At 35.7% G+C, this 144179-nt stretch overlaps 8 protein-coding genes and 2 long non-coding RNA genes across 11 annotated transcripts in view; 4 read left to right on the forward strand and 6 right to left on the reverse strand.

Moving 5' to 3' along the window:
* Positions 1-3537: 3537 nt before the first annotated feature.
* Positions 3538-9175, reverse strand: LOC144363025 (short transient receptor potential channel 4-like). Its single transcript, XM_078013944.2, has 5 exons — positions 8492-9175; positions 5090-5330; positions 4779-4946; positions 4629-4691; positions 3538-3857 (listed from the first exon to the last, which is right to left on the reverse strand). Exons 1-5 carry the CDS (start codon positions 9082-9084, stop codon positions 3720-3722), a joined length of 1203 nt encoding a protein of 400 aa, XP_077870070.2. The 5' UTR covers positions 9085-9175; the 3' UTR covers positions 3538-3719.
* A 794-nt stretch (positions 9176-9969) lies between these two features.
* Positions 9970-10822, reverse strand: LOC146747550 (uncharacterized). Its single transcript, XR_014928866.1, has 2 exons — positions 10663-10822; positions 9970-10238 (listed from the first exon to the last, which is right to left on the reverse strand). It is a non-coding gene; the product is annotated as an uncharacterized LOC146747550 (long non-coding RNA).
* Positions 10823-30277: 19455 nt separating this feature from the next.
* On the reverse strand, positions 30278-31446 carry LOC144363029 (uncharacterized). 2 transcript variants are annotated; one of them, XM_078013959.1, is made up of 3 exons: positions 31286-31446; positions 30598-30748; positions 30278-30504 (listed from the first exon to the last, which is right to left on the reverse strand). In XM_078013959.1, the coding sequence occupies exons 1-3, from the start codon at positions 31298-31300 to the stop codon at positions 30440-30442; spliced, it is 231 nt and encodes a 76-aa protein (XP_077870085.1). In that variant the 5' UTR covers positions 31301-31446; the 3' UTR covers positions 30278-30439. The 2 variants fall into 2 exon arrangements, with proteins under 2 accessions (XP_077870085.1, XP_077870084.1); XM_078013958.1 differs by having other exon boundaries at positions 31172-31446.
* A 3391-nt stretch (positions 31447-34837) lies between these two features.
* On the forward strand, positions 34838-35968 carry LOC146747551 (uncharacterized). The gene has a single exon (XM_085497354.1). The coding sequence runs from the start codon at positions 34838-34840 to the stop codon at positions 35966-35968; it is 1131 nt and encodes a 376-aa protein (XP_085353480.1).
* A 9692-nt stretch (positions 35969-45660) lies between these two features.
* LOC100313759 (transient receptor potential channel 171) lies at positions 45661-54366 on the reverse strand. Its single transcript, XM_085496863.1, has 9 exons — positions 54104-54366; positions 53798-53948; positions 53385-53551; positions 52996-53181; positions 51433-52178; positions 50816-51044; positions 50188-50361; positions 49998-50057; positions 45661-48621 (listed from the first exon to the last, which is right to left on the reverse strand). Exons 1-9 carry the CDS (start codon positions 54251-54253, stop codon positions 48523-48525), a joined length of 1962 nt encoding a protein of 653 aa, XP_085352989.1. The 5' UTR covers positions 54254-54366; the 3' UTR covers positions 45661-48522.
* A 16208-nt stretch (positions 54367-70574) lies between these two features.
* Positions 70575-71860, reverse strand: LOC146747552 (uncharacterized). The gene is made up of 2 exons (XR_014928867.1): positions 71306-71860; positions 70575-71197 (listed from the first exon to the last, which is right to left on the reverse strand). It is a non-coding gene; the product is annotated as an uncharacterized LOC146747552 (long non-coding RNA).
* A 4533-nt stretch (positions 71861-76393) lies between these two features.
* On the forward strand, positions 76394-85108 carry LOC102802757 (short transient receptor potential channel 4-like). The gene is made up of 11 exons (XM_006823444.3): positions 76394-76481; positions 77494-77678; positions 77885-78035; positions 78232-78398; positions 78889-79068; positions 79497-80236; positions 81394-81622; positions 82148-82324; positions 82924-82956; positions 83446-83511; positions 84418-85108. Exons 2-11 carry the CDS (start codon positions 77526-77528, stop codon positions 84610-84612), a joined length of 2091 nt encoding a protein of 696 aa, XP_006823507.3. The 5' UTR covers positions 76394-76481; positions 77494-77525; the 3' UTR covers positions 84613-85108.
* A 290-nt stretch (positions 85109-85398) lies between these two features.
* On the reverse strand, positions 85399-94692 carry LOC102802876 (short transient receptor potential channel 4-like). Its single transcript, XM_006823445.3, has 9 exons — positions 94546-94692; positions 90746-90896; positions 90116-90285; positions 89725-89907; positions 88866-89602; positions 88491-88734; positions 86942-87118; positions 86688-86732; positions 85399-86242 (listed from the first exon to the last, which is right to left on the reverse strand). Exons 1-9 carry the CDS (start codon positions 94690-94692, stop codon positions 86054-86056), a joined length of 2043 nt encoding a protein of 680 aa, XP_006823508.2. The 3' UTR covers positions 85399-86053.
* Positions 94693-108907: 14215 nt separating this feature from the next.
* Positions 108908-113267, forward strand: LOC144345477 (uncharacterized). The gene is made up of 4 exons (XM_085496518.1): positions 108908-108969; positions 111003-111159; positions 111959-112098; positions 112618-113267. The coding sequence occupies exons 1-4, from the start codon at positions 108918-108920 to the stop codon at positions 112764-112766; spliced, it is 498 nt and encodes a 165-aa protein (XP_085352644.1). The 5' UTR covers positions 108908-108917; the 3' UTR covers positions 112767-113267.
* A 15473-nt stretch (positions 113268-128740) lies between these two features.
* Positions 128741-144179, forward strand: part of LOC102803246 (uncharacterized) — a 20916-nt gene continuing 5477 nt past the window's right edge. Inside the window, exons 1-13 of the mRNA XM_078013946.2 lie at positions 128741-129185; positions 130551-130604; positions 131745-132008; positions 132864-133133; positions 134055-134685; positions 136872-136981; positions 137972-138135; positions 138489-138578; positions 138883-138991; positions 139211-139283; positions 142349-142406; positions 142619-142674; positions 143096-143171. Coding sequence (XP_077870072.2) covers positions 128741-129185; positions 130551-130604; positions 131745-132008; positions 132864-133133; positions 134055-134685; positions 136872-136981; positions 137972-138135; positions 138489-138578; positions 138883-138991; positions 139211-139283; positions 142349-142406; positions 142619-142674; positions 143096-143171 — 2400 coding nt within the window. The remainder of the gene's footprint in view (positions 129186-130550; positions 130605-131744; positions 132009-132863; positions 133134-134054; positions 134686-136871; positions 136982-137971; positions 138136-138488; positions 138579-138882; positions 138992-139210; positions 139284-142348; positions 142407-142618; positions 142675-143095; positions 143172-144179) is intronic.

Consider the following 144179-nt stretch of genomic DNA (forward strand, 5'->3'; position numbering starts at 1 on the left):
ATAATTCTTGGAATATTTTCGATTTGCACGCCCACACTGCTATATATATTTATTTTTCTTCGTGCAGGAAAGATATATTGAATTATTGAATTAAAAAATAAGGTACAACAGTATACTATAGATTTACGTGATTGCTGTGAATGTTCCGAAGTGGTTTCTACATTAATTCTGTTATGCAATGATATTAAATTGGAAAACGAACTGCTTCTAACAAGAAAAGCGATAGCAACTAAGCATAAAAAGGTGTGTAGCACAATGAGTCGTCATTATCACCCGTGAATAAGGTGCAAATAACGATCAACAAATACAAAAATTAAAGTATGATTAATCATAGTATTTAACCAGCTTTTTAAACGTTACACATGAACAATATTCTGGAATATGTTCATTTGGGATCTGGAAATATACCTTAGTATATGTATATGTATGTATGAAATGTATGTCATTGTAGTAAATGGCACTGAAAACTGAATTGTTTGCTAAAGAACTTGTTATCATGTTTGTTATATTCGTGCTTGTTTGTTACCCCGTTTTGTAGTGTGAATGTTAAAAATGTTGACATAAAAAGTGTGTCCTTTTTGTATTTGTGGATAAGCGAAAAGACCTGTCACTAAACTTAATACCTTTTGATTTTACCAAGTATAGGTGACGCTCGTTAGGGTTTCGAGCCCTAAAGGTGAAGGGCCATAAGTTGTGGCGCATACCCCAAAACCAGCTATGTGGGTCTCATGACCTGGCCGCAATCTTAGGTTAAACACAAACCGAAAGTGCTCATTTGCACCACTTTCTGAGGGTCTAGGAACTTTTTTTGTGTGGCATCATTGGCTCATGTCTAGCAAATATCAGCAATAAAATCTTTAGAGGTCACGTGACCTTGGCCGCCATATTGGATTTACTGAAAATGTAAAAAACTTTAAAATCTTCTTCTTAAAAATGGCTCATTCATGTGATTAGAAATGTGCTTTGCAGGATCTATGGCCATAGCTCTACAAAGTTACTGAAGCAGATTTTTGAAAAATGGCTTCCTTTGGCAGCCATCTTAGATTTAGTGAAAAGTGGAATTACACTATAACTCATGAACAATTTGCCAGATTAACAACAAAGTTGGCATACAACATCCCTTCAATACGATCATTGTGTTTCATGAAAATATTCCCCATGATTCAAGTGGTTTTCGCGGCCATCTTGAATTTATCAAAAAAATGCATCAATAAATTATCTTCTTAAAAACTGCCTGCTCGTTTGACAATCAATTTAGCATATAGTATCTCTGTTGATAGCTCTACAAAGTTACTGAAACAGATTTTTTGAAAAATGCTTCCTTTGGCAGCCATCTTAGATTAATAAAAAGTGAAATTATGCCATAACTCAAGAACAATTTGCCAGATTGAAACCAAAGTTGGCATACAACATCTGTTCAATAAGATGATTATGCGTTTGTAAAAATATTTCCCATGATTCAAGTGGTTTTGGCGGCCATCTTGAATTTATCACAAAAATGCAAAAAAACTCAAAAAATTATCTTCTTAAAAATGCTTGCTTGTTTGAAAAAACAATTTAGCATATAGTATCTCTGTTGATAGCTCTACAAAGTTACTGAAGCAGATTTTTGAAAAAATGGCTTCATTTGGCAGCCATCTTGGATTTAGTGAAAAGTGAAATTACGCTATAACTCATGAACAATTTGCCAGATTGACACCAAAGTTGGCATACAACATCCCTTCAATAAGATGATTATGCGTTTGTAAAAATATTTTCCATGATTCAAGTTTTTGGCGGCCATCTTGAATTTATCAAAAAAATGCAAAAAAACCTCAAAAGATTATCTTAAAAACTGCTTGCTTGTTTAACAATCAATTTAGCATATAGTATCTCTGTTGAAAAATTATCTTCCTAAAAACTGCCCGCTTGTTTGACAAGCAATTTGGAATATGGGACCAATGTTGATAGCTCTACAAAGTCACTGAAGAAGATTTTTGAAAAATGGCTTCCTTTGACAGCCATCTTGGATTTAGTGAAAAGAGAAATTACGCTATAATTCATGAACAATTTGCTGCTGCTTGCTTGTTTGAAAAGCAATTTAGCATATAGTATCATGATTAATAACATCAAACAACTCCTTAATTATGAATGACATTGGACAAATGATTATAAATGGTTATGTCTGCTGATTCAAGTGTGGTTCATAATAGCAAAATACCAGAGGACTTGTTAAGAACATTGAATTCTAGACATGAAACGTTCGTCAAATAATCACATCAAGCAAGTGCAATTTGCCATGAGCCGCAGGCTCGAAACCCGTCATCGCTGCTATGCAGCTATATTTATCACTCATACTTAGTAACTTGGGATCATATTCATATTTGTAGAGCATGGTATAATCCTTCAGCAGTACATTGAAATCAGGTGACATTTCACTTCTTGTACTTTATTATTTTGTGAAATAACAATGAATAAATTAAAAAAAAGTGTAACCGGGGAGCAAATTATATACTCCCAATTTGTGCGTAACAATCCCTGTGACAAATTATTGTCTGTTCGACTGAGACCAATTTAGTATGAGTGTCATGATTATTTCGAGCTTTGTTGCATTCACGAACTGGTATTGACTATCATTACTCCAAACCATACTGCAGCAATAAAATGAGGTAAAAGTAACGTGTTAAAAACGGTATGAGCATCATCTTCTAATTATTCATAAAATACAAATATTGCGTCATAGTTAAATATATTGATTGCTGGCAGTATATATATTGTTACTTTTTATAGTTATTTTATTAACAACATTGCGTTTGTTATTTAACATTAAAAACTTGAATTCAGTGTTTTGGCAATAGTGTATACGCTGGCATGTGAAAATTAGTGTGTCGTCAATATAAATATTTAACGTGACTTAGCAAGAAATGCGTAAACAGAAATAAATACATCGCATGCTCAGTAAATTTACATCGACACATTTGTAACAAATATAATTCTGCATAGATCAACATAATTATGGAATGCAATTGAAGCTAGACAATGCATTGATGCATTGATTCACTTGATTACTCTAAATATCTCACTCATCTCAGATAAAAGGAAATGTACTGATCTTTTTATAACAATAAAATAAATTACTTAAATGGCGGTAGTAGTCGCGAGATATATGGGTCGCATATAGACAAAGACGGCGACTTTGACTGTAAGCGCAGATCAACGAGTACAAACTGAGCTTTAATTAGGTATTTTTTAGGTGTTGAAAGGTCTAGAAGGAGTCACCGATGATTAGTGCATGTCGCGCACAGGTCAAACATCATACTTACGATTTTCATTAGAACAGCCAATTGGATTGTGGAAAAATCAATGTTTATCAATATAAATGTTGCACATGCGCAGCGCATCGACTACCGCCCTTTAATGTAAAAACGCTTCAGAAATGTGCTCAAGTTACAAGATGCACGATCGATGAAGATGAACAAGATGTAATTAGAAGATATATCAAAAGTAGTTTGGGTAATATGTAAATGCGGGATTAGATATTACACATTACCCTAGTAGTGAGTTACGTGTTGAGGTGTAATTAAAATAAATTAATAATTACAAATTCCATCACAGTTGTTTTTCATTTTTTTATACCTGAATAACCCATGCCTACAAAATTAGTTAATTCTCACATAGTAAATGATATGGTTACGAGCTATCATTATTTATATCACAGTCAATATAACTTGCATATACTTTCAGAGATACGTCATATTCATACGTTTGCTAGTGTCTTCTTCATTTTCCAGATGAACTGATGTATGTAAATTCTGCATGACATCCTCGTTCACGACTCCTTTCATCACCATATACCGATTACGTATTACATTTATTAACTAAAAGAAATCATACGATTGGTGAATGTATGATTACATTATATATAGTCGGCTACAAAAAATAACCAATTATAACCACGGTAAGGCGTGAGTACTTAGCTTTCTAATTTTGGCTAAGAAATAGGTTTATATATAAAACTGCATCAGTCAGGCATTGATTCCCTTTAATAATCCAACATCATGCTCTATTGAATTAAATGCAAGGCGTCATACCAAACTGTGCAATGAAAGTAACATTCGCTAACCTTCAATAGCGAATGTTTTTCAGTAATTACTAGATAAGTGCGTTTTCCTAGTTCTTAACAATAACCATTTACTAGGAGAAGAATGTTATACTAAACTAGGTTATTCTTGGTTATAGTAAACGTTCTCGCGGGTCCCTGAAGCTCTCGAGAACCTCGTACCGTACTATCGGTAATACTACTGTTTGGGTATGTCCACTAACTTTCGGGCAGAATTAGCATTTTCTAGGAATGTACTCTGTCTTTTTTCCTAACCAATTATTAGTTTTTTTCTGTTTGAACAATGCTCGTGTACTATGCAAGTATTCATTTATTAAGCAGCTTGGATGTACGAGTAAATAAACTTTGATGCTAACGATAGTTAACGACCAGATTGGATATAGGTCTAGAAAACAGGATGTTACTTCCAGTTAGCTTCTCGTTAGATGTCTTTTAATTATCAGTATTTTTAAAAAATATTTAGATCTTTCGCCCTGCGATCGAAATGGAAGATTGGTAATGTTGTTGTCAAATTAAAGACTCAACTCACCTCCTCGTAGAGTAATCCTTCTTTTGTCTGCACTCCTCTTGTGGTATTCGTTGGTATAGTTAACTACAGATTAGACAAATACCGGGAATTAAACAACGTTATTTTTGTTTTCATTATCACTATTCCTTCGTTAATTTTCATTGGTCTTACCTCTACGTCTACCTTTGTACTCGAGCTATATATACGACATTTTTTGATAATGGTAATCAAACAAGAGATGGATGGGATGATATTATACGGAGCTGGCAGTACTGGGGCGTCGACATAACTCAACCATATCTTCGTCCGCATAAATGCATATTCAACCTTAATGTTTTCCTACAAAATGACAATAAAAATACGTTAAAATTAGATGAGTGAAAAATGCGAACGCTGGTAAGACGTACAGGATATCCTTTTGAAACATTTATAGTGTTTTCCTTATAAACAGTGGAAAACATGCAACAGTTTAATATAGGTACCTTTATCCTTGCATAAGTATCAGACATCATGGCGATGAAAATATTGACCAAAACGAGCATACAGAGAGTACCAAAAGATGCATATAATATAAATCCCATTGCTTCGTACATTGGTCCTGCATCGAGTATACCTTGATATCCGGGGCCAGTGACATTGAAATACAGATCGTCGGCTTTTAAGCTTTCCGTCGGATTGCCTCCAAAAATCGTCGTTACCAGAGCAACAAAAGACGATGAAAATCTATATGATGAAAAAAATACACAATATAAAATAGATTTTCAAGTCGATCGAAATGTTAGCTGGTATGTGTAGGGTCAATTATTGCGCGAATTAGTTATATTGCAGTGAACGTGTGTATTCATGCGTGTGTTAGTGTTGCGCAACATAACATTTTGCACTAATCAATACCTTTACAAGTAACAGTGAGCGGTGGTCAGTGTAATTTGACGGCTCCTGATAAAGTATGACTGTTGATGTACAGCTGTATTGTGTAGTGTTCATATTTGTTTTGGGGGTTTGCTTCAAATGAAGGAGCAAATCAACAGATACTAAACAAATCAGGACAACCATCATTTTGTGATGTTAATGTTGCCATCGAATTTATCCCATACATTTTCCCGTTAAAATAATTCGGTTGAATCAATGACATAATCTACCACAATGCTACCGTCGTTTGCAATACAAGCAACATTTACAAATCAACACCTATATTCTATCATCAATAGCCCCTTTCAATAGAACCTTGGAACATCAATAATAATAAGATGTACTATCATTTTTATTAATTTGAACCGTTTCTAAAGAATCAGTTAAAAGATTATGTGCATTGCTGTTCCATCAACAAAACACCCACTCTGGTGACATTCACACTAGTCGTTAGAAATGTCGACACATCTTTCTACCAGCAGTATGTGGTGTATCATAATCTACTGCATAGGACCTACATAGCACGTATTTTATTGGGAAGTTCTCTGATTCTGTAGAGTGTATAACTGTGGTCTAAATTGACACAAACCCTCATTGAGATGCCCACTCTGGTTTGGTCTTCTGGGGCTTTACAATCTTTTGAGTCAGAGCGGTAGAATCAATATCGATCAATGTTGACAATATATATTGTCATTTCACTGACCCTGTCAGATTTTGCTTTGATAATATAAATATACTAGTATAACATACGCCAAACTTCCACTGTCGTTTTAGTTGGATCATAAATCTGCTATGCTAACATTTTGCTACTAGTAACTCAGGTTGACATAATATGGAAGGCAGAATATAAACTATATTCACACATTTTGTCTTTTCTAAATGTATTTATATACACGCCTCCTTACAAGACACGTTGGTCCTTATTTGTTTACTACCATAGCATTTTTTCTCGAATTTAATCGTAGTTCAATAATGAATATAGCTCGTTAGCAAAAACGTGTCGCATAGTATGAAGACGGTGGTGTGAATATATAATTTAGAATGCGTTAATGTTGGTGTAGTTAATTTAACTATAAAAGGAAATATTTAAATTTCCAATGAGTGCCAATACATTTTGGTACAAGTGCTGTCACAGCTTTTTATCGCCTAACTCCATTGTTTTTAGATTATGATATTATATATTACTAAACAGCAACATACGAACTAGAAAATACCACGGGACCTAAAAGACATACATTTATGTTTTTAGTCAGCTTGAGCTGCCTACTGGTAGTCTATTGTCACTGCACGATACCCCCCCGCCCTCTATGAGTACTAAGATAATTGCTTGTTATCACTTGTTATTATAATTTTGTTTATAAAAGCAGACTTAAATTTTTATGAAATTAAATGATAATTATCATTTAGTGGTCATCCAGCTTCCATAATTGGTTGTAAATTCTAGACTCCGTTAAATACCCAAATTATATTTGTCCAACAACAATACTATGTGGTTCTCTTTCGGGTATTAGTTGTTGAGTACATTGAACAGATTGAGTACGCATTAGAAACCCTACTACCGTAAACATATCTGATATACCTTAGTCACCCAACCCTATAGATACAAGGTGTACCATATTTGTCTTGCAAGCAGTCTGATGAGTCTACCACTAATGTATTCAGAATTGAGTATTGAGCTAATACTAACCCAAATAATAGTACCACCAACTGTAGTTGCAGGGATTCAATTCCCTTTGGATATAAATCAATCAGACACTGTTTATTGTTTCAGTGCTGGATTATAACACCGAATGAAACAGTTGTAAGTTGTTAATATAACTACTTAATTAACGCCTACACTACACCAATGACGTGCCTACCATCCTATCTTTTTGGTGACGAATATTCTTGAATAGTAAGCAGTTATGTAGCTAAATCGATTTTAAGCATGTTCGATTAGACTTTTAAGGACCCCTTCCCTCATAATGAATTGCAATAATATTAATGACATAATGTCATTATTTCGAAGTTGGAAGTATGTCTTGGTTTTATTATTAAGTTTAAGATTTAATTTAGAGGTTATATTTTATAATATTTGTTTTGTCACAGACGTTGAACAATATTTATGAGTGCAGTGCATTATTTTGCCCAGTATTAAAATCACTTGATTCATATAGCACGGCGTGGCAGTATCTCCTATTAATATTGTATTATTATAAAAGTATGTATATAGCAAATCTATTGTGCCGTTCTATTGTGTTTGGAGTCCTCTAAGGTTGAAAGTGTTTTTATGTCTACTTCGTTTTTACGCCGAGGTTGCTATTGCGATAGTCGTGGTGACTTATTGTTCTGTTCAGTCTACTAACAGCTGTCTGATGTATTGTGCAGCATTGAAATAGTCCCGTATATATGTGGCGGGACAACGACTAGTTGGTATTGGATACTGATCTGCAGCCAATTGTGGTTTCATTCTTCCTGGGTTTGAATATGCGAATTTTTCTGCACTGTTGAATGATCAGAATCGTTCAACGTCGTGCCTAATGAGATGCAACATTTCGGTAAGAGCAGTTACATATGTGACTTTTATTAAATAATTTTGGAATTGATATTAGGCATATTTGTCTTTGTTATTATAGTACACAAAAGTGCCACTGGCCGAGAATTAATTTGAATGAACTGGATTTCAGTGTTTTTAAATATGATAGGCCTTTTGCAATATGCAATGTTTACTTCATTGAACGGCACTTTTCATGTCTACCGGAAATGATATATGTCTTAATGCTAAAATGAATAGAGCCTAGACCACTGGTTTGTGATACATTTTCAACTTGGGACACCCATAGGTGATAACACCGGTTAAACATAAAATATACCACAGTTTTAATACAAATATGACCACAACAAATTCGCTCGGTCTGTATGTAACATTGGAATTCGACAATATTATTCTGTATCAACAAGAACACGCACTTCATTGGTATACAGGGCATACTTACTCGCTAAAAACATTCTCTTCACCAAAGTCTTCATACAGGTAGTAGAATCCAAGTGCAAATGCCACGACAGTGTATACAAATATGATGAGAAATCTTATGACGTCACCAGTCATGGCGGTGAAGATTAGCAGCATTGGTCCAAGATAAAAAGAAAGGTAGAAATTTTCCATAAAGCGAAGACAAGCAAGGGTAAGAGTAAGAGCTGTCCATGTGACCCCGAATAAGTACACAATAGGGTTGATGTACACATATGTTAAATGACTAACGAGACGAAGACAGATTTCAGCAAGAAACGAGAACATAATCAATAGATTCAGGTAGTTCCAGAAAGAAGTAAAATAATGTTTTAGTCCACAGCTCAACGTTTTCTGAATTTCACCCCAGATCATAGCAATGACATATATTAGGAGAAAAATAATGAAATGTTCAGATGTAGATTCACAATATAGGTTGCCATCGAGTTCTATGTTAAGCAAGATGACTAGAAGCAGAAATTTAAAATAAGCCACCATTTGCATTATAAATTTGGCTTTAGGGTTATCCATAACTTTCGCCACAGGAGAGCAAGGTGCTATGATATATATGACAGCCATTAGTGGTAGTAGTAACACGTATATAATCAAACAGTAGATGCAGTACAAAAACCACCACCAAAAGCTATTCTTGCAATGCCATTCTGGCTGTCCCTTGTGCCAAACCTTCCTCAACACGTTCTGACATTTGTAGTGTGCTATGAGCTGTAAAAAAACGAGAAAACAAACTTACAGTGCAATGCAGTGCCACGTAAGAGCATCACTGTTTTTTTTAAACATATAATACAATGTTTTAGTATTGGTCGCTATCCCAAGGTCAAGTGAAATGTATGCCGCCATACATCTCGGAGTTTTGTTGATGAAATATACCATGCTCTAAAAATATGACTTCGATTCTGAGTTAAAATGTGGTTATTCGTCACTGTTACTCGTATAATATAAGCATATTTGAAATACACTTTTATGAAGTATATGTTTCTTTTTTCTTACGTGTCTAACGAATTGAAAAACAGATCGTACCAAAGTTTGTAAAAACACACACAACGAAGCGAATTTTAACAGATGTAAACAAAGACAAATTGCAGAATCCGATATACACGAAATAAACCCTAATGCGTGTCTATAATCTTTTCCATTTAAAAAAATAAGCGAAGTAATTGAAGTGCTTATTAATAATAATAATATCTATATCAATAATACTCGGTTAATTGGCTGCATAAGCGACTTGCGTATATGATATATCAGAGTGTCATTAATACTTGATAAAATCAAAAGGTATTAATTTTAATGACAGAACTTTTCACTTATCCACATAGAAATAATTGTCATTTTTTTATGTTACAGTTACTGTTATTTTTGAACATTCATAATCAAAAATAACAGAGAGTCACCCCAGAAAACTTATAATCATATGTAACTTTTAAGAAAAACGATACAATTGCCATGATTCAATTTACATCACTTTTCCGATTTGCTAATCGTCATTTGCACCTTTATTTTGGGGGATGATGGCGATACATGCTGATATATACCTCTTTATGCTCAGTTGCTATGGCTTTGGTGACCACTTTTCCTTTCAGAAGAAGCTTGTTTTTCATTTGCTCAACTTCATCGCATCCAAGAATCAAAGTAGAAACCTCTTCAGAACTTTCACAGCAATCAAGTAAATCTAAAGTATACTGTTGTACTTTATTTTTCAATTCAATATATCTTTCCTGAGTTAAAACAAAAAGAAAATGCTCATATATAGATAGGTAGATAAATCATCAGTGTGGCGTGCTAAGGAATTTGACACTGAAAATGCAGATTACAGGTTCTTATGTATTGATAAAATCATATAAATGATGATTTGTTGACTGCATTTTAAAAGTTATACAGCAAACAGTATAGGGAGAACTTGTCGTGATTGTTCTTGATTCGATCTACAATATAGCTGAGACATACGAATTCAAAGTAATCAACTTGACTTAGCAAATCAATCACAATACCCCATAACTAAATACGCTAAATTACGGAATAATAAAGTAACAATGGGTTTTAGCACATCAAATTTACACTATCATATGCTAAATGCTACGTCTGCTGTAATAGATTTTATTGCAGTGAAAACGCTGGCTATATAATTATGTTAATTAGTACCACTGATGTCATTCGAATTTCTCTTGCTTCTGTTACTCTCTGTAAATCGTTTGCTAGATCCATTGATGCCATGACCGGGTCACGGTTAGCGAGGGTGAGGTACGCAGGTGAAGCAAGTCCACAAAATAAGTTGTATCTTAAATCATCTTCCAAAATGTGTTCTTTTCCTGAAATATTGAACATAGAATGTATTTAACACACTATAAAGCTTGAATTGTATACGAATGTGTATTACTGAACAATATTAATGACAATTTCACTAACCATTGCACGCGGATGGTTTTGGGATACGTTTCACACCACAGTCTAACAGCAAGCTAACCATCTGGAAGTTGTTTGCCTCTGCGGCCAGCTGTATTGCCGTGACGGGTAGCATTCCACGTCTGAAACTGCAGTTAATATCGAGTACTTCATCCTGTCAAAAAGTGAAAATGATGGAAGGGATGCTTTAACATCAATGCAGCTAATTTGGGACATGGCAATAAAATCACAGGCTCCATGGATTTGCCACTTGTGTTATGTTAAAATGCACATTTCTTGTTTAGACGATTAAGGACTAACGGAATAAACACATAGCTTTAGTTTATACAAAAGATAGAAAAGTTTCAGACCTTTGAGGATTAAATAATATTTCTAATCTCATTTAGTATTAATGAATTGTGAAGCAGAAAAACGACAATCTTGCCATGAGTACTATGAAAAAAACACATTGCCCGCCATTCCTAGATATATTGTGTGTGTGTGTGTGTGTGTGTCAGCATCCTTTACACTATGATTCTCTCATAATACCTCAAACCCTACAAATAGAAGTGTGCATGTAATCATTGGAGAAACGGCGTACATTGCTGTGCGATAACTGTCATAAAGGTGATTGACAGGTCATACTTTTTACAACTCTGGAAGAACAATTTAAATCTACCAGGTGTCCTTGTGATTCCCATAACAATGGGTGGTTACGATCTACTGACTTGCCTACGTGAGACAGCTGCTAGCGAGATCAAATTCTGATTGGCTAATGTGGAATCCCATGTGGTGCCTCTGAATCTGGGCCATTTATACCGGGTGTTATGAAAACATAAACGGAGCCAAAAATGCCGAACGGACCCAAATAAGTACAAAACGGACCCAAACGGACCTAAATAAGTACAGAACGGACCCAAACGGAACCAAATAAATACAGAACGGACCCAAACGGGCCCAAAACAATACAGAACGGACCCAAAAGAAACGAAAAACATGCAACATGTATTGGAACCGAAAGTGAGCCCCCAACGTCCGAGGTCATACCCTTCTAAATACAGGCCCTGGCCGGTTAATAATTTAGTAGATATACATGTAGATTTATTAACTGAACAAAATAAAATGTAAACATATTTGTTATGTTGCTTGTCAGAATAATAAATAAATTAAGGGCCATAAGCTGAGTTTGGTGTATTTTTGTTATGGTTCGGTTGTTAATTTATATTGTACAAATAATAATAAATAATAAAGATAATTTATTGCATCCTTAGAAATACAGTGTTTCCATCAGTTTATAGCAACAAAAGTGAGATAAAATAAAAAAATAACTATAGCAAATAATAAAAGAAAGATTTTAGTGTTTTTGTTAAGTATCATTCTCGTTTCTCATTAAGAACGAGCTGTGTATAAATTCTCCAACAAGTTTGATTACATTTTTGTTAGAATTTTTCATTAAGTATGTAAATTTCTGTTGGTCAGTTTTGGTTCCATCAGGAAACATTATATTTAATAATATATCCATTCGCAATGTGTGATATTTTGGGCATTTGATGTGGAGATGCATTTCATCTTCTATGTCTGCTAAAGTACATTGTTTACAAATCCTGTTTTCCAAAGTAATTTTAGGTTGGGCATGTCTACTCTTTTCTATTGCTAGGCTGTGATTACTTGTTCGGAATCTAGAGACGGAAATTCTGTGTTTTAGATTCAGTATAGTTAAGTAACTTTCAAATGATGTTCTTATGAACTATGACCGGGTACAAAAAATCCTGCTGTACGCGTTTCTCAGTACAGCCATGGCAAAAATATTGATTTGCAAGTATACGTATAGGCAAATCTTTTGCAAGTATACGTATAGGCAAATCTTGGCACATGCGCACTCGATTTTTTCCGTTCTTTGGCGAACGAATACTTCTAACTCCGCTACAAAAAGTGGAATTTTACTTCACGATAAAGCATATATTTTTTATTATGAACGAATACAGTATCAAAAGACAAATTTTAAAAACTGGTCCAAAAATGCCCAAAGTTATCTATTTTGCCTCTTTAAATCCTGCGCCCCTGTAACACTTTATATTTAGTTTCACAGCGAAAATAGTATTGTTACTGCACACATTACGCTATTTGGCGTCCTTTTAAGTAAGCTCTAGATTGATCAACAGAAACCATATAACTGGATCGGCGGAGTGACACAACTAAAGTCAGTGCACGCAAAATTACTACAGTTATTCGGTGAATTATTGTTCGAACAAAACAGATTGTCCCCGTGACCGTATTGATAAACACGCACAGCATGTTTTTTTTATAACCGGCCAAATTTCATAAGGACGTCACTAGTACTAGCCGGACCATAAGAAAAAAGAAAAATAGCCATCACACTCAGCTTATGCCCCTTTATATCATCCTAACGAACGCGTTTTTTAGAATTGCAACCTTATTTTAGTATCTGTACCGATTTTACTAGTGTCGTATTCCATGGCCCCATAGCAATAACGTAAATGAAACAGACACAATATTTCAAGATAATAAATGATTGATTTCTACATTACCCTTTTCTGGGAAATGCAGTAAAATGGTACGTATTCTTATTACTAAAGTAGAACAAAATGTCGAGTAGGTGCCTTTGCAATCATATTATACGTTTAGCTCTGTTTCCATGAATAGTCCTGTTTATGTCAAAAAGAACGGCAACTGAAAGAACTCATCAAAACTACAGTATTTATTTCACAAGTACCACTTTTATAAAATGTTTTCCTTGAATATGTGATGTTATTTTTCCTAGTTACCATTCTGCTGATTCTCTACGCGAAACAAGTCTGAAATCGGTCCATCTAAATTAGAAACAAAGACTCAACGTCTGGCCGTTCCTTGATTACAGTATTTTGACCAAGCATAGTAAAATGTATTGTCCTTAGATGAGTTGTTGAACTTTACAAACATCTTCTATAATTTTATTCAGCTTCTTGGTCACATTCTCACCATTCAAGACAACACAAATATAGATAATTATGGTTCATGTAATCGGAAATTATCAAAATAAATCATTGGTTTGATTATTCATACATTTAGTTATATTTCCGAATTGTATGATCAAAACCAGAAAGAATTTCACGTCGTGAACGGCAAGTCTTTATTGCATAGTTGGGCGTGTATAAGAAGGAATATTAATGTCTCGCCAATGTGCCTTGACAAATATAACGACATAAATGAACGAAATGCACTACAACTACTATGGTAAGTTTAGTAATTGTATGTTCAAAAAGGCACTACACTTATTATGGTAAGTTTAGTAATTGTATGTTCAAAATGGCACTGCACTTATGGTAAGTTTAGTAATTGTATGTTCAAAACGACAGCACACTTATTATGGTAAGTTTAGTAATTGTAAGTTCAAAAAGGCACTACACTTATGGTAAGTATAGTAATTGTAAGTTCAAAAAAGGAATACACTTATGGTAAGTTTAGTAATTGTATGTTCAAAATGGCACTGCACTTATGGTAAGTTTAGTAATTGTATGTTCAAAACGACAGCACACTTATTATGGTAAGTTTAGTAATTGTAAGTTCAAAAAGGCACTACACTTATGGTAAGTATAGTAATTGTAAGTTCAAAAAAGGAATACACTTATGATAAGTTTAGTAATTGTATGTTCAAAGAGGCACTATACTTATTATGGTAAGTTTACTTGTATGTTCAAAAAGGCACTGCACTTATTATGGTTTAGTAATTTTACATGTGTATGTTGAAAAAGGCAATACATTTAATATAGTATGTTCAGTACTTGTAGGGACAGCACACTAATGCTGAAAAGTTATTCAATCAATCTCAATGTAGAACCATAACAACCGAACCATAACAAAAATACACCAAACTCAGCTTATGGCCCTTAATTTATTTATTATTCTGACAAGTAACATGACAAATATGTTTACATTTTATTTTGTTCAGTTAATAAATCTACATGTATATCTACTAAATTATTAACCGGCCAGGGCCTGTATTTAGAAGAGTATGACCTCGGACGTTGAGGGCTCACTTTCGGTTCCAATACATGTTGCATGTTTTTCGTTTCTTTTGGGTCCGTTCTGTATTGTTTTGGGCCCGTTTGGGTCCGTTCTGTATTTATTTGGTTCCGTTTGGGTCCGTTCTGTACTTATTTGGGTCCGTTTGGGTCCGTTTTGTACTTATTTGGGTCCGTTCGGCATTTTTTTTGGGTCCGTTCGGCATTTTTGGCTCCGTTTATGTTTTCATAACACCCATTTATACCTATAAATAAGCTACACTGAATACAGTTCGGTCCATCATTTCAACTAGGAACCCTGTGTGTTGCTGCTGCGATATTGTGAAACAAGTGATACAAGCTTCAACCATCATTCTGTGGGACCTGTATGAACTGCTCTGCGATCTCCTGCTATCATCGGTACCCTCCAGAATAACAGTGTTTCTCTGCAAGCAAGACCCCTATATTTCTTCGTCATTGTGTTCCAGAAACCATTGACTGTCATCAATTTCCACATCCTGGAACTGTGAGTTATCACCATTGCACACTTCCCTAGACAATTCCCTATTTTAGTGTATTTATTCATTCTATTATTCTGTGATTGGTTTTTTGTTAGTATTTTGAGAAGTATTAAAGCCAAAAACTTTAACTTGATATTTTGGTGTATGTGTATTTTATTTCCAGTACTATTGTCTTGTCTACTCCATTCTAGCAGTTATAAAAAACCCTCTCCAGTGTGAGTTTAGTGGGTGCCCCTATCAATAGCAATAAGGAGGCCTTACACTGTGACAATGTGTTTGTGTTACCCCTCTCCCGCCATGTTAGCTCACATAAAAAAGGTAGCAGCATGTATGGTTACAGTTATAAGTAAATATGAATTAGTAAATAACACATTGTCCATTTACTATGAATATTAATATAAAGTTCAGTGAATTCTTAGTGAGAACTGTACACACGTTGTTAGCAACTGTTCTTGTCTTGTAATGGGTGCATAATATGAATTTGAGATTAAGAGAGGCATGTAACAGCATATACATATGATGGAACAAATGCTTACCTTCAATACCATTTTCGTTTTAACAACATCACTGCTTTCAACCATTGATAGGAACTTAGCTTCGTTGGGCGCCAGACCATCTTTCACACTCGTGAAATGGGTCCACTCTTGGGTTTCCATTTTGCGAAGATCGCGTCCGTCCGAATCCGCCATGTTGAGTTCTAGTACAGTCGCGTTTACTCTTTTGTAAACAAATCTAAATTGATGGGTTTCCTTGTTAGGTACGATTGATGAACGCAGGCGGAATCAGTCAAGGGGATGATTAATGTGTGTACGAGAAAGAACTCGCTCAGCACCATACACAATATATTTAACTGTTGTGAGCTTGTCATTGAATTCAGGGTTTATACTGATTAGCATGTGAAAAAAAACATCACATGTTTTTCCATTTACCTTAGAAAATTAACAATGGGACATTCTTGTAAAGAATAACGGGTTTATTGCTTTTATTCTAATTTTATACAATACACCTGTATTATTTGGAGACATGATTTCAAATACGCAGGTTACTGGTACCACACAATCAGCAATAATCTTTTATTATATTATTTATTTCATTATTCTCTCTCTTTTTTTAACTACATGGAATGTACGATTCTTTTGATGCCACAATAAATAAGGCTCGGGAAATACAAGAAAAATATACCTCTATTCAGCCTGAACTATTTGTTATCACCCCATATGGTTCAAAATCCAGTGTCTCGAAGTTGTACTTACATTTGTTACATATCACCATTATATTATATACACGTCATTGTTATATTTGTTTTCTCTTTGGTCATTTTTGCTTCTGGTAAGTTTCTATTTCAACATAATTATACTCATGTGACATTTGTTACATAATATTTAATTTATCATAGTTATTCAGATTTCAATATGAATATGCACTGTCATAATTAATTTGAAATTTGTTTCTACGATTGAGAGAGAAGTGAGAAAAGCAGTCTACCGAGATTTTAAAATTACTTGTTTAAAAACATATGTCTTTAATTAAATACCATAATTTCCTCTTAGTTTATAGGATGCAACATTGTAACTAAATTGTTTATTAATTCATTTATACAAAACATTGAAGTCAGAATATCTGTGCAGCGGTATAATTCACAGCACATATTGGATTGACTGACATCTGGTTTTCTGTTAAGATAGTTTACTTCTTAAAATTGCTCCCCGCGTAAATCTTGCAACATTCATGAGTTGACAAAGAAACCCTGTCTAAAATCCCCATGGGATTTGGAAGATACATTATTGATTACCCATTGAACACACGCCTTAATGCTCAAGTTATCAAATACACATTAACAATTATTAACAACAATGAAAACAATGACTATAAACATTTCCCCCTGATTTCCCTTTTCCTTTTTATCTTTAATAATAATGGCATAGTAAAAAAGAGCACTATGAATATTTTTTTAGTAATTAATAATTCAGTTTAAAATGATGTCTCAATATGTTATGTGCACATGCGGCTTATATTAAACACACATAAATTGCAAAAAAAAAATGTTCATCGAAAAATCAGATCTTAGTAAAGCCAGTCACTGCTCGACATTTTAGCATATGTTCAATTATCCTATTAAAGTCAAAGTAAACCGTCGTGTAATAAATTCAAGACAAGTTTACTTGAATGATATTGCATTGTAGATATTGAAAATGTGTTGTACTATTTGGCAGTTTTTTGTTCAGTCGAATACATAGGTGACATGTTAACATTGTGTGTTTCTATCATTTACAGAAGAGAGGCCTACCTGCGACTTTTAACTGTTATCATCGGAAATGAATAAACACTTAAATGAGTTGTTAAATGTATTCCTCTTCACTGTAGTGAACTAGCTCTCATTCATAGAATCCATTAACATTTAGAATATCCTTTTGTTAACAGTTATAACAACAGCATACAATACTAATTTCTATTTTAGGAAGCAAACATGACTAAAAACTGAAATGTTTGTGATGTTCATTCAAAAACAAATGCCCTCTGTTTGTGTGCAATAACGTCATAAAAAACGTTCGACATATAGTAATATTCATATGGAATGGAAAGGCAATTTACGTTTTACAGCTATGAATGAAAGAAAGCTCAAAAGAAACTCCCATGTGCCGAGAGTATTGGAGACATCTTGAAAATGTATTACACTACCAACCAAGAAACTTGGCAACTAATATTTGTCTGCTATTTATTCCAGAGCACTTATATACCATGAGAAACGCAATACTTAGTTTCTGAAAAAAATAGGCAAATTAAGCAATTATTATGCATAGAGTTCAACCCCAAACTAATTAGGTCTGTGTATTTTCCAAGACACATATGTACCAAGTTTCATTATAGTGTGATAGCTAATTCTTAAAAAATCGACGAAAAGCCGAAAAGTACGTTATTATGCAAACAAGGTAATTATTATGGATTTAAATAATCCCAAAACTAATTAATTGCATTGTTTTAATGTATTTAAGTTATTATTGGAAATGCTCAAACTGACTATTACGCAAATCATATAATTAACATGCATAGATTTTAATATGCACAGACTACAAATGTACGAAGTTTAATTCAAATGTAACTTGAGATTGAGATATCGATGGAAAAGCCAAACAATTACGAATTATTATGCAAATTAAGTAATTAATATATACAAATTTAAACCAAAACTAAACAGGTGTGTCCATTGACCTAAAGCATCCTTGTACCAAGTTCCATTGAAATGTGATGATTAATACTTCACCAATCTTAAGGTTATTAATTTACAAATATTTTTGATTTAAAACTAATTAGTCATGTGCATAGCTCTAGATCATATGTGTACCAGGTTTCATTGTAATATGATGATTAGTACGTGAAATACAAATTAATCGCTGAGTATAACTGCATTCAATATAGCTCACAGGTGTGTGTGTATGCTTTGTCGAATATACTTTCTATTCTATTTGTATTAGAACAGTTACAAGGTAATTATATAAATCACTTTAATTAGCTCATATACATAACGATAACTTCGTAAACCAGCGTCCCTGTAACAGTATGCTAACACGATAGCTGGGATGTTGCTAGTAATGCTGCATTATGTGTGGATGGGAGGTTATTAAGTTACGTTGGGTGTAGTGTGTTTAATTATTTAGTTTCACAAACCTGTATCTTGAGTAGCTACGTAGACACGACAAAATAGTACATTTAATTACAATAAATATTGTGTTCTTTTAATTATTTGTAAGGCACTGATTAATTTAAATTAATTATCTGTCATTGTTTAAATATTAGAATTATCAATGATTTGTTTTGGATAAACTTATGTCGCGGGTATTAGAATGTGAATGAGCGTCGTTTTGTTATTTCATTTAAATTTATTTCATTTGAAATTATAGAATTATTGATGAATTTTTTGGATAAACTTGTGCCAGGATTAGTTCTGCAAACTCCACTAAACTACAATTGCAATAATTAGTTTGTTCGTATAATTGTATATGGGATTATATTTCAGTTCAGGGGCGTCGACATAACTCAACCATATCTTCGTCCGCAACAATGCATACTCAATCTCGATATTATCCTTAAAAAATGGACAATATGCTTATTACATAAATGGGTTCCTAATGTTTCGATTGTCAGTACGTCATGTTATTTTTCTTGGAAATTCAATGATCAGTGTAACTTGCTGTTTGTGTAATCGACATGCAATCAAATCCCCAATTAGGTAGATTTGTCCATATTTACATATTATCCATATTTTAACAGGATGTTTCCATTCATTGCTCTTGCCAGTCCACTTCACTGCTCTGAAGTTCGAACTATTCATCATCGAAGCTCATATGTCAGTAGTTTAAAGCATGGCTCCATGGAATAGATCTGAATGTATGTAGTGGGTGGCATGTGTGTCTGTCAGCTGGTTTGCTTTGTCGTTGTCTTTATTTGACGGTTAACTGAGCTGCAGAATGTGCAGTATTCCATATATTTTCGAAGGGTGATGTAATCATATGGGAACATTTCAGGATTCCAATACATTTTTAGAAAATTAGATGCAAGATTTCTTTTTAATATTTCTGCTTTCAAAATCTACTTACATTTCTACACTTTAGATTTTCATACTACATGACAGGTTAAAATTACGCTTCAAAGCTTTCATCCAACAAGCTTTCTAAAAATGGTTCACCGTTATACAAATACATTGTATCAGGGTACAATATTAATCCAAAACAAGTTATAAATAGAAGATAAAATTGTAAATATGCATCTTTATTATGTTATCTTCATAATTACCAGGTTTATTGTATTTTACCCACTTTCTGTTGTTAATTTGGTAATGTAATTTATTTAGTTTCTGTTTCTGACAGCCAATCTTTAATTTTAATTTTTTCAGCAGTTTAAATATTTTATTCAACCCGTGGAAATGGTTCCCCACATTATACAAATGAGTGTACCAAAGCTCTCAAAGGGAATCAGACTGCTAAATACAAATGTTCACCATAAAGCACAAAACACGGCTTTTCAAATCTCACTTAAGAACACGGCATTTAAATCTCACTTGAGAACAAGGATTTAAACCTCACTTAAGAACACGGCTTTTAAATCTCACTTAAGAACACGGCATTTAAATCTCACATGATTCGTTTTGCCATACACCTTTTTTGTTTGTTTGTTTGTTTGTTTGTTTGTTTTTTGCACAGCATATAAATCGCATTTAAGAGCATTTGAATGGCACTTAAAACACAACATTTAAATCTCACTTGAAAACATAGCATTTAAATCTCACTTAAGAACACAGGATTTAATTCTCACTGCGAACACATCATTTAATTCTCACTTGAGCACACGTCATGTAAATCTAACTTGAAAACAAGTATTTAAATCTCCCTTGAGAACAAAGATTCAAATCTCACTTGAGAACAAGGATTTAAATTTCACTTGAGAACACGGCTTTTAAATCTCACTTAAGAACACGGCATTTGAATCTCACATAAGAACACAACATTTAAATCTCACAGGAGAACACGTCATGTAAATCTAACTTGAAAACGCAGCATTTAAATCTGCCCTGAGAACAAGGATTTAAATCTCACTTGAGAACACGGCTTTTAAATCTCACTTGAGAACACGGAATTTAAATCTCACTTGAGAACACGTCAATTAAATCTAACCTGAGAGCACAGCATTTAAAACGCACTTGAGAACACGGCATTTAAATCTCAATTGAGTACACGGCATTTAAATCTCACTTGAGAGCACGGCATTTAAATCTCAATTGAGTACACGGCATTTGAATCTTACTTGAGAGCACGGCATTTAAGTCTCAATTGAGAACACGGCATTTAAATCTCATTTGAGAGCACGGTATTTAAATCTCAAATGAGAACACGGCATTTATATTTCCCTTGAGAGCACGGCATTTAAATATCAATTGAGTACAGGGCTTTTAAATCTCACTTGAGAGCACGGCATTTAAATCTCAATTGAGTACACGGCACTTAAATCTTACTTGAGAGCACGGCATTTAAATCTCAATTGAGAACACGGCATTTAAATCTCATTTGAGAGCACGGTATTTAAATCTCAATTCAGAACACGGCATTTATATTTCCCTTGAGAGCACGGCATTTAAATCTCAATTGAGTACAGGGCATTTAAATCTCACTTGAGAATATAGCAATCATGTCTGACCTGCGAACATAGCATTTCAATCTCACATGAGAACACGGCATTCAAGTCTAACTTGAGAGCGCAACATTTAAATATCACTTGAGAAAACAGCATTTAAACCTAACTTGAAAACACAGCATTTAAATCTCCCTTGAGAACAAGGATTTAAATCTCACTTGCGAACAAGGATTTAAATCTCACTTGAGAACACGGCTTTTAAATCTCACTTGAGAACACGGAAGTTAAATCTCACTTAAGAACACGGCTTTTAAATCTCACTTGAGAACACTTCATTTAAATCTCACTTGAGAACACGTTATTTAATCTAACTTGAGAGCACAGCATTTAAATCGCACTTGAGAACACGGCATTTAAATCTCAATTGAGTACAGGGCATTTAAATCTCACTTGAGAACACTGCAATTAAATCTGACTTGAGAACATAGCATTTAAATATCACTTGAGAACACACCATTCAATTCTTACTTGAGAGCACAACATTTAAATATCACTTCAGAACACAGCATTTAAATCTCACTTGAGAACACAACATTTAAATATCATTTGAGAACACAGCATTTAAATCTCACTTGAGAATACAGGGCATTTAAAGCTCACTTGAGAACACAGCATTTAAATCTCACTTGAGAACACGGCATTTAAATCTCAATTGAGTACAGGGCATTTAAATCTCACTTGAGAACACTGCAATTAAATCTGACTTGAGAACAAAGCATTTAAATATCACTTTAGAACACAGCATTCAAATCTTACTTGAGAGCACAGCATTTAAATATCACTTGAGAACACACCATTTAAATTTTACTTGCGAACACAGCAATTAAATCTGACCTGCGAACACAGAATTTAAATCTCACTTGAGAACACAGCATTTAAATCTCACTTGAGAACACAACATTTAAATATCATTTCAGAACACAGCATTTAAATCTCACTTGAGAACACAACATTTTAATCTCACTTGAGAACACAACATTTAAACCTCATTTAAGAACACAACATTTGAATCTGACCTGCGAACACAGAATTTAAATCTCACTTGAGAACACAGCATTTAAATCTCCCTTAAGAACACGGCATGTAAATCTCACATGAGAACACAACATTTAAATCTCACAAGAGAACACGTCATGTAAAGCTAACTTGAACACGCAGCATTTAAATCTGCTCTGAGAACAAGGATTAAAATCTCACTTGAGAACACGGCTTTTAAATCTCACTTGAGAACACGGAATTTAAATCTCACTTAAGAACACTGCATTTAAATCCCACTTGAGAACACTTCATTTAAATCTCACTTGAGAACACTTCATTTAAATTTCACTTGAGAACACGTCATTTAAATCTAACCTGAGAGCACAGCATTTAAAACGCACTTGAAAACACGGCATTTAAATCTCAATTGAGTATAGGGCATTTCAATCTCACTTGAGAGCACGGCATTTAAATCTCAATTGAGTACACGGCATTTAAATCTTACTTGAGAGCACGGCATTTAAATCTCAGTTGAGAACACGGCATTTAAATCTCATTTGAGAGCACGGTATTTAAATCTCAATTGAGTACAGGGCATTTAAATCTCACTTGAGAATACAGCAATTTTGTCTGACCTGCGAACATAGCATTTCAATCTCACATGAGAACACGGCATTTAATATCAATTGAGTACAGGGCATTTAAATCTCACTTGAGAGCACGGCATTTAAATCTCAATTGAGTACACGGCACTTAAATCTTACTTGAGAGCATGGCATTTAAATCTCAATTGAGAACACGGCATTTATATTTCACTTGAGAGCACGGCATTTAAATCTCAATTGAGTACAGGGCATTTAAATCTCACTTGAGAATACAGCAATTATGTCTGACCTGCGAACATAGCATTTCAATCTCACATGAGAACACGGCATTTAATCTCAATTGAGTACAGGGCATTTAAATCTCACTTGAGAGCACGGCATTTAAATCTCAATTGAGTACACGGCACTTAAATCTTACTTGAGAGCACGGCATTTAAATCTCAATTGAGAACACGGAATTTAAATCTCATTTGAGAGCACGGTATTTAAATCTTAATTGAGAACACGGCATTTATATTTCTCTTGAGAGCACGGCATTTAAATCTCAATTGAGTACAGGGCATTTAAATCTCACTTGAGAATATAGCAATTATGTCTGACCTGCGAACATAGCATTTCAATCTCACATGAGAACACGGCATTTAAATCTCAATTGAGTACAGGGCATTTAAATCTCACTTGAGAATATAGCAATTATGTCTGACCTGCGAACATAGCATTTCAATCTCACATGAGAACACGGCATTCAAGTCTAACTTGAGAGCACAACATTTAAATATCACTTGAGAACACAGCATTTAAATCTCCCTTGAGAACAAGGATTTAAATCTCACATGCGAACAAGGATTTAAATCTCACTTGAGAACACGGAATTTAAATCTCACTTAAGAACACGACATTTAAATCTCACATGAGAACACGGCATTTAAATTTTACTTGAGAACACAGCAATTAAATCTGACCTGCGAACACAGAAGTTAAATCTCACTTGAGAACACAGCATTTAAATCTCACTTGAGAACACAACATTTAAATATCATTTGAGAACACAGCATTTAAATTTCACTTGAGAACACAACATTTAAATCTCACTTGAGAACACAACATTTAAACCTCATTTAAGAACACAACATTTGAATTTGACCTGCGAACACAGAATTTAAATCTCACATGAGAACACAACATTTAAATCTCACAAGAGAACACGTCATGTAAATCTAACTTGAAAACGCAGCATTTAAATCTGCTCTGAGAACAAGGATTTAAATCTCACTTGAGAACACGTTATTTAATCTAACTTGAGAGCACAGCATTTAAATCGCACTTGAGAACACGGCATTTAAATCTCAATTGAGTACAGGGCGTTTAAATCTCACTTGAGAACACAGTATTTAAATCTCACTTGAGAACACGGCATTTAAATCTCAATTGAGTACAGGGCATTTAAATCTCACTTGAGAACACTGCAATTAAAGCTGACTTGCGAACATAGCATTTAAATATCACTTGAGAACACAGCATTCAAGTCTTACTTGAGAACACAACATTTAAATCTTACTTGAGAACACAACATTTAAATCTCATTTGAGAACAAAGAATTTAAATCTCACTTGAGAACACAGCTTTTAAATCTCACTTGAGAACACACCATTTAAATTTTACTTGAGAACACAGCAATTAAATCTGACCCGCGAACACAGAATTTAAATCTCACTTGAGAACACAGCATTTAAATCTCACTTGAGAACACAACATTTAAATATCATTTCAGAACACAGCATTTAAATCTCACTTGAGAACACAACATTTAAATCTCACTTGAGAACACAACATTTAAACCTCATTTAAGAACACAGCATTTGAATCTGACCTGCGAACACAGAATTTAAATCTCACTTGAGAACACAGCATTTAAATCTCACTTGAGAACACAACATTTAAATATCATTTGAGAACACAGCATTTAAATCTCACTTGAGAACACAACATTTAAATCTTACTTGAGAACACAACATTTAAATCTCATTTGAGAACAAAGAATTTAAATCTCACTTGAGAACACAGCTTTTAAATCTCACTTGAGAACACAGCATTTAAATATCACTTGAGAACACAACATTTAAATATCACTTGAGAATTTCATTCAACACAGCGTGACTATGTGTATCCCCACTAGATATATCAGTATTGCATTGTGATTTTATATTTAATTGCATGTTTGTATGAGATTGTATTCCATTACTTTACTTTACTTTTCCCATCTACTAAGTGTTTTAATATCATCATTAATATCATCATATTTTTGTTAAGTTTATGCAAATTATCTAGATGACCTTACAACGAGGTAAATATCACACTTCCAATCTGTGACATACACAGGGGCTTACAATGCTTAAACATAAGCACTGACCATATTATGCATGCTGATATGACCGGGAATTATTGTCTTTTGGCCGGTCAGGACGCAAATTTGAACCAGACAGAAGTGTGCCAATATTATATTGTATACTTATGATGAATGGGAAATGTAAAATGTATGTTTTTCAGATAAAAAGGACATACTCACTCGCTAAACACATTATCGCCATTCTCACCGCCATACAGGTAGTAGAATCCGAGTGCAAACGCTATTACAGTGTATACAAATATGATGAGAAACCTGGTGACGTCACCTGCCATTGCAGTGAAGATTAGTAGCATGGGACCAAGATAGAAAGATAAGTAGAATTTGTTCAAGAATCGAAGACAAGCAACAGTAAGAATTAAAGCCGTCCAGGTGATCCAGAATAAGGTAACCTCGGGGTTGACGCACTCATCACTTAAAAAGCTAAGAAGACCAAGGAAGATGTCGGCAACAAACGAGAACAGAATCAATAAATCATGTAGTTCCAGAAATACGCGAAGTAACATTTTAGTCCGCTTATCCACATTTCTTTAATTTCATCCAAGATGAGAGCAATGATGTAAATCAAGAGAAATATTAAGAAATACTGACTAGAATAAAACATACCACCAGGCACGAAGTTGAGAAAGATGACTAAAATAACGAATTGCAAGTATGCCACCATTTGCGTTTAAAACTTGGCTTTAGTGTTGTTCAGAATTGTCCCGACCTTAGTGCAAGGTGCTATTATATACACGACGGCCATTAGTGGCATTAGTAATACGTATACAAACAAACAGTAAATGCAGTACAAAAACCACCACCAAAAGCTATTCTTGCAATGCCATCCTGGTTGTCCTTTGTGCCAAACTTTTCTAATCACGTTCTGACATTTGTAGTGTGCGATGAACTGGAAATAAAACAAAAAACAAGCCAACTACATATCTATAATGTAATGCAGTACCAGGTAAACACAACACTGGATCGGTAAATAATAAAGGATGATGTTTTTATTTTTTTTCAGTTAACTACATCATCAACCAGAAAATCCGTGGAAATAATAAATTTCATTTTTTATTCGTTACGCTTAATTACAGATTACAGCCGCAAACAGAAACTAGGAAACACCCTAGGGTAACATTCCCTAAGTAAAATACCGTGGCAGACCTTGTTTTCTTCCCTTACTAATGTTAGTCAGGATGGAAGGGGCTCCTACCATGGTGATGAGACGTCTTTGAAGGCCTGGATGTTGAATCTGACCTGCAGAGTGAACTCCCTCCTGCAGTCGTGCTGCCTGCCAATCGACCAGTAAAGGTCTGGTCCTATGTTGCTGGTCCTTCTAGTCAAGTCCCCGGCCGGGGATCTTCTGGATCTGCTGTCCCAGCTGAACAGCATTCTGGATCAGCCTTTTGTTGTTCCATCTTCACGCATGTTGGCTGTCGATAAACTCATGCAAGTGCAAGGATTTTTTAAGGAGTTATCCAAGTTCCTCACTTTTGGCACAGTTGAACGGCACCAGACGTTTTTATGAGCGCAGTTGGAGACTCTACACCGATTAGTGTAATGGAAAGGAGATTAATCATCTCCGTCCGTCTATTAGTGAGGTAGCCGATTTTCCCTTGTATTTATTTGACCAAGGAAATCTATATCAATGATTCTTGGATGTCGGTCCGTTTTGTTCCCAGTTTTATCTGCTGGACTGAAATTGGTCTCGTGACCAGTTATGCTATAATGGTTTAAGTCTTTTTGCTCGAAGACGCTGCATGCTAAAGGGCTAACAAATCCTCCAGACTGGGACTTGTCATTGGTCACAACCCCTTCGAGCCTATGGAAGTATGCCACTGTGAAAACAGTTTTTCTTTTAGCTCTGGGGCCAGAAAGGCGGCGTTCAGAGATCGGAGCACTGTCCTTCCAGGGACGGGTGTGCCTCCTTCATGGACTCGCAAGTTATTTTGAAGACTCGGATGGGCCTTCTTGTCAATTACCAAATCCCAGGGTGTGACCCGGAACCGATCGTCATCCCATGCCTCACTAATATAGTGGGTACGGAAGACCATCAGAAACGGATTCTATGTCCTGTCTGAGCTCTAAGCTGGTAATTTGGTCACACCAAGCTGTCTCGGGACCGCGATAATCACATGTTTGTCTGTTATGGGCGAGGCAAGCATAGCCACCCTGACTGTAATATCACCATTTCACGGTGTATTGTTGATACAGTCATGAAAGCGTATAATTTAACGGCTTTTTCAATGACCAATTTTGGGACATCACAAGGTAAGGAAGGGCACATGAAGTGCGTGAAGTAGCCAACTCTCTGGCTTTGATGTATGATGCCTCACTCGAGCAGGTGCTCCGAGCAGGGTTCTGGAGATCTCGGAATTTCTTCATTAACTATTACCTGATGGTTTCTACAGGTTGGGACCAGTGGTGATGGGTCAGACAGTGTTCGTGGACCCAGCCCGCACCACCAAAGAGCCTGTGCACAGAAGCATTAACGTGATGGTGTCTTCAGCCAGAAACAGCCTTATTTTGCTTGGTGATCCTGGCTTCAGTCTGCGCTTTCGAACCCAACCAATATACTATTTTAATACATTAAAATTGTTTGAGTCCTATTTTATTGTTCAGGCAGTCGGCTTTAGTGAACCGTTCCAATGCAACAAGACTACATTGGTACCGACACAGCCTGAGTTTCTTGTGCAAGTACAGGGACACCCCTTGTTGTCTTCCCTTACTGATGTTAGTCAGAATGGAAGGGGCTGCTCGCATGTGATGAGACGTCTTTGAAGGCCTGGTTGTTGAATCTGACCTCCAAAGTGAACTCCCTCTTGCAGTCGGGTGGTACAATGTAGTAGGGCTGGGGTTGAGAGACAGGTGGGAGGGGGACGAGCAGTACCTCTGCCTGTCCAATTGGCCAGTGAAGGTCTGGTTCTATGTTGCTTGACCTTCTAGTCGAGTCCCCGGGGATCTTCTGTATCTGCTGTCCCAGCTAGACTGCACTCTCTCGATCAGCCCTTTGTTGACAATCTTCACACGTGGAGGTTTCTACAAACTCATGCAAGTGCAAGGATTTTTAAGGAGTTATCCAAGTTCCTAACTTTTGGCACAGTCGAACGGCACCAACAGTTTGTATGAGCCCAGTTGGAGACTCTACATCGATTGATGTAACGGAAAGGAGATTAATCATCTCCGTCCCTTTATTAGCGATGTAGTCTATTTCAGGTAGCCGTCAGAGTATTCTCACCCCCAGTGAACTTGCTACTCTGCTTAACGAGTAATAACTGAAATTTATTATTTCCACGGATTTTCTTGTAGGCATGATTAGGTAAACAAACGGGGTTGTACAACCCTAATACTCTGTTGTTTTCCCTGTGATATACCGTGATTTTTTATCAATGTCTGTCCGTGAAATTGTTGTTCACTAATGCATATTGCACTGACAATAGGTACATGCATAAAGTTAAACCGTTTTCAGAGCCATGATGTTTATTGCACGATTTGGCAACGCATAATCGCATCTAACAACATATAGTTGACTCATCTTTAATGGCATGTTTGTATATATCTGTAAACAATATAATATCTAATGAAACAAAGTATGTTTCAAGATCACATACATCAAAACACATAAGAAAGTGCAGAGTGTGTCAGACAATGATGTACTTGGCTACACAAACGATGTTTCATCTATCTTATATTTGTCTTTTTATTTAATTCGCAACCCACTTGCGAGTCAAGGATGTATTAACTTATTATTTGGGAAATTAATTTAATACCATATTGCAAATTAGTCTTTATTTGTTGATAAAAATGTAACTATCTCTATGTCATGGTATATGTATGTTACTATACATATTTTACATGCTCGCCTGATGGAATTTGTTATGTTCTATAATAATGAATACATTAAGTTTTAATGCCGTTATCCGTGTGTTTGAAAAGCTGCCATAAGAAACAATCTCTTCCTCATCCATGTCCACTGAGTTTGCAGAAAGTAAAGCAACTTTTTAAAAACAAATTTATATATATATTCAAAAAAAACAAAACGCAAAATCCGACACATTTCTAGAAACTTGTGATTTTTTTGTTGGGGGAATTTCACTTATCTTCACATATACGGTTCTACGCAGTTACAATAAATGTTTTATGTCACATTTATAACATGTCATTTATGAACGAACACGCCAACTGATCACCAGTTCATTAAAAATCGGTTAAAATTAAAACCGCGTTTTTTGTTATTGTATATTACTACATTAGTGTTACAATTTTCAGTGATGTTTTGGACTACTGGTACATAAGGTATTTTCAGTCCCTATACAAAATATTCATAAAAACTGATTAGGGAACTTAGCTTGGATTTGTATTTGAAATGTGTAATGTTTCAAAAATCGTATTTTGGGGGGGGGGGATTTGGACGTAATTTAATTGTGATTGGTTGTAGTGGCGTGTCATTCTTTTCCATACCTGTTTATGCTCGGTTGCTATGGCTTTGGTGACCACTTTTCCTTTCAGAAGAAGTTTACTTTCCGCATTTTCATCATAATTGTATCCAAGAATCAAAGTAGACACATCTTCAGAACACTCACAGCATTCAAGTAAATCTAGCGTATGCTGTTGTACCTTATTTTTCAATACAATGTATCTTTCCTTAGATAACAAAAAAATAAATTCACATATAATAATACTCTGTGCCCTGTCAAGTCCGCTGTAATAACTTTTATTGCAGTAAAATTGATGGATGTGTAATAATGTAATTGAATACAACTGATGTCATTTGAATCTTCCTTGCTTCTGTTACTTTCTGTAAATCTTGTGCTAGATCGATATCCATCGATACCATCACTGGGTCACGGCTAGCAAGGGTCAGGTAGGCAGGTGAAGCAAGTATATCCTGTATCTCAAGTCATCGTCCAATATATGTTCCTCCCCTGAAATAATTACATGTATTTAACATGTTATTACACAAACGTGTATGACAGCAACAAATACAACTGCAAGTGAGTGTGTGTCTTTGCACTGACCGTTACATGTGGATGGTCTTGGAATACGTTTCACACCACTATCTAACAACAATCGAACCATCTGGAAGTTGTTGCTCTCTGCGGTAAGCTGGATTGCCGTGACTGGTAACATCCCTCGCATGACAACGCAGTTGATGTCAAGTAATCTATTCTGTTAAAAGGATGAAAATGACAGAATGAATCTTAGTAATATTCAATGCAGTACAATTTAAGCTATGGACAAAAATAGTATGCTACGGGAGGCTTAAGCCCGATGGCTCTGATGTAAATTACAGAATTTTAGTTCATATATAGTTTGCATGACGTCTTTAAAATCGAAAATCGTTGGAGCTATGTTGTCTATTGTTGTATTGGGGGATGAATTGAGCATATCGGGATGTAGCGGAATAATGCCACTAATTTTACAGATGTGTTGGGTATGGCAAATGAAACGAAGTACTTAATATAAATGGTTTAGGAACTGGTTATTTGCATCAAACAACAAAACAATAGATGTTCGCTGCTGCTTTTATTATAAAATACACAAATGATATATGTTCGAGGCGAAGAGAGGCCTTTAACGACAACTGCTTACCTTCAATAACATTTTAGTTTTAGCAACTTCACCGCGTTCAACAATTGCTAAAAATTCAGTTTTGCCAATGAAATAGGCCCACTCTTTAGTTGTCATTTTGCAAAGATCACGTACCTCCAACTCAGTCATGTTTAGTTCCGGAACCGACAGTCGCGTTTCCTATTTAGTATTGAATCAGAAATGGTGGTTGTCCTCGGGTTTTACGATTGCAGAACGCTGTGAATCACTTGAGAACGTGATTATGATAATAAGATGTGTTTTCAAACGCGAACGCTCTGATCACGTGCATAATACATGTACATGCTTGTATGATTGGCACTGCTCTTGTCCAGGGTTCACACAAATTAGCATATCAATGAAGCATTATATTATATTACATTATATTTTTTACATGTAATGCAGATGTACTTTAAAATATGCGGGTTACTGGTACTATACTTGCCGTGCAATCTTGAATAACAATTAACTACTAATTCAATATATTCCACGATTACATATGGTTCGACCGAGTGTTCACAAGTATATATATATATATATATACATACATACAGTATAACATTCCACAAAATAATTTTGAAATAATTTACTGAACGTTGCCTTATCAACACAATTGAAATGGTAGTTTTGAATAGAGTGTGTGCATTATCACTCCCTTCCCATAATTGTTGCTATATTATAAGAATATCTGATGTAAATCTGCGATGTGTTTTTTTTATAATTCCGAACTATGATATAAATATATTGATGGCTCACAGTCTAGTGGAACCATGATGGTGCTTGCGTGCAATCTGTGTTCATTTGACCAAACTTCCAATACAATTAAGTCATAACTTGAAACTTACTTTACTTTGGTGACAAATAATCTGTGCGAATGTGCCACGCATGACCAAGACAGTAACGGATGTTACTCGGAATATTCAACTGGTGAAACTTTCTACACGTGTTCCTAGTGAAATGCTGAATTGTTCGAATTACTAGCTTCGAGTTAAGAGGTATTTTAGAGACAACTCTGTAATTCATTTGTAATTCGGTGTTCAAATAACAGTTGATCAAACATCGAGTTACGGCAACATTGATCTTTTTTTGGGGGGGTTAACTTTTTATGTTTTTCACAACTCAAAATTAACTGTTAATTAAAATTCGAGTTAAGAAAATTTGAACGTTAAATAAAACAAAAAATATTTTTTTTTATAGACGCCTTAATTTTTCAACCACAAACAGGCAAAGAAATTGTGAATGCTAAATAACCTATTTAAAAGTTACATTATAGTAAAGTGCATTATTATTAAGGCGGAACATGTGAAGACAACATTTCAAAAAGTAGGTCACAACTTCACCAGAGAATATCAAAGCTGTCAAATAGGACATCTATATCAGTACCTAAGCCAATCGACATTGTGAGGAAAACAAACAGACAGTAATATACGATCACAAATTATTTTGAAAAATTCGTAAATATGTAAATTAATTATCATATACTTGAAAGCGCCAGATAGTCCTTCACATAGTAACATCATAATAAGGAAGACTACGCCATAATGTAAAAAGTCATTCCGGGTGATGTTCTTAGTAGTGGAAATTCGTGAATATTGAATACTTTTGATTTGAATAATATAAATTCAGTGTTGTTGCTATTGTAAAACCTAGCCAATTGCCTTAAAATAGGAATGTTGTTATTATTTACTGGAAAACATTGAATACATTGATTAGAAGAGCCCAGTTCAATGGCAGGTAAAGGTTAATATAATGTTGTTACTAATTATTATATTATAGCATTATCAATACCAGTGGATTTTATGACGTCATTGCAGCAGTTTATTCGCGATAATGTATTACATTATTGAGCATCAAGGCCCTGTCCCATGGATATGAATACAATGTTGATTTCGAAAACGAATAAAGATGAAACTATTAAAATAGAAGAAATATTGTTAGATAACAAGTATTTAATACCACAATCGACATCAAATAAAACGGTCCATAACCAATAACAGCGAATTTCAATATCGAAATCAGACAATATTGTGAAGGCATCGTCGTCTGCTCTGTGCGCTAACGCGCGTTCGGTCGAAGCGTTCCATCTAGTATGCGCGCTTCTAGATTCCGCGACTGATGCTGCTGTCCTGGTGGCCTCCTGATTAGTTCGCCTTATCGTGTTGTTGAAGTGAGGCTAACCGAGGATAATTTATCCAAGCAAATGCGATAAACGAAATGGGGGTACAATGTATGTCTACTAGTACAGAGAGATGAATTTGTTCTGTTTTTTGTGAGACATGAAATTGAACACAGCGCCCTCTTGAGACAATTTTTGGTAATTTTGAGATTTTTCTGTGAAATGATTTTTCTGACATTGTAAAGTGCCTTATTGTTGTAATTTCATATCTTTGATAATGGAATGCTTGGATTTAATACTATTTTTATCAGAGAACAATTTCTTCATTTACTTTCTTTTGACCGGTCAAAAGTCATGTTTCAGCATCCGTCCATTTTTGAATGTTGTCATCTGCTAGGTTGGCGGAAGATTCTTCTTCTTTTCTGAGTTAATTTTGGCCATCAATCATTCATTTTTGATGCCAATGTCACTGGTAAGCAATGTATTTTATATTGTATTTTCTTCAGCATTGTATTTCATGTTTTTTACGAGAAATTCACATTTCAAGTTTGTTGAAAAATTGTATACATGGCGACTATGGACAGTTATAGGCTGCAAGATTTATTGAAATTTGTTATTGTTCTTTATGATATAGAACCAGATACTTATGCACTCCTGATGACATTTGAGTAATACTTGATGCATTTTCTAACCACTTTATGATTTCATATTTTATGACTGTTTTGATGTAAATTTGATTCAGTGTATAATTTATGCATTTACATCTCGTGCCTAGACTGTTAGCTGAAACTGAACTACACTATTTGATTGAAGCTGTTTACAGTGGCGGTTGTCTAGACTGAGTCAGGGTATATTTTGATTGTGTACTTTTTGTGGGACTATTTATATAAATGTTTACTTGTTTACTTTATTTCCATTTTTATAGTATTGTTAACCATTGTGAACCGTACAATATATTTTCTAGTGAGGTTAATTACTTTATGTGCTATTCTGATGTTGTCAACAACATATAAACACCTTGTTTATATTGTTGACAATATTGGCGGCCTATTTGGCATAGCATTGAATTGTAATGTGCCTCTGAGATGTTGTGTATATGTGTATTTATGTATTTATGTTGTGTATACTGATTTGCAGGACTTCTGCACCGTGTTATTAAAAACCCTGACTGTTGACGTGAGGACTGTGAAGATCGCAACTGTGTTTCTACTAATGTGAAGTAAGAAAATATTATTGCCGTCCATTTCATCGTTGAATGGTTTGAATTATCCAAGAGTACGGAAGATCAACATTGACACTTGTCAGAATTATTTTTGTTTTAGTAACAGTGTGATACTCACATGTGTAGACATGTGTATGTAGACAGGTCTTATATTGTATATTGTACTTGTATTTCACTTGTATCTCCGTGATTTTTGTTTAAAATTATTTGCATGTTCCGCATATTGAACTGTTATTGTATGATCAATTCTGAGTGTACAGCAATTTTCTTATTGATTGTATTGTATACTGATGCATGCTTGTAAACTGTATTGAATAGTATATGAATTAATATGTCTGACTCAGACACCGAGCAGGAGGTACAAGCTTTAAAGTTGAAGATCCAACAGCTGGAGTCAGTTGTGATGGAAAGAGATAAAGCAGCTGCCCGTGCGATTGCTGAAGCTGAAGTGTCAGATAGAGAAGTGAAACGTCTGGTTGCAGAACTGAGAATGAAACCCAATGTAAAGTTCAGTTCTCCCCCTGTGAATAGTAGTAGTACTGGTCGCATGGTGTATGTTGCCCCCAGCAGGAAACTTGACCGCTTCAGAGGCAAACCAGAAACAGATAGTGATCTGACGGTAAATGACTGGATTGAGGATGCTCAAGCTATTATTACATCCAGAGGTCTTAATGCAAGTGAAAGTGCGAGTTTCCCCATCGAACATCTAGGTGGTAAGGCCAGACACGAAATACTGGGAAGAAATGAAATACAGTACGATGCCCAAAAGATATTTGCTGTACTGTCAAGAGTCTTTGGTGATGCAGATAGTTTGCCCCAGCTTCAACAACGATTTTATTCTTACAAGCAAACCGATGGCGAAGATCTCATTTCCTGTTCCCTAGAATTGGTTAACTTGTATGACCGTATGGTACAACTTGATCCATCCTTTAAATTTGGCAGAGATATTCAGCTGAAAAACCGTCTGTCTGAAGCTGTGTCTGATGAGAGCATGAAAATGGAGTTGCGTAGACTGAATAGTAACCAGCCTGAGCTTAATTTCTTTGACACACGTGACCGTGTTATGGGGCTGGTGGGGCAGCGTAGCAAATTTAAAGTAAAGCATAGTGCTGCTGTTCGAGATGTCAAAGTTGAAAATGACTACCGTGAATTGATCTTGAAGCAGGGTGAACAAATAGCTGCGTTACAGAAACAGTTAAAGTCACACATATCCTCGCAGACCAAGCCTGTGAATAGAAAACCTGTTGTTGCACCAGATGGTAAGAGGCACTGCGGATCTACAAACCACTTATGCTGTGATTGTCCTGATAAAAAGCCACGCCGCAGAGTCACCAAGTTTAAACTAGTTAAACCTACTGCTGAGAGCCATGTGGTGGGTGAAACGATTGATGGAGGCTCAGTTATAAGCAAGATTGTTGGAGATTGTCCAGAAGTTGTTGCCAAGTTGCAGGGACAGCAATAGCATGTTTGATTGACACTGGTGCTGAGGTGTCTACAGTGACTGAACAATTTTTCAGTGAGCACCTTGCTCACGGGGAAAAACTACAGGATGTCACTGCATACATCAAGATTACTGGTTCCCAGGGCCTGGAAATCCCCTACTCCAGCTATGTAGAACTTCCTGTGACATTGTTTAACCACACTTTCCATAAATTAGGTTTTTTAGTTGTGCATGATCCAATAAATACTCCTATTGAATCACGCAAGTGTAGGATACCAGGTGTTTTAGGTTCTAATGTTTTCAGAGATATGAGAATGGTACTTGTAGATAAGCATGGTGAGCAGTTTGTTGAGAAATTAAGTGAGAAGCTGAGACCTGATGAAGTTAAACTTTTGCATATATTGGAGGCTTACAAAACTACAGTCGTGAATCAGGAGACTTGTGTTGCGGAGACTGAAGTTAGACATGTCAGAGTTGCTGGAAAAAAGTCGGTGCCTGCTAGATCATTAAACGTCATTGAAGGGTCAGTTCAACCCAGCCCAAAAGGCTGTGTGCATTATGCAATGCTTGAGAGACATACAGCCCATGCTACAGAACTGCAAAATGGAGTGACTGTTGCTACAGCTTATGTCACGATTGATGATAGTGGTAGAATTCCCATGCAGATAGCAAATTACAGCAATAACGATGTTTACTAACCACCCCATACTCCAGTTGGCGTGATTGAAACTGCTTCTGTGGAACCATCTATACAATTTCATACAGTAAATGTGAATGAAGTTCAAGTGTCAGAGGCTAATGTGAACACATCATTAGTGAACTAACTTTTTTACAGAATGAAGGTTGACAAGATTAGTGATGCTGAACAGGTCAGATTAAACAGTCCAATTGTCAAACACTATGACAAATTTAGTAAGGATGAAGATGATATCGGTTACTGTGACGTGGTGAAACACAGAATAATAACAACTGACAACATACCAGTAAAAGTGCCGCATCGCAGAGTATCTCCACATCATTGGGAGGAAGTTTGAGAATACATACGCAAGTCATTGGACAGAGGCATCATACGTGAATCGTGCAGTCCCTATGCTTCACCAATAGTTCTTGTGAGGAAAAAGAATGGTAAGATGAGACTCTGTGTCGATTACCGTTCTTTAAATATGAAGACACACAAGGATGCATATCCAATCCCCAGAATAGAAGAGGCATTAGAGGCTCTAGGTGGTGCGAAGTATTTTTGCAGTTTAGATCTTGCCCATGGATTTAACCAACTGAAGCAGAAGAAGACATTGAAAAAACTGCTTTCCGTACTGGTACAGGTGGTTTATACGAGTATACTAGAATGCCCTTTGGCTTATGCAATGCCCCTGCCACCTTCATGAGACTAATGGACAAGGCGTTTGGTGACCTAAACTTTCAAACTCTTCTGGTGTACCTGGACAATATTCTTGTATTCGGGTCAACATTCGATGAAACTCTTACCAGACTAGATACTGTGCTCACTCGTTTAGGTGAACTGAATCTTAAGGTTAAACCAGAGAAGTGCCATCTCTTTGGTACTAAAGTACATTACTTGGGTCACATGGTTTCCAGTGAAGGCGTAGCCCCAGATCCTGAGAAGATCCGTGCTGTTCAAGAGTGGTCTAGACCTGAAACTGAACGAGAACTGAGAGGATTCCTTGGACTGAGTGATTACGATCGAAGGTTTGTTCCAGGGTATGCCAAAATAGCTGCCCCGCTTCATAACTTACTGAAGAAGCCTGATGAATTTGAGAAAGTCTCAAAGACAAAAAGAAAGAGAAAGAAAAATGCCAAGAACCATTTGTCAGTTGATGTAGCTTTCAATAATTTGAAAAAAGTACTAATTTCCCCTCCAGTCTTAGGTTATCCAGATTTCACTCTACCTTTGATACTTGAGACTGATGCAAGTTTCTTGGACCTAGGCGCTGTACTCTCACAAAAACAAGGTGACCAGATAGTTGTACTGGCCTACGCTAGTAGAAGTCTAAAGCCAAATGAGAGGAATATGCAGAACTATTCAAGCATGAAGCTTGAATTGTTAGCACTTAAATGGGCACTGACAGAAAAATTTAGGGATCTGTTGATTGGTGCAGAGTTTGTGATTTATACGGATAACAATCCCCTGAGTTACTTACAAACAACTGCTAGGTTGGGAGCGACTGAGACGCGTTGGGCAGCAGAACTTGCACAGTTCCGGTTTACTACAAAATACCGCTCTGGTAAAAGTAACCAGAATGCTGATTCCCTGAGTAGAAAAACTAGCCATGGTAGTGAACTTCATACAATGTCTGTTAGACTGGAAGAGGTGAGAAGTAGCTGTTTTGCTGAATGTGCTCCAGATGTTAGTTTATCTACTGCACTACCCAACTCCCTCCGTATGAAGATTCAAAGTATGACTGCTACTGTGTTGCTCAATGAAATACGTGTGAAATCCAAGAAGGTCGAACCAAAAACCATTTCCACTTTACCATCCATATCAAATGTCGACTTAGCCCAGATGCAGAAAGCAGATAATAACATCTCTAGATTGTGGTTTTATTGGCAGTCAAAACATCCACCCACAACACGTCAGCTGATGAAAGAGTCCAAACCAGTGAGAAAACTACTATGTTCTTGGAAACGCATCAGAGAAGACAATGGTGTACTCTATCGTATAGTGCATGCTGATGGCACAGAAGTTAAACAACTGGTTTTGCCAGAGACTCTCCAGGACAAAGCGTTAAGTGGAATCCATGACGAGGCTGGACATCAGGCAGCTGAGAAAACAACAGCTTTAGCACGAACTAGATGTTATTGGCCAGAAATGGTTGTTCAAATTGCAGAGTATTGTCGTAAATGCTCACGATGTACTTTTGCCAAAGCAGGGAAGAGCCTTCACCCCACAATGGGATCCCCGACTGCAACTAAACCACTAGAGGTACTTGCTATGAATTATACTGTCTTGGAGCCAAGTTCCACAGGTATCGATAATGTAGTTGTACTCACAGATGTATTCACTAAGTTTACACAAGCTATACCAACGCGAGACCAGAAAGCTACAACTGAGGCACGAGTGTTAGTCCGTGATTGGTTTGTCAGATTCGGTGTCCCACGAAGACTACACAGTGACCAAGGACGTAATTTTGAAAGTCAAATAGTGAGAGAGCTTTGCAAGGTATATGGCATTACTAAAAGTCGAACCACTGCATACCACCCAGAAGGGAACGGTCAATGTGAGCGCTTTAATCGGACCCTACACGATCGTTTACGTACCCTCTCTCCTGCCAAGTCTATGCATATAATAGCACTCCTCATTCGTCTACTGGTTATACACCCCACTACTTGTTCTTTGGTAGGGAACCAGTACTCCCTATTGATTACCTACTCGGTAATGACACTGTAACTGAAGGTGATGCACAGATGGATGAATGGGTTTCAGACCATCATAAGAAACTGACTGAAGCTTTCAAAAGGGCCTCACTGAAGACAGAGAAGGAAGCTCTCAGAAGAAGAGTAGCAAATGACCGTAAAGCTGATAAAACTGATCTACAGCTTGGTGCCCGTGTCTTCCTGAAGAATAGAAGGGTGAAATGCCGTAACAAAATCCAGGACAAATGGGACCCAGTACCGTACAGATTGGTTGATCGGCTTGACACTGGAGGAAACACATATGTAGTTGAACCTGTTAATGGAGACCTGCCAAGGAAGACGGTACATCGAGTAGAATTGTTAGACTCCAGAATCCTTGCAAAAGGCATGGAGATCAACGATGTTCCTGACAATATTATGTCATGACAGTCTTATGAGCTGTCAAGCAATAACTCTGATGACGAAGAGTACGATTTTGGTGTGGATTGGTGTAGGCAATAAAACGAAATGTGCACCCTAAGTCCACAAGCTGTGTCCTTTACACCAAGGGAATCCACAGGAAATAGACAGGTACCTAGCGATTCAGAAAATGATCAACTGAGGTCTTCAGACAAAGCAGGGAAGCGTCCATTGGAACAAACTGTAGGACATACCCATCCTATAGAAACTCCTGTAGATTCACAACCATTGGTGACAGACGATGCTCCTGTCGTCCCCAGACGCACTACTCGTGCAGCTGCAGGACAACATTCTAGCCCCCACCATTTGCCAAAATCTGCCATACAGGAAGCTACTGCCAACATACAACTTGACCCGACAGTGTTAGCTAGCCTTATACAGAGTAACAATAATATTACCCAGACTAATCTTTTGATGATGAAACTGTTTGCCCGAGATGCCTAGTTCACTGGTAGGCCCAAACATTGTATTTGTGATCTTCTGAATATAGTTTTTGATAGTATTCAAACATTGTATTTGTGATCTTCTGAATATAGTTTTTGATAGTAATCAAACATTGTATTTGTGATCTTCTGAATATAGTTTTTGATAGTATTCAAACATTGTATTTGTGATCTTTTGAATATTGTATTTGATAGTATTCAAACATTGTATTTGTGATCTTCTGAATATTGTATTTGATAGTATTCAAACATTGTATTTGTGATCTTCTGAATATTGTATTTGATAGTACTCAAACATTGTATTTGTGATCTTCTGAATATAGTATTTGATAGTATTCAAACATTGTATTTGTGATCTTCTGAATTTTGTGTTTGATAGTATTCAAACATTGTATTTGTGATCTTCTGAATATTGTATTTGATAGCATTCAAACATTGTATTTGTGATCTTACAAGTGATGTATTTTGAAGTCATTCTTCTGTCATATGACAACGTTTGTATTTCAAGATCGTATTTTGTTTTCATTTGCATAGTTGTTGAGACAACAACTTTAAGCAGGGAAGTGTGTGAGACATGAAATTGAACATAGCGCCCTCTTTAGACGATTTTTGGTATTTTTGAGATTTTTCTGTGAAATGATCTTTCTGACATTGTAAAGTGCCCTATTGTTGTAATTTCATATCTTTGATAATGCAATGCTTGGATTTAATACTATTTTTATCGGAGAACAATTTCTTCATTTACTTTCTTTTGACCGGTCAAAAGTCATGTTTCAGCATCCGTCCATTTTTTAATGTTGTCTTCTGCTAGGTTGGCGGAAGATTCTTCTTCTTTTCTGAGTTAATTTTGGCCATCAACCATTCATTTTGATGCCAATGTCACTGGTAAGCAATGTATTTTATATTGTATTTTCTTCAGCATTGTATTTCATGTTTTTTACAAGAAATTCACATTTCAAGTTTGTTGAAAAATGTTATACATGGCGTCTATGGACAGTTATAGGCTGCAAGATTTATTGAAATTTGTTATTGTTCTTTATGATATAGAACCAGATACTTATGCACTCCTGATGACATTTGAGTAATACTTGATGCATTTTCTAACCACTTTATGATTTCATATTTTATGACTGTTTTGATGTAAATTTGATTTAGTGAAATTTATGCATTTCCATCTCGTGCCTAGACTGTTAGCTGAAACTGAACTACACTATTTGATTGAAGCTGTTTACAGTGGCGGTTGTCTAGACTAAGTCAGGGTATGTTTTGATTGTGTACTTTTTGTGGGATTATTTATATAAATGTTTACTTGTTTACTTTATTTACATTTTTATAGTAATGTTAACCATTGTGAACCATACAATATATTTTCTAGTGAGGTTAAATTACTGTATGTGTTATTCTGATGTTGTCAACAACATATAAACACCTTGTTTATATTGTTGACAATATTGGTGGCCTATTTGGCATAGCACTGCATGGTAATGTGCCTCTGAGATGTTGTGTATATTTATGTATATTTATGTATTTATGTTGTGTATACTGATTTCTATTATTTATTTATTATACACAGGTTTATTTTTTGCTTTTGTTTACACTGGTCCAGAAATAAAAAGAACAGGACATTGCATTAAACTCTACCATCTCGTTTGTGTAATATTCTTGGCGTTACATTTGTACTACAAAATTTGCGAAACGAGATCGACAAAAGACCGACGTGCCTCTTATTTCCTCGGCGTCGACTCCCGGTAGATGTAACAGTCCGGGCACAGTTTGTATAAATAAATGAAAGTATCATTGTTCCCAGGTGTGTATCTGTTTATTTATACAGTAAGATTAAAATCACTGTTGGTTCTCCTTCTAGGAAGGCTAACACCCACTGGCTTTCCGGTCATGTTCGTTCGCCCGCTACGCTACGTTTGGCTTCATAGTATTCGTCAAATCCCCGCCTTCCCGTGAAATTTAAAATAACTATTACACAGAACAGTCGATCCAGCTGAGCCACGGCGGCTATCTAGCCTAGTGTACTGCAAGCAGCGGTGGACACGATACGGCGTACCAGTCCCCGGTACCAGTCACGGTGTGGCGTTCGCTCAGGCGATCACTGTAATGCTACTCCACATCACACATCAGTCACTCATTCACTCGCAATGTAAATGAGTTCAATACAATTATATTTGATGGATTAAAACTAGTTTCTTCCTTAGTTTTCCATATGAGATTGTGGAAATAATTTCCAGAAAGACATTTTAAATTATTCAGATTTACGGGCCAGTGACTTTGAAACTATTCCGTTCACTGTAGATTTTTCTCCGCTTTTTAGAGGCAAAAAATCCACTGTTAATGACAGCGCTACAAAACAATAGCAATAATGAACTCCTCGACAACCCATAATGGACTCAAGCACACTTTGTGCTCCATATATGTACTCGGCTCACGCCTCGTACATATATGTCGCACAAAGTGAGCTTTCGCCCATTATGGGTTGGCGAGTCGTTCATTATTGTTTAATTATGATATAGAATGTAAGAACGTGATTGTGCAATTTATGTGGTTGTCTGTCTAAATTGTTTTGTAAACACCACATATAACAGGTGCTTTTTGCAGGATCAGAAGCTGGGTATATGGAGACATTAGTAAATAAATCTTCGGCACTAAGACTAATGTCAACACTTTGTGAATTTCCCATCAGCGCATTCTCTAGCAGCCCAACTGTATCAACGCATATAGACTATTCCGCAATTATAAAATGGCAATTTCATAATCACTCATTTGATCATTACAATATGTAAGTTATTCCGTAATCAGTATTGTTAAGCTGGGATGTCACATATTGAATGGCAAAAACACTGAGTTTATCGTAGAGCTCAGTCCGTGGTAGAATCACGTCTCTTGTGGGTTTTATGACGTTGAATAATGTTTATGTTCGATGTGAGAAAAAGATTATTAGAACTAAGTCTGTTTTGACGTAATTACATGCATTCAGTCTTTATACAACGAATATCAGCGTTTGTGAAATTGGAAGCTATTCTCGCTACAAGCACAACAATAAAAATAAATGAAGACCTCTATGTATGGTCCAATACATTGATTTCTGCCAACATTGATTTATATCCAATTACCAGCGCGATGCGCAACGACGTCAGATGAACGCGTCCCACTGTTAGTCCAATAGAAACTTTGCTTGGGATCTCGAAGTTTTACGCAGATATGTGTCTAGATTGATTCCTTTAAGTCAGGTCAACTCACTTACCAGCAGAGGTACGGTGATCATTGTTGTTCATCCATTCACAGTAGTCATGCAAGCTATTTTTGTTCAAAGTCACTGACGAGGATCACGAACCTGGACGCTTAGTAATCAGGTAAGTGCTCACCTCTAGTAACGGACAGTACTCTGTCATTCAGTAGTACGACTATGCATAAAACAGCGGATAATTACAGGAGTGCAATGCATGTGACAGCTTGTATAGTGATACAATGGTCAACGTTTTTAACGAATTAACGCATTGATTGGTTAAAATTCTTTTTTTTTGTTCAACCTCAGTTGAACATTTAGCAATTTCTAATTATAATACTAATTTCTTTATTTTCATCTGTTTATTAAGTTCTGTTTCATTGGCTAATAGTAGTTTATTTATATGTGTATTACGTTTTGAGCTAACGTGATTTTTATTATTTCTGATATGTTCGACCTTTTTGTGCCACGAATGAATTCATTTTGCAAGCTAAGTTGTCCATAATTAACAGCTCCCTTCGAGTTGAGAACATTTTCATTTCACAAAGAAAAGACCACAAAGCATTTTTCGGGTTCCCTGTGAACACAAATAAAGAGAGTTATGTTTAATTCAATAGTATTTTTCACCGATCTAATTGTACTTACTGCTACACAATATATTATACTTGTTGCTAAGCAATCGTTGACAATTGTATTACTAAACAAGCTGCTACATGCATCTGCATTCCACAAATAAACGTGAAAAGTGTAATAACCATCTGCTATTTTGTAAAGCTGGACTACTAAATAATGATATATATGCGTATTTCAACTTTAACTATTTAACCGTTTTAATTTCACTCATTGCTTCACTATATATCATACTTGTTTGAAGCCTTCACAATTGCAAAAATATACAAGCTGTAACATGCATTTTCACTTCATAAATAAACAGGGAACTGTAATGACCCTTTGTATTTAATGCAAAACCCGACTTCTAAAAATAGACAACTTACCATTGTTATATGTATGAGCATGCCTGATTAGTAAGCGTCAAACTCTCAAGTTCGTGATCCTCGCAGTGCAATCATCAGCCACTCACAACAGCATTCAACTGCCACATTCATACATTCCTCCCAAGGCAATAAACGCCACGAGATGATGAAGGCTTTATCAATATTAGATGCAATACATACAACGTTTTGGTACTGACATTCTATATCATAATAGTTAGTATCAGCATCATATTAACCTGGGCTCTTCAATCAGTCTATCAACTAGATTCAGTATTGTCATCAGTAAACAAATTGATCATCCCAATTTTAAGGTAAGACGCAAGTGACTAGGTGCTCCCAACGCAACAACCCTGAATTTGCTACGGTAGCCAGCACAAGGCCAAATCACAATATACATTTATTCACCGCACAATGCACTTGAAAAAAGTACACAAATTGTATTAGTTAAAAGTTACAATTAGTTGTAAGTTTGAACTTGCGGATACGTCTGAGCATTTTCATTGCCCTGTTGATAAGGATTTCAAAATATATTACCAGAAATTGATGGCATCATCGGTCTTTTAAGCTACGGAATTTTTCATGGAAGCCAACACAATATAGAATATAATTCCAAGTTTCCAATTGACGATGTATGAACTTGTAATTTGATGTAGCATGTTATCAGAGAGAGTTCATCACTGCACAAATACTTCCATTGACGTCATTCAATTATTACTATTTGTGACATTGGCACAAAAGATCAGTTCAGAGTTTAAGCAGAGTTTTGGTTGCACCTCATCGGGGATGCTGCGACAGTTTTTATTGCGACATTCATGATATCATGTTACGACTTTTCCCACATATGCGTAGTATTCCTTGTTACTAACCATTTTTTTCTTATTTACCGTTCAGACAAAACATGAGTCTAAACATGAGATCCAACATTTCACATGGGACTCGAATTTCCCATTCTATTGAGATTGCGACTACTCAGAAAAAAAAACACAATTAAATACAAAAATGAATCCAGAAGTCTTGAATAACAATTATATCAATATTATACACAATATACTACTAATACATCCACTTTTCGCAAAAACGCACACATAGTTCGATTTTCCATCACAAAATGACTAAAAGTAATATGCTCCACGGATTCGCCTCTTGTGAAATATCTTTTTTGATGAATACGGAATGTCATTTGATAAATACGCAGAAGTTTCTCAGACATGTATTTCTTATAAGGTTTATTTTTAATAATATTTCTAATCCATTCTAATACATTAATTAAAAGTAAAACAGTAAAGATTATACTTCTCTTGTCATTTGCTCGTTATCCCAAGATATTTTTTTTGTTGAAAACCCTGGAATCATACTGTTGACGTGTGTGTCGGAGTGGGTGGGATATGACCTAAGCGTAACGAGTTCACATAAAAGAATAACAGCTTAGGGGTGCAGTCGCTAAATCGCATTTTCTATATATTCAAATTGTTGGTCGGTTAATTTTCTATAAAACGTATGACTAAAATTTTGAAAATGTTCCGAAGTCATGAGATGGCGAGGTTTGAACGTGACCTCATTGTAACTATTGCTTATTAATACAAATGCTGTCGGTTATGTTGCGATGGCAATCTATACATATTATTGTGAGCTTATAAAAGCTACCACGTCTATTTACTATAAGAGTAAATGATAGTGAATGTGAATGATTAGTAAAAACTGCACACACAAAATAATAACGTTTTTTGTGATGATACGTAATGAGTGTTTAGGGCTAATTGTGGCCTTGTATATCTAGTAGGATGAATGCTTACCTTGAGGAATATTTTAGTTTTAGCGACATCATCGCTTTCAATCATTGAAAATAATTTATCATCGTTGGGCGCCAACATTTCAGTTAACAATGAGCCATTGTTGTAAACAATGACGAGTTTATTATTTTTGTAACATTGTAATACATATTTCAGCTGTATTATTTGTGTGCTTTCAAATAAGCGGGTTACTGGTACCATATTTGCCATGCACCCTGCAAAGATGATTTATTATTCTATTTTCATAAAACATGGAACGTATGATTCCTTTTGTGCTACACTAATTATAGCTCGTTAAATACGGAAAAATATGTATTTATGTGACTTGAACTATGTATTTGTTATCACCACATATGGTTCAAACTCGAGTGTCTGGATGTTTTAATTACAACTGATTAAATGCAATATTACTTTAAATGTGTACTTACTTATCTTTTTATTGTTATATCATTTTGTCATTGAACATTTGTGTGTGTTTTTTTTTATTTTTTTTATTGTGAAAATAAATGTGAATAATAATTGAATAATGAATTAGTTTTAAAATGGGTGGCATTATAGTATTGGTATTGTATACTGCAATATCCACAAATACATTGTTTTTTATCATATATGTGTATTTACAGTTTGTGGTATTGGAATTATGCTCTCCGTGTATGCCGTTATTATTCATCCCTTCACATGCGTCATCCAAACAGTTTTTGGACAGATGATGTGACAGTAGCTCATCTCATAATTCGACAAGCTACAATTTGTTTATGATCTATTATCTACGATTCGATTATTATTTTCAATAAAATATCTCCTGTGTCAAAGTTGTCATTTTGTATCGGCCATTGCCAATATATGGACACTGAAAACATGGCATATACGTTATATATCGATTAAATCACTTAATACTATAGCCGGGGATGCGTCCGGGTCTCCAGGGAGTGCTATCTATTGATATCCAGCTTTGTCAAACAAACCTTAGATATTACGGTACTGTATGACACATTTATCGTAGTTTTCACATCGCCTTTCATGGGATATTAATGTCAGGTAATAATGCCGAATACAAAACAATTTGATTTGTAAGATTAATGTGGTTAAATTTGAACAAAAATATGTTCAATATCTTAGCTATTGCTGCAAAATATATTTAATCTTATGTAGTCATAAAGACGGGCTCGCCATTGAGAAATACAAATCAACCCTAGAGACGCCATTATTTTTATCATTTCGATAATATTGAATTAAAGTGTACAAGAAAATAGTATATGATTGATGTAATGGCACGTCAAACATGCTGAATCATTACCAACTTTAGAGGGCGGAGTTTATGTCAGAATAAGCTAAATGATTGTATAAAGTCATAAGCTTTTGCTGAAAGGTAAATAAAACGAGGGTGCTGGTTATGGAAGTAGCATGGAGTTCCGGTTCTTAGCCCTGACTTGAGCAGGTACTTAACCGAACCTATTAAGTCACGTATAGCTATTGGAATTATTATTATACGCCCTCTTTCCGTAGTGCTTTTGTTTATAACGGGGTTCAAATAACCTTATAGTGGACGAAGAACGAGTTTGTCTAACTGGAACTGGAATAGTAATGAAGTCGGGTAGATAAGATGGCGCTTCATTGTGTAAAATCTTATAAACTAACCTGAACTTGCCTTATCTATTCCATTCTCTAAACGGCTTCAACGTCTGAGCAAATATAATGAGCTAGAATCATTGAAGTTGAAACTAGGTGTATCATTGTTAGAAATGGAATATGACATCATATTGACAAAAGCTGTCTCTCGCTGTATTTCATTGGTCAGATATACATGTCATAATGCAAGAAAGTAGTCCATAGTTTTAGAAGATTATTGCAGTGGCTAATGGCTGAAACATTGAGTGTCGACAAATTCTGAGAGAGAACTATAATTTCACTGTATGCTCATAATCATTTAATAATCAAGCATTAAGCTAGCATTTTGCCTATAATTATGCCTAGATATATTAGATGTAATCTAGTGTACTAAATTGTAATAATCTTAACACTGTAAGGAGTATAGAAAATATTATTTGATTTGATGTTAGACATCCTAACCCTTGTGTCAAAAAAACAAAAATGCCCATTTACGCTATCATATTTCATGTCAATTCAAATATCATCTTTCTAAATAAGTATTGTAACTAGCAAAACTTGTTTGTAAACAACACAAATTGAGATTGTTCAAACAACATAGCGAAAATTCAGTTTCAAATTGGTATTTCACTTGACGGGGACCCATTGTTGTCTATAGCTGATGTGTTTTGAGTCAGTGAATCACCGACTCATTCTCCGTCGTAGTTACGAGATCTTCCAGCTTAATTACGGATCGTGCAATCATGTATCGACTTACCAACACCCTCACCAACTGCAATTAAAACAATAGAAAATGGCTAGTATATGAATAACAATAATGGTTTTTATGGTTCTGAACATTCTTTATTTCTTTGAGGGATTATATATCTTAATCACCACTTGACCACATACACAGCATATTTAGGCAGAAAATTATGAGGTGTCGTTTGTGCATTTATTTATATAAATAATCATATACAATACTTACACGATTCTTCATTATATGTAAATAATACAATTGTGGTACACTTTGTTTGTGTATAATGAAGTGAATTATTGAACTTATTTGTATATAGTAAAAGGTATCTCATTAGATATGTTTATACAATTGTGCTTCAAATATATTATAAATAAATGTACAATTACCAATTATACATATAATAAATGTTATTACAAATTATTAGTATTACATATTGAGTAACCATAAATGTATATAATAAAAGTGCATAACTAATATTTTTACAATTTTGCTTCCAATATATTTTATATAAATGAATTGTATTCTCAACATTATGTTTCAGTAATTTCATTTGTTCAATTATATGACGTGAGATAGCGCGTCCTGTGGCGACACAGCGTGTTAGAGATAAACCCGACTGTGCCGCGTCATGCAAATTTTAAGCTCAAATAACGTGAAATACAGTAATTAATTCTTAAAAGATACAAAACAAAAATAGCTACTGGTGTCCTGGACAGTGAGCAAAATAGTTTGTAAATAAAATGTTTGACGAATATGTATAATATACTTATAATACAAGTCTGCGTGAAAATGGCATGCATATAATATTGTTTTCTGTGATAATTATATGTATATTATTATACACATATAATAAATGTGAGCGTGACAATTAATTGCATATAGCATAAGTGTAGTGACAATTATTTATATACACATTGAGTATGCTGTTTGCATGATTTACAAATAATATTTAAATATTTACCATATATTTATACATAATGTTGGCAATGTAATTTATTCATATATAAGCGGAATTGTTTATACATGCGTAATGCAGTCTCTGATTACATAGAAACTATTTCAATAATTCACTACTTTATATACAAATATTTTGTACAACAATTGCACTATGTACATATAATGAAAAACGGTGTAATTAGTATATATAATTTGCTTGTATCAATAAATGCACAAACGGCACCCCATAGTAAAGTAACGTTCAACTCTGGTTACAATAAATAAATCATCGCCTCGCTGAGAGGCAGTAGCGACGGAAAAACAACTTAGACACGCCAGTTGACGTGAAGTTTGCCTTCCAGAAATATGTCGTGAAAAACATAAGCTTACGTTTATATATATTTGATTTTAACTTGTTTTGCATTTCAGCTCTTTTTTTGCTTGTATATAATACTATTTAAGGATGCTCTTACCGTTTCATAAGACAGATCAAATTCATCCGCTGGCAAACCCAGTTCTGCATTGTTGGTGAACTGAAAAACAAAACTAGATCACTTGTATAATGTTCAATATAATATAACAACATAAAAAAAAATTGTGAGAATGACTCGTCTCGATCGGCCTAAATTTGTATTATAATATAATTAAAGAGGCGATACAAACCTCTATTTCTTGTGAATTTCCCGACACATTTTTTCGACAGAATTTTCGATGAATACGTTCGATACATAGTACTATTGGAGCAAATATATTGAATGGTGGACATAAGGCCGGGAGATCGAAATGATCTAACCATATACGCGTGCGCTGAAATTTCCATTCCATGTCAATGTTACCCTGTAGAAATGAAACGGAGTATTCAAGTACTTCTGAATATAATGAGACACCATCTTCGTAGCTGCAATTCATGTGATGCGGAAAGTAGACGGGTGTTCAATGAGAACTGAAATGCTTTAAAATATTGAATCACTGCTCAAAACAAAGTGTAAGGACGAAATTTCTTTGCTGTACGTCTTAAGATCAGTAATTCGTTTTATTATTACAACTATTACTTACAAATTAACAACGCGAATTAAGTTTTAGTAGCCGTCAAACGTTGGTGTTATTGTTACAACGAAGGATTTGAATATACATAAATACATGGGCTGGTGTGCCCTAATTGCAGGTTGGAAATGGGCAAATATTTAAAGGAATAGAGTCATTTTGAAGTAAAAAAAAAGAGATAGCAACAAGTGCTCATCCAGGGCGAGGTCGCTAGTACTAATGTGATACTAATGCATTTAAGCCTCACCTTTAACCTTGAGTATGTGTCTGACATCATAGCTATACAAATGTTCACCAGTACAATGATGGAAATAATACCAAAAGATGCATATAGTGTGTGCCCTGCTGTTCTGTATACAGCAGTTGCATCCTGGGTATTACCAGAAGAATCGTTGAATGCTATTGTTATCTCCAACTCGTCAGCGGAGTCCGATCCAAAGATGGTGGTAAGTAGCGCAGTGATTGCTCTATCAATTCTGAAAATGCAAATGCATGCAATTAAAAGAATTCAATTCATCTCACCGACGGTCTTAGCGATATCTTAGCGTTATTCATTTTACCGACACCACAACGCATCTGTTATGATTACACCAATATTGAAATGCCATACAAGATTATGACTGGCTGACACTATAATTATACTATAAGACCTACGACTGAAAATATAATGATTGACAGGAATGGCACATGTTTATAATTATATATTTCATAGTTGGTAAATGTATTGTAGCAACATACAGCATGGGGAAAAACAGATCAGATGAAATGTGTAGGAGTACATGACATGTTACTTGATATTCTATACATTACAAAGCGTTCTTCACTTTTCGATAACCCAAAAATATCATTTTAATTAATACTTACCTACTAAAAACGTTGATGTACGTGCTGCCGTGGTAGAGGTTGTAAAAGCCAAGTGAGAATGAGCCGACTACAAATGCAAAGATGATCAAGAACCTTATAACATCACCGCTCATTGCAACGAACTGAAATAATATTGGCCCAATAAATGTACTGAGATATAGATAGTGAAGGAATCGTAGGCATGCGACAACCAGAGCCACCGATGTCCAAGAGTCCCAAACAAAACGAGCAGTAAGGTCGATGTTCAGTGTTTGGTCTAAAATATTCAGGGCAATGTCTACTGAAAAGGATAAGAAGATGAGGATGTCCACATAGTTCCAGATGTTAGTGAAATATCGTTCGGCCCCGAAGTGGTAAAGCTGTACAGCTTCTTGGCATAGCATTGTGGAAGCGTAGATCATAAGAAACCACAGCAGCACAATATAACTTACTGGAAGCAGATCTTGCAGTTTCCACGGGTTCCTATTGATCACGATAATTTCGATCAAGACCAACAACAGGAACAACAAGTAAAAAGCCATATAAGAAACGAATTTCGACTTGGGATTGTCAATTATTTTACTGAAGGGCGCACAAGGTGCAATGACATACAATAGAGCAAACATTGGATACAGACAAAGGTGCACTAAGAAACAGTATAGAGCATACAGAAGGTTCCAACCAATGCCGTTTCTGGTGTGCCAGTGTGGTTCATCGCGTAGCCATTCTCTCTTTACAACTTTCTGGCATTTATGATGAGCAACAAACTGAAAAAAAATTAATATAGTTACCATTCAAAAGAGAAACGTAGAAGGCACATTTTTAATAGCGTGCAATCTCAATTGATGTAGTGAGTATTATAACGAAGTTTTACACAAAAACATACGCTCACATGTCACTACCATCTATGAATGAATGATTACAGAGGCGAGTAACACAACGCTATCTATAATATGTGATTCGAACAATAGGTTGGTCTGGCCTTTCAAGGTCGACACGTTCGCCACTGGGGGCATGGAGCCGGGAACAGCCACTGGTGGTGCTGTATACAATCAAAACTTAGTAATGCTTCTCTACGCTCATTCAGATGTGCAGGCCGGAAAAAGTTGTTAAATTTGGTGACCATTTTAAAAAGCGTGTACAATTTTCAATTTACCACAATTAATAGACAGAGTAGGGGTCATAATAAATGATTGTCTACGCCATACCCTCATTAAAGATTAATAGCATATTGTATACGCAGTGCGCATGCTTCTTCTTCTTTTTCTGTATTCCACAACATATGCGTCATCACAGTTAGGTCATTTGCAATTTAAGTTACATGCAACGTCACGTTCAGCACCATCAATGGGTTTCATCACATTGATGGTTCTGAACGTTGACTTCGTATTCGACGCCCACACATAAGCGACGCTATCGGATATATACAACAGCTAACAAACACACCAACCCAGCGACAGCTGAGGAATTGTACACACTCCCACCATGTCATACACTGTAATATGCAATGACAATCCTGGTTTCCCATAATTCTGAATTACATTGCAGTAGGCTAAACATACTGTTAGTTGGGCATAGTTTTACCTCTTTTTGAACAGTTGTCATAGCACTCCTCAGTATTTTCAAAGGAGGTAGCTCATTGTGGACATATTTGCCACCCTTGCATTGTCGACCATTAAGTAACGTCAGTACTTCGCCCGAGTTGTTGCAATGGTCAAGAAGCTCGACAGCAAATTTCTGGGTTCGTTGTAATACATCAAGGTATGCAAGCTGTAAATATAATCAGATATTCTCTTAGTTGTGTAACTAGCGGATGTAATTAGAGTAAATTGTGACGTGAAATGTGGGGAAAGCATTTTACATGAATGCACTCAGTACCATTAGAATAGATAAATTTCAATGTATAATTTTATTATAGCAAATAAAGTTCACAAATGAATAAAGCGCAATCAAATGGTACATATTTCACACACCTTTGAAGTATCCTGAATTTCTCTATGTTGTGTTAAATTCTTTATGTCTTCAGACAATGTGAATATTGCCATCACTGGGTCATCATAGGTCAAACCAATATAAGACGGGCTCGAGAGGGCGCGGTACATTGCTAGTCTAATCTCGTCATCGATCACGTCTTCGTTAGCTGCAATGAGAGATAATGGGTTATCTAGAAGTATTTGCTTACTTATTCGACTAAGAATGTAAAAGTTTTCATTTGCTTGTTCCATGTACCCGATCTAAAATTCAGATAAAAGCAAACAATGTGTACCCATTCACATAGCCAACTTAAGTAAATGAAATAGTCGCGCATGCGTATCGTGCCACTATGTTTCAGAATACAGTGGAATATTTAAAAGCCCTCTAACTATACTATTTGTGGTCAACGAACCATTTGGGGACAGTGGTTTTTGTAGTCTCTCCGCCCCACACTCCAACAGCAGCTTCACCATGTGAAAGTCGTCTTTCTCCGCAGCAAGTTGCAGAGCAGATATCGACTGGTTACTCCGTCTACCAACACAGTTCACGTTCACATTTTCGTGCTAATGAGACACAACGTACACTTAATAATAATAATAATAGTAGCGATTAAGCAGTTTTCGGTTCATCGAAATTCAGATACTGACAGTATTATCGGAAATACAGGATAACATCATGATAAAAAGTCGTACTGAGGAATGTTATCATTTCTTCATACCTGTAAAATGTTTTTTACTTGTTCCAAATCCCCACTCTCCACTGAACCGAGAAATTTCCCTTCCTGCTCGCGTAACAGGGGATTTGTTTGTGATTCAATTATATACTTCTTCTCGTCGACACTGAGTTGGAAAACCGTAGAGTCGGACATACCTCCGTCAATGGTTGCAACGTCGATGACGGCAGCGATTGGTTTAGCGTCAAAACGGACTATGATAGTTACAATATATCCGTATCGTCTGTCGACCCACTGTAATCGCAGTGCATTTGCATAACAAAATAGTCTTGAAGGTCACATACTTTCTTATTCACTGGTTTCAACTGAGGGTGTGCCACAGTTTATAAATCAAATCGCATGGTATAAAAAAACGAAAGAAAATAAAAGATCGACTGGGGAGTGCTATGGGAAAGTTCGTTGTGTACCGCCTCCCCTGACACTGACTCTCATTAGCAAAGCTGCGCAGGCTCTGGGGTAAAAATGATACGTTTCGTTTTGTTGTGGACGGATAAAGTCCAGCACAGGTCCTTTCCCTTATTAACACACAGCAAGACAATCTCAGTATGCGAAGTCAGTCAAAATGAAGGACTACTCCGTTTATTAAGAAACTGGATGAACGTTGTGTACAAGACAAAACTAACAAGACTAACAAGTGAAACGTGCTTTCGGTCGGACGCGTGTTTTGCGTGTGATCGTTGAGATTACTTCTCCTACGTTCGCAATGGGTCCGACTTTTAAAATGGTCAATCTGGTAAGATTGTGTTTGTTTCTAAACTTGTAATGCTTATAACTCAGCGACTAAAGGCCGGATCGCAATCAGAGAAACATGTATAAGTAACTATAAACACGAACTAGAACATGAAAACATTTGTATAAACATCGATCAATAATTGCACAATAAATGGGAATTTTCGATCTCCGCGCGACACGTTTGTTGAGATGGCTAATTTTCTCTTGATCGAGTTTGAAGGATTGTGCATAATAAAACGAAGGACGCCCCCTCCTGAAACGCATATACTACTATACGAACGACTCCTTCAAATATATTCCATTCTCGCTTACTGCCTTTTTAACAAACAGACTAGAAAAACCCTTGACATGAACATGTTGCATCTTTAAATAGTGGAAATCAATCCGTCCGTTTTTGAATTTAACTACACATTTATACAATATGTTTAACCAAGATGAGTTGTTCAAATATAATACAATGTAAGCGTGGTCAACTAATAACAGTACACATCAAATAATGTTGTGACCATGCACAAATTACACGTGATATACAAAAAAGAAAAAAAATTATGACGTTTAACATGTTGAAACAAAGTAAAATCGTCAAATAATATGTAAATATAATACGGAGAAATAATGATTAAAAAGTGAGCAAATAATTGATTACTGGAAACAGACATGTGAATATGTGTATGAAATTGTCATATATTGACGTAACAATTCGATAAAGGAAGTAAACTAAACACAATACTAACCGAATATTTGTAGAGTATTGTGGGTAAAAAATAATAGTAACAAAGAGTCATAAATTACGTTCAAAAAACAAGATAATTTAAAAAATACAAAATAATTACGATATAACAATTTATACATTTTTGATAATCTATTATATACGTGATCAAACATTGATAAAATTATGATTTTTTGGTAATAATTTCACCCCATGGTACTAGCAAGGACAACCTGTGTGCAGGCAAGGTACACATTACTATATAAACTCAAAACGTAAATTTGTCGTCAAGAAATTTGTTAAAAATCGGTGTTCAGAAAAACAAAATATTGTCGAAGTGAAAAAGCAAAATTCAAATATAATTTATTTACAGGCAAACAAAGTACAAAGCACTCGAAATACATAAAATTTTAATTAAATAAAAAAATGACCGTGAAATTAACTTTTTAGACAGAATTAACATGCATATGGTTAGTTTGTAAAAATAAATAGAATGGAACTAACCAAAGGACAAGTGCCTAAATTTGTAAATATGAATGTGCGGGTAGCACTATTCAACATTGTTTTGCGCGAGTATAACCTCGAAGATCTGCGGCCTGGTCAACCTTAGTCATTTGACGGCATAAGCTTAATAGTTCTGACACTGTGTGTTGAAAGACTGTTGTGGGGAGTACCGTAAACTTATTTTTATTCAGGGACACCGTATCCTTGCCCCAGGTGTTGTATACAATTTAATTGCAAAGAATATTCGCTTGTTACGATTATGCATCATATGCAAATATTGAGATATCAATTAGATGGTATCATTAGTGAAGAATGTGTATTAATTATATATTATATAATATTCCAGGACAATTTTGATACAAAATAACCAGTTCAATAAGTGAGAAATTTAAAAGTGGTCATGATCAATAATATATTCGAAAATATCTAAGTTATCTATTTAACGATCAGAGGGCGGTGAAATTGACCTTTTGAACGGAAAGGAACTTGATTCGTTGGTAAAAAATAGATAGAATGCAGGTAAGCAAGGACAAATCTATAAATGTATAAATAAAGTGAGCGAAAAGTACTCTTCAGCTTTGGTTTGGAATATTTTGCGCGAGTAAAACCTCGAAGATCTGCAGCCTAATTATTCCTTATCCTTGACATAAAGTGTATTGGTTAAAAAATTGGTGCGTTTAAAGACGGTTGTGGTGAGTACCATTTAATCAGTGATGCCATATTGTATACACTTTAATTGAAAATAATGCTAATATTGTTTGTTTCGCACATGCCAGTATCAATATGTTAATTAGGTATGATCGTTGATGCCGATGTATTTAGTCCCGTATTATTCAGTGTTTATAATTAAATCATGGACCTATCAGGGGGAAATACTTCTCTCTGGGGTTCTCCACACTTGTCAGGGTGAAATCTCGTCTCGTCTCTCTATCGCGTCCCCTTGAGGTACGGGATCGGGAAAGCCAGTTAAGCTTTACAGTCAAATAAGACACACACAACGAAATACGTTTCAGCTCTCGTCTTAGTCGGTCAATCGAGCACTCTATCAGACACAGCGCCCTGGGGAAAAGTCCCCAAGACTATCGCAAGGCTGAACCAAGACTAGCCCAAGACTGCGTCAAGGGTCGCCCCAAGTCTCTCCAGGACCGGACTCTCGACTCGTCTATCGTGCTGTGCTCCCCAAGACCAACTCAAACTCTCTTTCTTCATTTTCAAAACTCTAACCAATTACAATGCAGTAAAAATACTCCAGGGCGTAACCTTCAATCATAAAGCCAATCACACTAAGTACTGAATACGTCATATCTTTTGATTAATCGTTCACTACATTAATAACTACGGATACCAACTGTCAGAATAGCGACGGTTATCTGGTAATTAGTTCCAAATCACTGAGCCAAGTTCCGTCCAAAACTTCGAATAGGCCTAAACGATGACAGACATAACACAGCAATTCAGCTAATAATCAGCTAATTAAGTCGGTCAACAAATACGCAAAAACAAATTCATGACAGACCTACCAGGTAGGTATTAAAGTATTGAGTTTTATTCTACGGTCTGGATTAGCATTGCTCCACTAATGTGTAGAGCGACGTTAGTCGAAGTTTTGGAATACACACTTTTTGATATTAGACAATAATATCGGAGATTGTCAAGCCCCTTTTAATTTGGGAAACATTTCCCGACATGTATAGTTAAATGATAATATTGGATACTATTAAAAACTGCAAGCCCGCTAAATGCGAAAGTTCCCCGATATTTAGTCACTTGCTTTCCACAATGTGTTTCCGTCAATGTGTCAAATTGTAAGGCCGTAAACTCGAAAACAAATCTAGAGATAAGCTTTAAGTTCCGAAATGTTTATATATTTGTATGTTATTATTATGTCATTGTTATATGGCCTAGAATTATTAATGTCATTGCTGAAATAAAATGAAAATTTAAAGGTCAGTGTCATTGTGCGCATTATTTGGTAGCCGCCATATTTACTCTTCTTCTAAGAATTGCCGATGTGGTAAAATGATTACGTAATGGGATTGCACGCTTATATCTAAATGAACTTTATACTAATGAACAGCAAAAAGCAGAATATGCGGGTAGGAAATATACAAAGAATAACGGATGAGCCTAGCATGGTACATTTCGAATAGCGCCGTTGCAACATTGTTTAGACCATGGAGGTATCTCTTTTAATTCTACCTCTATGCCCGGTAACTTCCTAAATGCAATTACAATTGCTTACACAGGGTGCTGTGTCAGGGCTGGAAATCAGCCACCCTGAATACCAGATTAGATAGCGAATCGTTGTCAGTGTCAGAGAAGAGACGCTCGTGGTTGGGTATGCGGAAAAACTACACAAGTCTTAGTGCGTATTAAATATACAAATAAATAAATTTAATAAATACAATATCAATACAACACTACTAATATAACACTGTTCAAATCTAATCGTATGCGTACGGTCTCTACGCTACACTCAGCAACGGTGGATCTAGAGGCCGGCTCTACTGAACCCGCGCCTAATAAAGTTATCCACACCGCCCGTATCAAATTTGCACAATGCTGGAAGTACGTTCCGTACTCGAATTGCAAAAAAAAAAATGCCCAGAGAGCACTAAAGCGCAATACACCGAATACATGGATACAGTCACTACCTGGACAAGCTATGATGTGCAATTGCATCTAACACACTCAGTAGGGCAATCTGACTTGTTGTTTTTTCAAGATCCAAATCGAAGTGTGCCGTTAAAAGCACCACACTGTACTGGCTAAACATTATCATGAAAATGTCTAATACAGCTTCACCTCAACTATGTAGCCACCTAGGCCTGGGATTCTAATGATTCTAGAGCCACCTATAATATGACAATCTGTTGAATACTTAGGCGTATGTTATCCACCAACAATTGTGGGCCATTGACGTATTACGTAGTTTCTAGGTCACGGCTTTAACGGGTTAATATACTTGTAACGGCTTACTACATTATATTTATAAAAATATATGCGTGTTAAGCTTTCAGTTCAAATTTAATGTAAACAAACAAGGTATTTTAAGGACATCAGTGCATATTTACCGCCTGGCAACTTCAAGGTGAAAAGGCCAAAAACATTCAGAAACGTGGGGTATTTCTCCTGAACAGTATAACAAGATTACTCATGTTGTCACCGGCCCTTCGACTGACATTTCACAGCAGCTTGCTTAGAGACGTAGAGATACATGGTACAGAGCTGCGCGTCTTAGCAACGTAGAATGTTCGGTGACGACACAAGTACGTGATTCTCTATCAATTTGGTAACGAGTTGTAGGCAGAGTAGGCACTTATTTATCTTCAAATAGAAAAGCTAAAACAAAGAAACCATGTCTCTTACATCTCATTTTATACCTAACTCTGTAATCTCTGTAATAATGAATTAGAAGACAGCTCAAAATGTGTTAGGGAGGTAATGTGTAAATGTTGTGTTGCCTCAGAAAATAAAGCGTTATGAGGGTTGAGGTGGTTGGACACCAAATGATGACAGAGTGCATTGACACAGACAGTTAATAACCGTCCACATTCAAACATATGATTTTGTACCAAATAAGTTGTATATATCCGCTGTGATTCCAGTAACATAATTACAATTTATAACTGAAAATGTATAAAAAGAATAAAATAAATCCACGTCAATGAGGGACAATAATACTTATAAACACATTGTTACATGTTTGTTATAACTGTTCTGATTCCAGCAAGGAATCAATTCACTGTGTTTCTCATGTTCATATATTTTCAGTGTTCACACGATTTCATCTCCAGAACCACGCTATGACAGATCCTAGTAATATTGTCCCACTGTCTACCCGAGAGTGGGACTATGTTGCCAACAGTCAGTACGCCCCATCACATGGTGACAAGGAACACGAGCTATTGGCAGCGGTGGAATCAGGAGACATTATAAAAACAAAGGTCTTGTTAAAGGTAATACTATTAAACAGGTATAGTTTCTATTGATCATTTCTTCACGTAACTTAATAATTCACTGTGCGCAACTATTGTTATAGACAAACTTTGTATCATTAATAAATGTCAACAGTTTTAAAAGCCCATAAAGTAATTCTTCAAACAAACTATAAGGACTTTATTTGGAAAGACACGCGTGGTCTAATTGTGAATGTTGGGTAGCACGTCGATGGAGTTTATAAAGTCAGCATTGTCACATTGAAGTAATAAGCGCTCGAAACGTTTCTTGGATAATAACAATGACCTAAAGTAGGGTCGGCATAGTTAGTCAGTCACCGGTACATTCGCCTGCCACTCATATAATAACACAGGGCAGGAAAGCGTTGACACCATGACATCGAAATTGTACGATAATAAGAAGAGACCCGAACATGCGTAGTTCCAAAACATGTACGCGCATACTGCGTCATCAAAAACCAATGCAGATGTATTTTTATATTGCGAACTATTAGCCCAATTTTCATTTTTCGGGAAAATTCAATTTAAAAATACAACATATAATGATACAACATACAACAATACAATATTTAAATGTTGAGACTACCGAGTAAGTAACATTATTGCCTTCTCTCTACATAGAATGGTGACGTAAACATCAACTATGCAGGCAGACGCAGGAATCTACCGAAAACAGCACTTCAGCTAGCTGCTGAAAAGAACGACTTTCTCATGATTAAGTTATTGCTGAATCATGGTGCTAAGAAATTGCCAAGACCGCCCTCTTGTCAGAGTTAGTCGAATCTATTGTTCATAAATACTTGTTCAATTGTATGTTGATATAACAACATCCAACTCGTGTACCGATACTGGAGTCACAACATAATATTGTTTACCCTGAATTTCTTGTTACTGCTATACCTTGCTCCTCACAGAACCTGAGAATATATTAGAAGATGACATGAGGTACGACTTGTACAGTGCCATTTGTTCCCCGGCATACCTAAGCCTAGATAACGACGACCCTATTACGACGGCAAACGAATTACTTTATGAGTTGTATATGACATCAGTTGCCAAGGAAATAGTCGAAACTTCAAAGGTCAGTAACTAATCATACAACGCAAAATGACAATATGTGAATGTATATGTTATAGTGATGCACTAATGTAATCGGGCATAAACTACAGTGGTGTTCACGTTAGAGATCTCGACACGTGCCGAGACTCGGGACCGAGTCTCGGCACGTGTCGAAAAAAAAATCGATCGCCGTCCCGATAGATGCTCGGAACCGAAATTTGGCACGTGCCGAGATTTGCTGTCAGAACGCTCGGCAGGAGCCGAAATCACACCCTCGGTGGTGAATTTAAGAGAACATATACTGATTCATACTAGTATTACGTGATGATGGAGGGAAATGCAAATACATATTGTCGGATGCCCTAGTAATGAATGAAATGAATGTAGAACGCATATTTATGTGCTGCTGTTGTTTTTTTGTTTTTTTTGTTTTTTTGTTTTTTTGTTTTTTTTGCAATTCTACATTGACGTGAACAAAATAATTGTTTTCGAATCTTCCTTGCCGTTCATGTGCACGATAACCCGTGTTAAATAAAACAGAAAATGGATATAATTTCAAGAAAACAATTATGATTATCATCATATGCGTATCATTTTCCATGTTTGGGTCAAATAATAGATCAAAGAATGAGGGCGTGATTTTAGCACGAGTGCAGTCGGTCTCAAGTGGGACCCGACTAACGTGAACGCAACTGCTGTAATCCCTCTGCAAAGACAAAGGATTAAAAAATTGGCACGTGCCGAGATCCCTTCAGGTGAACGTAGCATATATACGTAAACATAATCTGATTAACATGTCAGCAAATAACATACATACATGTCAGTTAATTTTAAGCACAACCCACACGCCGACGACCTTCTCCACCTAATTACGAATAGAATGATCCGTTTACCAATGCCCTTCATAAACAATTAAACAACACCAGTACACTTTTCCGCGTGCACAGTAAAAGTAAAGCAATGGGTAGAAGCTCTCGGCCAGCATAGTTGGACGTCCGCCGTCAAACCGGACGTCGCTTATTTTAATATATAGCTCTTTAAACTTCAGTTTCCGCATTACAACCTTGACTAAGATAAAATAATATACAAAACATGTAAACATCAATGTGTACTCAAAAGTGACTTGGCTGAGAAGGAATTGCACAGCACACAATCACTTATCTTAAAAAAAAATGAATTATGTTTTTAACAACCTTGGAATAAATAAATAATTTTTTGTAGGTTGGAAATGATTCGTTTAGGGAATATGTTCAATGTTCTTTCGATGGATTTGGTATTTTGGAATATTTTGAAAATATTGTTGAATGAGTCTCCCTCTTAAATGGTTAAATTGCTATTTTAAATCTGGTTACAGAAATTATTTGTTTTCTGTTCATCACGTTCAAGCAATCTTAAAATCTGAAGTTTTCAAACGAAAGTCACTGCAAATCAAATTGAACACGGACAGCGGAAACAGCTAGTGCCAGCTAGTCTGGAATTGTCAATGCATGAAACAATGAGAACAAGAAGTAGACCATCACGGTCGGTCACGTCGTGGGCGCAACTATGTATATGATTTATCAAGTTCTATAAGCTTAACTTCTGAAAAAAAAAGAAAAAGAAAAAACATCTCCACGGTAGAATAATCGAATCAAACTAACCTGAATATGTTTATAAAATCTCTGTTATTCCATGTACGTATAACTATCTCGTCCCACCAATAATTACTACGCGTGTGTAACTATGTAGCCACATAGTGCGGAAACCGTAGATGAACGAATGTTAGCACCCTTGATTGCAAAAAAATAAGAGCTGGTCGACGGTGGCGTTGGGCAATAATAGCTCGCTGCATCCTTGCTCGTCTTCTTTGAGCGTATCTGTTTCTCGAGGAGAGTACATTCTTCATTGCCCTTCTCTGTCGCTCTGACATACGTGGTACAATGTAAAGAAATAGCAACACTAGCACGACACCAAAATTGTTTTCATACTAGGTATTTGAGGGCGCTGTTTCGTTTGACTCTAATCAAACTGAATTGGACTCCGGTAGATGTCGGTTCTCGTTCGGATCCCGACCGTGTGAACGCATTGGCAATTTCCCCCTCGTTAATCTGTCGGAAGATCTGTAATTCGGCTCCGATAGAATTCTGCCGTGTGAACATATCAACTGTCACTCTTTTTAAGTTTTGAAATTAATGACTTTACAAACATTCATTGTGTGTTTTAATCTCAGGTTAATGAACAGTATGTTTACATAAGTTAAATTACCTCAGAAAAAATACTAGTATTATAATCCTCATGGCAACTGAGAACACTGCACATTATTATTATTATTATTATTATTATTATTATTATTATTATTATTATTATTATTATTATTATTATTATTATTATTATTATTATTATTATTATTATTATTATTAAACGGAACACTCCATTCTGTAATTTGATGGTCGAAGGTCATTGAGCAGGGAGAACAGAGGGCCGGGGAGATAAATAACATGTTTTGTAATGTTTTTAATATAAATATAATTACTTCCTGTGCTTTAACTACCACCGGTACGTCCAAAGAGCTAATACAGTAACCATCGTACACCTGCAATGCAAGCTCTGATGGCAACAGTCATATTCAGTCATATTTACACATGAATAAAAAAAGGGAACGTATTCACCATTGCACATTAAATATTATATATTTCTGACGTCACATTTGTGCTGGTTTGTTCAGGATAGGTATGAACAACTATGGCGACAAGTTCAAGAGTACACTCTGGATATGTTAACATGCTGCGACTCCACAGAGGAAGTCCATACTTTGCTCCTGGGAAAGGGTATGGAGCACGCCATCGACGATTACACTATTACAGGCAATGTGCTGATGAGATTATTTGCAAGCCAAAATAAACAGGTGACAATAATTCTCAATAATAAGCAATTTTTAAGGAGTGAATGCAAGAAAGAATGAAGCGAAAGATTAATGATTTTCTTTTCAATATCAATCAGTTTTTATCCGCTAAGACGATATGTTTGTCTAACATTATACGCCTCGTGTGATGCCACCTATATCTAGCATAATGTACATGATGCGTCTGAGAAATAGCGTGGTTTCTGATAAACATTGTCAAATATTGCACACTTTACAACTCATGTAGTTTTGTTAATATTGTGTCGATTGTTTCTGCATATTTTTTGTTCTTTGTTTGCAGTTCATTTCAAACTACAAGTGTCAAAATATCCTCCGTAAAATATGGTTTCATGGTCAGCCCGAATGGTCTTTTCGCAACGGGTTGAGGTGGACACTCCTACATTACGCTTACACGGTCATGGTCTATATAGCCTTACTTCCCGTTCTGTTGCTTATTTACACCATATTCCCGTGCTCTCCGGTAGCCAAAATTGTAGACACACCGAAGGGCAAGTTCATGTCCAAAATGATGTCGCATCTATTGTTTCTCATACTAATTATCGTCCTCAACGTAATAGTGGACAACGACCCAAGCAAAAATTTGACCTTCTCTAGTTTTGTTTTCGTTTTCTTCGTTCTAATCTACGTCATCGCCATGATATGGTCAAAAATCACGCAAATCATACGTTTGGGCATTACAAACTATATCAGTGATTACTGGCACTACCTTGACTGGTTGATCCTACTATCATTTCTGTTCGAAGTGTCAATGTGTGTATTGAATAATTTCGACACCATTACGTTAGATGTTCGGGTGCAAACCTTCTCGATAACGTGGACAGCCCTGACCCTCTCTTGTGCTTGTCTACGCTTTATGGATTACTTCTACTTCTCTTCTTACGTGGGGCCCCTCATGTTGTTATTTACTGCCATGGGTAATGACGTTCTTAAGTTCCTTGTCATCTTCGCATTCGCGGTTTTATCGTTCACAGTTGGATTTTACTACCTGTTCGAGGAAGTTACCGGGAACGTATTCAGCATGTAAGTACACCAAATCCAATGTACCGAAAAGTCAATAAAAGTAGCGTGTCTCACGTGACGAGATTATGCAAATAATGTTCAAATATTCATAATGATGATAGAAGAGATGTATGTAAACATGTGAAGTGTGGTATCTCGTAGAACCAGTTTCAATTCAGACATTCAACAAAAAGTGAACAATGTGGATGATTTTGATAATATCTTTACCGTGCTATTCAAGTTGTTGTCCCCTGTGTTATTCTTTGACCCGTTGCATCCTGAGCGTAACTCCGAATCATAGATAAAATCACTTGTCTACTGTCTTGTCTGAATAAATAATGTATGTGATTATCAACAACGTAACACATGTCCCGACATTTCGTTCGTTTCCGGCAAAGAACCAACACTAAATATGTTCTGTTTATTCGGAACGTTCTTTGGCAACTGTCTAGAGCAAATCGATTCACTAATTTCGATATTTTATTTGTGTGCATTCAAACAAAAATGTTTAATTTAAGATCTGTTTTGAGTTAGTAATTCGACAAATCTTATGATGCTCTACAGTAAACCCAGGTAAAATTTGTGTATTCCTTGAAAATAATGAGTGCACGTCAAAGTACGCGTAGAATGGTCTTTACTGTTGTCATAGGTCTAAGCACTATATTTTACATTTATAAAATCATTATTTGTTCACAGTGTCAGTGTTTCAGTGATATCCCTAACTTCCACTATATTTGGCGGGGACGTGTCCGGGGACCTTTAAGTGAGTGGCATTGTCTACAACGTGACATCACAAGCTTACGATGTGTCACGTTTATACCAAGGTGTGGGATATATATTATACATATTCTTTGGTACATGCGTCATTCTCGTTCTCCTGAATTTATGTATTGCTATGATGTCCGATACATATGCCAGACTCAGATAGAGTAAGTGTAATTGATTTATGATGATTTAATTACTATGTAACTGTGGTTGGGTTAACAGATCAGCTCTGAACAATCGACGCAAAATTCCTTTATACTTCTTGAGATTGAGTTTTCTTTTATTCACTAAGACAGCTGAGAAAGTGGAAAGGGGTGTTCAACCGGGAGTGATGTAAAACTTCAAAAGCCGTTGTTTTATAAACAAACTCACAAGATAATTACTGGCATTGATATTGATAAATGCATCCCGTATTGTTAGGATGTAGTACATTTTAGACCAAACATGATATGTACATGTTGACCGAAAACACACATCTTTCATAGAAGTACGTTGCATCATTGTGACTTGAGAGTTATTCCAGAGAGTACATCATTCGCAACTACACAATCCTAAATACTCGTGTGATCGATTTCCAGGAAAATATTGATTGCGAGTGGAAGTTTAAGAGAACAAGAATGTGGATGGATTATATCGATGTTCTTGTTCTACCCGCTCCCTTTAACGTCATACCATCCTTTGCTTGTTGTATGCACCTTTGTCCCAATAAATATCAATGTTTCAATTCAAGAAAGTGAGTACAAGAAGATTCGGAGGTGGGTTTGAATACGGAGTCTGCTAATGAATCTGAATGTCAATGGAATGTGTTTTCAGTGGTCGTTATGCCTATATTTTAATTACCTATTTTGTTGATTCCTACAAGCTGTATTTATTTCTGTATGTTCAATTATAATAAAAAAATGCCTTGTTATGAGTCATGCTTTAGGATTTCGTTTAACCATTCAATTATTTTCTGCAGCGTCCACTCCATCGTATTGTCATGGATGACCGCCGCATTTTTTAAATGTTTGACATTTTCAACAGGTGAATAATGCCTTCAGCAAAATGTATAGCGTTGTGAAATTTCAGATGAATTTGTCCTACGACGAGGCGAGTTGAAATACACTCTCTTCTAACAGCTTACGTATTTTATTTTGTGGCACTATATTACATCACACTACACTGCTGGTAATAGTATTATTACAAACATAGTTATAATACAATAACTCTAGTCTGTTCTATTTTCTAAATGTATATGTGAGAAATCAAATAGCTGGAAAAATAACACTTATTCCAATTTATGGAGAGGTGGACGATCCTACTACTTGTTTCAAGCTTACTCGTGGAATATGCGTTTGGGTCTGAATAGTTTGTTCAAATTTGCCTTTCAGCTGATCAATGTTTTGTTGACTCGTTACCTGATCCTGAAGAGCATCGTGGATGAGAAAGAACTGATGAAGATCAGACCGACAACGGATTCTCCTAATGGTGTAAATTGCGTTGGTAGACGAGATAGTGATACATTGTGCACTAATGGAAATGGTCTTGTTAATTGTGTTACGACTCTATAGCACGCGGATGGTTTTAGAATATTCAATTAAGAGTCAACAATATGCAATTGACGACTTGACTAGAACTGAAATTCAAATTTATATACCGCCAGGCAATGAGTGTATGTACTGTTGCTTCCTGGCTGCACTTCAATGACAAAACTAGTCTTAAACATGTTATGAATCATTCAAAGTGGCGGTATTATGTCATTGTTGTTATATTATATGTGTGAAGTGGTGGTTAAATACTGCGTGTGCTAATTGCATCTATATAACGAAACAAAATCATTTATATGCATCACACTGTTATTAACCATTCATGGTGGCGGGATTGCGTTATTGTTGTTGTTTTCTATGTGTGATAGGGTTTAAAGATTCGTTTAAATTGACTGATTTTTTTCTAGATGTTATGCCTATTTTATCGTAATGTGATAGGTATTTTTGATGGTTAAAAACCTTTCACTTAGGTAACCGGGATTCGGTCGTTTCCACGCTAGGCTGACAAAAGACACACACAAGCTTCGTTCATGTTCCCAAAACGATTCTCTGCCAAGTCCCTGGTTTTTCACCCGAGACAGCATTAAATCCATCTTTATTTCTTTTCACCCCTTAACCAATTACAATCAGTATAAGAGACTCCAAGGCCTTGCCTTCCAACAAACAACCAATCACATGAAAGTTTTACACATCATAATCAATTAATTACTCGTCAAGCTGTCTAGAGAAAACATTTCTATACATTGTCAACACTAACTAATATTGATGGGATAATAATCTCGCACTAACATTCCACCAAGATACTACCTTTTTTAAACTCGCAAACAACATTGGTTTAGAATTACAGCTACTGTCTTGTATCTTAAAAACTGCAGAGTCATAAGATGTTTTTGGTTGATTTCGACCAGCTCGCCATCTGGTCTTGTCATTAACCTTTATCAGTATATGTCATGACAACCACTGTCAAACTGACTGAAATATAAATCATGATACAACCCCCTGTTTTACATTCTGCATGTTCTCCGAACATACCGTTCCAATACCAAGGATGTCATCACATTTATATTTCACACGTCAAATACATCAACAATTGTTAAGCAAGTAAAATACACTCTAATATAACAAAATACATAGTTTCAAATGAGTAAATACAATGATTACATATGGTAATTATAATTTCAAATAAAAAGCTATAAATTTAAACACTACTGTTATGATTCTAAAATACAATAGTTATATATATTTAAATAAAAAGATTATGAGGTTAAATACATTGGTTATATTTTCGAATATCCTACTCTATCAAGGAGAGGTGCCAGCACTTCACTTGCTATCCCAATTATTCAGTATTGGGTTCCCTATCTACTGCATACTAATAATATCCCTGGGAATCTCGGTATATACTTCAGATAGACCTACCAATAATCTATAATGATTCCCTACCCCTTCCACAGCCATGCACTTACTATCTTTCCACTCTGGTATCTTAACGGCTTTGGGCAAAGGAATTACACGTTCTACACCATGAAATTTGTATTTTAAATCACCCCATTCGATATTCAACACGGACGAAATTATACCACGTTCAACTGTTAAATTCTCGATCACGGGTCGCTTTGCAAAGGCCAAATGGCTCGGAGACACGTACAGGGTCATAACATTTACCAAGACATACAGCTTGTCATTGGATATCTCTAAAATTAACTTAGTACGGGGCAATTTAGGTGCACGATACATTATAGAGCGATTACGATAACACTTGCACAATCGAATAACCGCCAATATTAATAAGAATCCTGAACACATTAAAATCAGAATTAACGTTTCATTTCGAAGTTGGATCATGGAACTCTTCAAATCTCGCAAGGGGTGGTCCGTAATTAACTCGTCTACTGGCAAATATAACGTTTTAGCCCGGGCCCTGGGAAGGGTTGCAATCAATATGCTCAAAGTTCTCACCTTACAAACTGTATATACTGACAAAATCAGTGACCCTGTGCTTATAATAGCCAGAATGGTTTCAATTATAGTAATAGTTTTGACTTCCAAAAACGGTAAGGCAGGGGTTTCATCCGTAATGTCGCTAAATAATTTGTCTACTTTTGAATAATAAATTGGTTTATTTTTTCTTAATAAATCTGCCGTTCTGTTTAAATCTACCACCAAACGTGCATCAGAACGTACAATTTCCTCGAAATTCCCTCTGTTAATGGTGATGTTAGGGAGTTGTACTCGCCACGGGTTTTCATACATCGATTCCCCCGTAATTTCTGTCAAATCATCTGGGTCATAAAAGGGTATTAAAAATGGCAAATTTACCGGATGCAGAAACGTGGGGGCCTCGTCTTCTGTGCAACTGGTTAACAATGGCGATATATAGAGATTGTCGGAATTTATAGCGCATCCACAGGGCAATTTAATTATACACATTGTACAACCTTCAATAGGCTCAGGGCTTTTATCCCCGCATGCTATTAACCATTTAGTATCATTGCTATTTACCAAAATATTCCCCTGTCCGATTTCGAGAATCTTAGGGTCGTATACTGGGTTGAGTATTAAATCTATTTTACATGTGTTACGAATTTCCTCTTTATTATCATAGAACAAGGCCTTCGTACACGACGACTTACGCATATTTATCATGGTAATCACAGAGGGACAATCTTTTACTGTCAGACCAGTACAAGACGAAATTTGGTCTGCACTCATTTCAACGTAGTAAGTTTCATCTTCATTAACCCCAAAATACTCTGCAACTGACGTTACCTTCGTGCGCCCGTTCTTTGCTGTATTATTGTCGAAATGCTGAGGTTTATCACCTAAATCATAAGGGAGGGGCATAGGCATGACTATCACTTTATACACTTCGAATATGTCGTTTTTTATAGTAATGGGAATTCCAACCTTTATGTACACATTATTGTCTGTACGCCGAAATGTCACTCTCGCATTATGGTAATAATAATTCAAATTCGTGTATGCTATATCAAAATTAGGATATTTCTTTCGTAGTTTCTTTCGCACTGCCCTTAAAGCATCCCCTAACACTCACGGTCCTACCAACTGCAAAGGTAACCTTTCTTGTAATAACACGTCAATCGAACTCACCCTACGTTGTGTCTCCCTTTCAAGTAACTGTAACGCTTGTAGGCGTTGGATAGCATATCGAAACATTAAATGTGTGGATCGCCGTTCATAATTTAATTCTTTTTCTAACGCCTCTTGATTTAGTTCCATTCTGTTCAAGCGCTTTCTCCATTGCGATAAATTAGATACGATCGAATAAATGGCCTCATGATTTTCCTTAATCCCATTCAGAGCATTCCCTATTCTTTTATTCGTTGTGAAAACATATGAGTTTAAATCATCTTCGTACGCAACAATTTGATCTGTCATAACCTCGGTGGAACTTTCCAATGCCGCTACATGCCGCCTCAAAATATTTACGTCGTTCGACGTGGCCGTTCCGAATAAAGATTTCGATACCTTCCCTACAAAGTCTAATAATCCCCTCTTCTGCCGTTCATTTCCCAACTTCCTTTTCTCTATCTTTGGAAATAACACTCGAATCGCTCGTTCATCTCTCGAAATATGATACATATAGAACTTATTCTGTTGTTCGACTAACTTCAAAGTTTCCCCGTATTCCTCACAAAACTTCGGAATGAGGTGAACTGTTTCGTTCGAACATAATGACTCATTCACACTCATCATAGGAATATCTAAATAAGGTATTGCGAACGTATGATGCCAGTACGTTAGGCTGTTATCGATGTTTGCTACCCGTTCAAACAATACTCCATAATTGGGGCGCAGAACATAATCTCTCATCTGCACAGACGGTTTCCATCGTACGACCAGTAATACACTAATAAATATCAACGCTATTCTCATCTTGACATCAATTTCTCGGGAGACGCACTATAAATTAGTAATGAAATGAAAAGAAAGGGGTATGACACATGATAAATGAAAAATTCGTGGCCAATTCTCAATTTGCGTGGTCGAATGGTAGAATTAAGTACCCACCTAAAGCGTTTCCTATGTTCTCATCAAATTGTCCATGGCGTCACCGCCCGGCGTCTTCATGAAAGTGTGACCCCCAACACCAAACCCGTACGTAGCTATAGTGCGGACATAACACTTCCATGTAATTTAAACTTAGGCTTTATCATGGATTCTTTCCACGCTCCTTGAGAAATGGTCTCGTATGAATGAATTCGTTAAGTTGTGTCGTTAGTAATGAATGATGTGCGTCCCAGGGCCTAAATAACACTCGTCTTGTCACACACTAATCTCTTTTTAATATACTTCTAAACCATTAATCAACTTTTCCCGCCTTCTTTTATTCGCTCTTGTCGATCCCATAAGGGGTATCGGATGGTCTTCTAAAAATAATCTCGCCTGTTCGTTTAAATTCTCATAACATTCCCAAGAATTTTGATCTTTTGGGTACCCCACCCATTTAATAAGATACTCTTTTCTACCGTTCCTCAGCCTACCCTTAATAATCTTTTCGATACCAAAATATCCGCTATTCTTACTATTCATCTCTGTGTCTCTGGGCATACATACAATTCAATACCACAAAAAAAAAACGGTAAAAAAAAGATAGAAAAGTAAGCAATACATTACATTACTGAGCAATAGGGTTAGGGTTCTGGAAAAGAGTTCAACGTCCTTATTGAGTTACAGTTACAGTGTCCAGCGAGCAGTTCTCTAAGCAATACACAGATAGCTAAAGTTCTAATTCAAAGTCTATATAGCGTCTTCTTCTCTTGTCGTCGCGTTAGTCCGGGTCGTTATTTGTCATCTTCTTGTCTTTAATGTCGCTCAATTCTTAATTATACAGTCCTATCCGGTACTGGTCCTTCCGAAGGGGTTCTGAAATCTTCATCTCTTCAGCGTTGTACATCGGTGCCATACTGGTAACGGTGTTAGTCGTCGAGCGCGGTTTCTGAGTCGTCTCTGCCATGGAGCTGTTAGTTCGGTTCACAAGAAAGACACCTCTTCGTCATTTCACTTTTCTTCACAGGATGATTTTTGTGTTGAACACAATGCCCAAGGGTTATCCACCACGTGTGATAGGTATTTTTGATGGTTAAAAACCTTTCACTTAGGTAACCGGGATTCGGTCGTTTCCACGCTAGGCTGACAAAAGACACACACAAGCTTCGTTCATGTTCCCAAAACGATTCTCTGCCAAGTCCCTGGTTTTTCACCCGAGACAGCATTAAATCCATCTTTATTTCTTTTCACCCCTTAACCAATTACAATCAGTATAAGAGACTCCAAGGCCTTGCCTTCCAACAAACAACCAATCACATGAAAGTTTTACACATCATAATCAATTAATTACTCGTCAAGCTGTCTAGAGAAAACATTTCTATACATTGTCAACACTAACTAATATTGATGGGATAATAATCTCGCACTAACATTCCACCAAGATACTACCTTTTTTAAACTCGCAAACAACATTGGTTTAGAATTACAGCTACTGTCTTGTATCTTAAAAACTGCAGAGTCATAAGATGTTTTTGGTTGATTTCGACCAGCTCGCCATCTGGTCTTGTCATTAACCTTTATCAGTATATGTCATGACAACCACTGTCAAACTGACTGAAATATAAATCATGATAGTAATACTGAGGCATTTTTTTAGGTTGAGTGCTGCTTCACGAATAATATAAAATACACATATACTGCGTTAAGGGCCGGGTATGTCACTTTTTCGATTATATATAAATAAGATGCCCTCTGTTTTTCACGCGAGACGTAGAGCAAATAATGTTTTTCGGGTGACATTTGCTACAGGTTAACATCAGGAAACCGCTTTATTAACAAAATATGCGTATAATACTGTCATTGTAAATGGAATAAACTTATATATAATAAGTCTTCTTCAATTATATACAAATAAAATAGGTTCATATCATCAATTGTGTAATATATATATAAATATTACAAAATACAAATATTTATACATGTAATAGTTTAATAGTTATATGAATATAGTGTTAACAGTTACAATTTATTTATGCATTATGGTTATTTATTAATAAATTATTATATGTCAAGGTAATTAGCACCATTATTTATAAAGAATTCGATTGTGAAAGATTTAAATGTGTGTAATTATAATCATAACTGATGATCATTATTAAATATAGTATGAATAAATCATAGAAATTCTGACTTGTAAATAAAATCACACAATCAACCTCTCATGTACAGCGTGTGTGTCTCAACGCTAGATTTTTGAAATGTTAAGTTTGAACCCACGTACGGCAGTTTTTTAAGTGAACTGTCAATATTGGACGTGGCATTTAATCATTCACAAAACTGGAACGTTATCTTATTAATAATAGTCTATAATAATATAGTATAGACTGTACGTCCGTCGATGCAGGTGATGGTAATTAAATACGAATATAATATTTCAACAACACATTACTGAGTAGGATCAGTACAGCAGTATGGTCTCAAGAATAACATAACTGAGTTAAAAAAAAACTAACATTTAGAATTTTATTTGAAACATTAAGCAAATAAATCAATTTACAGTTATTATTTAATTGTTCAAACTTTGAGAAAATTAATATTTTTTTCCATATATTTCTTTATTTCTGGTTCTATACAATTCATTATATAATAAGTTTCATCACCAATTTTACTTGTATTACAAAAATGACAGGTAAGATGATCATTTGATGTTATGTAACGACCTTTGGCAATTGGTAATAAATGTTGGGAAATTCTTATTTTTGTTATAGTGCCTCGTAATTTGTTATTTATAACTTCTGTTGAAATAGTTTTGAAACTTGTATAACTATTTATTTACGTTTACAATTTATTCTTTATTTGGGAGTTGTCTTCTTTATTAAGTTTGTCCATCTATTCTTTGTTATTCGACTATTTTTTTTTAAATTACTTGTTTTGAATTAATATTTTCAGTATTCCGGATTTTGTTGCAATTAGGTGTAGATGAATGGTGTAAATATATTCTCATTCCCTGTTGCTGTAATTCAGTCTCATTTGCAAGCGCAACAATTAATGATGTTGCACAATTACTTTTGCTATTACCCAGAATGCCTAAAAAACTTCTAATTATCTCCAGTTGTAGAGGGTAACGCCAGCCAGCCATATTGACATTTTTAATCACACAAAGGGAATTTATAAAAATATACCCTTTTTTGTTTTTAAGTGACATTACTGTATTATTAGTAATCATATTTTCCGTACAGACACCACATACGGTGTCATTTTATGTGAAAAGCTATTCAGCCTATTGTTCATAATAATATTAAAACGGTATTTTAGTCAATCGATACTACTAAAATATTCTAGTGCTATGCGTATCAAACATTTTCGCACATTTTAACATGCAGATTTAAATATACTTGGTACGTCGCCAGAATCAAAGAATATTTAACATACACTAAATTGAGGTTGACTTTCAGTTAGTAATTCAACAAATGAAATCGTATGATGTTCGACTACTATTCCCATATTACATTTATGTATTCCACATCGACAACAAGTGCGCGTCTAGAAAAACGTGCACTGTTATCCCAACCCTTGTCACAGAACTTTACCGCCAATTTTCTCATGACCAGTTTCGTCTAATGCTAAACGAAAACGAAACGAAAAATACAAAAACTTCTTCTCGCAAGACCACTCGTTCTCTTTGGTATTATCCTCGAATAACTTTTAATTGCTTATTTAATCGTATGCACAGTCTATGTACAACGTGTCGCCATTTCAAATCAACAGAATAGCGTCAATAGCGGTGGTCCCCAGTAAAGTGATGACAACGCCCGTTCGCAGATTGACATAAATAACGTGGAATACATATATATCATACCATCATTTTAAATGCCTAGATACTAGTACGTATTTTCGATTAGTTATTTGTTTTCAATTTTCAGGTCATGGTTAAACATCAAATATACCACGTTCTTTTTTATTTAGATAGATATGGGTGAATCTGGTTGTGAATCCAACGTCGCTTTGAAACTATATCGAACAAGACGCGACGTGGCGATTTTGACAGTTGCGCAGACAAAGAAATACAAACTGAGTGGTTACTAAACTTTAATTAGTTATTTTGTTGGTGATTGAAAGGTATCGAATGAGTCGCCGGCGGTAATTAGTGCGAGTGGCGCCCAGACGTTTCGGCCGCGGGCATTTCGACCCCGGATGTTTCGGCCCGGACGTTCCGGCCAGATATAGTTCAATGGTAAGATGATCTTAGCCACAGAGTGACTGTATTAAGTATTTCTGTAAACATCTGAATGCGGATATCACGTAATAGACTAGGCATTAAATATTTCTGAAACCAAGTAAATATATACAAGTAAAAAAACAATGGATATTTTAATGCCAAATGTGTTCCGTCTACTGGTAAAAAAATCGGGATTTCATTATAAAAGCGAATTTCAATATGTCGCCCTCTACATGTATGTCAACTGTGTGTAGCAATGCCAACGATATAAATGGATGTTTAAACACCAGTTACCTGTACCTGCCATACGTGCTCAGCAATCTTATTTTTTAAATTGCACAAAAAGCCAGTCAACATATGTGCATGACCGTACGTATAATGGTATATAGAAAGAGAGTGTCATTAATAAGTAAACAGACACTTAGTATTGTCGACTCCAAAGTCAGAAAGTGAAGTTCACACGGCACACTTTCAGTTAAATACACAAAAACAACGGCGTATCCTATTCTCGTTACGGTTCATATACACGTATTACGTTTCTAAGTGTGTACTTTTAATTGTGATTGCGTATATATTACATTACATTTTGCTGTCATTATAACGCGTAACTCCACGTTTGCGAGTGAGGTCTATAGACTCTACGTCATTTGGTCGTGACTTTGTTCTGTATAGCTACCGTTTTTATTCGAAACAAGTTTAATTTACATCACACAGTTTCACAAAATGTCGAACGATTGGCAAGACGGGGATATGGGGGGGGGCTACGTGTCACACCATGGCGAGTACATGATGCGATGTTTAGTTTATAATAAATATTGACACTTGGCAACCAAGATGGCGCTTGGGCTTTTGTATACGTTCACCTTTTCTTTACACTATTATTATGCAAATCACCAACACCATTATTCCAACTCAGGCTCTCACAGTGGCGATAGAGTTTATAACTCTCGCAGTGGAGACGTTCATTGACGATAGACGGTAGGATAAGTTTAGTTGTTTATTTCTAGACCTTAGAAAACGCGTATAACATAACATAGCTACGGCGACTCCAACACACTCGAGGCATACGTATAAGAAGGCGAGACAACACTTAGATACCCTCTCTTTCACGTAACGTTCGATTAATACTGCACTGAATATACTGGCTGCATTTTTTTATTAGTTCCAGAAAATATATAGAAGATGTAACTTAATCAAGTATCACAGATCTTGTTATTAAATTACATAATAGCCGCGTTCCGTATCATCGTATACGTAATTGCTAAACTGGGGGGGGGGGGTTGTATTACCTGTATTGGGTATACGTCTGGGCAAGGGTCACCACTCTTTTTCACTCTCTTGTCAGTCTACGATTGTGATGAATACGAGTTGAAGGGAACACAATGCGGCGCTCGTAAACAACAAAATGCTTCCACATTGCAACTAACAAAGACACATTGGCCTCAGGTGATAACACCATATTTTCAGCTGCCTTAGCCCGATCCCTGTCAAATCCCTATCAAATGATCATTGGTAGCGTAGTCATCGATACGCCGATCGGTATATATGTACCGATCGCGTGTACATCCAACACGGGGAAAGCTGGGCTAAGGGCCGTGTGTCCTTGGATGATATCTGTAGATTGAAGTATTGAAGTGCTTTTACGTTTTGTATATTTTTATATCTACCTTTTTTCTGAAAAAAATAATAATAAATTAATTAAATTAATAAACAAACAAATAAATAAATAAATAAATAAATAAATAAATAAATAAATAAATAAATAAATAAATAAATAAATAAATAAATAAATAAATAAATAAATAAATAAATAAATAAATAAATAAATAAATAAATAAATAAATAAAAAAATAATAAATAAATTAATTAATCACAAGGAACTTCAAACATATCTACTCTCACATAAACATATTGTTACATGCTTATTTATAAATGTCTTGTTTCCAGCAAGAAATCAATTCACTCGATTTCACCTATTCCTATTTTTCAGTGTCTACACGGCAATATTACCCAAATCACAGGATGACAGACCCTAGTAGTATTTTTCCATTGTCGACGCGAGAATGGGATTATGTTGCCGGCCGTCAACACGCCCCAGGACTGTGCGTCAAAGAACATGAATTATTGCGAGCAGTGGAGTCAGGCGATATTGTCAAAGCAAAAGCCTTGTTAGAGGTATATTACATACAATGAACAACAGTAGATTATATTTATAGGGCGGTAGTCATCGCGCCGTGCATGTGCGACATTTGTGTTGATAAACATTGATTTTTCCCATAATCCAATGCGCTTTCCTAATGAAATCACAAGTACGAGTTTTGCTCTGGTCGCCATTTGCACCAATTACAGGCTTATACATTTACTATATTATCTCTTCATAGAGTGGTGACGTAAACGCTAACTGTATTGGCAAACGAAGAAATCAGCCAATAAGAGCACTTCAGCTAGCTGCTGAGAAGAACGATTTTCACATGATTAAATTATTGCTGAACTATGGCGCCAAACCGCTTCCAAAGCCATTGCCGTGTCTGAGTCAGTAACATTTATTATTCGTGAGCACTTGTAATAAATGTGGTATAAATATATAACAAATAAGTAATTAGTTTATTGTTGTTATGTTGGCAAGTAACTACTAAAACAGGAAATTTGCTACCTAAATTGTCGTCCCACCTATATACCGAAAATCAGACATAATATGTATTACGTACATGGTTGATTATATTCACAGAACCTGGGAATATATTAGAAGATGACATGAGGTACGGTTTGTACAATGCCATTTGTTCCCCGGCATATCTAAGTCTGGTAAATGACGACCCTATTATGGCGGCTAACGAAGTAAACCATGAATTGTACAAAGTATCAATTTCAAAAGGCATTGTAGAAACCTCGAAGGTAAGTAATTAATCAATCCGATCACACGCGCGGAGAAACTGGGAGGGTCGTCTGGTATTAACCACAGTCACCCAATTGTACCTGATAATAAATCTATCATAACAATCAAGCCCTTAGAATCAGTGCGTGCACGTGTTCCAATCAGTTCCAATTTTGAATAAGCCTGTATGATTGTTTTGTTATATTGTGTTACACACTGGAAACAAATATTACGTATTCATATACGTAAACACAAAGTTTTTAGCATGGCAGATTGACCCAACGAGTTTATACGTTATCTATCGATCATTAGCATACAATAGTGTTGCAACATAACATACATTAACAATAGTGGCTCCATTAATTTTCGTGTAAGTTTTTTTTTTGAAGTGGCATTATTAATATTTCAATTGATTATTGCTAATAAAATGAAAATGAAACGACAAAATGTATAAATGTATAATGGAACCATTTGTAAGCACGACGTCAAATTTTATTTTTGATTTTTTAGGATAAGTACGTTAAACTTTGGCGACAAGTTCGCGCATACAGCTTGGATATACTGACATGTTGCGACTCCACGCAGGAGGCTCGTACTCTACTTTTGGGAAGAGGAATGGAACATGCTGTCAACGATTACACTGTCAGAGGCAAAGTATTGATGAGTGCACTTGAAAACCACAACAAACAGGTGAAGATTATTGTATTTTAAAGACGGACCAATTATTAGCGACGTGGAAGCTGTTGTTAATGTGTATTAATTATTTATATGGGCATTGTTTTAGCTAGGTGACACAACACTTGGAACATGTTTGATGGGTCAATTGTCGAAATGCCTTATGTTACCTTGTTAGATTTCAAGATCAAAGGCGATGTCACTAAGCAAGTTGACGGCTATAACCATAAGCCCTAACTTAATGAGGAAACCTATGAATGGACGGGGGAAGAGGGTAAATCGGTGAATAAATTAGTGTTTAAATACGTAAAATTGCATCATAATTATATGATAGATGGACAATTTTAGCTAGGTGCTAGCGTCACGTCACCCAAACATATTCAAATATATATTTGATTCAGTTTTAATAACTCGTGCGTTTTTTTTTTGTTTTTTTTTTGCAGTTCATATCACACTACAAGTGTCAAAATATAGTCCATAAAATATGGTACCGTGGTCAGCCAGAATGGTATTTTCGTAACGGTTTAAAATGGACAATCCTATACTACGCGCACACGGTCATGGTCTATGTAGTCTTCCTTCCTATTCTGCTGCTTATTTACACTATTCTCCCATGCTCCCCTGTATCACGAATTGTAGATACGCCAAAGAGCAAGTTTATGTCACAAATGATGTCGTATCTACTGTTTCTTATCCTAATTCTTATCCTCAATGTACTATTGGACAACGATCCAAACACTACATTGACGACGTCTTACCTTGCATTCTTGATCTTCATTCTGATATACGTCATCGCCATGATATGGGGTGAAATTACTCAAATTATTATTTTAGGGATGAAAACATATTGTCGTGATTACTGGAACTACCTCGATTGGGGGATTCTGTTGTCATTTCTGTTCGATATTATGCTACGATTGTTGGATAATTCCAACGCCATAACGATTAGTATTCAGCTACAAACCTTCTGGGTCACGTGGACAGCCATGGCCCTCACTACCGCCTGTATTCGATTCATGGATAATTTCTACCTGTCCTCTTATCTTGGGTCACTCATGTTGTTGTTCGCCGCCATGGGTGACGACGTACTCAAGTTCCTTGTCATCTTCGCATTTGCAGTTATGTCGTTCTCTTTTGGATTTTACTACCTTTTTGAGGGGATTCCCAAGAACAATTTCAACAAGTGAGTATACAATATATTGTACCGGAAACTAATCTAAGTATAAGCGTATGACGTATATAACAGGAAAGTTGTATTTCTGCCATTTCGTGGACATATAGTAGAAAATGACTTTGTGGGGTATTTTATTTCTTATCTGGCTAATACTAAAACTTGGTTCGTTTACAGAAAACAGTAGCTCATATGATCGTATTGAATACATCACTATGGCTTAGAAGTGAAAATAATATTAAGGAGACACAATATTTTGAATATGTTTAAAATGGTCAATCATCGGCATGCATCATTTAGATTTTAATATCAAAATCAATGTCACAGAGTCACTAAATATGTTGACGGCCATAGCTAACAATAAATATAACCATAAGCCCAACTTAATAGGTACACAAATGAATGAAAGGGGAAGATGCTGAATCGGTGAATAAATTAGTGTTTAAATACGTATAATTAATTAATTATTGCCTCATTTGATAGATGGGCAATTTTAGCTAGCGCCACGTCACCCAAATATGTTTACAAACCGTAAGCAAGCCGTGGCTCTGATTGGATATCGACAACGAGTGCCGTCTAGTTTTATTATCATTCTTATTCTCGGACATTTGCCTGCATTATAAATGTAAATTCGGGAGATAACACTAACCTCTAAGATCAAAATTATGTGCTAACTGAACTGGATTAAGAGAGGCTTATTATTTTCATTATCTGTATAAGGCATGCAACTAGTTGTAAATATGAATAAAACCAAGTAGATGAGAAACCCAAGCATAAATGTATGTGGCACTTTGTAAATTGAGAAAACACAATCAGATTACTTAACAAAATATAAATATTTGGGGGGATTTATTTTCTCATTATAAATATCGAGTACTATGGGTAGTATTTGTTTGTTCCACGTTATTATACATTTTTTTATTATTTATCCGTAGAAATAGTCGATAAATGTCATTTCATAATTGCTAGTATTGTTTCTTTGTAAAAATCCGGTGCAAAATATATTCAACCTAATATGGCCTACACACATTCAACAAGAATATATTGTGACATCCTCTTGTCAAGTAATAAAAATATTGTCACCTGTAATGTTGTAATGTTAACTTTTCATTTCAAAATAAATATATAAAATAATCTCTAATGTGTTTTTTTCTTTCTATATTTCATAGACTTAATTCTTCAGTTACGGCCCTAATTTCCACTATATTTGGCGGAGACATATCCGGTGACCTGAAAGTGAGTGGCATCGTTTACAACGTGTCATCAGAAATTCACGATGTCTCGGGTACTTACCAAGCAGTGGGGTATATACTATACACATTTTTTGGTACATTCGTCATGCTGATTCTCGTCAATATATGTATTGCTATGATGTCCGACACATATGCCAGACTCAAAGTAAGTGTAATTCTGATATGATTGATCGTTAGGTATAACAGTGCAACTGTGAACTAACATATGAATTTTGCCGACGAGCTGTGTATGATATATTGCCCATTATCAATTTACATTCCGTTAACTATGTAAGAATTGGTGTGCATTGACCCTTTTTGATAAAGCGTTACATCTGAGTAACAACAACAAAATTTAGCTCAATTCCTTATTTGTTATTCTTAACTGGGGCTTGCTGTGGTCTGATTTTGTATATTGATTTGCAAGCAATAGAAAAACTTTCCGATACAACTCGTGCCTTTTTAGTTTTTTTTTTTTACTTGTTATCTGTAGTATTTGTGTGTGAAACTCCGGAAAATTAATACTAATTGAATTGGTGACATATACTTACTCAAAATCGCATTATATCTCCATGGAAAGAACAAATTCTGTTCAGTGTTTTAGACGCTGGGTGATCTCGCATCTACGACACTTAAGACATATCGCATCATTCAAAACTACACTGTACCGAGTAAACATGTTAAATTGTAGGAACATATCGATTGTGAATGGAAGTTCAGAAGAACAAGCATGTGGATGAATTACGTCAACGCTTCTGTTCTACCAGCTCCATATAACATCATACCGTCATTTGCTTGCTGTAAGTACTTATGTCCCGAAAAATGTAGATGTTTCAATTCACGGAAGATAGTACAGGAGGATTTTGAGGTGAGTTTTAATACCGAGACTGATGCACATAGTCAACACATTTGTTTGAATGGATTGTTTGATACATCGATTTTGGGATTGTATTTCACTTTCAACCCTGTGAACTGTATTCACAAATACATTCTATAATAACACCGAAGATAGTCTATGTTCCTTGATATTACACCAATATATTGATTTCTCTCAGGAATATGTTAAATTAAATTGTATACGTTTGCACAAATGAGAAATTGAACATTTTCAAATTTTAAAAACTAAATCTTCTGATGAATTCGCATCGAATTGTCTTAAAATTGTGCGAATCTTATTCGATCTGTAAGTACTTGAATGAAAACGAAATATTTAATTGTACTATATCCTTTAAACCCATGATCAGCGATGTATTGTGTTTTACAACACGTATTATGCGGGTGATGCGCACAGTTTATGATCAGTTTTAAGTATTTCTTCAATGAAGTATCACCCTATCCTCTTCGACATGCTGCAAAAAATGACTATTTGCCAACCACGGTATTAAATCAATACATGGCAAATACTCAACTCTGCGTTTGAAAATCGCTACTGATTGCAATATGAAAAAACCCTATCATTTTTTTCAGCATAATGATGCGTCCATGAAAGAACTCCATCTTGTAAGTTTTTGTTTTATCCAAATTCGAATAGTGAAATATATGTACTTGATAAATGTTTGTGAACACTCTATATATAACACAATCTAGTTCCAACTACGTATACTCTAGCTTCAACATTCGTTTTTAAATTACGGTTTAGGCTATTTACTAACTTAAATGTGATTTTTTCCGACCTGGCCTACAACGTATGAAATAGTGATACCTGATATTGCAGTATTGAGGCCGTCGGACAGTGATGTCACATGGTGCTGCTGTGACAATATTTTTTGCACGTTATTTATAACAGAGACACATAAATGTATATTTAATATAACACAACGAACAATGCCTTTATTTTATCTCCTGGTGTGAACTACTGGTTCTTGCAAACCAGTCACTGTGCATGCGCACAACGTAAAACATGTGCCTACTATGATGTACTCTTGCAGCTATCACTGTGCTTCATGTATTGTCACAGTCATGTATTGATTGTTGGATATATTTTACCAGGTGAACATTGCCGCCAACAAAAGGGATAGCGATATGACATGTGATGTGAACTTGTCCTATGACGAGGTGAGTAAAAATGTACACTTTTCTGGCTGCATTAGTTTTTGGGTCATTGCGTTACATTACACCGCATCGCACTATACCGCACTATACGTCTCTGCACTGCGCCACACTACACTATACCGCCCTGCACCGCACTATACTGCTCTGCACTGCGCCACACTACACAACACCGCCCTGCACCGCACTATACGGCTCTGCACTGCGCCACACTACACTACACTCCGCCGAAACGCAGTGTAACGCAACACAACGCAATATAGTACTCAGATGGTGAATTGTCCGAGTTACGGAGATGAAAAAATCAAGTTGCAAACAAATTGTTTTATAGAAACCACTCCCACTATCGCACAGCGTCGACCAATTGAGTGCTGTGTTAACAATTTCCCGAGTTACGGGCACCATGTAATTTGTTGTTTAAGTCCACGGAAAGTAATACAAATTAGGGAGTTAGGAAATTGTTGTTGTTTTGATATTTATATATAACGCAATCAAATTTTGACCACGTAATGAGCTTGTTTGTTTCAACTTTTGGTTCCAGTCGCTGAACGTTTGTGAAGCTTAAACAACAAAAATTATCTGGGTTGTCCGAAACTCGATGTTCGGTTAACATTTAATTGAACATCGAGTATAATTTGGGCTTGATTTTGCAAAAGTATGGCTCCAAATATATGGGCGTGATTATTTTTGTCATTCGACGTTTTTGTAACTCGACAATCGCAACCCGAATAACCTTTAATATAGCTTTAGCATTTCGCTAAATTTCATTATTATTTTGCACAAATATTATGATACTGTGATAAATAATCGAAAAATATTTCTGCAATATCGAAAGATCACAACGTTTCATGCAAACCTGTTGATTACGTTTATCGGTCTACAGCTTCTAACAGTATTCTAAATGTCTTGCAGCTTCTCAATGTATTGTTTAATCGTTATCTGATCATGAAAGGCATCGTGGATGAAGAGACGCTGATGAAGTCTAGACCGACAACAGGGCCAGAGGACAATGAATATGGGGTTAGTGGACGGGAGGGCGATACATTGGGCACTGGCGCGGCTGGTGATTATGGTGTTGGCGACAGTGATCATGGGGAATCTCTGTAACACATAATTCAGTTAACAAGTGAGGTCTGATTCAATCGTTACTATACTGCAGACGCTTGTGTGTGACTACCACCGGGTAATCAGTCGGTGCACTTGTAAGCAGGAAATGTACGTCAAAGACTGGCATTGACAGCCACCTAAAAACTCACTAATTGGTTGGGAAGAACATTAACTTTCGTTGTGACATATTGCCACCGTGAACGATTAGCTGTAGATTTAGACACTGAATCTTCATAATCCAATTGATTAGCTGTAATGATTAACACGGAAATGTGGAGTGGGCGTGTGCGTATGTGGATTTCTGATCAATATGTTTACTTTTGATAAAATCGGCACGGGTTAGTAACTTCAGGATCTTTCCATGTTGTTAATACAATAACAAATCAGGCTAGGTAATTGTTATTGGTATTTTAAGGTTGGGCGTGGTTATTTATTTTTTGTAAATTATGTGTAATTGCTTTAAAGCTATTAAAATGAAATATAAACTTTTAAGCAAGTAAGGTTTCGTGTAAATATAATACATAACTATTATGTAATATGAAATACAATCTGTTAGAAATGTTCTGTATTCAAGCTATGGTAGCATACAACTGCATAATAAATAAATAAATTGTAAATCATTCGCCTGCAGGGCAAATATTGTTCACGCACAGTCATGGACTTCTACTCAGACTCTACCATGAGATAAATTAAGAGTATTCGTAAATTATGCAGGTATTATGCACGACTTGTGCATCTTGTGTACATTCATAGCAATATTAATTAAAAAAGCCAACGACACTGTACTAGTTGGTGAAGACCGAATATAATAAAACAGTTGTGACAGACTGAACATAACTTTTCCTTAAATTGCAATCGCGAACGAGGAGGTTAACGAGGAGGTTAAAACACCGGGGAAAAAAAACTGCGATTGTTTCAAACAGCTCATAAACAAGTTGACATATTTAAATATATGTTTGTAACAACGAGTCAGATTGGGCCACCACAACCGTAACTTTGCTATGTCTTCCAATCAGATACGATTTCAAACAATATATAGAGAGACATCCGTTCATTCTTTTGTGAATAGATTTACCGAGCGGGCTCGTGGATAAACGGGTACGAAACCATAAAGAAACCCATTGCGTGCCGCTGAGGGCGCATGCTAGGGAAAGTCATTTGTTTTTGTTTTCGCGTTCATTTCATGAAAAACAATTTTGGCTATTTTCAGGGACTTTTAATTTTTTTTCTATTTAACGAATACAAATTCCAAGGACATTAACATTTGTAAGCAAGTTTAACGTGCTGTATATATCGCATACATATGGGACCTATATGACGACTGTATATTCGCAACGCATCCTATGCGAAATAGATTCCATGCCATGCAAACAACGCTTGTAAAATATATTATTTGTGAGATAAATAAGAGAATGTAAATTTTATAAAAAGAATTGGATATTTAGTTGACACTATCACGTTTTTGATGAGCTTCGTCGTTGGGTCCAACATGTATCACGACGCCTGGGCCGCCAAGTCCAAGATTATTCTTCTCTATTGCGTTCACGTTGCCATTGGTTTCAAACATTTGATCTTCTTCTGAAACTACGCCTTTTTCAATCATGTAACGATTAATCAACTCCTTGGTCAACTACGGAAAAAGTTGATTGAAATATTGATTCAATATTTTGTTTAATATTAATTTTGGTAATTATGATGCCATGTTGTATGTACATACGGCATGTATTTCAATTTTAGAGATACACTATGGTACCTGTTGTTGACTCTCGCTGATAATGGGGCTTGTAATGCTCTTTTTGCATTCTTTATATTTTCAACCGCGACTGTTATGATCGAGTTGGCATCCAATAAGAGCGTATCTTATTAAAACAACGCATACTTTTATGCTTGTGGAAGTCCGATTCATTTGTTGATTCCCGGTGTTAAGTGTGGTAAGTAGGCAGATACTAGTACATGTAGTTACAAAGACGAAACAAATGGAATAGTGTCTATCCCTAAACCATATTATGAACTATCCGTTGTCACACATAAGGATTTTCAACTAACGCGTGATAGTAAGTGTACATGTTTCTTACCTTTGTGTAGCTTAATGAAAGGATATCCTTCCCCAATGTATTGTCCTACAATAAAGCAATCACTCACTGTATCACCATCGATTTGTTTTATATGAGCACAAAACAACGCCTCTTTGTATAGCACGATCCAAGCCATCATGGTTTGTGTCGATATTTTATAGGTAGAGTTACTACCTTACATTACTTTACACGTGGTTATTATGGAGACATAGAGGTGTGGCTATGGCGTAATGAAATCAATATTTAATACTCACCTCAGTTCGTGGTGCAAGACAGCCTGTAGAGTTTTGTCTGTAGCATAACTTCCTGGCAATGTACATTAACCAAGTAACTGATGGAATGACATTGAAGAATGGAGGCAACACAGGACCGTCAAAATGCTCCAACCACATTTTAGTACGAACATATTTCCACTCGATGTCGATGTTTTCCTGAATTTGTGAACAAAAATATAATAAAAGTAGATTTTTAAGATAACATTATGTGAATATTGTTACATAAAATGTAAATAAAGCGGGGGAGTCTTCACCTGCTCATGCGTCAGATGGCCATAGCGTGTCATTGTTTCAAAACAAGCGTTTACCCATAAGCATTTGCGTTTTTAGCGTGTGTTGTTATCATGATCGCTTGGGACTCAATTTCCGCGCGTGCGCAGGTGACGACCCGCCCGCTTTAACCTAATTCACTACACGTCGCGCCATGTCGAGTTCGATACGGATCACTTATCCAGCAAATAACGCGTGTAGACGCCGTTATGCACTGCACGACTCGGGACACGCCCCGATCCATATCAACTGATTTCGACACGTCCAGTTGCGGCGAGTCTACGACAACAAATATACTGTTTCACTTGAGATCTACTCATAGATGCGGCGAGATTTCTATGTGTGCGATAGTTGACTCCTGCTTCCAACGAATCGCGGTATTTTTATCGGATGAACGCAAATCAACACGGAGATTATATGATTGTGGCGATACCATATTCAGTGCCACATGTATATTCAGTGCCACATGTACATTCAGTGCCACGTGTACATTCAGTGCCACATGTACATTCAGAGATGACATATTCACGATTGTCATTTTTTACAATTTTTATCTGTTTGCAAGTTGTTTATGTTTGGGTTATTTATTTAATAATTTAACTCATCTACTTGCGCTATCCACGTTTCAGCGGCATATGGTTTACATCATGATATCTATATAAACATAATTGTTATTGACATTGTACATTGCTGTAACTTGCTGTAGTGTGTAACCTAGATCAGGGTTGCTATACGCAAAGATCAGATTGATACTTGAGTTCAAAATCAATTTATTCGATCTGTTTTGTCTGGGCCTTTATGTAATGTGCAAAATCTCGTAGCGAACGGAAACTCGCCTACTGCCGACACAAGCATTCCATTTAAAAAAAAAAAAAAAAGCATGCCACAGGGGGCGCCCTATACCGATTTGCTAATGCATTTCTAAATATTGAGAGTTGAAAGGAGTATTGGCCACTTTTTCAACACTTTTTCGAAATTTGTTTTTCATCAAGCAAAAATACGTGTTTCTTCAAATTTGGATATTCATCGCATAGCACCCAGAAATTTTTTTTATGTTCTCTTGTTGGCTTTTTCAGACATCGCGTTTGCAACGGAATTTAAAACATAAAAAATGTTTACTGCCGGAGCACGTAGTCGTAACAGTAATTTATATCGTTTATCGTATTGTTTGAATTCATTAGATCGTGCGTAAATACACAATTCAAATTAAGTATTTCCAAAACATACCATTTTTGTTTAAGTCAGACTCGATACGTACCCTTAATCTGGCATATGTATCTGACATCATGGCGATGCATACATTGACCAATATAATGATGAGCGAAACTCCAAAGAATAAATACATGACCACGCCAATGCCAGCAATCATAATGGAGGCATCGTGTACGTCATAGCTATCGCCATCTGAGTCAGTTACATTGTAAATAACGTTGACGTACAAGCTACTTGTTGGGTCCGATGTGAACAGTGTGTTCAGTAATGCGGAAATGGCCGTGAAGAACCTGTGATAAAATTAAACACAGACAATTTATTAATTACATTATATTTGACACATAAGCCACAGTAAATATACAAGTAAACTAAACAAAATTAGAGTTAAAAGGGATTCCAGAATAAAGGCGTTTATACTCACGCATTAAAATCGCCAGTACCATCAAGTTCAGCATAGAGGTAGTAAAATCCGAATGCAAACGACACCACCGTGAAAAAACAGATACACAGAAAGCGAATGACGTCACCATTCATGGCTACAACCAACAGCAATAAAGGTCCGAGAAATGTACTCAGGTAGAAAAATCTTATGAATCGAAGGCATGCTAGAACTAGAGAAATTGCCGCGATCGAATCAAAGAAGATCCTGACCATGACGTTGACGTGCACGAAATTGTCCGTTATATGCAGTGTATTGTCCACTAGAAACGGGACAAATATGGATAGATCCATCCAGTTTCTCACGTCGCTAAAATAGTCTCTTGGGCCGAGCCTGTACAACTGGCTGAGTCCGGCCATTAAAAAAGCACAAGCGAAAATCAGCAGCCAAACTATCAATGTTTTGTCGGCCGCAGTCAACTCGACGGTAGGATCGTGCGCCATTGTTATGTCCACTATTAACACAATCAGCAGAAACATCATGTAGGAGTACAGGTGGGACAGGAATTTTCCTTTGGGGTTGTCTAATATCCGGGATAGTGGGGCGCATGGTGCTATTATGTAGACAAGGACTAACAAAGGCATCAGTATCATATAGACTATGAAAGAGTAAACGGCGTACAGCAGAGTCCAAAACAGCCCGTTGCGTGTATGCCATTTTGGTTGTCCATGCAGCCAGTCTTTCTTTACCTCCTTTTGACACTTCCAATTAGCAACAAACTGCAAAAAACAAACACATAGACAAACACAATATTTCATACGTTTGTTGTACATACTAATGGGAACCATAACCTCGACGTAAAATTTGAAATTATAAAAGAATGGAATTGCGTTGAACATGCCTCTTTTTGGCGACTTTTGACTGCTCTTTTCAACTGGTGGAATCCGTGAAGGCCTCCTGGTCCTCGCTCTAAACTACCGCCCTTGCCGCTCAATATAATAAGTACTTCTTTCGATGTATCACAGCAGTTAACGAGGGCAGCAATATATTGCCGTACCTGGCGTTGTAGCTCCATGTACAAAGACTGAAAGGTGGAATACAACGAATACACTTGAATTAGTTATTTTCCAGCGCCTCGAGAAAATAAATATACAATATAATAATGATATACTCGTATAGTAGTTACTAGTATGTGTAACACCATACACACGTGACTTGCATTGTATGTGCTCGTGTTCATGCTGTCATGTAACCACGTGTAAGTAAACATGTATCACCAATGCGGTAGTTACCTGCGAAGTGTCCTCGATTTCTCTAGCATGTGTCATAGCACAGAGTTCATCTGATAGATCCATCGCAGATACAAACGGGTCATCGTGGGCAAGGCTCATGTAAGCTGGACTCGAGAGGGCGCTATAACGATGAAACCTCATGTTATCGATTTCTACACATTCAGACTCTCCTGCCAAACACAATAATGTTATGTTGGAATCGATCAGACAACTGAGATTACCCGACGTTGCATGGTTGTGTAAAGTAAATATATAGTGCGATATGAGCAATGAATAATTATTTTGTGAAAATAACAATACTCCAAATACCATCACATTACTTTGACAACAGTTTTGGGGAGACACGCTTGAAATTCATCGTAAATACATGTATATGAATTTGATATTTTGTGCCATAATGGTGTGCACATTGAAACTTGAAACGTGCTTCTTGTATATATCTGCCGCCAATTGGGAAGATCATTTAATATCTTTGAAACTAGTGCACATAAATGAGGATTTATATTTCATTTTCAGTTGATTCTCAGGCTGTTTAAAACAGCCTTAATTATCATTTTTACCAATATATACGCAATAAATGATTTGTAAATAAAAACAACACATTCCCACGCAAACACAATTGTGCCTTACCATTCGGTATATGTGGTTTATCGAGTGGTGTTGCTCCATTGTCTAACAATAACTTCACGAGTTGAAAATTGTTGTTTTCTGCCGCAAGCTGCAGTGCGGATACAACTGTTCGTTTTCGTCTACCACTGCAGTTGACGTTCACGTTTTCACTCTGTAAGATACGAACAGAAAAAGTGTTAGATATTTAAAAAAAAACGATCAAAAAATTAGCCAGGACAAATAACTGTTACTAGTGCACGGTGAAAATGAAACGGGTAATAATGGCATGGAAAGTAATTAAATTAACAATAATGGCATGGAAAGTAATTAAACTAACAATAATGGCATGGAAAATACTAGTAATGACATAGTAATAATGGCATGGAAAATAATGACATAGTAATAATGGCATGGAAAGTAATTAAATTAACAATAATGGCATGAACAATAATGACATAGTAATAATGGCATGGAAAATAATGACATAGGTAATAATGGGATGGAAAATAAAGACATAGTAATAATGGCATGGAAAATTATGACATAGGTAATAATGGCTTGGAAAATAATGACATGCGTAATAATGGCATGGAAAATAATGACATAGTAATAAGGGGATGGAAAATAATTACGTAGTAATAATGGGATGGAAAATAATGACAAAAGTAATAATGGGATGGAAAATAATGACATGCGTAATAATGGGATGGAAAATAATGACATATAGGTAATAATGTCATGGAAAATAATGGCATGCGTAATAATGGCATGGAAAATAATGACATAGTAATAATGGCATGGAAAATAATGACATAGGTAATAATGGGATGGAAAATAAAGACATAGTAATAATGGGATGGAAAATTATGACATAGGTAATAATGGCTTGGAAAATAATGACATGCGTAATAATGGCATGGAAAATAAGGACATAGTAATAAGGGGGTGGAAAATAATTACGTAGTAATAATGGGATGGAAAATAATGACAAAGTTAATAATGGGATGGAAAATAATGGCATGCGTAATAATGGCATGGAAAATAATGACATAGTAATAATGGCATGGAAAATAATGACATAGGTAATAATGGCATAGAAAATAATGACATGCGTAATAATGACATGGATAATAATGACATAGTAATAATGGAATGGAAAATAATGACATAGATTATAATGGCATGGAAAATAATGACATAGGTAATAATGGCATAGATAATAATGACATAGTAATAATGGCATGGAAAATAATGACATAGTAATAATGGCATAGAAAATAATGACATAGTTAATAATGGCATGGAAAATAATGACATAGTAATAATGGCATGGGAAATAATGAAATAGTAATAATGGGATGGAAAATAATGACATAGGTAATAATGGGATGGAAAATAATGACATAGTAATAATGGCATAGAAAATAATGACATAGGTAATAATGGTATGGAAAATAATGACATAGGTAATAATGGCATGGAAAATAATGACATAGTAATAATGACATAGCAAATAATGACATAGGTTATAATGGCATGGAAAATGATGACATAGATAATAATGGCATGGAAAATAATGACATAATAATAATGGCATAGAAAATAGTGACATAGGAAATAATGGCATGGAAAATAATGACATAGTAATAAAGGCATAGAAAATAATGGCATAGGTAAACAATGGCATGGAAAATAATGACATAGGTAATAATGGCATGGAAAATAATGACATAGTAATAATGGCATAGAAAATAATTACATAGGTTATAATGGCATGGAAAATGATGACATAGATAATAATGGCATGGAAAATATTGACATAGTAATAATGGCATAGAAAATAGTGACATAGGAAATAATGGCATAGAAAATAATGACATAGTAATAATGGCATAGAAAATAGTGACATAGGAAATAATGGCATGGAAAATAATGACATAGTAATAATGGCATAGGAGTCGCAAAATGAGCTAAAACAAATTTGTCCTTATTGTTATAATATTCCACAACCGGAAACAAATATACAACAACAAGTTGTCATTATTATATTTACATTACAAACATAATATAACGACGGACTTGTGATATTTTAATTTTGACCTCGGGCTGATAACAAAATGGTTCACACCAGGTTGGTTCGACGGTAGGTTCACTGCCGCTAGATGGCGCTAATTATAATTGTCGCGTTCGATAAAGGGCTTCTGCGACGTATACAAAGAGTGTAATATACAATGCTTGTTTACAGGCCCGTTAGCGCGATGCGTGACGATAGAAATATACTTTCACGAGTTGGCATTAATATTTACGAGCGTAAGACCCCTCTGTAATAGGAGACGTTGCAGTGCTGGTGGCTGGGTGGTACATACACAACCGTACTGAGCCCGAATCGTACAACTAAGCGAGTAGAAATTTGAACACTCTGTGCATACCTTGAATATATATGGCTACGTTCATTCAAAGCATTCTTCCATCAAATACAAACATAATAGTTGTATACAACTGTTATTCAGATGTCCATGCCAATAAACTAGTCGTGTCGTTTGCCTACAGTGGTATTGTAAATTGGTGAAAAGAAACGTGTATACAATTCAATATCCTCCTGGGATCGAGTTGTTCCTTCTTTTATTTGTTAATCGTGATGTTGACAGCGAGTGGTGGACGGCAATAATTACTACAATCATTCTACCTAACTAGTGTAATGCTGCTCTGAGCTTGGTGACACCATTTCTTCACTTCAAAGTTTATAACAAACATTTCAGAAATCCAGTTCTCGTTTGCAGTTGCGAAGCTTCTGTTCTCGTTTGTACCTGTTCTACTCGCCACATACGCATTAGGTTACTGATTGTGTAGACACGTTCATTCGCGTGTTCACTGAATATACAATGCCTGTGAATGGTATGCATTGTTTCATAAAATCGTTGCATGTTTCAAATTCAAAGAGGAAAAATAAAAACAATTCCAATAAAAGAATCTGACACCCACTTTGAAAGAATTGGATGCATGTAAGAAATCTAGCCGTATATCATATGTTACAAACTATACACGTGATCAATGCCACAGTCGATGCCACGGACCACGCTGCGTGAATATGACGTGTTTTCTAGCAATTGAAATGTCAGGTTGTTAGCGAGTGAAGTTCCACTGGAGTCTACGTTGATACATTCATACAATTACTCGTTCCCTTCCAATACACCTGTATGTGCAATGAATACGCTCCTGCTTGATCTATTCAACGCACGACAAAGATCGCCTTATGAGAAGTGATTGCAAACTATTGTTGTCAATACCCAAGTTATTTAATCGCCACCTTGTCGCCATGGTTACAAGAGTTACACGTGAAAATACATGTAACAACACATCATATTTATTTTTGACTACAATGTTTACACAATAGCTCAGGGCACAGTTGGGATGGATAGAATGTGTTTGAGGCAATGTATTAATAGATTCGTACGTAATACAGTAGACGCCATAGGTGAACTGAAGCCCACAGTCCCCCATAAAACCATGGAAGTATAAAGAGATAAACTGACCTTGGTGACGTAAAGCAAAGACACTAGTGTCTTTGCGTAAACCCCCGTCTTTACACTGACCTACCGGTTTAGACTTATGTCGAGAGAAATCACTACAACATACAGAATTTAGTATTACTGACGACACACTATGGCGAGTTTTTCAATGTACATAATAATTTAAAAGTGTTCACGAATTATGATACTTAAGTAACAAAGACAATCCTATAACCGCTATATGATTACCAATGCATGACTGACTTTCAAGTTGTACACTAAAGTTAAACAAGCCCGTAAAGAAGTACCAACCTGTATAAGCGAACAAACCCCTTCAAAGTCCCCATCTTCCACTAGTTGTAAGAACTCGCTTTCTTGCGTCGAGTTAGTAGACTGCTCTTTAATGCTGGGGGTCTCGTCGTTGAGAGAAAACTCCGAGACTTCAATTACTCGCGACATACTCACCACTCAAACGAGCGACGGCAACTAAACTTACTTCGTTTCAACGATGCAACAAAAGCAAACGTTATCACCAGTAAACAATGAGCCTCCTACTGTCGTAGTACACCCTAACGTCTAATTCAGTCTTTAGACGGCGAGGAAGTAGAATAAAGACCCCTTCAGGGCCAAACCAATTAATATATGTGGGGATATTGCTGTCAGAGGTCATTGCTATAAACTGGTGACCGTTGTTTTTCGCTAGTATGAACCTTTCGTGACAGGAATCTTTGCACCAGCTAATTCTAATATATGGATAAAAGACAGGTAAATGAAAACAAAAACAGACTGAGAAGGTGGCGGTTTATTATTTTGTCAGTCGTTTTATTCACTACCGTGTTTGTGGTTAGCCGGCATCAAATAAACGCGACATTCGTCTTCAACTGAGACGCATTTTACCCGCTACGCCGCTACATTTAGATTAAACCGCGGCTCCTAGTATATAAAAGAAATAAGACTGCCGGATTTGAGTATACAAATGGCCGGAGCTCAAGAGTGCGTGGCACATTCGTGGTGCCCCGCAAAATCACTCTTTTTACAGAATCAAAATGAGCGGAGTATGGTAATTTTTATTTTACACACAACCATGAATATATAAGGGATGTAAATGTGACGTTAGTTCACAATTTGCGTGAGATTTCGGCGTAATTGTCGCCTAAAAACGACAAGAAAGCATATATCAAGCAGTCGTCCATGTTTTTCCAGAAAAACTGTCAATCATGGGTCTATGCACAATCAAAAATGGTACCCGAGCTGTTTGGTCAAACTCTAGATGTAAGTAAGGTGCCAATAATTTGCTAGTTCACACGGCAGCATTCTATCGGAGCCGAACTTGAACTACTGCTCCTCTCATGGATTAAGATTAATGGTCGTGGGCCGAACGAGAGCCGAGATCTGCCAAAGTTCAATTCAGTTCGACCGAAGCCGATCGGAACAGCGCCGCCAAATACTTTGTATGAAAATAGGACGAATGAAAATGATTTTGGTGTGGTGCTTGTGTTATTGTTTGTTTACATGGCACGATGCTGTTGGGCTGGGTGAAAAAGGAACAATTAGTCTGAGACAATCACTGGTGTACGCTGAAATACGCTAATTGTGTAACAGCCTATTACAGTTATTGTCAAGCAAAATTACCATCTTGTAATTGTTCAACTGTTGTCAGCCCAATCCTAGTAAGAACATGTCGCCGTACCGTTGCCGGTGTTTCTTTAAAAGGTTTCTGCAATCATTTCCTTTGGATTTTTTCAGCCGTTCTTTCATGTTTTTGTGGCATAATTTTGCACGCCATTTTTCTGTTCCCCTTTGAGCTTTCAGTGTATCGCAGTAGTTCTTTAATCTGTCAAATAGGTATTAGGGCGCTTATCTCTTCGTCAAACCAAAGGATACGCGAAATTACAAACGATGTTGTCTCCGCCATAATTGAAATGAAAGATTACTTGAAGAAGACGACTGAGGGCGTGATTCCGGCCCAATAGTTTGACCCTGATGTGTATACACGGTCGGAGCCATGTCGGGGCTCAACACTATCTGAGTTCAACCCTGAGGATTTATTGGAGCCAAACGTCGCTCGAGCCGTAGGGTTCCAATAAAATGCTGTCGTGTAAACGTAGCAAATGTAAGCGATCAGTTCTAAACTATGTCTGATCATAGACACTATACCTTTCTAAAGTTTATGGTCCGACAATTTAGTGGGGAATAGACAAATATGAGTTGGTCACTATGCAAATAAATCGTTGTAAAGGTTACATGTGTTGACGTTTTATTGAACATAGCTTTTATAGTATGTAAACATAAACAAAAAAAAGAAAACAAATCCGATGTTTGTGCAACAACTAGCGGTTGCAAGAATCGTACGCGCCCAGCTGAGGGCGCAACTTATATGGCATTGGTTGCATTGTCGATTAACTTTCTCACGGCATGTGTTCAAGAATTAATGTTATTTTTCTTTCTTTCTTTTTTTTTCTTTTTTTTGTGGGCATTGAACAAGCACTTTTAATAGAGAAAAGACAATTAAATGCGACGAGTATGGTTATTTCATATTTACGTTGGATTGGGTTGGATAACATATCGTTGTACTTTAGAACATGTACTGCGTTACCTGGAGTGTGGCAACATAAATGATAGTGCTTGTATGTCGGTTGGTTTCGTTTGATGAGTTAATTCAATTACACCAAAATATGGATCAATATGATGTTGTTGTTTTTTGTAGTTAATTACAAACTGAAATAGGGTTTCTTTAAAATGTTGACAATTTACCCAACCAGTGCATTTGATGGCAACAACATATGGTTTGATGAAGAATCTGTATGATTTTAATTAAAGGCTCAACGTGACGTCCTCGTGGTACAGTGGTTCTCACTGTTGTTCTCAGTGTTGTGAGATTGAGAGCTGTCTCTTCCATGGTGATACGTTCTACCATGAAGGTATAAACTGTTTATACCTCCACGGTAATACGTAACCTGTTTGCCATCCTTGTATCGTTGAACTACGATTCCACGGCGATGACCAGTAAAATATGCACGCATGCTTAGGGTGCTGGCATGAAGATAACCACGGTAAACAATAAGCAAACTGCACGACGTTTCTATTTCACTCCCCGGTCCAAGTAAATGGAATGATGACATCACAGATTACTGACTAACGACTTAAAAGCTACCACTGATGCGTAGCAATAGTGAAGATACTAAATTTGAGGCGATGCATAGTTTCGTGAAATGTCCTTTCTAAACATGGTTAGAAAGCGACACATCAAAAAGTCAAGTTGAATTCATCGTTGGGCGTCTACTAACTATATATTAAAGTTTCTGCAACGGACCGTATGGCACTACGTATATTCATCGCGATACAAAACCGGAACAGAAAAAATTGAAGCTAGTTGTTGAATTGTTGACACATATTTATAGCGATGAGGACATAGATAAATATAAACCCAGTACCCAGTACAGGTGTCCGTCTCTATGATAGTCAAACATGCCAAAAGAAATCGCCGGTGTAATGGCAATATTTTCGTTATTCCTACGTTTTACCCACGGGTAACGACTGTTTTTTTGTAAACTTTGTTACACACACACACACTCACTGAATCTCAACCGTACACATAGGACGTGATATCAGCGTTTCAGAATGATTAGTTCTATTTTACTATAAATAAGCGGGCATGTATTCGACGTAAATCAAAATCCCGTGTCATGAATTGCTGAAAGAAAAATCGTATACTACTAGTAATAGCATTGTTTGTTTTTCTCAAGACAGGAAACTATATTCATGACATCACACGTATAATAGGTTATGCATGACCACACCATAGCAGCCCGTATGCGGAGAAAGCAAGGCGTGAACATTTCCGAGTCGGCGAGTGCTGAAATACTCTCATTTCAGTCCTCTACGTGCCTCGTTTATCTACTCAAATTGGGAGTTGGTTGTAGATGGGAATCAGAACGAATCACCACTGGTAGAATTCAACAACAATACTCGGTTGCGTAGATCATTGTTTGTTCAAAGCGCCCTCAACGCCAATTGTTGGGGTCCAGTTTTCAACAGGCTGCACTCAGAATCCAGGCGAGTACCCCTCAGAAAGTGACACGATTATTGCAGTGTCAAACAAGCTTATAGAGAACATGTTTTGGTATGAAATAATTATTTAAGTGCTAGCGGCAATATTTCTGTATTTCTAAAGACAAGAAAAGTTATTTGTAAATTGGATAACTTCTTTCTAATATAATATAATAAATCAACTAGATTCAACAACCAGTGAAGTGTCCCAAACAAAATATTACAAAGACGTACTTTAGATGTGATGCATTGGAGATGAGCACGTTTGGTTTGGGGTATTTATATTCTCCACTGTGTTTGTCACTGGAGGGCTTAGCATAACAGTTACTTACAAACAAGCGATTTAAAAACAAACTTTATGAGGTATCTAATGCTATTACGACTGTGTGTTTTTTCATCCACGTTTTCTCGATTGCTCCCAGAACCAGAACAATGTATACGATAGGACAACATAGATAGTAACTCGTACTCAAAGTTTAATATAACAAAAGAAAATGAAACACTAGAACGAGCGGGAGTAAACAATGGACATGCTAACAATGCAAATTCTTTATTTAAAATCTTAAAAAAATCACCAGGTCATGTAAAGTGCTGAAATTTGTAAATAATATTCCATCAACAAATCACAATGCGGTGGGGGTACTCACCTGGGTTTTGAGTGAAGGAGCTCCTTTTTGCTCAAAACTAGAGCTTGTCACCAATTAAAATTGGCCTAGCATGGTTGACAATTCTCAAAACAATAGCAGTAACCCGGGAGTACTCCAGTGTGAAGTACACATAACATATCTAAAACATGAATAATACAAAACATAACAGCTGTATCTTAATACTAGCAATGGAAAAGTGGCAGAAATACTTTTCAATGCAGCTGATGTCTACTGTCGAAATACTTACAGCTGAGTTCAGTTAGTGTTCGAAACTACAGATTTACTGATTATAAAATGAATCAATCGTCCCCCGTGCTGTTCGAATGCGCTGTTCCGTATACATTATTTCAATAACTTACCTAATCAGTCGTTGAGTCACTCGTCAGGAAGCCTCCTAATGTCATCGCTAGAGGTCGCTCTACAAGCAAATGTCATCGTAAAGTGAAATAGAATTAGTTATTACTAGTTTTACAGGAATGTTTTAGCATACTTATTGCCCCAGGGGTCATTCGCCACATGTCACAACACTGATTCCAAAGTGCCATACAATTAATAGAGGAGCCATTAATGTAAATGTAACATTTGTAAATTTCGGAATAACCATTGTGCAAACTGGGAGGTCAACTTAGAAAATACATGAGCTGTTTATATTCACTCTGAGAAAAAGTCAAGTTAATAACAATATTATCCTATCTTTAAGTATTTCTTCTGTGATTCAATGATTTGCATGTGAATAATGTTTAAATGTTATTAGTTTCAATGCAATTGTGTGAATTATAAACCAAATATGTCACTTCTCGAAATTGGAGCTTCATGACCACAGCTACAATTAGCAAACTATTTGACTAATTTCACCAACCTCTCAATTCTTGACGCAAGTGGTCTATATGTAATACGACCGATAAATAGTATCCGATCAATGTAAACAGTATTTCTTAGAAAGAAAAAGTTTTGTATCACCAGTGTTCTAATGATGATACAATGAAAATTACATAGCTGAATCCTCAAACGGTTGATTTTTTTTTAATCAAAAAGAATAATTTTTACATCCATTTTATAGACATTTCAGCAATTACTTCATGATTTATTATCACTGAATCTCACAAAGACTGCAGAAGCTGCAAATTATCATGTAATCATCATTTTATCCTTGTCTGATGTTAATTTATTTGGTGTATTTTGTATTGTTTCATGTAACGTTTATTTATTTGATGTATTGTCGACAACTGTAGCATTGTGGACTTTCGTCTGCTCCTATCGTTGAGTTTAAGTAGGGAATCAAAAATAAAATCAACCTTTGTACTCTAAACGCTTTGGAATATTATTGTTTAAGTCATTGTTACCTTCACCACGACTACACGCATAACACAAAATGGTAGCTCCCCGCTCAGTCGCATTGTTCATAGCAGTTGTGTTTGTTACAGGTAATGTTATTATTCAGAATATAACACTTTTATGCATTTTACATCAGCTTTTTAATTTTTAGGATTTTGTGGGAGAGCATTTCACGACGACACGCTAAAGAGCTGAACCGAGGCTATGACACATGAAACCAAATCAGTTTGAAACTGGACTTCCTTGTTGAATGCCTATTTATAATCCTCATGACTCCTTCGCCACGAACTGTTAATAAGTTTGTCATCATATCTAATTTCTGAAATGCGACTTTAAAGGCTGAATCGAATTTAGATTCGTTTATGTATTTTGGTGCAACGATGACGCATGTGCCCTGTCAAGTTTTCTACGAATCAGGCTCTGACTGTTAATACAGGTAATTAGGCTTTCAATATCCTTCCGGCTTGGAAGTCTATTACTATTGTAATGTTTATTATTCTTCCGCCATATTTTCAAACAAATGACAATTAAGATATACATTCTATATGTCCCACACTACACAGTGCCTCTTTTAGATTGTTGATTAGTCACGTGGTTCGCCGCCATTTTTTCGGTAGCATCTAAGGAGTACGTGGATTAAGATAAATATAACACTTAGCAGTCATGTGACTTTACTCACTTTTAATTTTCGAGAAACATTCCAGCATCAGCTAGTTCCTCACTTGAACAATCTTTTTTTAAATTCAATGGTATTCTGGCCCTTTACTTGAAAGCCGCCAATAGCTGCCATGCTATATTTAGGTTCTATGTTTGTATCATTGGGAACTTTAAAACGTTGACCCCGTTGATGGTCTTAATTTTTGCGCACAGGCATGGATTATGACTACAAAATCTGGCGGTTAAATATATCCCAAAGTAGGAATGAATAGCATAATTGAAGACCTATGACCAAAAAATACATTTTCATAGTTAGAAAGCTTTAAATAAAATATTCTCGTCATGTGTCATCAGCATAAACACATTCATAATTGTTTCACTTCTTAGCATGATTGGAAGCGTATAATGAGTACAGGGTAATTCATGTTGGCATCAATACCAGTCCAACTTACTCACATGGTTGTGTCTGGGAAGGTCATCGCCAAACAATATAAATCACCTTGATAATAAATAATAATTGTATCCGAGGTCAGTTGCTCCCTGTCCAAAGTCTACCTTCTATATATTTACTGCTACACAAAGTCACCGACTCCCCGACCTTAGTGCAATTTACGCTGCTACACAGCAAGGTTTTGTCTCCTAATATTATGAATCCTAGTGAAATGTTCACTGTTACAAAAATCCCTGTCCCTGTCCATTAGTGACATTTCATTATTGTCATTCACAACAATTTCACGCAAATTCGTCACTCGTGAAATGAAAACTGTTCATAACTTAAGAATGGTCACTAGTGGTTCACAGTCCTATAACAAGTTCACAACCTGCAACACCCCCCCCCAGGTGAAGCCGATGCACCAGTGTCCGTCCGTACGTACTAGCAGTCCTTCGAATGCGCAAGTAACGGTATGTTTAATGAATCGGCATTGTCGTGGATAGTCCATTAACGTATGGAATACGCAACTTCAATAGTCCAATGGTCCAATGTGTTGGCGATATTTAGTTGGCCATAGCTTAGTGTGTGAATACGAGCACATATCAAATACTTCTCATTGGCGGAAGATACCATTTGTCTGATTTTCGGACTTCATAACGTTATGGTCTATCATCTCAAGCTACCATTTCTACCATTTTACAGTTTCTCATATAGCCGGCGATTACTGCCTTGGCTACACTGATTTGGATGGTGAGTGGCATGAAGGTTTTGACTGTGACGGATTATTGGATGGTGGAGACAATTGCTGTGGTACCTTAACAGACAAGTATTGTTGCTTCGATGAAGATAAATCTGTGAGGTTTGTATTTTTTTATATTTACATTTTTTTCCAGAAACGTGACACATTTATGTATTTATGTAAACTCACATGAAACACGTTAAATTATCTATTGTCACATGAACCACGTCATTTCATGTTGGCTCACATGTAACATGTCAATTTATGCTCGCAAAAAACAAGTATATTTACATAAACATGTTAACTTATGTATATTCATATGAAACATTATACTGACGTAACACGTTCTAATTCATACATGGAAGATGGCATTTTATGTAAGCTCACATAACACATTTTAATTTAGACATGCTCACTTGAAACATCAATGATCATATGAAAAACGCCGATTTACTCACATAAAAATGTCTATTCATGTATGCTCACAAGAATCATGTCAATTTATCTTTCCTTACGTGAAACTTGTCTTTTAATTCTCAGATAAAACTTGTCAATTCATGTATGTTCAATAGAGACGTGCCAATCTATGCTTGCTCACTTGAAATTTGTCAATTCATCTATTCTCACATGAAACTTGTCAATTCATCTATTGTCACAAAAAAACTTGTCAATTCATCTATTCTCACATAAAACTTGTCAATTCACCTATTGTCACATAACACTTGTCAATTCATCTTTTGTCACATAACACTTGTCAATTCATCTATTGTCACATAAAACTTGTCAATTCACCTATTGTCACATAAAACTTGTCAAATCATCGATTGTCACATGAAACTTGTCAATTCATCTATTGTCACATAAAACTTGTCAATTCATCTATTCTCACATAAAACATGTCAATTCATCTATTCTCACATAAAACATGTCAATTCATCTATTCTCACATAAAACTTGTCAATTCATCTATTCTCACATAAAACATGTCAATTCATCTATTCTCACATAAAACATGTCAATTCATCTATTGTCACATAAAACTTGTCAATTCATCTATTCGCACATAAAACTTGTCAATTCACCTATTGTCACATAAAACTTGTCAATTCATCTATTGTCACATAAAACTTGTCAATTCATCTATTCGCACATAAAACTTGTCAATTCATCTATTCTCACATAAAACTTGTCAATTCATCTATTCTCACATAAAACTTGTCAATTCATCTATTCTCACATAAAACTTGTCAATTCATCTTTTCTCACATAAAACGTGTCAATTCATCTATTCTCACATAAAACTTGTCAATTCATCTATTCTCACATAAAACTTGTCAATTCATCTATTCTCACATAAAACATGTCAATTCATTTATTCTCACATAAAACTTGTCAATTCATCTATTCTCACATAAAACATGTCAATTCATCAATTCTCACATAAAACTTGTCAATTCATCTATTCTCACATAAAACTTGTCAATTCATCTATTCTCACATAAAACTTGTCAATTCATCTATTCTCACATACAACTTGTCAATTCCTCTATTCTCACATAAAACTTGTCAATTCATCTATTCTCACATAAAACATGTCAGTTAATGTATGTTATATAATATCTAAGCACATAATTGTACAAACAAATTTCAATCGGGAGAAAAAGAAATAAATTTGACAAACGATATATTTCATTAATAAATACATTATATCCTCCACAAGCACAAATTTTGTTTTACAATTTTACATATTACTAACTGTTTTACCATTTCTACCATGCATAATGATGTACATCTGAGACATACCCATCATGTTTTGCACCAACGCTGAAACTCAAAACTGGATAAATTTTCCCCAGTGTGCACAAGGTTTGGTACGTGCCAGATATAAATATGGTTGCATATCAACATCATCCTGTATGGTTAATTATTATATTATCATGCACTGTTAAAATGAGTATGCTTTGTTTTTTCTTCAGTGCTGGTATTATTGCTCTTATCGTGTCCTTGGTAATAGTGGTTGCTGTATGTATAATATGTGTTGCAGTATGTGTGTGTTGTTGCAATGCGTGTCGTGGTAGCACAACTACCACTACATATATACAACAACCTAACACTGGTAAGTGGAGTATTATCTTACATTTTAAATATATTATTTACAATTTACCATGTTTATTATGGGATAGTTCTTTGTGTACAACAATCTTTAATATTTCTGTGCAATCTAATCACTTCATGCATGCAAGATGTAATAATCCTGTTTTTACTGGTCTAAGTTTGCGTATGTTATGTAGGCTCTGTGTATCATTTTGTACGCTTATTCCCGTTGCATGTCTGCCAATAATTCTAGTTCAATAATTGTATTATCATTAATAATAATATCTTAAATTTAAGTTCTAGGGACGAATTTGGTTGTATGCATCAATTAATAGGTTAATAACCACAACCAAAAATATCATTTTAGATGCGTTTAGTTTTTAATTTGATTTATGCATAATTAATCATGTGACATGACACATATTGTGTTGCCTGAATCATCATATTTATTACATCATCACTAAACATTTTCAGAAATTGTCTTATATATTAGGTCACATGATCTTTTTTTCTCGAATTAATACGTCTAAATGATACTTTCAAGAACTGTATATTAGGTCATGTGCCATGTTTCAGTTGTGCTCAAGCAGTGACACCTATGATGACGTTCAAGCCCGGTTACATTTTTATCTAATGTAAATTAATCTTTTTCATAGTCCAAGGCCAAGCCTTACTCAATTATTGCATAATAAGAACCGATGGTGAGAAATGACCATCTAAGTTTCATATATGAGGAAAACGCGACGGCAGACAACATGCATGTTGATGACATAGCAGTCATACAATGACTGGTTCCTTTGATTTATTGACATCCTAATTAAACACTAAGTAATAAGAGGATCTAATACCATTAAAAAAGTGCAATATTTTAAATTTTCTGATTTATTTAAAATCCAATGGTTTATATATGTCATTGGAATAAAATATATTAAGGCTTACTGCTGGAACAGTCAGAACTCCTTAAGCAGCAATAAAACAGAATTGTTCTAGCCTGACCTATAATAAAGGTGTACTGCTCATTAAGCATACTCGCGTGTGTGGTAATATATTCTTCTTCTTTCATTTTAGCAACTCCCACCGCTGTGACGGCTCAAAGCTCTCAGATGCAATCATCAGTATCTCCCGGTGTTGGTTATATGCCTACAGCAGCTTCTAATCCCATGACCCAATACCAACCAGTATATGCACAAGGCGACGTGAAAGCACCAGAGTACTAAAACGTATTTGTATGTTTTGGACTTAGCAATGTTCAATGTTTCAATCATGTTTTTTTTTAAATCAGTCATTATATGCATGCCCAACATAACTTTCCCTCAAATTAAAATTGAAACAATTCCTTTGTATTATATGCATGTATCACCCTCATATTTTATTAAAATACGAATATTCGGATTCATCGTAAAAATAAGAAATGAATTTTTATACTCAAGAATTTAATGTTCCTCTTAAAAATGTGTTTGTATTTGAATAGAGAGGAGTTTATAGATTGCGTAGCTTTCTCAACAGGAAACAAACTTGTAGGGAGAGAAATAAAATGAACTAAACAGAGAAGATAGAGTTTATGTGGTTTGTTTTAAGTGTATAATGCTAGTATTCAATAATGAAATCTGTAAATTAGTTTGGTAAATTGGACCACAACAAACATTACCTTTGACTCGTTTTGTACTATAAGGTATGCATTTTATCAAGTATCAGTTCGGAAATAGTTGAGCTATGTAACAACCTCATTAATATTGTTGATAGCTTTGGAAGACGTATAGATCGATAGTTGTTGGTGGTGATCCATATACAATTTACATATATGCTGTTTACAACCCTTCCTTTAATCCTGTATGAAACGTGCAATTCCGTTCAAGAGTCAGTTCAAGAGCTGAATCAATAAAATAAACAGCTTATGTCAATAATGATAAACATGGATTGAAGTACTGGCAAATCAAAGACTGCATATATTTGTTCCTCACGCATGCGTTCTGGTTTATATAGTGTACATTTCCGGACCCCGCAGCTCTCAAAACCTAATATTACGTGTACGAACGTGAATAATCCACCAAGATTTCGCCCATGTAACGGCGTGTTGGCTGTTCCTTCTCTGGACTCCCTCTCTATTGTCTGTGTACTACCAACTATTTTTGTATGTCCTCGCTTGACGATGCTTGTCAAACTACACACAGGCTTTATTTGTTCCAAAGATACAGATTATCTGTAGAAATACGAGATTGAACGTTCGTAATTTTTCGTAAAATTGTACGCTGCTTAACCGACGACCGATCGCAAAACTGACAAACTGTTTGCAAGTTGCAACGCTACTTTAATTTGAAGCATTGGCAGTTCGCTTTGGAAGTTATTACCGAAGATAATGTACGACATGAACACGGGAAAAAAACAATTGGTTCTGTGAAATTCATTATTATTATTCAACTTTGCATATTTATGCGAAGGTCAGTTTCACTTTCGGTCTATAATTCAAAATCGATTTGGTGCTAGTACGTTATTTTATAATGATTTTAATGTAGTTACGTGTATTTGTGGGTATAGCATTTCATCCCGGGATTTTTATGCAACATTACAAACAAATGGGAAGTCCACGGCATAGGTCACAATGATACCCAGACCACTCATCTGGATGTTGTTACTCTCGGGTGGACAATAGCGATAACATTGAGACGATTGCTCTAGGGTAGTGGGTTACAATAGAAATTGTTTACTAATGAGATGAGTTTATCACGTCTATGCGTGGATCGTTAATGGGTGGAATAAAGAATAAATAAAAAAGCAGAGCACTTGCATCTCGTCACGCTTACATCGCAACAACAAAGGATTGATTTTTAGCAAAGATCTTCATTCGAAAGAACGGCGTGATTTTAAAAAAAAGTATCTGTGTCTTCAGTTCACTTGTCATTTTAATAACTCGAGGCTGTTCTGTTTATTTATTTTATCTTTTTATCGGTAACACATCCAACATATATTGAAATAATCTTTGCTGTTCAAGGTTCAGTCGTCGGAGCGTATCATTAATATTCACTGTTAGTTTTATAATAAGCAATTTGACTTTTTTGTTAGGTTTGTAACGGAATTTATATTCAATTATTTGTCAGAAATAAATTCACTTTTTAATATGCAAATTTGTATCATTTTAAACCTTTTATATAAAATAAATGTTCATCTCAACATCTACCGACAACTTTGTAAATTGTGTACGTTCGATCAATGATCTGTAGAAAACTGGGAGTTGTTCGCAGTGGTTTTTCGCATGATGCATTACCGGATAAACACCGGCTACTAAACGAAGTGGTTGAGAGTTACAATAACAAGAAATGAGAAAATAACACGAATAATAAAAAAATACACACAGATCACAGACACAGAATCGCCATGTTGCTTCATTAACCATGTGTTTTCAAAATGGTACAAAGAACAAAGTGGTAGAGGTTTATTTGTGAGATTCCCAAGATCACGGAAATGCAATCCTTTTCTATATTTGAAAATTCGGGATGCAATGGGGGTGTATGATCTGTATATAATTCTAGAATCAGACTTTTTTAAAAATTACGTTGTATCACTCATTTAACCCGGTCACTATTTGTAATATTACTGCAGTCAATGGCATCAATACGTACATTTGTTAGAAAATGTTATTTTGTAAAACTATTTGATGCTTTGTTTATCAGTACAAATGATATGTTGCTACGTATACGTGCGATTTCCTATAATGAAAACAAGCTGACTTTCTTGAAGTGGAACATGGATTTAGTTCAGTGCTTTTAAAAGGTCTTTTATTAAGCAAAACACCAGTAATTTCAGTTTTTGTTTAGTCTGAACTTACTCGTTGGAAGCTACTGATAATTACTGGTAATCAGGGTGTAATTTTTAATGAATGCAAATACAATTATTGCTTTCAAGTTATTTTATCGAAAAAAAGAACTTATAAAAATACGGCTGTGGGCAAAATCGCATTTTTTTTATTAATCGTGTCCAACAAAATATAATTTAATGCATTTCAAACAGGCTGTGTACGAAATATTTCTAATTATTAATTGTATTCATCACATGATTGCGATAAACCACGTGACTGGTTAAATCAAGCTTCTCAATATGAAATGTAATAAGGAAATAAATGACAAAAACTCAATGGGCACCAAACCACAAGATTCCGGCAAAATTAATAAGTGCATTTCCATACTTACATCACGTTCAATTTCCGACCAACTTGGGTAGCGGTTCTTTTAAAAGATTTAGTATTATATTTTGCGCATTTCTTTTTTTCGAAAAATTAATTATAGCGCTATAAGTAACTTAGCGTATATAGTTTGTATTTGTGCTGTTGATGTTCATATGGCAAAAGAGCTACCATTGATCATAATTTTACATACAATTACCAATAATAGAATCGGACATTGTGAAATATTATGTTTAAAGGAAATGTCAGCAACAATTTAATCAGACAATCATATGCATGCTGTACTACCTCAATATGTTAAACTTTGTTATCTGTCATAATACATTTGTATGCAGTTTATGTAGTTTGTATGAATAATTACGTATTGTAAATTGTCAAAATTATATATCTGGTACACTATTTGGGAACGTGATTAAAAAGGATGTAATTCTGCCCACAATTCTTGAAATTTAGTCAGAGATAACTAAATAAATACAATCAACCTTTGAACTATTCAACCTTTGAACTACAGGAAGAGCATCGTTATTTTTAATGCAACGACACGATTAAGTGATGGCAGCTCCTCGGCCAGTCGCACTTTTTATGGCAGTTGTGTTTTCTACAGGTAATGTAATTGACAATATGAACACTCATATGTATTTGACACCAACTTTTCGCATGTAACCATCGTTAAATGCTATGAATTGGACTTTGTCTACCCATTAAACACGGCCACACAAAAAACTTAAGTATGGACTTAGTAATATGAGGTTATTACGAGGATACCGAGAAGTATGCACGAAGATAGTACAGCCATCGTAACGCCATGAGTTACAACGTGCCGTTGTTTTGCGGCATTTTACGGGGTATTTTCATCCTACCATAATAGGAAATGCGAATTCTAAATATGGAATGATTACGCGCGTAAGCGTCCTCTAATAATAAAAAAAAACATGGATGCAACCAGGGTGTGACCGGACTCCACACAAAGAAAAGCGTTGATTCTGACAGAATGACGTCCATGCCGCCATGTTTTCCGTGAGTCAGGCGCCGATTATTAATATAGTTATTAAATGGTCACTTATACTGAAGACAACATTGATATCCCTACAACATCGGATTTGCAGTTTTGCAGTTCTGTTTTCAACAATTGTATAATGCCTTGGCAAATAAATGCGAGATTGAACTATTAAAAACTGGCATGGGATATGACAAAAAAGCTGGCGGTTTAATATATCCCAACTCTGTAATAAACACAATGACCAAAGAATACATTGCCCAAGTTAGTGAGCTTTGAATATTACATTCATGTCATATGTCATCGGCTTAAACACATTAATGAATAAACCATTACTAATATATGACCAATAATATACTGATAACGTTTCTCCGTTTAACGTTCACATAGTACGTGACCCAAGGTCGACAAACAAAAAAATAGGAGGACAGAATGCCAGAATGATGTTCAAGTACAATGCTCGAACATTTCATCAACTCACAGCAAAATAATTGTCTTCAAATAAAAGAGTTATAATCTGTCAATTAACTTGTATCAGCCTCAGAAAATTGTATAACATTCTGCCTGCATAAACAATAAAAACGATAATGCTATGTGGAATATTTATTTTGGTATTTTTAGGTTTGGAAAAAAGCTAATGGGTACAGTGAGACTAATGTTGACCTCAATACCAATCCAGCTAACTCAATAACTATTCATAAGTTAATATTCAATTTAGGTGTGTTTGCGAAGGTCACCTTGGCGACCCACATTACAGAATGGATCACTGATACCCTGATTTTAAAGCGAAATGTGCAACCTAGTGTGAACATTACTTTATTTTTACTTACTCACAAAAATGTGCCATGTTTGTTCATTATTATTATTACAGGACGCTTACGCGCGCAACCGTTCTATATTTATTTGGAGTTCGCGTTTCTTAATATGGTGCGATAAAAATACCCAGTGCAATACTGCAAAATAACGGCACGCTGTAACTTATCGCGTTACGGTGACAGATGTATAATAATAGACATCTTCGTGCATACTTTTAGGTATCTTCATAATAACCTTATATTATTACATATATGCTTTTTTGAACAGAGTCTTCGAATTGCTGAAATCAGAGCAGTGATCTTATGGCAGTGTTAATTAACACTGGATAGCAGAAATCAGGATTGTATATTTTTTTCAAAACAACAATAAAGTGAAAGACATGAAGCTGGGCTCTTTATAAGTGTTTTTATTTTATAATTGAAAAATGATGCTACGACTGGCCAATCCAGTGAGGGCATTGAAACATTAACTTCAGTTCTAATTAAAATTAATTAATAAGTTCGGCATTATCCAATCAGCAAGCGCCTCATTTTGAATAAGTGAGTAGTTGCAGTTACTGTGCCACTTGAAGGCATGAGTATACGCATTTTGGATTATATTTATCTTTTGATTAAATATTTGAATTCGAATGAGCTGATGATCGGTTTTAATATTTTATAAATAAATTAAAAAGCTAACGAGCCGCTATCAAACAATTGTCATAAATAGCCCGGTCGTTCATCATTCTGATCAAGCTGTAGATTTAAAGGTAATTTCCTGATTTTTTGTGATTCTTGCAATTGCATTTTATTTTTATTTTTTTTTATTTTTATTCTTTCATACAGTTTCTCATATAGCTTGTGATTACTGTGTTGGCTACACTGATCTAAATGGTAACTGGCATGACAGTTTTGAATGTAATGGAGTTGTTGACGGTGGAGACACTTGTTGTGGTACAATAACAAACAAGTATTGTTGCTATGACGAAGATAAAGCTGTGAGGTTTGTAATGTGTGTAAAAGTTCTCCACAAAAATGACAAATGACAACATGGCACTTTATGTATGTGCACGGGAGACATGTTAATTTATGCAAGCTCACTTGAAACAAAATTTCTCACCACAAACGTAATTTTACTTTTCATAAAAAATGTCAAATTAATTATGCTTACAGTATTCAACTCCTCATAGTATTCAACTCCGCAAAAATTCATTTTCGTAATGGACTAGCAACGTGCCGTTATCTCGTATTGCATCAAGGGAACATTGTTAAAGTTTATTAATACACTAATATCCGTGGTGCTTATTTACGTGCATATATTCATGTAATCATTGCATAACATGTCATCGCACAATTTTAACCACTATGTTATTTCAATTACGTCAGATTGCCACCCATAAGCCCTGCTTCTGTATATAATATTGCTTTTGAAGACTCCATAGTGTAGACCAGTGATTTATCGTAAACTAAATAAATTATGTTGCCTTTGCATAGTACACAAATGTACTTGTTAGATGGAAAATCAGAAAGTACCAAAACAACCAGTGTGCATGCCTGTTTTTCGTATTCATGATGGTAAATCCTAATTCAGTTTACCTACCAATATGCAGTGAAAGTACTCATGATCACTTTGGTACGTGCTAGAGGTGAAAAACAATGGAACGATGAATTATTTGTTTTATAGTATCGGCTGTTGATCGTTCTTTATTGTTATATTAGTAATTCTTATATACCCTGGCAATATTATTTATTTAATATACATATGCGGTTAAAAAAAAAAGATTAAATATATTTTTTTTCAGTGTTGGGGTCATTGTACTTCTCGTGTCCTTGGTAGTGGTGGTTGCTATATGTACAATATGTGTTGCAGTATGTGTGTGTTGCTGCAATGCCTGTCGTCGTAGCACAACTACCACACGATATGTACAGCAACATAACCCTGGTAAGGAAAATGAATAAATCTTCATAAGTGTTCAATTTAATATTCATCATGTTTATTTACATATATATGTGGGTATAATTATAGATTATTAATCGACAACATATATTATTTATATGCGCCCTGTGTTGGAAGTATTTTCTAAGGGTACTGCAGTTACCAGATGATACCAATCCGTATTACCCCTGGTCGCATTCGTGTAAGCAGGTTACAGATGAAAACATTCGATTTGGTATCACCTATGTTTTCCTGCACCATTGTTTGATTTAACGATGAGTGATATTATGTTTGTTTGTTTTTCGAAACACCCGACATAACCTCTGAGTCCATACATCATTTTTTACTGATTTCACTATTTCTTGTAATGTTGCTGTTTCGTGTTCATAAATTCGTATTTTTGCTATAGGATTAGAATAGTAACATAAACGTAAGAACACAATTGTTTTACCTCACTAATAGTAAACATGTACTGCGCAATTACATTACATATCTCAGTAATACATTTTTATTATTTTATTTTAGGATCTCCCACCGTTGTGGTGTCTCATAGCTCACAGGTACAATCATCAGTAACCCCCGGTGCTGGTTATATGCCTACAGCGGCTTCAAATCCAATGACCCAATACCCGCCACCATATGCACAAGAAGGCGTGGAATCACCAACGTCCTAAAAATCCGAATGAACAATGTTGCAAAAATAACAAAATGTCATGCTTGTTTGAGCTTCATCCAGAATGTTTGCGACCGTGAATGATGTGAATATTTTAATAAAATATTGTACACTGCCATTCCATTGATTTTCCACTCGAAAGCTTGCGTTCCCCATTTATCGTATCAAGAGATAGCAGCTCTGTAATAACCTCTAATTATGGTAATAAATTAATTAAGCAATTGGTGCAGGTATTTAGCATGTGTGTAAAGAAATTTGAAATGACAGTCTGAGAGAAATAAGTGTAATATATGTTAAACTGTATAATATGGTTGGTATTTTATAAGAAATTCGTTTTTCATTAAACTTTCAAATGCGAATATTTAATAAATAAATCTGTAATTAAGGAGGGTTCAAGTAACCTTAAAAAACGACAATTACAATAATCATCAGATGAGATGCATTTAGAAAGTTTCAGGTCGTGTATGCTTAATATTATGCTAATAAAACCAAAAAAATCATACTTCCACGTTGATTTTGTTATCAAATAAATAAGTTTTTATAATTTTTTTAGAACTGGTTGCAACTATTAATATGTGTATATTCCGTGTTGCTGTGGAAGGAGCTGCGGGATCAAGCTCATTCCCGGATTACGGCTAGAATCAATTCACGATCATCAGGTCGAGCAACCATACATATAATATGATAACATTTAAGTCATTCAATACCACTCTCGTAAATATAAAAAATATAAATTTGCATAAAACGACAATATTAGTTAAACACAATTCCTGATTAGTTTTAATTTAACCTGCGGTTATTTTCTCTGATAATAATTCAAAATGTTGGCCTCAAATGAGGAAATCAAACAAAATACTGAACACATGATGGCGCTATTCGCTTATGATAAAAATGATAATTAGTGTGTGATGAGGGCCTACTAGTAATCCAACTTTCGACAATGGACTAATAAGTTTTTATGATATCCATTACCAATAATTCGTTGACAACTTTAGTTAAATATTGAAGATTATATTGTCCAACAATTGTTTTAATTTCTGTCCATGAAGAAGCTAGCCTTAGTTAAATCACAATATGTGAAAATATTTGTCAAGGCTCTTGATACCAATTCTCAGTGAGCACATTCTATTGATTATTTATTCGTCTTCTTCCTTGCTACAGGCAACGTAAATTAAAAGCTATCGTTGAATCCCGCGTATACGGAAAGGCGCCACTTGTTACTCAAATCCTAACATCCGCATTTTAAATTCTCGTAATTGGATTTTTTGTCGGATAGTGCGTGAGGCTCAACGCGCAAATGAACGAACGGTCTTTTAGACTACTATTTGACTGGTGTTACGTAACTGCCAGCAACTGTTCATGAATTCTCAGTTCTAATGCGCTCTAATAAGACTAACAATACCACCAACTTATATGGGATATATTCAAAGCCCGCATATGTGATGATAAGAAAATTCAATTTGAAAAAAAAAAATTAAAATGATTTTTTTAATGCAATAAGAGAAATGGCTGCCATAGCCAACAGGTGTCATAGTATGCCAGAATGCATTGCGGCAATAATTACAAACAATATAGCGACTTTAATTTAATTGATTCACATTCACAGTTTTCCAAATTTAATTGAAAATATTTTTTCCTTTTTTCGAATCCCTCTTTCTTTTGGATTTAAATCATTCTCTTCCTTGTTTTTCTAATTTAATTTACAATGTTAGTGTTAATTATCTTTCATATTTTAAGTAACAAGAACAACTCAGTTGTCATAAATATTAATCAGCGCGGGCAGCTAACCATACACATGTGTTGTAACAAAACTGCATGTAAATTCAGTTATTAACGGCTACAATACATTCCTTCATACTGGACTGTAATATTGCGACTTTCAATTTGTAATTTGTAACAAAAAAATACCCGAATAAATAAAAAAAGCGAATCAGTAGTTAATCGTGAATTACTTCTTGACAAAGTATCTGTGTTTGAACATTCAATGAGGATCGACACAGGTTTTGTCTAGGATACGATTCACATATCGCACCTCGGCCCGTGCATTCTGGCAAATCGGTAAAATGATCTCACGGCCATATGCGCCCGCTTACGATGGGAATGCAGTAAACTTTTTTCTTTGTAAAGAAATCAGAAATAATTAACAATGTTTGATAGTTTGCGTATATTTACATGTCCTGTGAGGAATCGAATCAAAACTTGGCTAAACGGACCAACATACCATGGGAGACGATGACTTGTTTATGAGATCCTAGAAATGGGGCATAATCAAATTCTGTTTTGCGGTACTGTTACCAAATACACACAGTAGGCATTGCACTGATATTTGATTATTGCACACTTTGTAGTACCACACTGATATGGAAGGAGGGTATGCTAAGTTCTGTAATACTAGTCAGTGGGTTCTTACTAACATTTTAGGCAATAAACTAAAGAAAAAACTCATTGTGATTGAAAGCACACTAATAGGATGAGGATGGTACAATTTTTACATTGTTAATGTCGTAATTATGTTTAACCAGTGATTGAACCGGTGTAAACTCACTATAATTGCGTTTACAGATGTTATCATTTGTGGTCTTGCATTCAGAGAGTGTGACCTTCAAAGATCGCATGTTTGTTTAGAATATTACAATATGTTCACATAAGTGTAACAATTTTTAGATGGCATCAAATGCTACAATAACTGGTTTCGTTTTTTTGTAACGATATACCAGAGGATACCCCATCATTAAACTATAGAAACATTTCGCAAATATTTTGCTTTAATAGTTCGTTTTTGGTTTGAAATTTAATTTGTTTATTCTTGTTTTGCAATGATGTAGACAAATATGTCATGGGTTTATTTGAGGCTAGAAGTCACCTGATGTTAAATTACTCGATTTAAAGAATATGCAAATGACGATTTCATACATTTAAATTAGTCTCGTTTTCAACATTGTTGGTTGCAAATTATTATCGTGTCTTTAATACGAATTTATATAGAGGTTTCAACATAAAAAATCCTACGGGGTATATTTCCAGCTAAGACTACTTGTATTGACACAATTTCGTTTAGAAATGCTAAAGATTGCTTTCATCAGAAGTGAATCCTAATATAACAAAAAATGAAATATTAACAAAAACAAAGACTGGCTCAAATATTGCCAAATAATGAAAACAATGCGCAGGGAAGATGGCGAATGAAATATTAATATAATTAACATCGCATAACAGCATAGATGTTAGTAAATAGTTCGGACAGACCGTAAACATGTCACACAAAATAGAATACACTGTCAAATGATACTAACATATAGTCAGTCAATGTACAAACTATATCATGTCATGTGTATCTAATTAAAGTGTCATGAAAATGTAATAAAAATGTGAAAAAAAAGCTATAGCACAATCAGTCATCAGACAATAACGTAAACATTGCCAGACGATACAACCATGCCGTAAGTATATAATACAAATGGACCATTATATAATTGTAAGAACGAAAATGAAATATACATTGCCAAAAAATGTCAAACGTCAGAAATATGTTTTTGAAAATATAACATAGCACAGCAAAACGCAATATAAGACAGTGTTGCCACTACACAAACCATGTTGGTTTTATGGCTTCACAAGAATATTGGAAATCAAATGTGATCATCCTCAATTGACCTGAGTACCTGTATAATAAACAACGATTGTTCAAGTGTTCAAAATTGTGCAATTATCAACATGTTATATTAGCTAATGATGTGACCTACACTAAGTAACGGGTTTTGATGTGATTTTTTCTCCATGTTGAATAAAACATGTCTAATCAGCGTGTTTTCTCTTGTGTATTTAGTGGATTAGGCGAACCGTGGTGAGAGTAACATCAACGTTTAATGACTTCCTGATTGAAAATAAACATTATGTTTATACGTCATATGAGGCCCTACTAAAAATATTCCACAAAATTGGATTTCACTGTGGCACTCAATATGTGCAACCCATGGAATTTACTCTCAGAGTTTCTGTAACCTGTATATTAGATTTAACTCTGGGTGTATGAATGTAAATCAACGAAATGACATTAAGGTAACTTCTGATTTTTTTAAAACATCTGTTGAAATTAGACCACTTAAGTAGTAACTTCTCTTTCCTACAATAATGGATGTGTAGGTCGCTGGGTTCCGTCTTTTTAACTTTAATTTCAATCTATATGCACATAAGTATTCAGCCATGTAGAAGTTAAATAAATTATCACTGGTGAATTTAAAGGTTTTATATTTCGATCATATGAAACCTATCCCGAATGTATGCCAGCCACGTGATCAAGAATGCTGACGCCTTACTTGCAGCACTGTTTAGTGTCACATTTCATAGGTTGGGTGTATCTCGTTCTCATGAGTATATGCTGCGCGCAGTATCCATGGCGATGTCAAAATCTACAATGTTATCATCCAATAATAATAACAATGAAGGAGGCAATTGCCAAACAATTATCAACAACACGTGTTTACAAATATGAGTAGATTTCTCACTATGTTATCGAAAAAAAAACGAAGACGATCCTGTGAGAATCGGTGAAGGATTAAAAAGACATTTAAGGATGATAATCTGTGCTCATGTTTTGGGCTACTTTCAGGGATTTGTGAATTTTGATTTAGATCGGTGCCAGTAGCTCCATGTGACATTTGAGATAAGATTATACACTATATCTACGGTGTTCTGCGGTATATCCGCGTTGCGTTTATACCCCGATATCTCAAATTGTTGAAGGCCTTATTAAATTATACTGATATTTAATTAACTATATTAATTATTGTGACTTCGCCATTTAACCAACAATTAATGTTTGAGGATAAAACTGACGTAATATGTGTACATTGAGAGTGACATTTATGTAAAAGCGCCAGGACAGATTATCGAATGCGCGCTCACAAATTACAATAACTGTGTTAGATTTTGTCTTTAAAAGCTGCAGAACAGATTCACAAAAATTATATTATTATAATGTAATTTCATGATACTAATCTTATAATGTAGGCTAACTCCTGATATATCTTATAGTGATTTTTATGCAGATTATGTTAAAGAGAAGAACTATATATAGCCTTGTGGATATACTATGTGTTTAATAGAAACACTACGAGCTGCCTTAATTTCTGGATCCAGCAGGGGAAGCCTCACGGAGCGCAATACTCATTTAAATTGCATAAACGCAGGTCGTCTGTCCAGCGTCAAATGATTTATGACGGACGATCTTTCTGTCATCGATTTCCGCAAATTCTTCACACAGGTTCATTGAGCGCTGTGGAGGTCGAAGGAGCTTCCAACACCCCGACTAATTACTAGTACCTGCAATTTCTTTCAAAGTATGCATGCGTGGATAGACAGATGTACGTGCCTCTCAAATTGTTCTGCTGATTATAGGGAGCGAATGCAGCATAATCATTTAGTGCCGGCAAATTAAACTCCGAAATTGCAATACTTTGTATAACCACTGCCGACAAACTGACAGATTTGTAGAGATTACCTTTTATGTACCTGACAACAGCGACAAATTTATGCATGTGTCAAACCTATTAACATACACATGGCCGTCAGGGGCGTGTAATAATTTAAAATAGGTGTTCAACTTTTAAAAATGGAAAATACATGTCGAAAACAGTATTGGAATAAAAGATGATAATCTGTATGCAATAGCTAAAGCTTCGTAGTCTTCCTAGTGTTTCTTGTTATTTTGTAAATGGCAATTTTCATGTCAGTCGAATTTTGGACAGCTTTGTTGAACTTTGGCCTGTCAATTGAAATAATGTATCTTCCTAAAATGCGGGGTGTTCAAAGATAGATACATGGCTTGCTTATTTGTATGCAGTCCTGACATGTATATATATATATATATATTGGACAAATTCCGTTGAATTGAATTTGCAAGAAACACATGAAGATGATGGCTATCTTCGATTGGGGTGCTGACACCAATCATGCGAAATCCAGAAAGTCTGCACTTACTCTTGTTACCATTCATAAATCGAAATCATTTAAGAAAAAACCGACTGTAATGCGTAACGTGATTGACTAGCGCCCTCTATTAAGGTGTTTTTGTTATTGTGCAACGTGTACTTAACAGTTTATACATGGACAATAAATACTAATCATGGCAGGCGCTAATTGTATGCGCTGATGGTTATACATAATATAGATATATTTGTTAATGGGAATGTGAAACGAAACATGTAATTTCAACATGTCTGACTGACCCAATGGAAGCACAATTAGAATATTAAACGATATCAATTTGGTCATTCCTATGTCATTCCTATGTGGATTTTTGTTTTTAAAACGGGACATTATACTCCTTCTTTACCATGTTGTTTTACTGTTGTTTATTTCTTTGAGATACACAGTCATGTGAATAATTTATGTATGTTTTCGGCTTGTTTCAAACTGCATATCTCTTGGGGCTTAATAACTTCAAAGTACAGTCTCTCGACGATACCGCTAAAACAAGTGTATTCTTTAATCGGATCACAAGAGCAGGAAATAGTTTTATGTTCACAAGTGTAGAATATTAACCGATGTCGTGTTCCACGAAAATACTAGTGTCTTTATGTTTTCGACATCGTTGACGCGGTTGTGTAATGTGTGCTGTATTATTACCGCCATTGATTTGTATAAAATTGGGGGGGGGGTATGTAATATATTGTATTACATTATCCCGATCAACCGTGGTATAACGATGTGTAGAATAATAGTGCGGAGTTTGTTTTACGTCGCAAATATTTCGCTGGGACAAATATAATAATATGAGGTTATTACGAGGATACCGAAAAGTATGCACGAAGACAGCGGAAGTATCGACCGACGCGCAGTGAAGGTCGATGCGACGGCGTACTGTCTGAGTATACATATTTTCCTTCCAAGGATACATCATGGGAATGCCAAAATACAAAAAAAAGTTCAGAACAGATTGAGAGAACTTCTTTGTATGGGGTCCGGTCAAACCCTGGGGGCAGCCATGTTTGTTTTTATTATTAGAGAACGCTTACGCGCGTAATCGTTCCATATTTGGAATTCGCATTTCCTAATATCGTAAGGTGAAAATACCCAGTGCAATACCGCAAAATGACGTAACGCTGTAACTTATAGCGTTATGCTGACAGATTAATAATTATTATTATAAAAGTCGTTCAAACCCGAAGCCATGGCCGAACTTAACCCTTGAAGTATGTGACCCTTTAACCTACCCCAACCCTGATCCCGATTTCTCCCCTTGACTGTCAATCACTCACTCGTATACTACATAAATCCATTCACAATAATTAATGCACGGGAGTAACATCAGCTTTCAATCATGTAACCTTGCATTGGTGTCCAACGCCATTGAGAGACCCTAAGTGAGATGGCATCATCGGACATCTTGAAACTATTACACATGCCCCCGTGAGAAAGAAACCCCCGTTGTGTGGCAATTCAAGCGTCTGTAAACTATCCCTCAGCATCAAATCGGCACAGTATCTAAACGTGCCAGATGGTGAATGGAGATTGTTTTCTACCGACCTACTATGTGTAACAGTGTAGTATATCGTATCATGAGTGGAATTCTAGATACGAAGACGGGACACTGCCGTTAACATTCGGGTAAGTCGGTGTTTCCAAACTTTATAACATATACAAGTAGATTTAGATTGAAAAAGCCAGATTATATACTTTGCCAATTCGATGTGATAGCCGTGTATAATCTTTCTCATATTTCATTCACAAAAATAAATAAAAAAGTAGTATATTCAGCCGGGACATTGGTGTTTACACAACTGATGCTGCTTACAAACTGTGCGAACTAAAGATAATCGTATTGAAGCGTTTATTTATTGGAATAAACAATGAGCAAATTATAACACAGAGCAAACTTTATTGATGCATCGCACTAAAATTCGGTCTGCTATGCAGAGAGTCTCATCGGAACAAGAGAACACAGTGTTATATATCGATAGCTCTATGGCCACACTCACAACCTCTCATACCAGTGTGCGTAGTTGAATTGAATCTTAGATCATCTAGTATTAAACGAATCGTATCGTGTGTTTTTTTCGCCTCCCGGCTTTCAGTAGAACACGATTCGAAATTACAAACGAAACATGCGTTAATCATTAGTCTATAAGTAGTACTCTCTACATGTGTTATTGTCATCTGGAAGTAATCCTTTTGTAAAAGGCAATCTTAAAAGTACACGATGTATTTTGATATCTTACGATCAAATCAATTTCGTTCGTGGCGCGATGATTCAACGATGAATTTTGGGACGAAATTGCGGCCGTTCGTCCTAGTGTAATGTTAACGTGAAAAATAACTCCGGTAACAATCTCGACTTGCTTGATACTACTTGGTATAATGTTTCAAGGGGCCAGGTGAAACGTCCAAATGTGCATCCAAGGCAACATACGCGATGAATTAAACAATGCATAATGCTATTTTAAGCGAGCTGATATATATATTACAACCCAAGCGATTGGTGGTTAATTGTGTGTACCCGTTTAGAATACATAATATTTAATTAGTTTAAAACTTGCTACAGATTGGTGATGACAAATTTGATCAATGAAACAAACACAGCATATTTGTTTGACGCTTTTGTTCTACGTTTGTTATTATTGAATGTATCAAATACTAGTAATAAGAGCTGTGACTGAAAGGCAGGGGGCGATCGACGGACCGTTATCCATGTTAACTATTCAGTCATCCAATTTGAATAACCATTTTAAGTGAAGTCTACAATCAGATATCCCTCGAGAAAAAAAAGTGCGACGTGACATGAATATGATCACGGTAAGTAAAAACACTCCAATATATATACTCAGACGTCGCCTCATCTGACAGTCGTGATATACCAGCAATGACGTATATTGATCACCAATCTACAGTCGCCGCCATCGCTTCTGGTAAAACACACCGACAACTTAATCAGACTTGAAATTGTTGATAAATCCACAGGAAAAATGAATAGCATTATGATAGCTAAAACTAAAAGATCTTGTCGTGCCAGTTGAAGTCTCTAGGGTTGATTGAAGTAATTGGAATGGTTTGCCGTGACCACCGCTTTATTACGTAGCCATCATTTAAAAGATAGATCTATTCATCATAGCTCTCTGGCCCACCTGGCATTTTCTGATACTACGGGTTTGACATTAATAACCTATACATCTAATAATAGAGATTCTGTCATGTCGTTCACTAATTACTTGTCTCGCATATGGTGCGTCCCATATTATAATAAGATCTTATCTAGAATGCGTACTGATGTAGTCCAAATTCAATGAACGCTTGGCTAAGCAATAGGAGCCCCATCCCCATACAGGGAAAATATGACACTTTCAAAGAATCAACCTTCGCTTTCATTAGCTCACGATTAAAACATAAAGTCTCGCTAGCAGGAAGCACTTACAAGGCAATATAAATTTAGTAAGTATTTCGGAACTACTGTAAAGATATACGCTTTGCTAAATCCATTGTATATATTTAAATCTACACGGATCGGTTACAACTAACTATGCTGACTGGTTATCAAATCCAACGGTTTAATATCACCGCTGAGGATTCAACACGACATTTTGTCTGTTACACGCAATATAAGTAAATTGTCTGACATATTCAGTTCAGTAAGTCATTTTGAGAACATAACGTTATTTTTATTGGTATATCAATTATTATTTGTGCATTAAATTAATGTACAGACACTTCATCACGAGGTATATTATTATTCGCGCATAAATAAATGTGTTCACTTCATCACGTGGTATATTTCATTATTTATGCAGAAATAAATATACAATCACTTCATCACGTGATATATCAATCATTATTTATGCAGAAAGAAATGTACAGTCACTTCATCACGTGGTATAACGATCATTTCATATGCTGAAAGAACTTAAATGTACAATCACTTCATCACGTGATATATCAATCATTATTTATGCAGAAAGAAATGATTTGGTTTGAAAATCTATTTTATTTTCTATTTATGTTTCGCTGAATTCTTTCCAAATCCCTAGAATGTCCCTGTAAAATGTGGGGATAATGATTCGTATTAGTGCAACTGAATAATTGCATTGCATGAGAAAATTACAGTTTATTGAAATAGCGATTAGGAAGACGAGTCCATTGAGATTGTGATTTTAGAATTCTATTGATCCAGGAGAGTTTTCACGTTTTGTTCATTAACTCAATATCCATCTTGTTAATTCCCCCTTCTGAATAATCCCCTATTATAATAATTAAATAAAATAGAACTGGCTTGTCTTACTTCCAAAATGGGCACTGGGATATTAGTTATGACATAAATCATCTGCAAAACATTTCTCTAGCAGGGATTTGCCCTAAATTATAATCTCGAGACCATTTTTCATTTTATTTTTATTTTAATCCAGATATTTATTCTTTTATTGGTTATTTTATTGTTGCTTCAATAAATGCCCAAAACCCGGGGCTAGTTGTTGCTCGTAAAACTATGGAAACACAAACGCCCCTTTCTGCTCACCATATAATAGAACAGCCAATAAAAATGACTCTAACAGAATATAGTTCAAATCGTGGAACGAGGATCGTAGATGGACAAGTAGTTTCGTCGAGGGGAATTATAATTAAGTTTCATTTGTCTTCTGACATATTTATTTATTTATGAACATCCATCTGTTTTTTTTTTCTGCCACCGAACACTTGCTGCGATCTACTACATTCGGGAACTACACCGTGAATGTGCTTACGACCGGCATTGGCGCCCGTCCAACCGGATGGTGCTAAACACAATCGATTATCAGACGCTCATTGTGTTAACTCCAAAAGTTACACACATTATAACAGATTCAAGCTATTTGTCGATCTATACGTACCTCCTACTGCCATGTGCTATTCACAGTCGTGATTGCGTTAAGTTGTAATATGATAATATGTATAGAAGTGTTTTGGGCTTGCATAAATTAACGTAGACTACGATGCAATCACTGTACAGTGAAGTATTATACAGTTTTAATTACATGGATTCAATTCCCGGTTGACCATCGTCATAATCTCATTGCTTGTTTGGTTACTGTGACACAAAATAAACACAACAATCTTAAATTATCAGGAAAGATGTATTAAAATTAACCAATACCAAAAACATCTTGAGGGTTTAAAAGAAGCAACAACACGAATCCCGATAATTGATAGTTATGTTAACAATTAAACCAGTCTGTATTAATTGTATGTATTTCTAGTATAGACAAGACAGATATATGTTAATAATATTGTTCGCTTCGTGGATTATGCGATACACACTCGTGCGAACAACAGTACAATAAAAAATATTTCATTGCAATAGGAATTCACTTAGAATACACATTCAATGCACGATCCAGATGATGACTAACATTTTCAAAGCCGGAGCTATATTGTCTGCATTTATATTTGATAAAAAAAAACAGCATAACATCTGAAAACAAATTGTGAAACACTGATTGAAGTAAAAGTATACTTGCTTCTGTCATGTTCATGAGATTTGCAGTCATATAACCCGCCAAGCTAACAGTACTTTAACATAGTCGAAACTGTCATAATACGTATACGTTGCTAGTATAGGTAAACCTATAGTAATGGTGACCAACAATTTATCATTATTATATGTATATTCTCCGTTTCATTCAATTAATCAATTCAATTAATCGTGATTTTTTTGAGTAATTTTTTTCTTCTTCTTACTATTATTATATTGGCAGTTAAAAGAAAGCAATCCAATAACTCTGGAAAATTAGGTAGTCACACGGTTATCTTGTTTGATATAATTAAAACTTCATAGTCATTGCACCGCGTCAATTTCCACATGGGTCCAAATATGGACACTAGTATATATTATATCAATTGTATATTAAAAATAGATAACATGAGGTTATTACGAGGTAAGTATGCACGAAGACAGTAGAGCGGGAGTATCAATGCGACGGCGTACAGTCTGAGTGCATACTTTGAGGTATCCTCGTAATAACATTATTATTATACATCTTTTCCTTCCAAGGATACATCATGGTATTGCCGAAATCCAAAAAGTTTAGAACAGAATAGGCGAACTTCTTTGTGTGGAGTCCGGTCAAACCTAGCGGCAGCCATGTTTGTTTTTTACTGGAGGACGATTACGCGAGTAATCATTCCATATTTGGAATTTGCATTTCCATATATGGTAGGATGAAAATACCCCGTAAGATAGCGCAAAATGTAACGCCACGCTGTAACGTAGGGCGTTACGGTGACAGATGTATAATAATAGTGTTTACGTAATATTCCTATCCTTTGATTAATTGATTATAAAAGGCAGTCGATTATTCAGTACAAAGTCGTCGTGTAGCAGAACTAAGATAGTGGTAATGCGTGGAATAGGGGGCTGTATATTTAATTAGCCTAAGTGTTATTTTTATGAACGCTTGACATGAGATGTAAAATTAGTTACCTCGTCAAATTACTTCTTCAAAATGCATTGCACGCATCAAATGCATAGAGCGAATCTAATCTACGAAAATGAAAGTTTTTTTCCCGGAAATGTCTAGCCTTTTTCTTATACAGGCACACACACTAAAACAATACGTTGGAATATATGAATATATGCTTACTCTAGTGACGTTTTAACCTATGCTATGACGTCACTCAAACGATACATTGAAATATATGAATATATGCTTACTCTAGTGACGTTTTAACCTATGCTATGACGTCACTCCAATGATACATTGAAATATATGAATATATGCTTACTCTAGTAACGTGTTAACCTATGCCATGACGTCATTTTTATTGTGATGACGTCAATGGTTTCGTAACTCTTGTGGACATTGTGGACTATGACAGACGATTGCTGCCTGGGGAATCATAACGAAGGTCATTCAACGATTCATAAAGCTAAGATTATGCTGTCAGTAGACTATCTAATGTATATTTAACAATGTTTACGAGTTACTTAGATGAAGTCACAGTACCGTTGTTTAATACATGTAGTCTCAGTGGTTTTATATTACCCGGTCTTAGTTAGGCAACGGAAGTAGCACAACCCGCACGGCACGTGCGTTGCATCGTGAATCGTCACATGTCCATCATATGGAAACAACAACTATATAATTTGCTTTTAACACATCCAAAATATGTTCAAGCATTTTTCGGTGGGAAGCTAGAAAATCAAGTTCCATGCACTGAGAGCTCGATCCTATCATTGGGTGATTACGTTGCATGAATTCTAACAAGTGGCGCGTCGTTGTGTATGCGTTACTCGGATATGGACATCTACAGTCCTGAATCAAACGGTGATGAAAATGTACTTGCATATTTTATTCCAAATGTCACGGTGGTCCTGTTGTAATGAGGCAGTGTAATAAAAGTCGAAATTCCCCATACATGTATAATCCCGGAAATATGATTAGGCAATACAAGTATATTGAATGTTTTATGACTGGCAATTAAATTATATTACGCGATGCATCATTTCTAATTCTCCCAACCTCAACTTGTCCTTGTAACGTACATTTGTTTTACCCATGTATATTGCCGATTTCTGAAGGGTTGCATTGCATTTTCCGCAACATTAGTAAAAATTGCAAGAAGGTAAATTGACGGCATCGTTAATAAATGAACATCATTTATGTTAATAAAACAGAACGCGTCGGTGTTAGTATTTTTTACTTTATTTTGTTTTTGGCCAAGGCTCGAAACTATTACTACACGGCATTGATCAATTTGGTTGTCGGATCACTCGTGCGATGTTTACTCTCCTCCCTCTAACACCCCGACTGGAAACCCGTATTGACTTATGTCTTCAGGCTGTCCATGTGTGTAGTATTAGTAATAAGAAACAGCCTTCGAGTCATTCAGGGCGTTACTAGTATCTTGCGCCAACGGTGTTCGTCATATCCAGGTATAATCTGTCGGTTTCCATCAAATGCAAATTTAATGTTACCTGAGTCTATCAACAGGCTTACTATATATGTTGAAATATATCCTTCTGATTTAAGCTTCTTTATATTGCAGACCTTCAATTCCTTACATAATTCATACATTCAAATACCATACCGCTCTTTCAGTGGAACGAATATCATGAATATTTGACGTCAGAGAGGCGGTCTGACAGGGAAAGAACCGTTATTACCGGCGGTAGTGATCACGTGATTGGCAAATTTACAATGACAGCACGTTTAGAGCATCTTCATAATTCGCAGTCCCTGCAATTATATATATTGTATGTGTGTGTATGTGATGCTGACGATTACTAGCCTGGGGGCGACATCGTGTTTGGTTTTATTGTCTACTATATACGGTACAACGCGTTCTTCAATTATAGAAGTCATCGTGTAAACGCCGATCTTCTCCTGCCATGTCCTATTGCACATATCGCTGTTCGCTGTTGATGCTACCAAGTAGGTTAGTAGATGGTTTATTTTATTTAATATGCACAAATAATATCACTAATTGAACCCATGCACCAAACATAATTATATGAATGTCTAATATACTTTGATACCGTGGGCGAGACAATGTCAACGAGAACCTTGCACGTGAGTAGTAGCTGCGACAGTATAATTTAATTTCACCTAATGATGCGAATGTACATTGTGTATAACACAGAGCACCCAATTTCAGGCGATTTACACAGAAGTTTGTTTTCGGAATCAATAAATACACAATCGGCCTTTGCATTCGTGCAACAACTGTACGTTTACCTTCGCCGGGCATGTTGACGGGATGTGTCCTTCTAGAGCGGAGACGGATACTCCAATCCCCGAGTTGAACGTTAACCATTCAGACGACCTGCTGAGTTCGCGAGTAAACAACGCGTTATCCGTCTATCGCCACGTACCCATCTCATACTATTTACTCGTTAAACATTTAGTACATTTGGGACGATAAACATGATTTATAACAGCCCTTCATTTGAGACTGTGTAGAGAGACTTGTACATTGATCTATTTTTAACCAGTGTCAGCCAGCACGTAAAAGAACCCATAATTTATCATTTGAACACACATGCTGCGGCTGCTTACGTGCCGGTACACGATACATTTAATATCGATTTTAACGCTTTTTTTAATTCGAGACAAATAAGCAACCAGCCCACTGTCCCTTATACTTTGCTAATGCTTCTCAGGTACATAGATAGAAAAAACACACGCAGAATTCTAAAACCTGTTGTGTTTTCAAATAGGAGTTCATTTCATAATGGACGACAGCATGTTTTATTCTGTTGTGAATAAACACTTTTTTTTTTATATTGGAATTAGTTTTCTTAATAAAAACTAATTTTATGAGGTAAGCTAATGGCTGTAACAAAAACAGAGAACGTAATTCATAACAATCCTGGAGTTAGTATAGTTCAAACTAAAGCTATTATCAGAAACTCACATGTAGTAAAAATAATTATTCACACATTTCTAACAAAACAATTTTAATATGTTAAAAGGATGTATTTCGTTTTGGTTCACGGCTCGGCATTATACATTTGACAGCGTTAGATGCTGACTGTAACCGCTCCGTGAGTGTCCATTATCCCCTACACTATTTACTACATGTGTTCACGACGTGCTTTCAATTTCAATTTGTAATTGATTACATAATAACGCAAAACGTCTCATAAAAATAACACAGACTCTTCTAGATGTGTAAGTGCGTTGCCATATGCAAGACCAGTTTATGTATCAGGTGTTGTTGCCACTTCATTAGTATTCAGCGTAGCTGTCTCTCCCGAGATCACCGGAATCTGCCAGGCGACCGTAGGGAATGTATATGCTAATCTGAATAGTATTGCATTACGTGTATCTTTCATTATATTTCAGTCCGAACAACCGCCCACCGTAAAAAAAAACAAGCATCTCGTTACGATAGTAGCAGTCGGTATCTTTTGGCAGAACGTACGCTACTGATCGCGGGTTTGACTCCATGGGCGAACTCATAATGCGAGCTGCATGGGCTCCTTGTAGCAGAAGATAGGATACAAATATGATGAGTGAACAGATAGAGCTGGAAGAGGCCAAACTGCCATTAAATCAACAACCTAGGCGAAGCAGCGACAAAAGATCTAAACGTTTGCTTAAGGAGAAGCGGAAAAGTATCGGTAACATAACGCGAAGTTTTGCGTTGGGGACGTCAAGTCACGGAATACCGAGGATAGCGGCCTCCAAGACGGTGCATCGGAGGAGCATATGGACGCTTGTTGTGATCATTGTTCTCTCTGGATACATCACGCACATGACGGAACTACTGCGACATTACTTCGAGTACCCCGTACGGATTAAATCTATTGTGGAGAGGAATGGATCATTGCAGTTCCCCGCCGTCACTGTGTGTAACAATAATAAACTACGACTGAGTCAGCTATTGCAAAGTTCCGATTACGGGCATGTATTACAAGATTTACTGCGAGCCACCGGTGTGAAGGAAGGAACAGGTGAGGGACTATTGAATTGAGTCCACAGTGATATAAATTCCCCCATGGAATATCTTTTCTACTGTAATGGGGAAAGATATGTATATATGTCTATACACAGGCGAATCTCTAATTACACACCTGTTACAGTGCATCAATTTTGGCATACTTTAGCATTGGTGTGGGATAAATCGCCTTTGCTATTCACCTTCCAACACAATACAATACAGTATAATTACTTCTAATTAAACTAACCACGCTTGTCTGGTAAGACATGTGGGCGCTGTGAGCGTGTATATGTAATGGCTGCGACACAAAAATGATTGATAGACAAAATTAACGGATTTACGTTGATAAATGTGTTTTAAACTCTTTTAATTTATGGCGTCCATTAATTTTCAACCTTATATTCATAATTTGAAAACTTTAATTTGTTTACGATGGTAAAACAACACATCACGTGACAATCATCCTTCGTTGGTGTATTGGAATACATAGATACCTACAAGCATTTTCTGTTTATTGTATGGTAGATATCCTAACAGATAATTAGAATTATATCCGTTTTCAACAATGCTTTGTTTATACGACTTGACTGACATGTGTACTGTGTAGGTAGGTATAAATAAACTCGATATACAGCAGTATCTATCTCATCTTAGAAGTAAAGATTAAATTACATGGGTGATTTTTGATCAAGTTATTTTTTACGCGAGGAACCGTCCAGGTGAAAACGGAGAAAAAATCGGCGAAGTATAATGCCCTGACAAAGTCATTATTCATATGATTAGATATAATGCATAATTTTGTGCAAAATATATTTTTCAGTCAATCAAGCAATTGATCTACGTACAAAAATTAGGATAAGAGGAATCACCACTACGCTACTAGTTCTTTTAGTTCAGATTCGTATTTAAAAAAACTCGCTCCGAAATTTGAATTTATAACGCACAGTAGAGATGCAAAAATATAAAATATGTGGATAGTAGACATTCATCTTACTAACATTATACATCGTATTCATCTAAAAGAACAGCAGTTATAATTCCGAACTCCCTTTTCTTTCATGTCACATGTGAACTGTAAATGATCTGAAATTTAATTCGGAATACAATCGCAACCTCGAATTACTACCAATTACGGCACGGAATTCGTGCTTTGAAATTTCCCACACATTAATATATTTAACAAGGCATCATCAGTGAGATTCTGTTAACGTTCCGCGCAAACCAGTTGGAGGTGATACGCGATATGACACCGTATAACTACCGATACCATTATGTTGCTTGTAACGAACACTTCTAGAGTTAAATTAAAACACAACATACCCCAACACGTATATTTGACCAACATTTTAATACAAAAATACATTTTGTTTTTTTATAGAATACAGCCAAAGGAAACGCAGATATACAGATGGTGACGAAAATAAACCTGCGGGTAAATTAAATGATATTTATTTTTGGAATGCGAAACAGGTTTCAAGTTTGCGAATAGCATGCTGGTTTATCGTATACGCATATTTGGTCGAATCTGTTATTATTAGAAAACCATAAAATGATATGAGCCATTAATTACAAACGAGTTGATCACTTATTGGCTGCCAGGTTATTTTGTTATAACTCACCTTGCTAGATTCACATGAGTTATTTGATCGCATTTACTTACATTAATCAGGGGCGGATCTAGGATTCTGGAATAGGGGGGGGGGGCGATAAGTTGGCCTAAGGCCAAGTTCGTGAGCGCAGATGGCGCGAAACCCTGTTGGTTGTTTAAAATAGGGAGCCGCGCCCCCCTCGGCCCCCATCTAAATCCGCCAATGTTAATTTGTATCTGCCAGATGCGGCTTCGGCGACCAGCGGTTGGGCGACGGAGGCGCATTTGCTTGCGAGAATGCGCGTATGCGTCCGACCGCGCGCAGGAACAGCCATGATGTAATATCATTATATATTCCCAATACAACTGTAGTCGTTTTGAGCTACCCATATTTTATTCATGACTCAAGACATGATGCCCGAGTGGTTCTGCATGTTTTCACTACATTCGTGTTGTGAACTAAGCGAGGAACAAGCTCTTGAATACGGATTAATTTTAGTCGTAAATATATGTTTGTAATAAAAGCCCAGTAGTCAATGTGAGCGATGTTGTAAACAATCGAATCTCACGACATCAATATATTGCCATAACAAAATATTCGCCAGAATTTTCAGCTGTGAAAACCTAGTAACGCTTAGAATAATAATACTACTGATATTTAGATATCAAGTTTAGATTTGCAAGATTGGCATTTCTTCAACGATTTAATTTAACGGCTGTAGACTAACACCGACGGGAAATACGTGTTCAATTTCTGGGCATGCATCTAATTCACTCTTAAAATACTGTGTAATTCTAACTCCTAGGAAATGTTCCTGTCAGAGTGGAAACAAAATGTCATCTCACGGCTGCCATGCCGTATAAATGCTACAAAAACTCGACGCGTGCTACACATAAAAATAATTAGTTTGGCCAATGAATTGCATGTGTGTAAGACGAGTTGTAATATTGATTTCACTTATTTTGCCATTTATTGGATTGCAGCCTTAGAGGCACAACAGTGTGTGACTGAGATGCATGTTGATAGACGAGGAGGCGCAGAGTGGAAAACAAAACCCACAGAAAGGGTAGACTCTTCCGGAGCATGCTGCAAGTTATGTGAGAGTACCACAGGTTGCGTGACATGGACGTTCGATAAAACTACGTCTGCCGATAGTGGAAACTGTTGGCTGAGCGAAGATAATGTTTCTCAGGTCAGATCGAATTGCTGCAATTCTGGGATTGTACGAAGGTCCTCACAGGATACAGGTGAGACGATTGATAAACTATGTCTGCGTTAATGTATTACATATAGAGTCAAATGTAATTGCGGTCTCCAGTATAATATGCACATTTATCATACAGAGGGAATAATTGGGTACATGTGAACACGTTGTACACATTTCCCTCTCCATGTTGAAGTTTTCTAAAAACCTGATGATCTAAACCCAATCCTGGGGGGAAAATTCAGGCAGGCTGTTATCTGATCTTAGGCAAGAACAGTTGTTTATAAATCACTAGGAGGAGTTAGTTTGCATCGTGTAATCTTTGAAACAGTGGGTGTAGGAAGTAGACGTTTTGTTAATTACCGCAGCGTCTGTTTAACAACAGGAACAAATGTGAAATCGCGTGCAAGGTGATGTTTTAGGGTACATTAAACTTACCTATTTTTAAATTTGTTTAGGGACTCTTTGGAGAAGCGTTACATTTATTTGAATAATTGTTTGCTAGAACGCTAAAGAACATCAAGAACTAATTGAGAAAACGGAATTTATCGAGTTTATTGAGTATGAAAAACGTGTGCAAATGTTCGTACCAGAACACTATAATTACCGTAATGAGAATCAAGTTATTCTACTCTGTAATGTGTTCAAAAACTACACAAGCGTGAAAATTAACATGTTGTTTTTGTTATTTGTTTTATTTTGTTTTCTATTATTCAATTAACTGCACTACATGACTTGTACACCACATTCATTTCTTGTGTGATAATACATGTGTAATTTGAACACTCAATAGTTACTTATACTTAGGTGCTGTATTATCATTGCACAGCGATTGCGTATTATGCTACGTTTATTGATTTTCTCAAATCGATTACCTATGTTCAATTCAACTTTTCAGGAACCCTGCACGTTCAAGTAGATACTAATTGCAATACTAAAGAAAACACCTCTATAATTGGTGCTGAGATTTTTCATAACGGCAGCGCTCAACGCAACAGTTCCGATGAATGTTGTGCGTTTTGCTCCGAAACCCCGGAGTGTCTGGCATGGACCTTCAATACAATTAGTGACGATGAACCGGGAAATTGTTCCTTGAAAAGTTCGATTGAAAGTGAAGTGTATCAAGTCTTCCGTTACTCTGGAGTTACACGAGAACTAAACAAGTCAGGTTGGTATTGTCACTCTTTTGTACATCATTTATCATAGTTTTATCATCTGTAGATGTAGATACCAAACTGGGCGGTAAATATATACTGTAAAACCATTTATTTTCACTGACATTTAATTTCACTATTTTTTTATGTTTTGAGCATATTCACTGTGCTTTAATTTCACGAATTAGTCAAGGAAACAATGAGTTTTATTGTTATTGTACATGTTCATGTAGATTTAATTTAGCGATTTTCACTTATCAGCGAAAATAACGAAATTAAAACCCAGTGAATAATTAAGGCATTTACAGTATACATATACCAACAAATATATCTTCGAATTTCAGGATTAATGGCGAACACACAAACCTGCATACATTCACTTTTTATACACGAGTTGCTATCAATAAATCGACAAGTGCACTTACTAGCTGGATTGAAAAAAAAAAACAGTGATCCTATCGGCTGCCTCTTCAGACAGCTAATTGTGATTCCATGCATTCACATTTTCGAAGAAAGCTTAACAACATTCTAAATGAATTGATGAATTGCCTGAACATGAAAGTAGTAACATGACAACCTAATTGTTATTAATATGGTGTGAGTTCGTCTTTCGAAATGAGTAGCCACTGAAACTAATTTCAATTCACTAATCTATAAAGCATGTAACATGATAAATACCACAGTCACTACACAGCGAATACGTAATACAGCTAAAGCTATCGTGTTCTCAACATTTGTTGTTGGGTTGTGCATGCATATAACCCGCTTCGTCCTCAGTACGGTCATATCAAAATACATATTTTACTCCTATGATAAATATATACAATAAATGAAATGTATTGTACATGCCGCAATATAATATCTTTTCATACGTTTGATTTGTTTTATAGTATGATTGTAAGCAATGTATTTACAATGTTGCTATTTTCTTGTAGTTGCGATCAATGCAACAGAAGGTATCCACTGCTCGATCGACTTAAATGTGAGAAGAACGGGATTTGACATGACTAATGCGAGTGTAGAAAGCAAAGCCAGTCCCGAGGACTGTTGTGCAATGTGTTCCGACACCAACGGCTGTGTAGCGTGGGAGTTTGTGAAACACGGGGATTCACTCGGTGATTGTCACCTGAAAGATTATGTGCCCATGCCTGAAGCAAATGATTGTTGTGACTCAGGTATAGTGGGCATCATTGAGTCCGGAAGTACACAAGTTCCTGTCCGTACAACGTCTAGTGCAAACACTCCAGCATACGCTATTTATGTTGACGTCGATAGTAACCAATACGAGCCTGAAGCTAACAGTAGTGTTTCATTTGGAGTAGGAAACAAAGACGTGTTAACAACTATTTTCGATGATGTGGTAACTGATAGTGATGTGTATACGGATTTTATGGGCTACTGGAATAAAACGTCTGATATATTAAGCCAGATGGATGGCGAATCTGCTGACTTAAAGTTGTCACAACTCATTCGCAGTATGTCTCAGGCTGAGATTATGGACTATGGCCATCAAGTACAGGACCTCATATTGGAATGCTCCTACAATCAAATGGATTGTACAGACAGGTACATACACAATCTTATGTCGAATTTGAGGGTTTTTTTTTTTGAAATTGTGATGAGTATTTAAGTAAATATATAATTAATGATTCAAGGATCATACCAGAAACAAAACTACATAGTCGAGTAGAGTGAAACACATTATGCCAAGCATATATACCCGATTGTCAGTTCCATGTGCGCGATCTATCCAAGAAAAAACTTGCAAGAGAAGATCGGCGACGATGTGGTATTCTAGGTTAATTTAAATACTCACCTGTAGTGCAACAACCAGAAACATGAATATTTGTGACACACAGCTGGTCGAAAACTTTTTTGGATAACATAGCTGCATACGTCATTCGAGCTATATTACACATATAACTTAACTAAAGTTTGTTGTCACCGTATGATCAAAGTGCTGTCTTTTTGTATTAGCCCTATTTTGTTCTCTTTGGCTTTCGTTTAATCATAATAACAATATTGCCATACGTGAACTAAAACACCACTATGTATATCACCACATGTAAAGGTACATTGACGTTAATTGTATGTATGTGCATTATGAAAATGCATACATATGTTTTGTCGAGACAAAAAATACTCTATTCCGCATTAGAAAACGTTTTTGATTTGGTCAAATGATGTTGTATACAGGTAAACATCACAGATTCATATCGTGTATATTATAAAAAGGCACGTGAATCGGAGAGAATTGAATTCTAATCTAAAACATTTACATAATTTTCTATCATTACGAAAAACTGTATACCGCATTTCACACAGTACTCACGTAATCTGAGGATAGTGGAGTCTGTTGTAAGGCAATAACGTCATTCAATAGCCAAACCTAGAAACTGACGTAGGATTCAATAATGGCGTATTCATGCATCTAATTATTCTATATGTAGAACTAGTGAATTGTTAAGCGTGGCCGGAAATCCGGTACATGTACATGTTAATGCAGTCATTTGCATTTGTATTTATAAAACACCGGTAGACGGATCGGAATTCCGTTTATTAAACCTTCACAACGTAATTGTAAGGAGAATACATGTTTCACGTCGCACGCATTTAAATGAAATACATGCCTAAACTTTTAAATGTGGCAGATGTCGAGAAGGGAACCGTTGAACTGAGTATGTCGGATATGCATCTCACATTAGCAGAAATATCTACAATCAATCATATTTTATATTTAGAATGACTACTATATGAGTATTATCGCATAGCTTCCATAAATCGTTTTCATTAACTATTAGTGGTATGTGTGTCTTAAAATAACTAAACATAACATATCCATCTCGCAAAGACATGGAAGTTAACATTTGTGGAGGATGTATTGATATTCGCCATATCCCCTCAATTGGGTTTATTTAATTTACATTTTAATTCGGACGAAGTACAACATAGTTGGTTTATGCAATTGTACCCCGTCGCGTCGTCTCATTTAACGAACATACGTTGACATGGCACGAATACAAGATATGTGAGTTGTAGATTTCCTATACGATTGGGTATGTTATTTTCACTTTACAATTACAAGTAAAAAATAATTGATATATTTAACTGATATAAATAAACGTGGGGTGTTTTACTTTTTCGGTGAATTCTCTCATTATCAGTTACTCAAACACGTGAACAAAGGTCATCAATCGTTTTTTTCAGATTTGACCAACTTCAGACCAAACTTCGCCTTGAAATTCACAGATGGTTGGCTACTGATTGGTCATTCTGCTTCATTGTTTTATACGCTGGTGACAAATGCCCATACAACCCATCGAGGGTTATTTCGAGCACAACATTGACAAATATATACTAACATTAAGTATTAAATTAAGAGAGTAATTATACGGTTAGATTTATATTGAAAATCTATATAACAAGGAATGCATATTCTGTATCGATGTTAGTTCCAGACAGACTAAAACCTTTTATGTTTGCCTAGTCGTCTTCATCTGATTGTGATTCCACAAATCGGTATAACAATAAAACAAACCTGTTTTTTTTTCAAATTGTACGATCTTTGCATAAGTAATTATCAATAAGTACAGCTTATTAGGTGTAAAATCATCAGAACTACGATTGTATTTTCCATGGACCTCCCACGTGTTCTTTAGACGATTTGCATCAAACGAGTACTGCCTAACATATAATAGCCAATTCTCCCATATGGTTGTTGTGAATAACATTTGTTTTTTAATTGTTTGTAGAGATCTGTTATTACCAATGCAAGACCAGACATACGGGAATTGTTACACATTTGATTACGGAGAAGGAGACAAAGTCATACGATATTCTTTGAAACCAGGAAGCAATAATGGTAAAAAAATTATAAATCTCTATTCTGTAACAAACCCAACATACGGCAGCTATAGTAGAATATTAATTGTATTTTGGGTCACTGCTTGAACAGAATTAAAATGGCACAGATGGCAAACATTTTTTTCTGATGATCACAGAATACCTGCCTTAATAGATGTCTAGAATAACTTGATGTGCACCTTTTTACGCAACAGTGTAATTTTATCCGAGAATAAAACAAGTGTTTTTTTTTTCTCGGAAATATACATAATAACGCGAAGCTAGCTAATGAATCCAATGATTTCGTCGAATTGAATCAATAATAGTTATACATGCCTCGATCGGCGTCAACTAGTCGTTTGCAAGTAGCTTGGGGAATAAACAACACCCGGTCTTTAATGAAAATTTATATATTTATTCCCATGACTAAGATGCAATGCTTGTAACCCTAATTGCCCCAAATAACATTCACTATTATGGTAATATTTTACAGTTTTCCCCACTGCTACATTCCATTACAACTATGTTTGCACTAGCAATTGTATTTCTACACACACGTTATTCTTGTCACGTCTGTTAGCAAAAAGTCAGTATACACCAGCAACATTATATATGACTACTGATTCGGGTCACCGGTTCATTGAGCGATGTCTGCTAATTATATTGCAATTTAGGTAAAATTTCCAACGGGCGCTAGTATGGCGTCGTCACTGCGGTGTGAACAGCTTACATCGGCATTAGAAGACAATTTTACCCTTCGTGATGCAATTTGCTCAGATTGCCAAATGTTTACAGCAAGTATTACATCAACTAACTTGGCGTATTCAGAGGGAACACACTGATTAACCTTAAGCCTCATGACTGCATAGCAAAAAAAAAGTACTTTCCTTTTCTCCCATATGATGATGAATATAAAGCGCATATAATTGCATATGCAATTACTTTCCCAATATTGTATGAGCAAACATTTAGATTTCAAAACTGACATGTGATATGTAATCTTTTCCAGGATTGAAGCTGACTCTTAATGCGGAACAGAATGAATATATTGGACCAGTTAGTCAAGGTGCTAGCTTTCGTGTCGTTATCCATTCACAAAACTCCATGCCGTTCCCAGAAGAGAAAGGTATTGATATACAGCCTGGTACATCCACAACGTTAGCAATAAAACTGGTAAGTCACTGCCAACCAATGTGTATTATGAACATAAACGACATGTATGACGTCATATATTAGGCCATCTTGTACTTGGACAGGTTATATATTGTATGCTTTTAATGAACGCATTTATATGAAGAGATACATTTAATATAACAAGTTGAAGTTAAGAACAACATGAGTACATGAGTCTCTTATTTATTTATTTATTTATTGATTAATTAATTAATTAATTAATTAATTTATTTATTTATTTATTTATTTATTTATTTATTTATTTATTTATTTATTTATTTATTTATTTATTTATTTATTTATTTATTTATTTATTCATTTATTCAACTTAATTTTATTCTTATTTATCACAGACAACACAGGAACGGATGGGACCACCGTATAGTAACTGTACCTTTGCGGATCAATTAAGTCAATTCGATGAATACAGTTACACGATGCTGGTAGGACAATTTATGTAGTCTTCTACTTTCTTATTTCAGTATAGCAGATGATATATTCCTATTTTGATCAAAGTTGTTCTTTCTTGGTTATTTATATCTGTAATTTACAACAGAAATGTTCGATGATTTAGTACAAATGGAGGTAAAATTCTATAATGTGAATCAAATCAGCAATAAATCAACGTCCATCAGTCAGCTGAATTTGTTTTTCTTGTATAGATGACATATTACCCTAGTTCCCTAGTTTTACTAGTGTATCTTCATAATGGAAGCTTATGACACCGTATTTTACTCTTTGAACTAGGCTTGTCAAAAGGAGTGCATCGAAAAGTATCTATACGCACGCTGTGGATGTGTCGATATGGTATCTGAACTCCCCGTTTGCATGGGATTCGTAGTCAACGCTACACAAGGTGAATACACTACGTGTTTGATAATTAGTACGTAAGAAGCATGTAATCACAGGATTAAGATCGGAAATTACAATTCTAATCCGGCCTTGACAGATAATATGCCTGCCGAAATCTCGTTATACAAAGGAAAATCTATTATTCAAATGTAATTAAACTTTCGCAATAGGATTTTCTGCATCTGTAGCTCGATATGAATATAATACAGCTTTTATTTTCCAGAAATGTGCCGAGAGTTTGTTTATTTCCTTAGTCGGCACGAACTGCTGCCCTGTAATTGCCGGCCTACTTGCAGGTAAGCCGAGTTGTGAAATGTTTGTAATGCCGACTATAATGAAATAGTATACGATAAACATTAGACATCAAGTTATTCGATTTTAGAAAGTAGTATTCAATCCATTTAGAATTTAAGATTTTTTTCAGATAATTTCTTCGTTTGTTTAAGAGCCTTGCGGTTTGCATATTTTATGAAGGTCAATACATCATATGATCTCGTATGTTTAATATTTAACCTTTTGACATTTACGCTCGTGCAAGAAAATTTACCTTTCTGTTATCACTCGAAATCTCTACGAATTACTCATAGGACAATTTGCAATAATGTCAATAACGCGATGCATAATTAAACACGTCTGTGAAATAAGTGTTCTACGATATTATCATACTAAGAAACACGTATTTATGAAATAAACACATCTGAGGCCTATGCATTTCTAGGTGCAGTGTATCAAAACAACATATTCGCACACTTGTTATTAACATTTATTTCGTCTCATCCTTTGCTTCACTTCTTCATCTGCGCATATTTAACCTAATGTGAAGACATTTAATGTAAACATGGTGACGTTTATTCTATCCATAACAGAAAGAATCTTTCGTACTGAAAGTCGCGAACTGAATGCATATAACATATTAGCTTGGTCATGTGATACTTGTATGTTTCTCGAATAGGTCAGCACCAAGTAATATATACGAACAAGTATGAAACATATTCAGAAAGTTTATTCATTAATAGGGACCCTTTAATATGCGATTAGCTCAGCATAATGATAGTTAATTCATTCGATTGTAAATTCGATTTTGCCAAACTTAGGCAGGCGAACATTTAAATGTGTTTGACATATCATGTTTAGTGAAATTGCCTGTATTCGCATTTGTCAGTATAACAAACGAGTTTTTTCATGACACCCTTGTCGATAGAATCAACCTTGTAGACAATTTTCAATAACATCCCAGCTTTTGCAAATTATTATGTGTATGAAGTAAAAACAACAAGAGAAAACTGTAATTTTAGTGTAACACACTAAACGAAGTATAACATCATTTGCATTTATTCACATAGTGCATTTGGTTTCTATAATGAATAATGCATGCTGATAATCATTCGTCTGTGTGCAGAATACTCCATACAGGTTTTTATACCTATTGATTTTGACATTGCCATTGATACATGCTGTTGGATGGTTTATTACCGATGAAATATTGTATATGGCAACCCAGACATAAATATGGTGGTTATGTGATTTAAGACGTTTAATTTAAATAGCCCAGCATATGCACACCTATTTAATATCATAACAGTAATAGTATTTTGTTTTGTGCATAAGACAGCAAGAATGAAGTCTTTTTGGCAAAAACCAACAACATCGACTGTTGTTATACATGTGAATAAGATCAATTGCTATAACAAACAGTATCATCATCGTTATCATCATCATCATTAACATAGCTGATTTGAATTTGCACTCACGTACTAACACACATTTTTTTAATACCATGTATCATACGATTATAGGACTCACAGTTTAGTGTCGCTAATAAAACAAATATGTCACAATGTCGTAGAAATATAATTTCTACATCAGGCTAATTATTACTCCTAACTGCCTCATCCCTGTTGCGGGTTACAATTTATAATTTATTGACAATATATTTATCCCCAATGGGCATCGTGAGTAGTGAACTAATAGACATATATTCACATCATAAATAAGTTCTTGTACCTATAATGAGATCGTATTTTCATAAACATTTTATGATATTTTTAACCGTATATCTATATAACCTCGGGTTTGTTCATACACTCGCACATATGTTACACACATGTTATTTGTTCGTCCTCCTGTTTTCTATTCTAAGACATAAATAGATTGATCGAGTGCACCGTATACGTACACACTGAACAAACATGTTCCTAAATCCAATTATATTTGTGCCTAAAGAAAGGGTGATGAGGTTTTTTTTTTTGGATTTGCATCTACTCAAATCATGCTATTATAGTACGTAACAAATTACATTTGATTCTCATCTTCGCGGACTATTAGAGAAACAAGATTGGTGCAGACACGGTAAGACGTATAATAGCTGTGTTTTGAACACATACTCAGCAATACACTGAAAATAATTCACTCACTAGCGGCCATTATCTAATTGCTGAATTCCCAAACACATAACCATGACAACACGTAAAAGTCAGGTCACTTACAATCATGGACTGATCATCAACGGTACTAGAGGCTTTCAAATCATTTGATTCTGTTGGAAAGACATTAAATGAAAAATATGTTTTCTTAAACCGGTCAATGGTTGCATAGTAGCATCGGACTTACGATCGGTGGACCAGAGTTCACGAGACCGCTACCCAGACCCAGTTAGAATGCTAAATCCACTCGACAAAATCTTGGTAGAGGTCCGCAGGTGCTGGTTATCGTTGGCCACACAACCCTGTCACGCAATCCTACACTAGAACAGATCTGTGTGGTAGCATACATTACATATACGTCATCATTCGCACTTGTAAATTACACATTAAAAAAGTCAGGAAAAACAACAGTGACTTTCGATGTCTCGAACTGTCGCCTAACATAAACATATTTAAAAAAATATGTTTTGAACTATTTCATTATCAGTTCTATGCAAATCACGATTACAGTACAATTGAGCAAATGTATATTACTGCTGAATTCTGGATAATTTTCTAAAAAAATGTTTTGGTATATGTATAGGATTGTTTTTAACTTTCATTTTAAAAGTGTCATAAAACGTTAGAAAATAGTATTAGAGCGCCACTGTCGCCGCGCCGCGTTCTGTTTGATACGCGTCTCATGTTTGTTCACACGACATTGAAAACGTGACTGAGCGCTTTAATGAAACTGAACAACTTTATTTCGTTACATTCATTTCTATATTCAATTAAACTACATCGCACTGAATAGCACGTGTGTGACAAACTAGTTAATATGTAGCATAGTATATGTACATGCATTGATTTCTTTACTCACTCATAATTACTTTTAGGTTTGGTAGGAAAACATGGTAAATCGTAATATTATTGTTATTACTATTCTATATTTTTTGCAGAGAAGTGCAATATTCAACAACGGTTTCACAAAAAACATGGCCATCTGATAGATATATGGTGAGTTATACAACACTGTCATTTTTTACAAGGAGCGAAGCTATAAATGGTGCATTATTAACATTTAACGATCTATTTAACTATATAATGCTTTACAATACTGTCTTACGTATGTGTATCCAATTTATCTAAACGTCGTTGTGTTTTTTTTTGTGAAAGTGAAAGATTGCAAGAAATGCATAACTTCAACTAATAAAACATTCCTCTCACAGCCTTATTTCATGCAAACGGTTGCAAAAAGCGGATTACATGATGCCTCAGCAGTTAGGTGGGTAGTTGTTCAATAATTCATGTTTTATCAACATCTACAAAAAGCGTACACACGCCCACACATTAAACACGGTTTAAAGGCGAAACCTTCTATCCTGCTTCCCTGAAGTCTTCAGTGAGAATCATTACGGCCAATGACATCATGACTTGACTATTTAATTACTGCAACAAATTACTGCAGGACTGATCAATCTCATGGTTTTAACATTGCTTGTCTACTGATTAACACTGTCCACTCAAGCGACATTGAAGAAAAGTAAAATAGTATATACACGATAGTTGTAATGCTGTTATTTATATATATAGTCTGTTAATCATATAATAATCCTCGAGGATATTTTATTTTGATACTGGTGAACAAGCCGCACATCACCTTGCCATATGATATTAACGTCATGCTTATTATAATTGTCTTTCAGAAATAATCTTGCCAGGGTTGAGATATATTTCGAAGAATTAAATTATATAGTGCACCGTGAAGTCGCGGTTTATCTGGTAAGTGTATGTGGTTCGCATCCCTATCTCAATTTGTGTCGCATTTTATCAAGAGTCTATCAAAACGTGCAAGTTGTTAATGTGTCATATCGCCTCGAACACTATGCATGGTAACCAGTTTTATTAGTGACGTACATTGCCATATATACTCGTTAATCTGATGTTGTATATTTCGCGTAATATGTTAAATTGTTCTCATTTGATGTGTCTACGATATAAAGGAAGAAGTCGAACGCTTATACACTATGTAGCGAATATCGAGCGGAATTGGAATTTATAATGTCGACTTATGTATAGCGACGTAGTTGTGTTTTTTCGAACTTCCCTCGTACGCTTATCTGGGCAAATGTGTAGGCCCTAGTGTGACGTCTACTCTGTGTGCAATTAAATGACCGTCCAGCCATGATTAGTACTCGCCAATCTACAGTCTATAATGCTTCGATGTCTGCATCTGACACAAATGTTTGACCCGTCGGTGCATGAGAGCATAAATATACATCGTGCAATGGGGCGAGAACAAACATAGAGAAACGTGCGACAGCGTTCAGAAGACCTGTCAACAATAAGACGTTTAAAAACAAATTGTATTTTTTTTTATTAAATTGATGGTATCTATATATGTATAGTGAGTAAACAGGTGCACACATTAGTGTACAATGAATAATCGTGAAGTTTCGTTAATAATTAAATACATAATATTAACAGTATTTATTTTTATTTTTTAATAACGACGAAGAATAAAAGAGATCATATAATATTAATGCGACGCTTTGCGTTCAGCAGTGAAATCGGGCGTATATGCATACTCAAGTGTTTTGTTTCAAATAATTTATTTCACTTTAATATCGAGGTAAATGCACTAAAAAATATCCAATGCTACATTGAAGATTTTTGTGAAATTATATAATGTGCAGCTGCGCACGAAGCATATAAAGTATATAATAATGTTAACGAGGGAACGCTTACTAGGAATGGAGCAGTGATGTGAGGTAAACGACGTACACAGCA

Source organism: Saccoglossus kowalevskii, chromosome 3 (genome assembly GCF_978046115.1).
Source record: "Saccoglossus kowalevskii chromosome 3, keSacKowa6.1, whole genome shotgun sequence".
Lineage (NCBI taxonomy): Eukaryota > Metazoa > Hemichordata > Enteropneusta > Harrimaniidae > Saccoglossus > Saccoglossus kowalevskii.

Excerpts from the sequence above, each read along its gene's own strand:
- LOC144363025 (XM_078013944.2), bottom strand. The coding sequence starts at position 9,084 with ATGGCTGTCATATATATCATAGCACCTTGCTCTCCTGTGGCGAAAGTT. Across the intron at positions 5,331-8,491 it reads GAAGAGAATGTTTTTAGCGA|ATTTTCATCGTCTTTTGTTG; the intron begins GTAAGTATGCCC and ends TTCATCATATAG. Across the intron at positions 4,947-5,089 it reads ATACTTATGCAAGGATAAAG|GAAAACATTAAGGTTGAATA; the intron begins GTACCTATATTA and ends GTCATTTTGTAG.
- LOC144363029 (XM_078013958.1), bottom strand. The coding sequence starts at position 31,300 with ATGACTGAGTTGGAGGTACGTGATCTTTGCAAAATGACAACTAAAGAG. Across the intron at positions 30,749-31,171 it reads AAACTAAAATGTTATTGAAG|AATAGATTACTTGACATCAA; the intron begins GTAAGCAGTTGT and ends TCCTTTTAACAG. Across the intron at positions 30,505-30,597 it reads AAGACCATCCACATGTAACG|GGGAGGAACATATATTGGAC; the intron begins GTCAGTGCAAAG and ends TAATTATTTCAG.
- LOC146747551 (XM_085497354.1), top strand. The coding sequence starts at position 34,838 with ATGTCTGACTCAGACACCGAGCAGGAGGTACAAGCTTTAAAGTTGAAG.
- LOC100313759 (XM_085496863.1), bottom strand. The coding sequence starts at position 54,253 with ATGTCCGACTCTACGGTTTTCCAACTCAGTGTCGACGAGAAGAAGTAT. Across the intron at positions 53,552-53,797 it reads AAAACCACTGTCCCCAAATG|CTAACGAAGACGTGATCGAT; the intron begins GTTCGTTGACCA and ends CTCTCATTGCAG. Across the intron at positions 52,179-52,995 it reads TGACAACTGTTCAAAAAGAG|TTTGTTGCTCATCATAAATG; the intron begins GTAAAACTATGC and ends ATTTTTTTTCAG.
- LOC102802757 (XM_006823444.3), top strand. The coding sequence starts at position 77,526 with ATGACAGACCCTAGTAGTATTTTTCCATTGTCGACGCGAGAATGGGAT. Across the intron at positions 82,325-82,923 it reads TAGTACAGGAGGATTTTGAG|CATAATGATGCGTCCATGAA; the intron begins GTGAGTTTTAAT and ends CATTTTTTTCAG. Across the intron at positions 82,957-83,445 it reads CCATGAAAGAACTCCATCTT|GTGAACATTGCCGCCAACAA; the intron begins GTAAGTTTTTGT and ends ATATTTTACCAG.
- LOC102802876 (XM_006823445.3), bottom strand. The coding sequence starts at position 94,692 with ATGTCGCGAGTAATTGAAGTCTCGGAGTTTTCTCTCAACGACGAGACC. Across the intron at positions 90,897-94,545 it reads GGGTTTGTTCGCTTATACAG|AGTGAAAACGTGAACGTCAA; the intron begins GTTGGTACTTCT and ends CGTATCTTACAG. Across the intron at positions 86,243-86,687 it reads TTTCATTAAGCTACACAAAG|TTGACCAAGGAGTTGATTAA; the intron begins GTAAGAAACATG and ends CTTTTTCCGTAG.
- LOC144345477 (XM_085496518.1), top strand. The coding sequence starts at position 108,918 with ATGGCAGCTCCTCGGCCAGTCGCACTTTTTATGGCAGTTGTGTTTTCT. Across the intron at positions 111,160-111,958 it reads GACGAAGATAAAGCTGTGAG|TGTTGGGGTCATTGTACTTC; the intron begins GTTTGTAATGTG and ends ATTTTTTTTCAG. Across the intron at positions 112,099-112,617 it reads TGTACAGCAACATAACCCTG|GATCTCCCACCGTTGTGGTG; the intron begins GTAAGGAAAATG and ends ATTTTATTTTAG.